Source organism: Dryas octopetala, chromosome 9 (genome assembly GCF_963921425.1).
Source record: "Dryas octopetala chromosome 9, drDryOcto1.1, whole genome shotgun sequence".
Classification (NCBI taxonomy): domain Eukaryota; kingdom Viridiplantae; phylum Streptophyta; class Magnoliopsida; order Rosales; family Rosaceae; genus Dryas; species Dryas octopetala.
This window is the reverse complement of record NC_141374.1, coordinates 8008243-8149831: the sequence shown is the minus strand read 5'-3', so window position 1 is coordinate 8149831 and position 141589 is coordinate 8008243. Positions and strand designations below refer to the sequence as shown.

The 141589-nt window shown below is 36.8% G+C and overlaps 15 protein-coding genes, 2 long non-coding RNA genes and 1 other non-coding gene across 35 annotated transcripts in view; 13 read left to right on the top strand and 5 right to left on the bottom strand.

Annotated features, from left to right (window-relative positions):
* CBL1 (calcineurin B-like protein 1) overlaps positions 1-836 on the top strand; it is a 5495-nt gene extending 4659 nt beyond the window's left edge. For all 4 annotated transcript variants that reach the window (XM_086255995.1, XM_086255996.1, XM_086255999.1 and 1 more), the window contains exons 8-9: positions 106-218; positions 319-836. In XM_086255995.1, the coding sequence (XP_086112121.1) occupies positions 106-218; positions 319-382 (177 nt within the window). In that variant the 3' untranslated portion in view covers positions 383-836. The remainder of the gene's footprint in view (positions 1-105; positions 219-318) is intronic.
* A 706-nt stretch (positions 837-1542) lies between these two features.
* Positions 1543-5398, bottom strand: LOC147273639 (U3 small nucleolar RNA-associated protein 18 homolog). The gene is made up of 2 exons (XM_086257423.1): positions 5220-5398; positions 1543-3544 (listed from the first exon to the last, which is right to left on the bottom strand). Exon 2 carries the CDS (start codon positions 3517-3519, stop codon positions 1840-1842), a length of 1680 nt encoding a protein of 559 aa, XP_086113549.1. The 5' UTR covers positions 3520-3544; positions 5220-5398; the 3' UTR covers positions 1543-1839.
* A 1786-nt stretch (positions 5399-7184) lies between these two features.
* LOC147273638 (Pentatricopeptide repeat (PPR) superfamily protein) lies at positions 7185-12820 on the top strand. Of its 2 annotated transcripts, XM_086257662.1 has the most exons (3): positions 7185-7399; positions 9853-11230; positions 11429-12820. In XM_086257662.1, exons 2-3 carry the CDS (start codon positions 10051-10053, stop codon positions 12211-12213), a joined length of 1965 nt encoding a protein of 654 aa, XP_086113788.1. In that variant the 5' UTR covers positions 7185-7399; positions 9853-10050; the 3' UTR covers positions 12214-12820. The 2 variants fall into 2 exon arrangements, with proteins under 2 accessions (XP_086113788.1, XP_086113787.1); XM_086257661.1 differs by having other exon boundaries at positions 9853-12820.
* An 11523-nt stretch (positions 12821-24343) lies between these two features.
* LOC147273637 (uncharacterized) lies at positions 24344-26430 on the top strand. The gene is made up of 3 exons (XM_086227866.1): positions 24344-25144; positions 25225-25676; positions 25754-26430. The coding sequence occupies exons 1-3, from the start codon at positions 24583-24585 to the stop codon at positions 26273-26275; spliced, it is 1536 nt and encodes a 511-aa protein (XP_086083992.1). The 5' UTR covers positions 24344-24582; the 3' UTR covers positions 26276-26430.
* An 886-nt stretch (positions 26431-27316) lies between these two features.
* Positions 27317-28298, top strand: LOC147273636 (uncharacterized). Its single transcript, XM_086228246.1, has 2 exons — positions 27317-27775; positions 27861-28298. The coding sequence occupies exons 1-2, from the start codon at positions 27425-27427 to the stop codon at positions 28296-28298; spliced, it is 789 nt and encodes a 262-aa protein (XP_086084372.1). The 5' UTR covers positions 27317-27424.
* A 7453-nt stretch (positions 28299-35751) lies between these two features.
* On the top strand, positions 35752-41245 carry LOC147273635 (uncharacterized). 12 transcript variants are annotated; one of them, XR_015119629.1, is made up of 9 exons: positions 35752-36169; positions 36664-36763; positions 37405-37452; positions 37869-37927; positions 38147-38250; positions 39047-39110; positions 39217-39296; positions 39471-39538; positions 40891-41245. It is a non-coding gene; the product is annotated as an uncharacterized LOC147273635 (long non-coding RNA). The 12 variants fall into 12 exon arrangements; XR_015119638.1 differs by lacking the exon at positions 39217-39296 and having other exon boundaries at positions 38154-38250; XR_015119633.1 differs by having other exon boundaries at positions 38154-39110.
* A 5853-nt stretch (positions 41246-47098) lies between these two features.
* On the top strand, positions 47099-56379 carry LOC147273634 (uncharacterized). The gene is made up of 11 exons (XM_086228245.1): positions 47099-47247; positions 47541-47594; positions 49716-49874; positions 49995-51625; positions 51705-51822; positions 51923-52135; positions 52237-52449; positions 52547-53503; positions 54285-54470; positions 54733-54918; positions 55213-56379. Exons 1-11 carry the CDS (start codon positions 47188-47190, stop codon positions 56377-56379), a joined length of 4944 nt encoding a protein of 1647 aa, XP_086084371.1. The 5' UTR covers positions 47099-47187.
* A 1958-nt stretch (positions 56380-58337) lies between these two features.
* LOC147273633 (uncharacterized) lies at positions 58338-59774 on the top strand. The gene is made up of 3 exons (XR_015119666.1): positions 58338-58486; positions 58697-58835; positions 59158-59774. It is a non-coding gene; the product is annotated as an uncharacterized LOC147273633 (long non-coding RNA).
* A 1659-nt stretch (positions 59775-61433) lies between these two features.
* Positions 61434-65305, top strand: ABA4 (abscisic acid (aba)-deficient 4). 2 transcript variants are annotated; one of them, XM_086257642.1, is made up of 7 exons: positions 61434-61514; positions 61652-61766; positions 62263-62491; positions 64132-64232; positions 64647-64775; positions 64872-64960; positions 65056-65305. In XM_086257642.1, exons 2-7 carry the CDS (start codon positions 61722-61724, stop codon positions 65207-65209), a joined length of 747 nt encoding a protein of 248 aa, XP_086113768.1. In that variant the 5' UTR covers positions 61434-61514; positions 61652-61721; the 3' UTR covers positions 65210-65305. The 2 variants fall into 2 exon arrangements, with proteins under 2 accessions (XP_086113768.1, XP_086113767.1); XM_086257641.1 differs by lacking the exon at positions 61434-61514 and having other exon boundaries at positions 61536-61766.
* Positions 65306-71317: 6012 nt separating this feature from the next.
* Positions 71318-77541, bottom strand: LOC147273631 (glycine-rich protein). The gene is made up of 13 exons (XM_086256599.1): positions 76997-77541; positions 76032-76279; positions 75578-75643; positions 75385-75463; positions 75127-75209; positions 75003-75026; positions 74394-74518; positions 73685-73901; positions 73530-73583; positions 73227-73273; positions 72818-72902; positions 72525-72588; positions 71318-71820 (listed from the first exon to the last, which is right to left on the bottom strand). Exons 1-13 carry the CDS (start codon positions 77352-77354, stop codon positions 71717-71719), a joined length of 1554 nt encoding a protein of 517 aa, XP_086112725.1. The 5' UTR covers positions 77355-77541; the 3' UTR covers positions 71318-71716.
* A 2408-nt stretch (positions 77542-79949) lies between these two features.
* Positions 79950-82303, top strand: LOC147273630 (coiled-coil protein). The gene is made up of 3 exons (XM_086227724.1): positions 79950-80196; positions 80601-81118; positions 81898-82303. Exons 1-3 carry the CDS (start codon positions 80028-80030, stop codon positions 82153-82155), a joined length of 945 nt encoding a protein of 314 aa, XP_086083850.1. The 5' UTR covers positions 79950-80027; the 3' UTR covers positions 82156-82303.
* A 2655-nt stretch (positions 82304-84958) lies between these two features.
* Positions 84959-89804, top strand: CKB2 (casein kinase II beta chain 2). Of its 2 annotated transcripts, none has more exons than XM_086257268.1 (5): positions 84959-85480; positions 87133-87351; positions 88081-88190; positions 88286-88451; positions 89183-89804. In XM_086257268.1, the coding sequence occupies exons 1-5, from the start codon at positions 85231-85233 to the stop codon at positions 89311-89313; spliced, it is 876 nt and encodes a 291-aa protein (XP_086113394.1). In that variant the 5' UTR covers positions 84959-85230; the 3' UTR covers positions 89314-89804. The 2 variants fall into 2 exon arrangements, with proteins under 2 accessions (XP_086113394.1, XP_086113395.1); XM_086257269.1 differs by having other exon boundaries at positions 84964-85480; positions 88286-88448.
* A 4738-nt stretch (positions 89805-94542) lies between these two features.
* LOC147273628 (uncharacterized) lies at positions 94543-98658 on the top strand. Its single transcript, XM_086256764.1, has 3 exons — positions 94543-95891; positions 96723-96981; positions 97941-98658. The coding sequence occupies exons 1-3, from the start codon at positions 95053-95055 to the stop codon at positions 98124-98126; spliced, it is 1284 nt and encodes a 427-aa protein (XP_086112890.1). The 5' UTR covers positions 94543-95052; the 3' UTR covers positions 98127-98658.
* A 1064-nt stretch (positions 98659-99722) lies between these two features.
* On the bottom strand, positions 99723-100154 carry LOC147273627 (S-protein homolog 5-like). Its single transcript, XM_086228244.1, has one exon. The coding sequence runs from the start codon at positions 100152-100154 to the stop codon at positions 99723-99725; it is 432 nt and encodes a 143-aa protein (XP_086084370.1).
* Positions 100155-122070: 21916 nt separating this feature from the next.
* LOC147273626 (disease resistance protein RPM1-like) lies at positions 122071-125331 on the top strand. Its single transcript, XM_086257417.1, has one exon. It carries the CDS (start codon positions 122160-122162, stop codon positions 125037-125039), a length of 2880 nt encoding a protein of 959 aa, XP_086113543.1. The 5' UTR covers positions 122071-122159; the 3' UTR covers positions 125040-125331.
* A 7395-nt stretch (positions 125332-132726) lies between these two features.
* LOC147273625 (large ribosomal subunit protein eL43) lies at positions 132727-134443 on the bottom strand. The gene is made up of 5 exons (XM_086257422.1): positions 134351-134443; positions 134049-134088; positions 133435-133523; positions 133255-133337; positions 132727-133160 (listed from the first exon to the last, which is right to left on the bottom strand). Exons 1-5 carry the CDS (start codon positions 134351-134353, stop codon positions 133097-133099), a joined length of 279 nt encoding a protein of 92 aa, XP_086113548.1. The 5' UTR covers positions 134354-134443; the 3' UTR covers positions 132727-133096.
* Positions 134444-136638: 2195 nt separating this feature from the next.
* On the top strand, positions 136639-136711 carry TRNAE-CUC (transfer RNA glutamic acid (anticodon CUC)). Its single transcript has one exon. It is a non-coding gene; the product is annotated as a tRNA-Glu (tRNA).
* A 2025-nt stretch (positions 136712-138736) lies between these two features.
* The window catches only part of LOC147273623 (SNF2 domain-containing protein CLASSY 3-like), a 4580-nt gene continuing 1727 nt past the window's right edge, over positions 138737-141589 (bottom strand). The window contains exons 2-3 of the mRNA XM_086228243.1: positions 141367-141525; positions 138737-140620 (exon numbers count right to left, since the gene is read on the bottom strand). Coding sequence (XP_086084369.1) covers positions 138737-140620; positions 141367-141525 — 2043 coding nt within the window. The remainder of the gene's footprint in view (positions 140621-141366; positions 141526-141589) is intronic.

Here is a 141589-nt window from a genome sequence, read left to right as displayed (position 1 = left end):
GTGTGTGTATTTTTCTTTCCTCATCATTTAGGGTCTTCATTTCTTTTCTCATCTATTCTTCTTTTCTAATTTTCCCTACTTTTAACATCACAAATTAATGGACAGACTTTCTTGGAAGCTGATGTAAACCAAGATGGGAAGATAGACAAATCTGAATGGAAAAATTTTGTTTCTAAGAATCCGTCATTATTAAAGATCATGACTCTCCCCTATCTCAGGTAAGGAACAGATTTTTATTTATTTTTTTCTTGCACAGATGACAATATGTCAGAATTTCTGAAATTCTTGTACGACTCATCTATCCTGAATTTAATGCAGGGATATTACTACCACATTTCCCAGTTTTGTATTTAATTCTGAGGTTGATGAGGTTGCTACATGAGGCAATAGTTTAGAAAGATAATGCAGTTAGTGTTTTATCTTTAGTTGCTTGTAATTTTTGGGAACCAACAAGTGGAAAAGAAAAGAAGAGAAAAGAAATTAGTATATGGACGCAAGGGGAAAGCTATCTGCATTGGGTTATAAAGAAAGTCGCACTTGATTTTGCATTGGCTAGGCTCTTTTTGTTCTACTATAAAGCACCTCCCACCCATATGATGAAATTTTCTTGCTATTTTTATGGTGGCAATTTTTTTCATGGTTGAAGTGTAATTCATTTTTTCATCTTTATTATTTAAGATTTAGAACCATCTTCCATTGTTCCACGACCATGAAACTTGGAATAGCCAACATAAGATGCTTTCCAAGTTTGTTGTATATATATAGGCTTTGTAGAAAGTGTTTGCTTTCCAAAGCATGTTAGTTCGCTATAAACAAAATCTCATTTTCATACCTCCTGTTTACCAAGTATGTTTGGGTATATATATTAGAAAGGATGATGATGGAAAAAAACGAGAAAAAGAAAGTAGAATCAATCAATCAAAGTACCGTGCATGTCCGAGCACAAAATTATTTTGAAAGGGATTGAATTTTTATTCCAAACTGAAAAGCTTAGACATGTAATTTTTAATTGATAAATAAATAATCTAATTGGTTAACTATGGAATGAATCCCTCTTTCAAGTAACCACTAGCAGGAGTTCCAAGAGAAAGAAATTCATATCTAAAAAAGTACCAATTACAAAATACTGTCACGAACTTTAGGGGTATTTCAGTGGGTTTACGAATAATAAAAATTTCAGACACGTCCATCATTTTAAGAGAACCGTGAAAAATATTACATGCACACAAAACAATAAAAATTTCACCAAAACATTTGAAAGTGCTAAAAACTTACCCAAAAAAAAGAAGAAGGAAATTCTGGATAATAAGACAAAAACTAAAACGAAATAGGTAATTGCCATACGAGAACTAGTTTCTCGAATCTTGGTGATATGATTCAAAACCAAAATGTTCCTGCTAACTACTACCACCTGACCCATGGCTGAAATCCAGATATGGGTATATGAGTGATCACCAACCTGCTATGAACACAATATGGGTGTGTCCGAGAAAGCATGAGTTATTGAGTTATATCAATTAAGTTGATCAGAAACATGAAATGTGTAGAACACCACTATCAAAATTATTAATTTAAAGTTTGGTACAATAAAGAAGAAACATTAAAGGTCAAAACTTTCTGCAACAAGAAGCCATCATAGCACTTGGAGCATGGCAACCAAGAATAGAATCACAATATAATCTAGACCAATTTGACCAGAATTGTCAGAAACCTACCCAAACAAGGCTTCAATATTACAAAGAGTAATACAGCTGAATCTTCTTTGGACCCCGGGCAAATGAATCTTCTGGTATGAAGTGAGGATACAAGGACATGGTGTTCAGATATTGCACGTTTGCCCTATGCATGATGGTAATGATGCAACTTGTACAATAACACTTTTCCACCAGCATTACCCACAGCCATGAAACCTCCACCAGGACTAAAATCTAAACAGCGGGGATAATGTAAGGTCTTTCTTTGAGGAGGCCAGTTGGAGAATACAGAAAATGATGGAACATGTATCAACTTTAAGCTCTCCTTCTTCATTCTCGAACATATAGCCAATATTTGAGCATCACTATTGAACTTCAGAAAATCCACTTTGGTTGTAAGATTCTCGATGGTCTTTATAGGTTTTCTCTTGCCCCCTAAAAATTCTTCTTTATTATAAACATTGACAATCCCACTATCTGAACCAGCAGCAAACAAGGTTCCATTTGGAGATGTACAAAGAGATGTACCATTTATACAACCTTCATCAACAGCCTTATGGAAGCAAGCCCCTGTTCTCAGATCCCAGTGGTACACCTGTCCATCTCCACCAGAGCTCAGTAATTGCTTTCCATCATTGGTAAAAGCTAAAGAACGAACTGTTCCATTCATCTTGAGTGTACCAATCAATTCCTTCGTTTTAGAGGAAACCAACAAGATATAACCTTCATTTCCCACAAAGGCAATCGTACTAGAATCAGGGGAAACCTCAAAAAATTCCAAGCTTTTTTCCTCTCTACCAACCAGAGGACCTATTTTATCAACTTTTGCCTTCACTAAATCAAAGCTGTAAAAGAACGACCTCCTTCCAGCTATAATAACCTGAGACCCATCTGGCAAAAAAGATGCCTTCTGAATGGGGCAATCATCAAGGAAGATGCTTTCTACTTTAGTATTCCGTTTTCCATCAATCTGAAAAAACCTAACCCTTCGATCCAATCCAGCAGCAAGAAGCAACTGAGCATTTCTATGAAACTGCACTGAATTTATCGAACCACTAGAAGGTTCCTCCACATTTGCATCCACAAGTATTGAGTATTCAAGAAGTCCAGGCAACAATTTTCCACTGCTCTTGACAACAAGATCCTCATTTGTTCGAAGGAGATCATCAACAGCTTCTACATCCTTGTAGCCACGGGCCTCTACTGCCCCATTTTCATCATCTGAAGATTCATCATCAGAATATCTATTGTTCCTCGACTGTGAATCAAGTTGAGACCACTCTGTGCCTGGGTTCAGCTTAACATGTTGAGCTCTCAATCTTGACACATACTCTGAACCAGAAATTAAACTCTCATCTTCTTCCTTCCTCAACTTCCTTAATCTGTTAACTTTAGCAATATTTATGTTGGTCTTTTCCTCTTCCTCATCCACCCAGACAGGTTTCCTTTGCTTAGTTTCCTCCTCTGAGAACTCTGCATCCTCTTCATAAACAGGAGGTGCATTATTTGCAGAACGGTCCACATAGAACAAAGCAGAGCCGTTATCCACCGTGCCTTCAGTTTCTTCCTCATCCTGCTTCCCAAAAACAAGTGGGGAATAGATGGATCCAAACAAAAAGTTTTCCAGCTTCTTCATTTCCCTTTCTTGCTCAATTGCCACTTTCTCATCCTCTTCCCTGTGGGCTTTCTTTCTCTTCTTCGTCCTCATAATATCTAAATTAGATTCTTTTCCATCTCCGTTGTCTTCATTCCCTTGCAGAAATGAAGGCTCATCAGCATCCTCCCTCTTAGCCTTGTGGGAAATATTTTGAGATATTAAACCCATCTTTCAAAAGACAATGCCACTGCTTCTGAAAAATTAAAAAAAGTGAAACTGAGGTGACACACAATATTAACAGCCAAAATGGCTTTCAAAATATGTAGAAACAAAAAAATTACGTTCAGGTAAAATAGCTTACTTCAAATGGTCAACTATGCAAAATCTTATCTTGGACAACTACAACTCCCAAACTACAAAATTTTGATAACCCTAATTCTTGGAACTTAGTTATAATCATAAAAGTCAATCCTGAAGTTCTAAGCACAAACAAAAAATCTAGATAAGTTATATGTATAACACACACACACACACACATATATATAAACAGACCAGGTGGACAAAATGCAGACAAAACAAAGTTTGAAAACCAATGAGCCGAAGAAAAAACGAACTCACAATTGAAACGTTTATATCTTCCAACAAAATATTTATTTAATCCAATAAAAGAACACCAACCAAATATTACCAATTTGCAAGTATGCAACTCTAATAGTCTTGAGCACAAATTAATAGTAGATTTAAGGGGAAATTATAATTTTGGACCCTGTAGTTTAAATGTTACAATCATGTCCATGCAGTTCGTTAACATTAGCAACTAAGGACAACTCAGATTTTCATAAATACAAACAAGAAGAAAAAAAATAAAGGCTTTCAACAATTATCTAATTAAGGGTTTTAAAAAAAAAATCTCCAAGTAAAAAAGTCTAACTAATTTTATGCTTATTGATTATAATGTCTAGCGCAACTGAAATGCTATTTAAGTGCTAGATTGTTAATGGTGATATTGAAAGTGTTTTGGAGACAATTCTGTTCATTTAATCTTTACTAGTTTATGGTGAGCAGGAGCGGAGTCATGATTCTAATTTAGGGTCGGATAAACCTCAAAACCTTTTTGTAAGAAGTTCTGCAAAGAAAAAGTTATTTCACTGTCACACCCTGAATTTTCAAATAACAGATAATTGTATGTAAAATTTAATCATACATCTGCAGAATCTCATCTGTTTTAATTTTTTAAAAGAAATTTACAGAACCTATTAAAGCACATTTATTACTCATTTCCAACAAAAAAAAAGTGACATTCTCATATACAAACTAAGTTACATTCAATTATTCACAAAGTGCTTTACCGCAAAGTTTGAGTTTTCAACATCAAAACCCTAATTGCCATTGTGACCCATTACGGAAATGGGAGCTCTAGGTGCTATTCTGCATCATTTGAGCTTTTAATGTTAATTGAATGAATAACAAAAATACTTCCTGACTAGATACTTCTTAAGCCAATAAACAATTGTCACTCTCTGCCCTAACGTGCTACCCTAAGAATACATAAACTTCTGGTAGTTTTAGCCTAAAGCCCACATCAAAATTGACATCCAACATTTAACTTTGTATGGGTCTTCTCTTTTTTCTTAGTTTTCCCATAAATCAAACTGATAGATAATCTCATTCATCTAAAGAAAAAGCATTTACAAACCCTAATTAATACAATACAGAACAAAGCAGTCCTAAATAATACAGCAAACCTGTTCATACAAAATAGCACACAGTAACCATAATTAACCCTAAACAAGAGTAGTAGGCTACAGTAAATCAAATATTTTAATTTCTAGCTGATAAAAACAAACAAAAAAATAAAACCCTAAAGAAATTTATAAGGAATGGGAAGTTAAACCCTGAACAGAAAAGAGGGGGAAACTAAGAACTACCTTGGCCAAATCGGGAAGCAAATCAGCGAAGAAGAAGGGAGGTCAGAGTTGGGTGGGGTAGGGGTAGGGGTTGGGAGTGTGTGGGTGGGTGGGTTCAGACTTGAGAGTGAGGCAGTGAGGGAGCTCTGGGGGCTGAGGAAGAAGGAGGTCTGTAACTTCTGTTGAGGGGTTTTAGGGGTCGGGATGAGATTTCCCAAGAGGGGAATGGGGGACCTGGTAATGGGTATAATGCTGGGCCTTGGAACGTGGGCCCAAATCTTCTTGACCTAAATTTCAACATATACCAAGGTATTTTAAAGAAGAATAATGCTATACTTACCACATTCTTATACCACATATTTATATCATTTTGGACAATATTTTTCTTTTTCTTTTTGGGTTTTTATTTTTATTTTTTAGTATCCAATGTATGAATGCCATGTAAGTTGCCACATAAGGTGGTATGAAATTATGGTATAAAAATGTGGTATATGTAGCACTACTGTTTAAGGAATTCACAAATGACAGAATTTAAAACGATGCAATTTAAAATTTTAAAATATATAAATTTTTTTATTTGGATAAATATAATTATAATAAAATTTAAATACGAAATTTATAATAGTTTTATAAAAGAGTGATGGTGATGGTGGCAATAATAAAAATGATACTTGTGGTGAGTTGACGATGGTAGTAGGGGTGATGACCCACGGACGGTGGGAGAAATGGTGGCGGCAAAAATTGGGTGTTAGAGGTGGTGGTGATGGCAACATTGGCGGTGGTGGTGGCGGTAATGGTGATAGTGGCGGTGGCGACATTGGTGGTGGCGGCACTGGTGGTGGCGGTGATGGTGATGGTGGTGGTGACGATGGCGGTGGCGGAGGTGATGTCGATGATGGTGATGGTGATGGTGGTGGCGGCGGCGGTGGCAGTAGCGGTAGCAGGGCAGTGGCGGCAACAGCGGTATTAGTAGTGGTGACGGTGGTGGTGGTGGTAGTTGTGACATGATAGTAGTGGTGGTGGTATTATGATTAACTAGCAAAGTAATGGGTGAACACAACATTTTTTTTTTTTTTTGTAAAATTTGAAATTTTGAAAATGACACCAATTTAGGTGGAATTTAAACTTGAAATTTACAGCTCTTAAATCTCAAGTTTTTTTCCACATTGAATTTACAAAATTCTGTATTTATGAACCTAAACAAGAAAATTAAAGCATGTAATTTCTTAAATGCTGAGTTTTGTTTAAATTCAAAGTTTTTTTTCTCAATCCAAACACACCAAGGTATCCCAAACTCCATATTTTTAAGCGACAAACTATTTACATGTTGGGAGACTTTCATTTAGGTCATTTAATTTTACAATTTATTGACTAAAGCCTTATGGCTTTTAAAATTTTAACTAAAATTTAATAATATTGTAACCATTTCATATTACAAAATATTGGTCCATTAGTTTTTTTTTTTTTTTTTTCACACATACCAGGCACCGAGAGGTTAGCGGCCATTTTCGAGTGTTTGGTAGTGCATTTTTACTTATTCCTCAAGTCCTGATTTGTCGGCTTTATATTAAGTTTTAACTCGCCCAAAATTTCAGAGTTAAAACCTAACATACAACTTCCACAAACCTCATTTTATACTCTAAGAAGGTATGAAGTGAACCCATACTCCTATACTCTAAAAAAATACAAAAAATAATGACAAATTTATTTGACAAGATAATGGTCAAAGGGCTCTTTATTTAAAAAAAAAAATAAAGGCTTTATTTGAAAAAAAAAAAAAAAACACATAAGATTTTTTTTTAAATAAGGAATGTTTGAAGGAAAACTCTAATTTTTTTAAGAAATTAGACTAAAATTCAAAATAGCATTTTCATAGAAATCTTCATTTTCTAAAAGAATTAGAAATAAAAATAAAAAATCAAATCACCATCGATCCTGGCACTGGCGGCCCCTCTCTCTCTCTCTCTCTCTCTCTCTCTCTCTCTCTCTCTCTCTTCATTTCTCCAACTATGGGCAATCTGGGTTTTTGCTGTTTTTGGAGTGACAATGTGGACCGTGCTTGTGGTGACGATCAAGGCCAAAGAAGCTGCTGATAATCCTCGCAAAAAGAAGAGAAACAGAGATTGGAGCTCAGAAGAAGGCTTTGCTTGGAGACCAGACAAGTCAAATTCTAGTACCAAAATCGATATACCCAGATGAAGGTAAATTCTCTAGAAACTCTTTTACTTTCGTTTACTTAATTTCTCTTTGAGTTAATTAATTTTGGAGTTTGGTTATTTTGGGACTTAATAGACCCAATTGGAACGCCATGAGAACTCTTAGCTAAGAGAACGATAAGCTTCGAAACATGTCGATTCGGGACGCGATGAGGAACCCAATTTGCTCCAACTGCGGTGGGTGGGTGATTTATGTATGTACACATTGCAAGTATTAAAACATTAAACAATAAATAATAAACAATGAAAAGAACTTAAAAATAGAAAAGAGAATTGCAGAGGAGTGGAGCCGAGAGGCAGTGCATATGGGTGCATATGGGAGAGGGGGTGGGGGGATAGGGGAATGGAGGTTGGCGGCTAATTTAATTTTCTGAGATTCGGTTCGCAACATAACACGTGATACGGCTAAAACCACGTTTATATATATACATCTGCATATTTACACATGTATGCACATTTGCCTAGAGAACACTCTTCAGCAAACACCTAAGAGAGTGAGAATGGTGGTGGTTACAATACACATTCTACTGGTCCTGGCATTACATTGCTTGTCTACAGGCCAAAAAGTCTCTGGCAGCTTTGATATATACAAGGCCAACAGGGATGAAGACCGGTGCACGTCGTGTGTGTGGTATGTTAGAGTAGCAGGTCACTATTTTTTGGCCTGTAGACAAGCAATGTAATGCCAGGACCAGTAGAATGTGTATTGTAACCACCACCCATTCTCACTCTCTTAGGTGTTTTCTGAAGACTGTTCTTTAGGAAAATGTGCATACATGTGTAAATATGCATATGTATATATATAAACGTGGTTTTAGCCGTATCAATAGAGGCCTAAGTAAACTACTGTAATATGCATGGATGGAAGACATCCTGACTGGTTAGGCCATTTGGTCTAACTTGGTTGCATTGTAACCTCTTTATAGTTAAATAAAGTGAGGTTTTCCAATAAAAAATATACTCCTAATTACTTCATTAATAGAGGTCATATATATTATGATGTCAGGATTCATGTAGTCAAGAGGCTTTCTTGCAGTTGTCTTGGACTATTTGTTTGTAATGCCTTGTGTTATTTGTTGTAGAGTGCCTGAGGTATTGAGGTGGGTTAACATATATCTTGGAGTATCATGTCTTTTTGATGGATCCTTCTAATTAAGATTTGGTAATTAATACAAAAAGCATATATTGGAAAACATAGAATAAGTAATTATATTTGAGGCAACGTAATTAGATTTGAGAGAGAAAGAGATAATTGAAGCATGACGACAGTAGCAGACATACTTGTTCACATGGGCTTAATCGTTTTAAGTCCTATTCATGTTCCTCCCTATTCACAATACACCCCATAGAACCTCTTTCCAAGTTCTGCCTCTGCTTCTGCAACCCAGTTGATGTCCAAGCCAAGTGCACTTCACCCTCAGTCAGGGCCAGCCTTGATTTTTTGAGATCCGGGGTGAAAACTTAAAGTGGGCCCTTCAATTTGTATACACAAATAATTTTACGAAAAAAAAAGTGGAAAATTAAAATTTAAAAATTTATATATAAAAGGTTTCCTCAAATTAATGGAAAATTAGATATATCAAACAGTGAAATTTTATCATTGTTTGACCCTCCTTTCTGTGTACACCGCAAACCACTGGAATTATATCCAAAAAATTGAACTTTATGCTCATTTCCTCCTATGCCATAATTTTATCTCGTCGTTCCCAATTTTGTTATCTTAAAGCAATATTCTTATTTATTTATATTGTGGCTGAAGTATACTTGTGTAATAAATACATTAAATTTCAATAATTTTGTCTGAACTTTAAATGTACGACTAAAAACCACTTTTGTGATTCCCAGTTCGATATTGATCCTAGTAATTGTGAGATGGTTTACCTGGTTGGCTTTGGTTTCACTTTCACATTATTTGCTTGTATTTGTGTGTGTGTACTCAGTGGCTAGGGCAACAGGGGTCAATTGACCCCATGAGCCTAGATATCTTCCCCTGTATTTGAGTATGCTGACCCCATGAAATTTAATATTGAGTATGAGCCTAGGGATAAGTTGCAGGCAAAGTGTTTGTGGATATGCCTCAAAGAGGCAACACCTTTCCATAGAAAGAGCAGCACCACGCCATCACGTATGCGTCCTCAGCTTTCACCAATGTTTTTTATTAACTGAGGTGGCAAGCAATGTGGTTTTGGCAGTGTAACTTAAAAATAAAAATTACAAGACACCTCTCCAAGTCATACTGCATCAACCACCAACTCCTCCAAATCTTCAAATCTAATTTTTAAAAAATAATATATGTTTTGTTTAAATATTTGAGAGCTTCTTCATGTTGACCCCATGGGCATATATTTCTGGATCCGCCACCAGTGTACTAGGTTAGATATTATTTGCTTGTATTGGCAATACCGTGTGCCTTTTTATTTAGTTAACTCTATTTACAGGTATGACAAGTTGGACATGTGGGCATAAGAAGATCACGAAGGAATCCTTTATGATCTGTCTCAGCAAATATATAGTTTTGAATTTTTGAGTATCATTTGTGGGCTACATAAATGAGTATGCTTTTTGGTGCATGGTTTTTCACCTAGGCCAAGGTTTAGCAGTGGTAGGTGTGTTGACATTTTTATAATGATACATCTATGGCGCTAATATTGACAAAAGAAATTCTAGGGCATAACCGCTTCACCAGGTGGTGTTCATTGGGATTTTGTGTGGCTTCAGGTATTCAGAGAACTGCCTCATTATCAAATTACGAAAGAGATTTAGTTCAGATTAGAAGATTTGGAAAGCCTGCAGTATTGAATCTAAGCTATGAACCATATCAAATTTCATTTACCCGAAATTTTTGTGCTATTTTTCAGCCTGATAGGCTATGTTGGGAAGGTTCCTCTCCTGCAGTTATGTTGAAAAGGCTTGAAATAGCCTTAAAAGAACATAAAGTGGATGAAGCATGGGAGTCATTTAACGATTTTAGAAGATTGCACGGTTTTCCTGAGGATTTCCTTATCCTTAAGCTAATTACTAAGCTCTGCTATTCGTCTGACACTCACTGGCTACTAAAAGCATGTGATCTAGTCATCGTAAATTTGAAAGAGAGACCAGGCTTACTTCAGTCTGATATCCTGACGAAGCTCTCCCTTTCCTTAGCACGTTGTCAAATGCCTAAGCCTGCTATGATGATTCTTAGATTAATGCTGGAGAAAGAGAATTTACCCCCAATGAATGTATTGTGCTTGGTTGTTCTGCATATGGTAAAGACTGAGGTTGGGACCCACCTTGCATCCAATTTCTTAGTTCAAATTTGTCATTGTTTCCAACGCTTGAGTGCAAACAAGAGTGACAATGCAAAGCTTATGCAGCCTGATACAATGATTTTTAACCTTATCCTTGATGCTTGTGTGAGGTTCAAATTACCTTTCAAAGGACAACAGATTATGGAATTGATGCCTCCAACAGGCGTTGTTGCTGATGCGCACTCTATTATCCTTATTGCCCAGACCCATGAGTTGAATGGTCAGAGGGACGAGATAAGGAAATATAAAGGTCACATTGATCGAGTTTCAGTTCTGTTTACGCTGCATTATCGGAAGTTCTATGATAGTTTGTTGAGGTTGCATTTCAAGTTTAATGACCTCGATGCTGCTGCTGAGCTTGTAGTACAAATATATGGTTACCAGTGGTCTCTTCCTGTACAGAGAGACAGGGAGAACTCACAAAAGTCTTATCTTGTTCCAATTGGATCTGATAATCTCAAGTCTGGGTTGAATATGCATATTTCACCTGAGCTGCTGCAGAAGGATTCTGTCCTCAAAGAAGAAGGTAAACAAGAGCTTGTTATTTATTCGAATGGGAAACTTGTCCTTAGTAACAGGGCTCTGGCCAAGCTCATAAGTGGATACAAAAAGTGTGGGGATGTTTGCGAACTTTCAAAACTTTTACTTAAAATTCAAAAGGAGTTATGTTCATTAAGAGGATCTAGTTTGTGTTCTGATGTGATTGACGCTTGCATTCATTTAGGTTGGCTGGAAACTGCCCATGACCTTATGGATGACATGGAAGCAGCTGGGTCTCCCATGGGCTGTACTACCTTTATGTCACTCTTAACAGCCTATTTCAAAGGAAAGATGTTTCGGGAAGGAAAGGCATTGCTTAAACAAATGAGGAAGGCTGGTTTGCTTATGGATGTATCTGATGAGATGGTTGTCTCCACATGTCTATCAGTAGTAGATACAAGTGCCCCATGTACAAATGCATCAATCTCCACCAATAAGTCTGATCTTGCTAACGCTTTGATTCAGGAAATGAAAGATGAGAAGAAGGAAATCCCTGCTACGGTTTATCAGTTCAATTCTTCCATCAACTTTTTCTGCAAGGCCAAAATGATTGGTGATGCTTTGAAGGCGTACAGAAGAATGCAAGAGATGAAAATTCAACCCACCGAGCAAACTTTTATCTATCTTGTATGTGGGTATTCTTCTCTGGCAATGTTTCGTGATATCACGATCTTGTGGGGCGACATTAAAAGGAATATGAAGAATGGAAATTTGGTTGTAAGCAGAGATCTGTATGAGTACCTGCTATTGAACTTTCTTCGTGGTGGTTACTTTGAGAGAGTGATGGAGGTCATACACTATATGAAGGAACGTGGTATGTACACTGACAGGTGGATGTACAGAAGTGAGTTTGTAAAACTTCATAAGAATCTTTATAGGAACTTAAAGGCATCAGAAGCCAGAACTGAGGCTCAAAGGAAAAGACTTAAATATGTCCAGGCATTTAGAAAATGGGTGGGCATTGAATGAAGTTTCAAGAGAAGTTTAAAAGTACCTGGGATGATTTAGTGCAAGATTTTGCTGTTCTGCCTTGACCCTTGGACGATTAAAGGGCAATATCTTTTGGTAGGAATTTAAGTTGGATGTTTCAAGTAAGTTGAGGAGAACTAAGAAGTCAATATGAGAGCAAATTGTTTCTTTAATGCATCTGTAAGTCGAATAGAAAAGCCGTTGCAATATGAGTCGAATCTCCCTAAACCAATTACCTTATACAGCTGACAGTTTCCTATCTGAAAGGTTTTGCAACATCAAAGAGATAGATGATGGAGTACGCCTCTCCGATGAAACCACTCTTTCTCCATCTGGAAAATCTGAATGACGTCTTTATGATAATGCAATGAGTTGTTCTGGAGGCTAATTGATCTATGAGAAGATGTGTAGAGACAATTCTCATGGTAATTTTTTTTTTTTGGCAATTCTAAGGTCATGAGAAGCTTTCTAATTGCTGCTTTGCAACTACTTCATAATGTTAATAATATGATTAGTGTATTTATTTTGAAGGCAGTCTTAAGCATTGTGGACTGTGTACAGTGTTAATCATATGATTAGTGGATTTTGTACCAAGTTGATCCTGCCATATGCTTTGTCCATTAGATGTACTGGTTATATTTCTATTGCTCCACCTTCCATACTCCATCTTTTAATCTCCAAACTAGAACATTTTAGAAAGATTTTATCTTCCAGTTACTTTTTCCTTTATGAAAACTAACACTAACACATCATCGCCCTCTTCACCATCATATTTACCACTCTCATTTTTGTTGAAACTTATTTACATTGATTTTCAACAATGAATTTGGAGTGGACGCATTTCATGTATCCCAAGTACACTAATAATGTGTTACATTTGGTTATGGTAATTTTAGTTATCGGCCAGTTTCAAGGTCGATCACCTTTTACATTCAATTATAGTGGTTTCAGTGATATTAGATAATTTTCAAGTGGATACAGAGGGAGTACTGGAGATGATGCATTTGAGTACTAATGATGTTTACCATTTTATCTAGTTCATAATTTTTTTTTTTTGGCCGCTTATCTAGTTCATTTTTGAATGTGTTTCTTTGGCTATATATGTTTGGTTTTATTCTAGTGTTATAATAACTTTTTTTCAGTCTAAATAAAATTTAGTTTTAGACTTTTCAATTTATCGTCTTTATTTTAATAAATAAAAGCATTACCTACCGACTAGCCTGTACAGGTGTGACGTGTGTAACGGGCATGTCACGATCAGCTGCTGCGAAGGTTGGTTTGAAGTTCAACATGGCAAAATCACGTTGATTTTGACAATTCCGTGGTACTCTCACTTACCTTCCACAACAACCAACCCAATATACAAATGTATAGACTCCTGCACCTTTACAACTTACAAGTTACAAGAATTGAACCAGACTAATGCTATAATTGTATGTTTGCGAAATAGGAATATAATGAATATTTAAGGTTGTACAGGGAAAAAAGTAGGAATTTTAATTAGTTAGATAATGACAACATGAGACATTACCAAGATTTATCTATCCCAATCAAACGTGTTAAGTTTTGCTGTTTGTATGTTCCCATATCATGTGCTAATATATTAAACAGTTTTATAAGCAATATATGCTAGCTGAGATTAGGTGATGGTGGTCCTATACAAGATCTTGAAACTGCACGGTTGGAGTAGTAGTAGTCTAAATCCGTACTTTACTTTACTTATGAGTTGTAACTTATAAGCACTACTCGATCATTGTCAATCTGGTGTAACATTATTTGTCTATTTTCTGCTTTTACGTATATATGTTGTTTTTACTATTTGTTTTAGGGCAAAACATTATCTTTAATTTGTTTTATGTTTCATGTTATGTGTACACATATAGCTAGTTTCCAAAACGGTTTTTAGATGAATGAGAAATTGCATTCAAAAGAGCATAATTGAAATATGTTTTATGCGTGTTAAATTGTTATACTTTTTCAAAGGAGTATGACTTTTTGACAAATGTTTAAACTAAAAGGACATGTTTGTTCTTTCCAACAGACACCACCTATCAGAAGATTGTGTCTATTTAAATAGACACTACATTTCAATAGAGTGTGTCTGTTGTGAACAGACACTAGCCTTGCTTATAAATTGAAATCAAATCTGGCCAATTTGATTAATTCCAATATTTCAAAAAAACATAAAACATACTTGCTCTCTCTCTCTTGAAGAAGTTCTTTTATTTTTAGTTCGTTAGAGCTTTGTTATTTTTTAGTACAAATTAACAAAGCGAAAGACGGTTGTATCTTGGGAGACTTTTACCCATTTACTGTGTGCACCAAAGCAGCGGTAAAAATATTGTCTTTAAGGAAATTTCCTTTTAAGTACTGTGAGTACATAATTAATTTCCATTGATTTATTTCAACAAATTTATTTTATATTTCTTTATTGCAATTCTGAAATTATTTGAGTTCACTGGTTTTAATTATTTTTTTTTTTGTCAAGAAAACAACTGATTCATTAAGAAGCCCAAAAGGACATAACCTTACAAAGAGGAAAGTCCAAAAGGCACAACCCAACGACTAACATAACAAACCCAAAACAGAAAAAAAAAAAAAAAAAAAGATCAAAACACACAGATCACAAGAACACAAGCAAGAGCTCTAGCCAAATCAAAACCCAGACAAAGTACCAAGATCCACCAAAAAAGCACAGCCCTGAGCCAAAAACATGTTTTAGCTTCGAAGCATGTTCTGGTTGCATTACGGTGCAAACCGATCTCTTATTGTTGGGATGGGTATTCAACTTTTCTTCTTTTTTTTTTTTTTTCTTTTTTTTAATTAAAAAGTTGTCACATATTGGCATATTGCTCACCAAAAAAGAAAGTTGTCAATTATTATTAATTAGAAAATATTTCACAAAAAGAAAACTCCGCTATACCCCACATTTGTATTAATTCTTGCGCTGCTCTGGTGGTGGAGACCACGCTGTTGACAAAGGGGGAGGCCAATTGGTACAACTGTTCTGAATTCGAGAAAAGTTTTTTTCAAGTTTAAGCAGTGATATGCACTCTATCTATTGATGACATAATGTTAACAGATTATCAAGTTTTGTTAATAAATTATGAATATATATAGTGGTGTGTCAGCTAATATTATAGGCCGTGTCCATGTCTACACCAAATAATTTTTTTGGCATATTTACTACTATTTCACCCGAAAGTAATTTTAATTCTGACTTTATTCTTGAAGATTTATTTTGTATTATATTATTTTTTTAAAATTAATTCTCGTATATCATTTTTTTTATTTTTTATTTTTATAAATTTTTAAAATTAATTAAAAATAGTTTCGGACTCAGAATACTAAAAATCCTACGTACTCATCTTGACTAATACTAATTTACTATTGAGTCAAATTACCAATTTTTCATCCGAGTATTTCTAGAAAATTAAAATACTCTAGACTCTTTGAAAATTCATAGGATAATCTCTCGAACTCCAAAAAATACGCAATTTGCACCGTTGGTCTTCTAAACAATAACACTACCTTTCTTGTGAACACTTGCTACCCTATAAATTTCCTCTATAAAATAAATTCTAGAAAAATTCTAGAATTTTCATAAAGTCTCGGAAAAATTCTCTAAATCAGGTTTTTGGTAATTTCCAAAATATCTTTGAGAATTCATCGAGACTTTACGAAAATTTTAGAATTTTTATAGAGGGAAATTTATTTTAATTTTTTAGAAATAAATTTGGACTACCCAAATTTTTTGGAAAATCTTAGAGGGCACATTGGTAATTTTACCCTATAGTAAATTAGAACTAGTCAAGACGAGTTTGTAGAAATTTTCCTTGTATTTTTCTGAGTCTGGAGCTATTTTTAATTAATTTTTAAAGTTTGTAAAAATAGGAAGTAGACAAAGTGATACACGAGAATTAGTTTTCAGGGGGTAATGTAATACAAAATAAACCTTAGTGGGTAAAGTGAAAATTGAAGTTCCTTTCATGGAGCAAACTAGTAAGGCCCTGTTTGAGATTACGGTGGATGACCCAAAAGCTGCTATGGATGACAATTGTCAATCACCTATAGCAGTTTTGGTGTTTGGTAAAAAAAAAATAAAAACTGATTTTCCCCACATTTCTCAACTTCCCATAAAAAAATAGAAATTAGGTTTCTAGGTGATTTTGAAAGCTGCAGTGAATCACAGCAACAATGAATATTTTATTTTACCCATAATACCTTCATTGATTTCTATAATTTTTATTTATTTATTTTAAATTAAAAAATATGTCTATTATTAGTTATAATATTATGATATTTAATTATGATAATTAATTATAATATTTTATTTATACGATTAAAATTATAATATACCTTAAAAAATAATAGGCATACTTATTTAATAATGTTGTTCTTAGACAAATTAATGCTAATAAAAATTTGTAGCCAAAAATTTTAAAAGCAAGTAAAAAAAACATTTTATTTTTACCAAACAAATAAGTGAAAGGCACTTTTAACATTATGTCCATTTTAGTAATTATACACAGTCACAACACTTTTACATTAACATTTACCAAACACTTTAATACTATTTTTTACACTCACAGCACTTTTGAAAACATAGTTTACCAAACACTCAACTACTTTGTTTTACAACTAACTTTACTTCACAGTTATTTTCTTCACAATAATACCAACTCTAAATAAGCCAATTTTAATTTTTTTGGAGAATTTTCCACACCAAACCGCACTGACGCCTCGCAACTTGCAAGTTCTTTGCTTTTTTTGACCAATTGCAAGTTCTTTGCTTAATTCACTTATTAAAGAATTAAAATTACCCCACCTCCCCCGCCCCGCCCCGCCCCCCCTCCCCCTCGCAGCGCTTTCCTTAATTCACTTATTAAATCCCCGGGGGCCCACCCGCAATTTCCTATATGAACCCCCTCGCCCCCCACCCACCAACAAAAACCCAAGCAAACATATATCGATCGCAATGCAGTACTATGCGGAATTTCGATATGCAATCCTGCTTGCAATAAACACTTTGAAATATAAAGTAGGTGGAGGTTGGGATCCATTCCACACATTGATTGGGCTTGGCCATCCCACTTGGATGAAGCTATGTCTGCTTCTCATTCTGTTTCTGGTGTTTCCCTTCATCTCCATCAAAATCCCACTCCCACTTGTCACCACTACTCATTCAATACCAACTACTAGTGCAGCCCACATATTCCTCCTACAATTTGGACAACTGTCTGCCCCCTTAGCTTTTGCACTCATGGCTGCTGCGCTTGTCTTCCCACAACCTCTCTTCTGGTATGCCTTCCCCATTTTCGTCATTATCTCCTCTTGCTTCAGTCTACTCATACGCTTTGTGAATTGGTTACATGCTGTGCTTACCACTATTCCAGTTCTTAACGTTATGATAAGGGCAACCATTGTGGGTTGGCAAGCCTTTCGAATTGGGCCACAGAGCCCACAGACCCCAGAAATTGAACCTATTGGTGATCAGTTCCGGAACCCACAAGCTCTACTAGTACAGGAATTAGGTACTGATTATTTAGATGATCAAGATCTTGAAGCTGCAGCTGGAGTAGTACTAGTCTAAAATCTAAATTAATACTATACTTTTTTGTCAATATGTTATTACGTGTACCACTATTTCTCTATTTTTTCATATGTTGATCTGTACCTTTTGTTTTTGGGTTAAACATTATATTTAATTTGTTTGATATATGTTTACATGTTATGTGCAAACCTTGATATGTTATGCTACAGGATTCATATATGATTAAAAGTGATGAATATATTATAAGCAACTTCTTATTTTTATCTCACAAGTTTACCCAGCTTTTCTTGCGTTATTTACACTTACACCCCCTGAGTTTCAAAAATTATACATACACCTCCTGAGGTTTAAAATTGTTGCATATAACTCCCTGGAAGAGAAAATAATAAATAAACAAAAAGAAAAATATTTGTATTGATGTCACACCCCGAATCTTGGGTATGCGACAGAGGCACCTTTCTTGAGAACCCCGAGAGATCAATGACAAACCACTTGCCTTAATCCCCCAAGACGCTCAGGAAGGGTTGAACTTTTTGTACTTAAATGGATCGGGTTGGATCAGAGTACTTATTATACAACATGATCTTTAAGGAAATAATAAGATCAAAATAAATAAGTAATCAAAATAAAAATTAACCAACCCGCTAAGGTGGAATAATTAAATCAACACCCCAAAAAGGGAATTACCAAAGTATAAGTAAAACCTACAAAAGTTACAAAATGAGTAAAACAAAATAACATTGTTCCAAAATGGGTTCCTATATAAAACGCACATGGGAAAGTAAGAACCACTGAGATAGCAAAAGACATAACAATAGAGACTTTGAGACACCCGACAAGAGAATCCAAGCTGCGCACCCTTTCAGTCAAGATCTCCTCCAAGAGGTAAATCTGCATAAGCAATAGGGTAGAAACAAATTAAACAAACAAAGAAAGTAGGGGGTAAGCATCTCATATGATCATTGCTTCGCTCAAGGGACCCTGCTAGGTTTCAAAAACCTTTAAAAACATTTCCCTGTGAAATATTGATTTTCAAATCCCAAAACATTTCCACAAAATCGATTTAATACATCAGTTGCAGTAATGTATGGTAAACATGCATAAAAACTCATAAATAACAATAACTCAAATGGTCGATATACATTAGGTACGACTATGACCAGCTATAATAAAAAAAATAGCATCCATAGCAAGAGTGCCCTAGTAAACAGAAATAAAAACTCGCAATTAAGAAACCGTATCACTGCCACTTGATCAATCATGGATCTCCGTTTTGCACAAACACATGTAGCCACGTATTAGCCTGATTAAACTCCTCATAATGTATAGATCAATTTTTTTAGAACGTTTAGATCAATTAAGAATGTCATGTCTAAATTCCTAACGGAGGGTTTGTGCCCTATTGCATGGAATTTTTAGAACGACAGTCCAACTTATAATTGATTCTATTCTAATTGGAATTTTAAACAGATACCAAATACACTCTTAAAATTAACATATACAATTCATAACTCATAAAAATAAGTTAAATCCTTCAACCATACAATATTGCCAGAATGCATCTAGTAAAATTGAGATGAGACTCTTTAACATGCATGTATTCTTCTCAAGGAGGCTACCACCACGCAATAGAAAAACATCGATCAATAAAGAAGGAGAGGCCCAGATAGGTAGAACCCAGCCAAACCAAAACCAATTACGGGGATACAGAAATGGGAAAGCAAACCCGGAGACTGCAACAATCAGCTCAGACTGTGCGATGTTGTCTATGTATATCAGATGTGCATGGTAAGTATTAGAATTGTGAGAAATCCTTGCTGTGACCTCGATCAAATTAATTATAAAGACTTTAATCCATTCTTGTAAGTTGTAGCATAACATAATTCACTGATCAATATATACAATATATTTTTCACATATATGTAATATAAAATTACAAAATACATGTACGTTGTATTGTTGTAACCCTAAATCCTAAACCAGAAGGTATATAGCAACGACATATATATATGATGAACACAAAATGAAGATGAGTAGTACTAGATCAAACGGTACGTAGTGCTTAATTTCAACCCATAATTAAGTAGTAAGTAGTACAGATTTAGACCAGTCCGGCTTCAACTTCAACATCTTGAATGGCATGATCACCAACTCTGATCAGCTCCAGCGCTGGTGGGTTCCGATGCTCAAATATGGCTTCAAATATTTCTGCGGGTTGTGGACCTTGTGGTGCTTGTAAAACTTGCCAACCAATATGAATGGTTGGCCGTATTGTAATGTTAAGAACTGGAACAGCAGTAAGAAGACTATAGAACCAGTTGACAAAGCGTTTGGGCAGAGTGAAGCAGGAGGAGATAATGATGATAATGGGAAATGCATACCAGACGAGAGCTCGAGGGAGGACAAGCGCAGCAGCCATTAGTGCAACAGCTAAAGGGGCAGAAAGTTGTCCAAATTGTATGGGTAGTAGTGAAGGAGTGATTAGAGGGACATGGATTTGGATGGGGATGAATGGAAAAACCAGAAAGAGCATGGCAAGAAGGCATATCTTCATCCAACCGGGTTCGCCGATTGTGTGGAAAGGATCCCAAACCCATGGTTCAAACTTGAGCAGGTTCATTGCGACGAGGATCACATACCTCAGATCAATACACGGCATTTTGTTGTCTACTCTTTGGGGGAGAGAAAGAGAGAGTTTAAGTGGTGGTTTGGAAATGAAGAAGAGAGTACTGGATATATATTTATAGTCAAATCCAAACGGCAACAGCATGCAGACACAGTTTCATCCCAATTGCTTCCTTTGAAAGTAAGGCCAGCTGATCTGCTGATCCGGTCCTCTGATCCCGTGCAGGCCGATCGAGGGAACCAAAACGAACAGCAGAACGCGAGCGTGTTGAGCATGAGCCGATGCCGATGCTGAGCGCAATCCCGAGCCTCTGAATGAGCAATGCATCTGGGATCAGACTTGATCTGCTGATCCTTTTGGTTCGGATGGCTCCAGTCTCGTGAGTATGATGTTCTTCACTGGGATCGGCCTAGCTTAGAAAGGTTTGGATACAAACTTTGACGAATATTTTGATATGACTGTTGTTACCAAGGGTACTGTTTTGTGCCTTTGGTTAAGTATGAACCATCCAAACATTCTAGTGGCTTGATTTTAAGCCACGTTAGCTAGCCTCATTTTAGGTTTTTTAATTTTTTAATTTTTTCAAAACCCACACACAACGTTTTTTACTTGTCGTCTTCTTCTCCCACTGGCTTGCTTGTTGTTCATTTGGTTTGCAAGAAAGTATGACCCATGTAGGAGTCCTAGCTATTATAATTTCTTAATGGAAATTGTAATTTATGTATTGTTTAATTTTCTCTTCAAGAGATTAAGGTCGAACAGATAAAATCCCATAAATCAAAACAATTTTATGCTTACATATTTTATAAATTTAATATTGATGCAAAGCACGATTAATAAACCATACCTCATTGTTAGAAGTGACAATCAGCTTCATTGGCTTGAAGGAAGCCAATTGATCTGTGGGACCCAACATAAATTAAGGCACGGATTTTTTTTTTGTGAGGTTAAAACAATAGGAACCCCAATGTGTGACACTGTCAATAAATCTGAGCCAAAATGATAATTAGAGATCGAAAATCCATGCGTAAAATATAATTGGAGACTGCCTAAAATCAGTCTTTATTGAGGGATAATGGAGTAGTGGTAGTGACCCACTAACAACTTTAATTTTTGTACAACATAATAAAAATTGGCGTTATTAATTTGTACAACATAATATTTACATTGAAGGGTTAATCATAGTGATGGTTCTAGAATTATATTGTCATTCTTACTTTGGTCCGCCAATTCATTTTTCATTCAATTAAATTATAATCATGTGGCAACCGTTCACCAACAGCAAACTTGCTGGTTAAGCATCATGCCTATAAAAGCGCATTTCAAGAGAAGAAAAAAGGATTTCAACTTTCCCATAAAATACCTATATTGCTCTGAGAAAACTCAATCTCGTTGTTATTTGCCGTTTTTAGGTCTTTGTTTGTTTATATATACTTTGTTTTGTCACAGCTCTGCCAAGGAAACATCGTTGTTTTACTTGGTCAATAATGCTAATTGTCTTACATTTTTTTTTTTTCACATTTGTATCTTATTTGATGTGTCATTACTTTACTCGAAGGGTATTTTTTTTTTTTTAGGTTTTATTTTTTAATTTATAATGTCCAATGTATAAATGTCATGTAAAATGGTATAAAATTGTGGTATAAAAATGTGGTAAGTGTAGCGCGCATTACTGTTTACCAACCAAGCCCACAACAGATTCAATTTACTTTTGTTTTTACGGTGTTTTGCTTCTATCTCAATCCATTACACTTGAATCCCACGATCTTAACTTTTGAGTTTGAACACACCATCCTCACGCAACTAGACCAGTGAAGTCCTGGAATTACTAGGCAAGAAAATAATCTTGGCTGAGTTTGGTTCCTACTCAGCCGAACAATCGTATTATGAAGAATAGATTGGGCCAGAAAACACATTGCAATAAATCAAGTTAAAATTCCAACATGGGCCCATTGAAGCCTAAGATTGGTGGTACGCCCATAGTAGCCCAAACAAAAAAGTCCAACTATAGCCCATTTATCAACAGGTGTACAGTTTTACCCTGAGCCTTAATTGGCTCCGCCATGGATGGCCATTCCAACTTTTTGCAGAGTAATTGAATGGAAGAGCCAGCATGGAGGACAAGGTAGTGGGACCCTAGTTGAATTGATAAATGATTATTGTATTTATTTGGTTCATTAATTCTATTAATTTAAATGATAGTTTCCACCGCTAAATTATCTTTTAATCAAACATGGTTTTAAATTATAAAAACGTTTACATATTTTAAGGAATTTAGGAATACAATATGGGACTATTGAGCGTTATACTCTTAAAATCCTTAAAGTACGTGACGTACGTGCTCGAGATTTAAGACGTGACACGAGAGAGTCTTCGGTGGGGCTGGAATGCCACTCACCTAATGAGACTCCCTTTCATTTTTTAACATCTGTCATGATTTTGTCCAGCTGGACAAGTCTCTCTCTCTCTCTCTCTCTCTCTCTCTCTCTCATTCTCTTCAACACCACCACCTAACAGGCCAGGCCAACACACCCTAACACAACCCAGACCTAGCACGGCAGCACACCCCCACCACCCTCCACAAAAATATTGAAAAACAGAGTTGGGTCAATGGCATCTTCCAAAGGGAGTTTAATAGATGATTGAAACTATTTAAACCCAGCCCCATCCCCTCCCCGCCCAGCCCCATTTCAGCCAACCCCCACCCAGATCGGAGAGAGTGAGTGAGCAAAGAGAGAAAGCAAGAGGAAAAAAAAAGGGGAGAGGAGAGAGAAGGGGAAGCAAGGCCGGCGGCGGGTGGTGGGGGTGTGCTGGGTTGTGTTGGGTGGTGGTGTTGATGAAGAGAACGAGAGAGGGGAGAGACGAAGGCAAGGTCTGTTGTCCAGCTGGATAAAAATATAACATGTGTCAAAAAATTAAAGGAAGTCTCATTAGGTGAGTGGCATTCCAGCCCCACCCAAGACTTTCTCGACGTGACACTCTAACTTTCTTTTTCCCTTTCTTTAACTATTTATGTTCTCGGTCTCCTCCTTCTTCTCTTTTAGATTTATCTAATTTTTCACAGGAATGATCCTTATATAGAGTCTTAGAACATAAATATGTTTTGATTATCAAACTATACTGCAAAATGGTCCAACAAGTAATACCTCATTATACATAAAATGAGGTATACATCACCCGAATACTCTCTCAGTTAAGATTTATATATCCAAATATAAATATATTTATATCCTTATATAGCCTCAAACATATTCAAGGCGGCTTGACATACATGCCTACATGTTGAAAGTTTTGTCGGCATGCCTGCATATATTGGCATGTATAAATAATGGGATGCTGGCTCCTCACAACCACATAGGCATTGGTTGGCTTCCGACCAACCAGGAGCTTATACCTAAACCTGACTCAATTGAAACTTCCGTGACATTTCACTTGGATAAACTCTTTTTTTTTTTTTTTTTTTAATTCTTACATTACATGGTGTTTATCAAAATCTTACATTACTATCCAATTCAGCAAACCTACATCAAACACCTTCTATGTAATGATAAGTAACACCCATTGAGTGTTAGTGCGTCTGAAAAGCCTAGCTCTCTAGAAAATATTAATTTTCATAAACCATGAAAATGCATTGCATTAATGTAGATGCATACATTACCAAAACATTCTACCCATAATATGATAACATGTATGGTGCTTGACTGCTTGTTTTAGCTTCGAAGCATGTTCTAGTTGCATTATAGTGAAAACCCATATCTTATATCTGATTGTTGGGATTACTCCTGTTATTTGAACTTTTCTTCTTCTTCTTTTTTTTTTTATTAAAAAGTTGTCACATATTGTTCACCAAAAACAAAAAAGTTGTCAAATATTACTAATTATAAAATATGTCTCAAAAAGAAAACTCCGCTATACCCACATTTCCCTTTTATTTTGAGTCTATTGACTTTGAAATTTCAGAAAAAGAAGTCTTAACACTCTCCCCTGGTCCTCTGGCTTTCTTCTGTTCATACCAGACCAGACCGGCAGTGTCGTTGTTTAGCCGCTCCCGCTGCTCCGACCGCCTCCATGTGGGTCTGTCAAGCAACAACGAGGTCGTAGTGCGGTTCTGGCCCTGCTCTGGTGGTGGAGACCACGCTGTTGACTTGGTAATTAAGTCTTCCATATACCTTGTTTTAGATTCAGTTTCATGGCTAAAGGTTCAAAAGCGAAAAACGATGAAGTTTCTAGGGGAAGGCCTATTCTTTGGAAACCTTCCAAAGAAGATATTGCTCATGCCCGGGAATTGGGCAAAGTTCCTAATGATGTTGTTATTAGCCCCTTGCCTAACGGGTCCGATATTTATTCGGGTAGGGGATTGCCGGAGAATTCCATAGTCCTATCCCCTAGTCATTTGCAGCGTATTAGGTTCCCACTTCACCCCCTATTTCATTTGGCCTTGAACTCATTGGGCTTAGCTTCTATGCAACTAAATCCCAATGCATATCACATGCTTTCGGCTCTTCTTGGTTTTGGTTTCAAGCGTGGTGTCTCTGTTGGTTTTAAGGATTTTTTCCACTTTCATAGTTGTGCGAAAGTGAGACATGAGCATAAATATTTTCATTTTGCTACTCCCCCCGGTTGTGTCTTTTTTCGAAATAAGCCTGCTTTCTGTAAGGATTGGAAGAAGCGCCCTCTTCTTATTACGGGAAATTGGGCAGCTCCTGAAGTCTCCCATATCAGGATTCCTTCAGCATTTTCCGTTACACCGGGTATACCCAAATTTCATTAATTGCACTCATCATATTATTATTGATGTGATTTTATCAATATTGACTCTTTGGTTTTGTAGCTCTCGACAATAATCGCGAACTAATTGAACTTGCTGAAGAGCGCATCAATTGGTTAAAGGAGAATTTAGCCGGGTTGCGTTTGAATATTGCCGACTTTTCTGACGACGAGACTCTCCTTCAGATTTCTTGCGATCGTCAGAGCCCTATTTATTGGTTATATACTCCGGACACTGTTAATCCGAACAAGTGTTGTTTGAGAGATAAGAGTCTTGTTGACCATATTGTTGCTTCGGATACCCAACTTCAATTTTCAACGGATTCTGAGGAGTCTTCCTCATCCTCTGAAATGTCTCCTTCTGAGGAGGAGGCTATGGTGGTTGAAGGTGAACCTACTCTCCGCCATGCCCCCAAGCAGAGGAGATTAGATACACATGCTTCGGATCCTCAAAAACGTCAGAAGGTGGATGGACCCACCGACTTGGGTTCAGTCGGATCCAATCAAATTTGCAAGGTTCAGCTTTATTAATTCTTGTTACTTGTTTAATGCTTGATTTGAATTATTGCTTTATTCCCTCTTTTTGTTTTCAGCTGAAGGAGATTTTTGATGCTATGGGTCGATGTTTGGATGAGGCTGTGTGTGAAGAACAAGTCAAATCTACCTCACTAAAGGAGTGTGAGAAAGATTTGGACAGATGGAGGGACAAGACTACTGAATTAGAGGCCAAGCTAATGGAGGCTGAAGAGACTGCAAGAAATCTCAAGGAAGAGCTAACTGCCGAACAGAAGGCCCGACAGTCTGAATATGAGAATAGCTGCCATGTAATCAACATGGAGCGGGTTCGGCACTTTCGTTATGGGTGGGACCAAGCGCTTCTTCCACCTGATGAGCGTGTGGTGCCCGATCCGGACGCGATGGATGAGCACTACGATTTTCAACCAGGTGGATACGAATTCATCAAAGCATCAGATCAAACCTTCGGATCGGCCAATGACAATGAATTCGATCTGAGCCATGATGTAGGCCCCACTCCCAATGATGCTGATCCCAGGTCCATATCCGCTTCTAACCGCAGTGCTGAAGCGATACGATACGAACCGATGAACCGATGATAGGGGATCATCCGATACGAGTCACCCCTTGGCGTGGCTGATCCGGTCCGGTTCATATGCCTGGGGAACTAAACAAGTTTCAGTTGTATTATTCTTTCTTCTTTGTATTGCCGGATTGGTTGGTTTGCTTTTAAATGACCCCACCATCAAATTCATCTATTTTTTCGTCAAAAAGGTCCACACGGCACCGGGTGGGCCCATTTTTTATTTTATGCCAAACGTGGATGCAAAAGTTAGTAACTGAAAATATTGATAACGTTAAAAAAAAAAAAAAACTAAAAATTAAATTTAAAAACAATTAAAGAATTAAAAATCAAAATACATACCCAAATTCCAAACCTCTCCCCCACCCGCGGAACCATCCATCTCCTTCACACCCAAATTCCAAAGCTCTAAAAGATCTACTTTAAAAAAAAAAAAAAAAAAAACTTGAATCAGAGACAGTGTACCAATCGCAATTAATGGTAATGTTCCGGGTTTATAAAGTAGACTTAAAAAGAGGAAAAAATAGTCTAAATCTTTCAGGTTCTATAGAATGAGATTTGTTGTTGTAAATTTTTTTTTTTACTGTGTTTGCATTCCATAAAAAAGAATTACACTAAATTTTCAAAATAAATCTTAGAAATTAATATTTTTTGTTTTGAATCATATATGATACTGGTTAAGTTGGAATTGTAAATTTTAGGGTTTATAAACTAAACTGAGAAGGGGGATAGAGAGTATAAATTTTATTTTGTTTTTGTTTTATATTTTGAATGAAGTAAAGAACTTATAAAAAAAAATCAAATAAAGAAAGTACATTGTAAATTCTTGCATCAAATAAGTAAATTACACTAAAATAGTTTTTTTTTCTTCTTAACTTTGAATTATGAATGGTTGAAGTGTGAACCGTAAAAGTATAATATATATGAAGTCAATGTATTAGGTTTAGGGCTGATAGAATAATAGATAAATTAAAGTGGTGGCTGATTGAAGCCCAGCTGTCCATGGCAGAGGGCAAGTCGGTGGATAAAGTATTAAAGTCTATATAGAGGCGTGTAACTGAGTGTATAAGCAACAAAAAAAACCCCCTAGACATCCGCAACAAATTCAATATCCCAGTATTCTTTTCCAACCTAACAGGGAGAAGAGGGTTCTTCATTCCAAGTGATGGTCACTGAACCTCGTGAATTGCCTTCTCATCGTCCCTACAAGCCCAAGAGACCCGCAAGGCACGACTCGGATGCCAGAAAGCGCCAAAAAGTGAATGACCCTTCTGGTTCAACTTTGTTGGGAGGGCTCGAACCGGTCGAGGAGTGGCTCGAAATCTCTGATCCCGGCCAAGATGCACTTGGTTCTGCCCGGATTCTTGATGACGTTGAGTTAGGTGGAGGTTCGATTGGTAGTTCCGAAGTTCGTTTGGCTACGATTCGAAGCTTGATTGCTCCTGCCGATATTCCTGCTTTACAGCCGAAGACGCACCATGATTTAGCTTTGATGGGATCTCAAGGAGCTTGCCAAGTTTGTCTATGTACCTTCTTTCAATTACTTTCTTTTCCTATTTGATTTAAGAGTACGTGGCTAATTTTCCCATTTTCCTTTTCAGATGATTGAAGCCTTTGCTACCATGAGCTGCCGTCTTGACAGGGCCTTGCGGGTTGAATGGGCCAAGTCTGCGTCCCTTGAGACTAGAGAAAAGCAGCTAAAAGAGTACCAAGAGGCTTTAAGCAAATCGGAGAAGAAAGCCTCTGATTTCGAGCACAAGTTCAATGAATCCGAAGCCGAGCGTGTTTCGCTCACTGATGAGCTGGCCAAGGAACGGGAGTTGCTAAAAGAGTGGGAAGAGGCTCAAAAAGTGTGGGAAGAGGCTCAAGAAGAGTGGGAAGAGGCTCAAGAAGAGTGGGATGAGGTTCAAGAGTGGAAGTGGGTAGAGGATCCAGAAACGTGGGAAGATGCTCGAGAAGAGTGGGAAGAGCTCAAAAGGCGTGGGAAGTGGCTAAAAAAGTGTGGGAAGAGGCTCAAAAAGTGTAGGAAGAGGCTCTAAAAGAGTGGGAAGAGGCTCAAGAAGAGTGGGAAGAGGCTCAAGAAATGTGGAAGTGGGAAGAGGCTCCAGAAATGTGGGGAGTGGTTCTAGAAGAGTGGGAAGAGCTCAAAAAGCGTTGGAATTAAGAGGCTAAAAAAGTGTGGGAAGAGGCTCAAAAAGTGTGGGAAGAGCTATCAATATATAAATATATATAAATAATTCGGTTCGGTTCGATTCTTTGGTCAACTCGATTTTGTCTATCTGTATATTTTTTGTTAGTTCGTTGACCAACTTAAAATGAACTCTATAGTGAATGAGAAAATTTGAAATGTTTTATAGTTTGTGGACCAACATGAAATGAACCCTATAATGAATGAGGATATTTGAAATGTTTTATAGTTCGTGGATCAACTTAAAATGAACGCTATAGTTAATGGAAAAATTTAAAATATTTTATAATTCGTGGACTAACTTGAAATAGACCCTATAGTTGGTGGATGTAAATATACTTGAGTCTAAAAACAATTGGGGACATGAAAAGTTAGGCTTGAAATTTTTGTTTTCGAAGCGGTGTATAATGTCTCATTTTGTGAAGAGATAGGTAAGGTTGTCCAAACGGAAGTTTGAGGACGTTAGTCTACAACCAAAAGGAAAAAGGGGGGGGGGGGGGGGTTAGGCATTGCATTCTCCAAACTATTATAAACTTCCCTATCCGCACTTGTTCAATTTGATGACTTCTTATAAATAAAATATTGTCTCAATCAGCTGATGGGTATTAAATTAATTAGCAACATATATGTGACAAATTACATTGAGCATTGTGTTGTATTTTTGGCTCACAATTGATGAACATGAATTAACAAATATTGTTTAACTTAATAAAATTGAGAGACGTGTAGAAGTCTGAGAATTGAAATTCGTGTTTCTATCTCTTCTCCTATAAACCAATCTCATAAAATGTATTTTGTGTGTCTGTAGGTTTAGATGGATTAACCCTACATATATTTATTGAGACAGAGAGGACCGAATTTTCCATTATATCCCTTTAATGTCTATGTATCGTCTATTATAGTGGATATAGACTAGGAAACTAACTCAAATCCTTTTATTATTTTGACTGTATCAATTATATCCTTATTAGACCGAGATTGTTATATGGACCACAATTCTTGCTTTTCTTGTGCAATCTCAACCATTTTAGTTTTGGGAATTCTTCTGTTTTGAGGTTTTGAGGCTTTATATTTTTAAATTATCTCAAAGTATTTCTGTGTGGTTGAAGGGATTGGAATTGTTTTGATGTCTTAGATCTGTGAAGCCATGCTCATTTCTGTGAGGTTGGGGTAAGGACAGAGAGGGACAGAAGAAAGAGAAAGGGAGAAAGGAGAGAGAAGGAAAGAGTCAGACGGAAGGAGAGAGAGAAAGGGAGGCTAGAGGGATGGACCCCGGCGACAGTGGCGGCTGGGGGTTGGGACTTGGGGTGGCTGGGTTTGTGTGGTTGTCCTTTGTGGCCATTTTAAGTTAGGTTAAAATTCAAACTATGAAGCCAACAGTAAAAGCTCTAAAAGATCTACTTAAAAAAAAAAAAAAAAAAAAAACTTGAATCAGAGACAGTGTACCAATCGCAATGGTAATGTTCCGTGTTCGTATGACTCATCTGGACATAACGACAAGTCACATAAGACTAACATCATGTCGTTTGGGCCTAGGCCCAAAGGATAAGCCCCTCCTAGGCACCGACTTCCTAGGCCCAAAGACTAAGCCCTTCCTGGACTCCTGGGCTCCTAGCCCCTGACCTCTTAAGCTCCAGCCCCCTAGGCTCCGGCCTCCTAGGCCCTAACCTCCTAAGTTTCGGCCTCCCAAGGCTCCGGCCTCCTAGGTTCTGTTCGTATGACTAATCATCTGGACATAACGACAAGTCACATAAGGCTTAACATCATGTCGTTTGGGCCTAGGCCCAAAGGATAAGCCCCTCCTAGGCTCCTGGGCTCCTAGGCACCGACTTCCTTGGCCCAAAGACTAAGCCCTTCTGGACTCCTGGGCTTCTAGCCCCTGACCTCCTAGGTTCCGGCCCAAAAACTAAGAATTAAATTTATAAACAATTAAATAAGTTTGACTTTTAAATAAGTTTTAGAATTAATTATTATAGGGTGCATGTTATGCATCCTATTTAATCTCTAGTGCACTAATGAATTTTATTTAACAACAAGGTAATTATTAATTGTATTGCAGGAGCAAATACTTGCTGGCTTATTTTGAAATATAATCAATTGCCATTTTATTTCTTATTTTTTGTTTTTCTCTTTGCTCTTCTCTCTCTCCCCGCTATGTCTCTTTTCATCATCTTCTTGTTCTTCTTTTTCGCAGATCTGAAACTCTTTTTTTTTTTTTGTCAAAAGATTTGGAACTCAAATCTAGAAAAATATTGAAATTATGAACTGAAATTGTGAACTGAAATAACAAAATGAAAATGCAAACTGAAACTGTGAACTGAAACTGCGACTTTTTGAGTTTGTTAACTGTGTCAGACAACTAAAACTACGACTTTATAAAAGTGTTCTCCATAACTGAAATTTCGAGTGAAAACTGAAACTGCAGTGAAAACTGAAACTGTAGTGAAAACTGAAACTGTAGGTGAAAATTGAAAGTTTTTATGATTAAATTTGTTTGCATAGCACTGAAGCTGTTTTGGGTTGTGGGTGAGTTTATGTTACCTGAAAATTAAATTTGTGGTTCTGGATGAGTTGATGTTACCTGAAAATTAATTTATGGTTGTTATTGGATTGATGTTACTTTAAAATTAAATTTGTCAGATTGAGTGCTTTTGGTAACTTTTTAGGCTGTGAGTAGTTTAAAGTTAATGAACTCTAAGTTTTACAAAAAAAAAAAAAATAAAACTATACAAAAACAATTGGGGACATGAAAAGTTAGGCTTGGAATTTTTGTTTCGAAGCGATGTATAGTGTCTCATTTTGTGAAGAGATAGGTAAGGTGGTCCAAACGGAAGTTTGAGGACATTAGTCTACGACCAAAAGGAAAAAGGGGGTTAGGCATTGCATTCTCCAAACTATTATAAACTTGCCTGTCTGCACTTGTTCAATTTGATGACTTCTCATAAATAAAATATAGTCTCAACGAGCTGATGGGTATCAAATTAACAACATGTGTGACAAATCACATTGAGAATTGTGTTGTGTTTTTAGCTCACAATTGATGATGTTTTAGGTCTATGGAACTTCCATGGGGGTTTAGAATGGAATTTGGAGGTCATTTGGGCATAGAAGAGGGTCAACAAGGCCGAAGGATCGATCTTGATCAAAGGTAGGATCTATCCTATGCGAGTCTAAAGAAAACCACGTTTATGTAGGATCGATCCTATACTTTAGATGATCAATCATACAACAATCCATACTCAAGTCTGGAGTTATAAGATTGATCCTACAGCAGGTAGGATCGATCATACTTTGCTAAATCTCACCCAAGATTAATTTTTGGTAGGAGAGATTAAGACCTAATGGGTAGGAGAAAGAGAGTTTGTGTGATCATTGTAATTTTCTCTTAAAATTAGTGAAATCTCATGTGTGATAAAGCAAGCTGGTATGAAATTTGATCAAGGCCTCTTTTAAAGTGTCCTCGTAATCACAATTTCATAATCTGTTTTTGACAGTTGCACGAGGTTTGCTTTCTAAGGTTGAATTGGTCATGAAGGGAGAATCAGCGGGTGATTTACACTTTGCACCTTAGTTCACAAAATCTCATACCCATCCTCAAAATATCGAAATCTAACATTTTTAACATCCGTCCACTTGATCTCGTCTGGAAGACAAATGTGCAGTGGCATGGCACCTGTGAGACCCACTTAAAGCTGGCCTGGACATATCTAAGCAAATAAGAAAGGGCAATTTCAAACTTTCATAAAGGATACCTTCTAGAGATATAATAAAGCAAACCTTCTAGAAGGTATCCTTTATGAAAGTTTGAAATTGCCCTTTCTTATTTGCTTAGATATGTCCAGGCCAGCTTTAAGTGGGTCTCACAGGTGCCATGCCACTGCACATTTGTCTTCCAGACGAGATCAAGTGGACGGATGTTAAAAATGTTAGATTTCAATATTTTGAGGATGGGTATGAGATTTTGTGAACTAAGGTGCAAAGTGTAAATCACCCACTGATTCTCCCTTCAGGACCAATTCAACCTTAGAAAGCAAACCTCGTGCAACTGTCAAAAACAGATTATGAAATTGTGATTACGAGGACACTTTAAAAGAGGCCTTGATCAAATTTCATACCAGCTTGCTTTATCACACATGACAATGACACACCTAAACAGACTCCCGTAATATTACCCGGGCCTCCTCCGTCGCATTCACTTGAAAGTTGAAACTTCCATGGAATTTCGGTTGCAGAAACTTACCCTCCTCCCTTGAAATTGTCAAAAGCATTTTTTCTTTTCGGTCGAGGTCAAAAGCAAGGTCAAATGCTTCTTCACGAATGTGAACTAAAAAGAGCTACTACGGTACGTTCAAGTTAAAAATTTACTATGTATAATTGTAATATCACGTGAAATATTGACATGATTTTATAAATTCACATAAATTATAATAGATGTGTGCCAATTGTTAAAAAATTTATATATAAACACAATAAAAGGTTGGTATTACATAAACTATATATAATCAAACCAAACAACAATAATAAAGCATAACTAAAGAAACTGTCTGCTATTTTTCGGCCAAAGGGAGACTGGGAGCAAATCTTTGGTTCTTCTTTGGCATTTGAGGGCAAGGGCATGCCATCGCCAAGTCGGTTTTAACTTGGACGAAATTAAATGCCAACATGCGGTCCAAGGGGACAAGGCTCTTAGACCGTCTATCAAGTGCTGGTGCGGCCGAGCTAAGAACCGTCTCTTGGCGTGCGTTATTTTCAAATCTCGGGACAAGGTCTTTAAAAACTTAATTAGAATATGAATCCAAATCACGTATAGCGAGTACATAACTAGAGAAACTGTGTGCTATTTTTCAGCCAAAGGGAGACTAGGAGCAAATCTTTAGTCATATATAATTAATTCTTTGGCGTTTAGGGCAAGGGCGTGCCATCGTCAAGTCAATTTCAGCTTGGACCAAATTGAATGCGAACATACAGTCTAAGTCACTCGAATGGGAACATAACTAAACAAATCCAACGCTTGAATGCGGTGTCCCTCACTTAAGAGTAAATCTCAAGATAACGTTACAATACGTTGCTATGTGGAGAGGTTATTGCAGGCCAAGCACATGCTCAATGATACCTTTGCCAAACATTTATTTAATTGTATTTTTTCGTTTTATTAATTTTTTAATTTACAAGTCCAAGCTAGGCATGATCAATAATATTGTTTTGTGATTAAATCACTATGTGTGATTCAATCCCCCTACGGATCTTGTTATTGATGGGTTTCAATGATTTCTTGCAAAGGAAAAAATAAATGGTGCAAATAATTAAACAAACAAAAGAAACAACGTACACACCAAATTAACGTGGTTGGGCAATTTTCCTACGTCCATGCCACGACGAGCACCAAAAGAGATTTCACTAATTTTAAGAGAAAATTACAATGATCACACAAACTCTCTTTCTCCTACCCATTAGGTCTTAATCTCTCCTACCAAAAATTAATCTTGGGTGAGATTTAGCAAAGTAGGATCGATCGATATCCTACCTGCTGTAGGATCAATCTTATAACTCCAGACTTGAGTATGGCTTGTTGTATGATTGATCATCTAAAGTATAGGATCGATCCTACATAAACGTGGTTTTCTTTAGACTCGCATAGGATAGATCCTACCTTTGATCAGGATCGATCCTTCGGCCTTGTTGACCCTCTTCTATGCCCAAATGACCTCCAAATTCCACTCTAAACCCTCATGGAAGTTCCATAGACCTAAAACATCATCAATTGTGAGCTAAAAACACAACACAATTCTCAATGTGATTTGTCACACATGTTGTTAATTTGATACCCATCAGCTCGTTGAGACTATATTTTATTTATGAGAAGTCATCAAATTGAACAAGTGCAGACAGGCAAGTTTATAATAGTTTGGAGAATGCAATGCCTAACCCCCTTTTTCCTTTTGGTCGTAGACTAATGTCCTCAAACTTCCGTTTGGACAACCTTACCTATCTCTTCACAAAATGAGACACTATACATCGCTTCGAAACAAAAATTTCAAGCCTAACTTTTCATGTCCCCAATTGTTTTTGTATAGTTTTTTTTTTTTTTTTGTAAAACTTAGAGTTCATTAACTTTAAACTACTCACAGCCTAAAAAGTTACCAAAAGCACTCAATCTCACAAATTTAATTTTAAAGTAACATCAATCCAATAACAACCATAAATTAATTTTCAGGTAACATCAACTCACCCAGAACCACAAATTTAATTTTCAGGTAATATAAACTCACCCACAACCCAAAACAGCTTCAGTGCTATGCAAACAAATTTAATCATAAAAACTTTCAATTTTCACCTACAGTTTCAGTTTTCACTACAGTTTCAGTTTTCAATGCAGTTTCAGTTTTCACTCGAAATTTCAGGTCACTCAACATCAAGGGTCCCTTCATCTTTGATTAGTTGCGCTTCATCCAAGTGGGATTTTGATGGAGATGAAGAGAAGTAGACTTGGATTTTTAAAATAATATTTTTTTATTGTATTCAAGGACAAAATGGAAGTTTGGGAAATTTTTTGATGATTTAACAGAAAAATGGATGTTAGGTGGCAAATTAGCACATATTGATAATTTCAGGTGGTAAATTAGCAAGAAAAAAAGTTTGGGTGGTATGAGAGCACACCCTCTATAGTTCAGGTGGTATTTGGGTAAAAAAGCCTTAATTGTTTGATGTTTACATGTTATGTGCTTAAAAGTGATGAATATATTATAAGCAACTTCTTATTTTTATCTCACAAGTTTACCAAGCTTTTCTATGAATGAGCTCACAATTCTGGTATGTACACAATCCTCATTAATAGCAAATTATTCTTAATTCAAGTTCAGGTCCATCATGGGCTCGGACCTCCCTGATTCATAGCGAATTTGAGTTGGAGTCAGGACTCCAAATCTTCGGCTCAGCCTAACTCAAATTCTATATATACTAAACGCGCAGATGAGCGTTACTGTAGTTAGCTTGTAGCTGGAAAATTCTATTTGGCCCTTGGGTTTTTTTTGCTGTGTTGGTGGGGGTTGTAATTTTCGGGGTAAGTTTGGCCTTTTTTTGTCTTTTCACCGCTTTTTAGTTCCTGCCCTTTGCTTTTCCGTTTTTTTACGCCCCGTGCCATTGCTTTCTTTTTATTCTGTTTCCCCTCTCAGTCTTTTTTTTTTTTTGATCTGCGTACCATTCTGTGAATACTTGAGTTGGGTCTGCCCTGTTTGGTCATTCACACCACTGGCCTTTTGCAAAAAAGGGTTCGCGTCTCCCTCTCTCACCTCTCTCACCTCACTCACTCTGACTTTCTCTTCCCTCTCCCGACACTCTGTCTCTCTCTCTCTTCCCTCTCAGTCTCTCTCCATCGCCGTCACTGTCTCCGGCGGCGGATGCGGGTGGTCTTTGGCCCATCTTCTTCGTCTCTTCATCCTCTTCCTCCTCATACCCTTCGTTTTCCCCAGAACCCAGCCAACCCGAGAACCCAGTTCATACCAATTTGGGTTCATCGGCATTGACTCGCCCTTCCCGGTGGTGTCATGAGGCCGGACCACCTGGGCTTCGTTCTCCTCGCCACGGGGAGTCTCTTTGGGCTACTCACTTGGGCCGACGATGCTTCACGACAGCCTCCAAAGGCCAGCGGCTTTCCCGTTATTCTCCTCTTGGCGTGGGTTTTCTGCTGATGTGTTCGATTCAGACTCCAGAGCAGAAATGAAGGTATACTATTTTGCAACTGGTTTGGTTAGCATCAATCTTCCCTCACATGGCTTGGTATGGTTTTCATGGGTTCAGAGTTCTATGCTTTTTTTATGAGGAATTATTGTTGGGATTTTGTTAGTTATTTTGTTCACTCATTGAGATGTGTAGGGTTGAGAAAAATGGGGTTTCGTTGAGGTGTTGTGACCTTCATGTTTTTTCTGGATTTGCGTTGTATTCTGCCATGTTTATTTGGCAAAACCAGTACATGTTGGATGATGCACAGGTTGTTGAAAAACGACTTTATAGAAATCTCATTGCTAGAAAAATTTTACAGGGATTTGCTGCTGAAGTACAAGTTTATGTATTTTTCTGATTCTGTAACCACTATGTTAAAAAGCAGACTTTTGAGTATATAATGTGTGTACAGGTAAATTAAAATGCAGACTTTAAGTATATAATAAACAGTGAGCATGAGCACATTAAAATTCACCAATGTTTCTATGATTTGTCAGATCGACTAGCAACACTTCTAGCCAAGGAACGAACACATTCACAAGCCTACATTGGATGCATGAAGAAAGGACCAGTGATCACTTACCCCAAAATGAAATGGTAAATGGGTTTTCATATTATCGTTGCAGAGCTTTAACCTGTGAGATTGATGGTTTATTTTTCCTGATTAATCTGTCCATGATTTATTATTTTTATGCCATTAACTGATGTTGTGGTTGATTTTATGTTGCTCTATCTTTTTTAATAAATGAGCTCAGTGCCTGATTGATTGAGCTCAATGTAACTATTTTGATCTGGGTTTTTAAATGCAGGCCAGTTCGAGTTTGGTTATTGAGAAAACGAATGATAATAAATAAATAAATGCATATAACATAAATTTTTGAGTTTTTGTTTTAGACTTGGAATCTGGGATAGCTCAAAATTATAATGGGTTGATTTTGCCTCTCAAATTTTTGGAGATATTGATTGTCGAAAAGCTTGGAATACTATTTCTTCGTTATTTACAAGCAGACTGAGAATCAATTCAATTTTCATTACTGAATTTATAGCTTAGTCTTTCACATACAGTGTGGATTTGACTCTATAACTACATTTACATTCTCAATATCTATTTGAGGGTTCAAGTTTCGTATTCATGAAAATCATGTAATCTTTTGTTGTTAGTCAATGACATGGTACTTTGCAGTTTAATTACTGGGAAGGGAAGCAATCATAGTTAATTATTTCCTGTGCTTTTTCAGGTCTTACTACATAGTCCAACTAAAGTTGAAGATCAGGTGAAAAACATTGTAAGTGGTACTTCTGAAATTATGAACTCTGATACCACAGAAGCACTGAAACACAAAAATGAAGTTGTTCCTGCAAAGGCTGTGCAAAATCCCCGTGAGCGAAGACCAGCCTTGGGTTATTCTTTTTTTTTTTTTTCCCTATAAGAAGCACTTTGTTACATCCATATATGGCATGTCTTAATAAGCACTTTGGGGGAAAAGAAATAGACTGGATTTATTATCTTGATTACATTGTATATTAAATATAAATCACAGCCCTATTTCTCACCTTTGCACATGTCTTCTCTCCTAACCATAAAACAATTAAAGCCTTCTAGGTGTGTGAGAAGTTGTTTTTTATGTTTGAGAATTTCACATTTATAGTTTCATGCTTGAAAATGACTTACTCATTTATTATACTGAGTGCATTGTATCAGAGATATGCAAGGCAGTCAAATCTTTTGGTTTTGTTGAAGTTGAAACTCCAGTTCTGCAGGTTTTTCAATATCTTCACAGTTTCATAGTTGCATGGAGTTCTAGCATAGTTGAGTTGATAGACTGTTTGGCCATTTTCTGATTAGAAGTAATTTGTTTATTTATTGCCTGAAATAGTTAATTTCTGCTTATTTTTATGATTTTATTCTGATGCCATATGTGAATTGCACAAGGATTATATATACCTGAAACTTGGTTTTTAATTAATTTGATCAACTAGGGAGCAGCTGGTGGAGTGGAAGCTAGGCCATTTGTTACGTACATTCACTTGGAAGGGAGCTGTATTTGTGAATAGCGACTGAGCTCCACTTAAAGAGAATGTTGGTGAGTGTTTTTTCTTTTTTATAAAATTCATACATTTCTCAAATTAAAATGAGAGAATGTTGGTGAGTGTTACATACATTTCTCATATTTTCCAGGAGAGCAACAGAGAAGTTTACATAAATAGAGGCAGTTTGTAAAATTTAAATAATATATAAAAATTAATACATCTTAAAAAATGTATGTAACATCTTCAATTAAAAAATGTTTGTACAAAATTTACATTTATGATGTACTGTACATTTAAACAGTTGTTCTCTGTATATATGTATTCATCCATCTTTTTCTTGGGCTGGCCCATTTATTCCGATTTTTTGTGTTATGTATAGCAGCCTCTAAATATCATTAATTGATTCGAACCATCCAATATGAAATCACTGCATCTTAGCTTGCCATGATATGTTAGATATTAATTGAATCATTGGATAATTTAGAAATGTTAATGGTCATGTTGTTGGTGATTTGTGATGGTTGTGATGATTTTGATTGTTGATGAGTTGGCTTGAGTTGCCAAAATAGTTTTCATTTTATCTGTCAAAGGCTCACCATTTCTTAAGCTACAGGGACAGAACCGGACAGAAACGGTGAGCTGTCAATTTCTGTTTTTTGTTTCTTTCCCTCTTTTACTTGGTCTTTTGTTGGCAGCCAAACAGAGGCCAAGCCAATTAAATTCCAATTGACTATTTGATCGCAACATTTTATTTTAACTGGGTGTTCATTTTGTGAGCTTTTGATTTTCTTGATGTTTAAGATCTGAATTTCATTTGCTATTGATGTCAATGTTTACATACATATTTAGATTTTCATATTGGTGTTGCCCACAAGCAGCTTTGTCTTCAATGTCTGTAATCCTCAGGCTCAAGGTAAAGTCTCCACTTTTTTCTCTCCTCTGATCTTTCTACAATTTGTGTAGATTAATTGGTACTATCTCTGTTCCTAATTTCTCTTACTCTTTTAAAACCATTTTAGGAAGCTGTTTTGATCAATTAGGGTGACTAAATCTTCTACTATTTGATAAAGATTTGGATTTAACAATCTAACAGAAAATTGTGAGATGCCAATTTATGTTTTTTTGTTTCTTTCTCTCTTTTACTTGGCCTTTTCTTGGCCGCCAAACATAGGCCAAGCCAATTAAATTCCAATTGACTATTTGATCCCATGTATTCTTGGGACTTTATAGCATTAAGGGGTCAGAAAACTAACTTCAGTAGTATGGAATGCAGGCATTTCATTAGAGAAGGATGGGAGGAAAAATTCCACACCCGCGGCACCGCACAGGCACATTTACTAGGTATAGATTGATAAGGAAGAAAATATTATAGCCTACTATGTGTTTAGAATTTTTCTTAAACTACTTTTATTGTGGCTGAGTATGCGATGCTTATTTCGCTTACGTCTTGATCTGAAATAATTTGAGTTATTTTTCCATCACAAAATAATATAATAAACTATATTTTCATCTCTATATATATATATATGTCACCAATTTTATATACTCAATCACAATTATCTTTTTACTTTTCTCACCTGCAACAACACACAGGCATAATAAATTGTTTCTCTTATAAATTGCAACACCTCAAAGACATGCTTTATACTTCTTAAAAAATTGCATATACGACTATAAAAATTATGAACCAAACTTTGAAAACTAATTTCCAACTTCCTCTGTTTATACTTCTCATCCTCTATCTCCAGCTTACTGTCCCTCATTTATTGTGAGATCTTACATTAATGTCATTTTTAGCAATAGGTTAACTTCTCCTGTTGTGCAAAGCTTCTTTTCATTGGTTAACTTCTCATTCTCTCTTTCTCTCTCTCCAAATCTTTATGCCTTGGTTGAAAATTCTCTTCTTCTTTTTTTCTTTTTTTTTTCTTTTTTTTTTTTTCTAAGGCTTCCTTACCTTGCATTATTGTGAGATTTTTAGTTGAACTTCATTTTTATGCATGAATTAACTTCTACTGTTATGTAAAACTACTTTCAATTCGTTAAAGGTGTTCATTCTGATTCAATGGCTTAAATTGCTAGAATCATTTTTGCCAGCCTCTTTCGATCTTGCATCTTATCAATCTCATTCAAATAAAGTTTTTACATTCATATGTGTTTTTATTACACGTTAAAGAATATGTCTGCACTTTTAAATTACATGGACTAAAATTTTACCATTATACACAGTCAAATTTTACATAGACTCAACTATCTGCTTTAGCTCAAACATTGCACAATTTATTTTGTTAATTAAGTGATTTAATGATACTACTTACATTCATTCATTTATGTTTTACTGTTACTTACTCTATCATCAGTTTCCAAGAATCAATTCTTAATGTATTATGCAAAAACAAACTATATACTTTGCTGGACAAATTATTTTTAGGCCAACATTGTTTTCAGAAAAAAGCATGTACTCCACATCATTTTCACAAAATGTGTACGTGGAAACTTTGCATATATTTTTTAATACCACTCAGCCCATTCAATTCCTATTCAAAAATATCATAATGTTAGTTAAAATTAAATTGAATTGATACTACTTTTAACTACCAACTGTTGTTCAGTTCAGAGACTAATCTCAACTGATTAAACAATCTATATGCATTTTACAATTTGACAATTCATATACGCATACTCTAATTTTCCAGTAATACAGAGAAGCATCCACCTGCAGGAGACAACAAAGAGGATGACCAGCCCAGCAACACTGAACAAAAATCTTCTCAAACCCATACATCCACCCCTGCAGATCCATAAAACAACTTTTCAACAGTGAATCTTGCTCTTTTGTTATGTATCCCATACAATTATATAACCAAGTGTTGTAATATTTTTTGTATGTTTGCTTTATTAAGATATCAACAATATCTTAATATGACAACCAGCATAAAAAACATACTATCAACCACCATTTTGTAACTTTAAATGCATCAGCAACATTGATGCTACTGTTTAGAAACATGTTTGTTAAATTTTGTTAATTTAATTGAAGTTAAAACTCCAGTTCTGCAGGTTTGTCAATATCTTCACAGTTCCATACTTGCACGGACTTCTAATTAGAAGTAATTTCTTTATTTATTGCTTGAAATAGTTATTCTGCTTATTTTTATGATTGTATTCTGATGCCATATGTGAATTGCACAAGCATAGCTGTAACTTGGATAGATAGAATATGAATTTTACAAACCTTAACAACATTTCCAAAACTTTCAACTTAAATTTCATAATGCTCAAACAGATTTTATAATTTTTTCAGACCCGCAGCATCGCGCGGGCAAGAACACTAGTTCAACCTATACAACCCATAGGCTCAATGTTTTAATCTGATTTAAAAGGTTACCTATTTCCAAAGTAGTTGACTTCTCCGGATTCGGTACTCAAAACAAAAATGCAATTAACCGGGTCCACAAACCTTATGATCACCTTAATTTGTTTTTAAAATAGCTGAATATGACACTATTAACACCCAATACTCGCACCTAAATATAAATAGTCTAACCGACAAACAAATATAATTGCCAGCTTAATTCCTTTGCTTTTTTGCATTAATACCATTCATATTTCATATTATAGGATATGTGCAATTTTACAACTTTTTTTTTTTTTGAGTTGGGCAATTTTACTACTTAATAAAAACTATTTATCACCCATAATTATTTATGTGTGACATTGTGGCATCTATAGTCACATTTCATCTATTTTCTTGTTAAACCATAATAATATTTTTGTCAATTTATAGTTAGGGCATTTTAAAAATTGAACAATACACATGCTTCTAAATAACAATTTTTCACAAAAAAAAAAAATATATATTTTATACTTAAAATAAAATTAAGAAAAAAAAAATCAAAAATTTTAGAATTAAATAACAAATAGTCAAAATGTTCGTCTATTTATTTGATCACAGTTAGATGGCTAAATGAATTTTTATTTGGTTGATTTTTTGCAATGATAATCTTTGAAGTGATGCCTAACAAATGAACAGTTCGAATTATGAAATTAGTCATATAGTGAGCTCAAAATGGTAGTTAGCTTCGTATTAACTTGCTAACTAGTTAGCTTTAGAACACTCCAATATATATACACAAAGTTGTTCGGGTTCAAACATGCGCATGTTTGCACTTGATACCGAGTGCTCGGTAACTACTACATTCAGCACTCATATAAAAAAATGGTCACCTTAACTTCTTCTAAAATATAAGGAAAGATGAAAAGAAAATGATTTTAAAATAGTTGAGTACTAAAACCTAATACTCACATGAGAATATGGCACGTACCCAATTTTGTTTTAAACAATGTCTTATACTCTTATACATGAAAGTCCACGACTTTGCTTTGCGATGACTTGGGAAAGATGATATATGATGAGAAGGTAAGAACCTTTGCAACCCTTAATCTTAATAAATTAAGATATATGTCTTGGCTCGGCTCATTTCCTTCTACCGGTTGAAGATGTCTCGAATGATCTCTTCTTTTTTACCTGCCGAAGATGTCTTAGCAAGGCGGCTTCAGAATGGAGTTTGGACCCATTGGGATTTGTCATTTGTTCTGGGCTAAGAGTATTTCTGACGGCCCAACTTGCCTTGGTCCAAATCCTCTTTTAAGAGTTTTGGGTCATCTTTAGGGCTTTTCCGGATAAATGCCACGTGGCGGGCTTACAAAGGCTCCAAACACACTCACTATTTACTAACAGTTACAAGCATGCATGTTACTAAGTAGAAGTAGTATTGTCGAAATTACAATATCATTAATTTGTCAATATAGTAATATAGTAAAATAGCAAGCATCTTATATGTTAATTTATTCAATATAGTAATAGAGTAAAATTTAACAATATCATTAATTTAACAATTATAGTAAATTGTTCTATATAGTAATTTAAAGAATTTTCTTCATTATCTTACTATAATGAACAATTTAACATATAAGATGCTTGCTAGCTTAAAAAATTACTAGATTTAATTATCCTAGACTACATAATAGTTATTTTTTTTAACCTATAATACCATAATCATTAAAATGTTACAAATAGGTCACTTTATTAAGAATCAGGTTACTGCATTTGATTCCAAGTTGACTCCAGGCCACTGCCTACTTGCCAGCTGGCAGGTACTAAAAGTTGCAGTTTTACAAATTCCAATACACCCAAGGGACCAAATCACCCAATCTCTAATTTTTAAAAGTGGTACTTTCAATAAATTTAACCCTAGTTTTCAATTTTTCTCAAAGAATAAAAAACCATACATTATTTAAATTGACCCAAGACGACAACAACACAACTTATCTCACGTTGGGTAAGTGTAAATTGATCCATGACCAAAATTTCTTGAGTGTGAGATAAAAAGGTTTGGTGTTGGTTTTCTTTTCGAAATTTGGGGATAATGAGATTTGGGTTCTGAGTTCTTTTTCACTTTGAGGGATTCTATAACTTTTTTTTTTCCTTTAATTTACTTAGTTAAATTAAATAAGTATTTGTTTAGTTGGTGAGTTTAACAAATTGATGGCCTTATTTTCAAATTGGGCTATTTTTACTTTTGAATTGGAACTTTTTTAATGATCTTTGAAGTAAGGCCTAAATAATTGATGGTTTGGATTATGAGATTAGTTATGTGGTGAGCCCAAAAGCATGGTTAGCTTCGTATTAACTTGCTAACTGGTTAGTTTTAGAGTACTCCTCATATATAAGAATGCTTTAAAACTAACTAGTTAGCAAGTTAATACAAAGATAATCACCATGTTAGGCTCACCGCACAATATAATCTCAAAATCTGAACCGTCCATTTTTTAGGCCCTACTTCAAAGATCATCTCTGTAAAAAATCTCCAAAATCAAAATTCATTTAGCCATTTGATTATGATAGCAATTATTTATATGCTTTTATCAAAAACAGTGATCGTCTATTTATTTTATCACAATTAGATGACTAAATGATTTATGATGTAGTTGGATTTTTGCAATGATGATTTTTGAAGTATGGCCTAAAAAATAAACTGTTCGGATTATGAGATTAGTTATGTGGTGGACTCAAAAGCATGATTACCTTTATATTAATATGTTAACCAGTTAGTTTTAAAACACTCATATATATATATATATATATTACTTGGAGGCACATATCAAAATCTTTTAGACTAACATATAAGATATATCATATAAAGGATTATAAAATTTCAGGGCCCTTGAGATTTGGGGGCCTTAGGCGTTGGGCTACCCTCAGGGCCGGCCCTGGGTGATGTATAGTGCAGCATTAACCATTATTTGAGAGTGGCTTGTAATTGTTGAACAATGGCAATACTCCAGACGCATAAAAAAAAAAAAGGGGGGGCGCGCACTAAGCTCCATGTTTAGCGCATTTTTTCTTGTGATTTCATTAAAGTGGACTTGATTGTGACCGATTCTATTTTCCATTTTGGCTTAAAAAAAAAGGCTTAATTGTGTTTTTACCAACCAAAGTTTGGGGTGATTCCCACTTTACCACCCAGAACTTTATTTGTCCCACTTTACCACCCAAAGTTTACATTGATTCTCACGTTACCACTCAGAACTTTATCTGTCCCACTTTACCACCCAAAGTTTACATTGATTCTCACTTTACCACCCAAAGTTTACATTGATTCCTACTTTACCCCCTGAATCTAGAGTGACAGAATAGACGGAAAAAGGTTAACTGGGACACGAAAAATAGTTTTGGGTGGTAAAGTGGGAATCAATGTAAATTTTGGGTGGTAAAGTGGGACAAATAAAGTTATGAGTGGTAAAGTGGGAATCAATGTAAACTTTGGGTGGTAAAGTGAGACAAATAAAGTTATGGGTGGTAAAGTGGAAATCAATGTAAACTTTGGGTGGTAAAGTGGGACAAATAAAGTTCTGGGTGGTAAAGTGGGAATCAATGTAAACTTTGGGTGGTAAAAACACAATTAAGCCTAAAAAAAACCCAATGTTACTCAAGACATCAAACTCCCCCACTTATACTCTACACTACCAATGACCATTTGGTCTAAGTAATGTGGGACCATTGTTGATAAGATAAAAAAGCATAAATTACAATTTTGGTCCACTTACTTCATAAGTAGTTCAATTTTGGTCCATGATCTTTTTTAAATTCGGTTTTAGTCCACTTATTATCTGACTTGTTCGGTTTTTGTACATTCTTTCTATTTTGGATGGATGCCGTTTATTTGAGGGACAAATATGTAATTTTCACATACAAAATTTATAAACTAAAATTAAAACAAAAACAAAAATAAATAAAAAATTAAAAGAAAACCCTTCCCCCAAGCCTCGCCGGACCACCTCCACCCCCACCCAACCTAGCCCTGCCCCGCCTCCTCCCCCAACCTCACCCAGCCAGGCTAGTAGCCGCTGCCACCTAAACCCATCCATGTACCCCTCCCCCCACTCAACCCCGATCGGAGAGAGGTGGTCGGAGAGAGGGAAGAGAAAGAAAGAGGAGGTCAGGGAGAGGGAAGAGAGAGATGAGTTCGGGGATTGGGAGGGGGAAAAGATAAAGGAGTTTGGGGAGGGGCTGGGGTGGGGTGGCCGAAGAGAGGGAAGAGAGAAAGAGATAGAAGAAAGGGAGGCTGAAGATGGGCTAGGTTGGAAGGGGTGTGGGTCGAGGCTTGGTGTGGGTGTATGTGGGTGGGAAGGACTGGGTAGGGGAAGAGGGTGGTGCTGGGGTAGGGTGGGGTGGCCGAAGAGAGGGAATATAGATAGAGAGAGAGAGATAGAGAGAGAGAGAGAGAGAGATAGAGAGAGAGAGAGAGAGAGAGAGAGAGAGAGAGAGAGAAAAAAAAAAAAAAAAAAAAAAAAAGGAGAGAGGCCGGAGAGGGGCTGGGTTGGGAGGGGTGTGGGTCGATGCTGGGTGTGGGTGGGGGGAAGAGGGTGGTGCAGATATACCTTTTTTATTTATTTTATAAAATTTTTAAGAGGAAATTACATATTTGCCCCTTAAATAAACTATATCCATCCAAAATAGATAGAATAGACCAAAACCGAACAAGTTAGATAATAAATAGACCAAACCCGAACTTAAAAAATATTATGGACCAAAATTAAACTAGCTATAAAATAAGTAGACTAAATCTGTAATTTAAAAAAAAAAAAAAAAACTACTAGTTTCTAACTTTCTATAAGAAAAAGGGTCACTAGCTACTAATTTATTTTATTTTTGGTCGTTTTTATTTTTTTAGGGAAAAAATTCATTTTTAGTCCCTATGTTTTACTTTGTAAACAATTTTAGTCCTTGTGTTTTCAAATTGTCAATTTGATCTCTGTGTTTATGTTTGCGAGCAATTTTAGCCCACCACCACTAAAATCATTCCTCTATTCCCTTCCACCACCAACAGCAACACACCACCACCATCTTCACCTTCCCTCCATCTCTCTCTCCCACATCAGCTTTCTTTCTTTCCCTCTCTCTCTTGGACATAATTGGTGAAATCCACTACAAATTCGCCGCTACAATTGGTGGTAGTTGACTAAAATTACTTGCAAATATAAACACAAAAACTAAATTGATAATTTAAAAAACACAAGGACTAAAATTAATTACAAGGTAAAACACATGGACTAAAAATGCATTTTTCACTTTTATTAGTTTTGAAACTAAGTGTCATGTTTTCTTATAAAAAGCCCAAATGGGCCAAAATCTTTAATCAGAATCGCGGAAGATTCCAAAATCGACCAAGAGCAGTACTTTTGGCCAAAAAAGGGAACACGAGCAGTACTTCTCAATGCCCAAGTGTAATTTGACTTTCCTTTCCATGTCAAAGCCTGTGATCGCCCTCCGGCTATAAACTGTGACATCCAAACTTATAATCTATCCAATAAATCAGAGGTTCAATCATTATGTTACTTTTTCTTTTCTCTATTTATAGGTTTCGTTTTTGATTGCTTTATAAAAATAGCAAAGAACTAAACAAAATCAGTGACGTAGTCGAAGGACTATGGCTGCGACGTCGTCTCAGAGCACTATGGCCACTGCTATAGGAAGTTCATCTTCTAGGGTAAACTATGAATTCCCACTCTAGCCACTTTATTTATTATTTTTCTAAACAGCACCAACCCAATTTTTGTTTTGTTTAATTTTGTTGTATTCTTTTCCATTAAACCATGAATGGGTAGAAAATACTTTTGTTTCTAAGTATGAATACTTTATTTTGTCTTTGAGAAGGAAATTCATGATTCAGAATAAACAACCAAAATTGAATTAAGATTTTGAGTATTGGGTTTTGTATATTTTTATTTTTATTTAAAATTTCCTTGTTGGGTAAGACTTTTCTTTTGACTTTTATTGCAGGAAGAAAGAGAGGGAGAAGGAAGAGGGGTGGAAGCAGAGGGAGACCCATATCATGTTTGATCCTTCTTCCTTTTGTTTGTATTATTTTCTTTGCATATGTGGTGAAATTTGTTTATATATGACTGATTAAATTTGCATGATTTTAGTGAAATTTCAATGAAACTAGGATTTGAATATGACCTGATAAAATTTACATGGACAAATTTCATGGGGGGTAAAAAGAATGTGATTTGTGTGACTTGTTGGCTCTTTCGATATGAACTTTGCCAAAAAGAAAAATTCTAAAAATGTAGTGTGATATGGAGGTTAGTTTAGCACAAAATTTGGATTAAGACAGAGCCTCGAAAAGATATTGGCGGCAAAACGTTAGCCCCATTTAGGATTATCGCTGTTGATATATGATATCAATTGTAATAAGCTTTAACTGTGAAAGTTGAACATTTGGAAACCCAATAATGGGTTTTAATTCTACTTTTAGGATATCACTAGAGTATAATAGTTCATACACTTTGAAGTAAATGCAAAAGCCTGTAAGATTTGATTTTTGGGATATAATAGATATGGTAATCTTGCCATTGTTTTTGTTCTGCATGAGTATCTCTATACACAGTTAATAATTTTGTCTGCTAAGCACAGAAACATTATTTCATACAAACCTGGATGCACTACTTTATCCTGTATCATTTTTTAAACCCCAGAAATGAAAATAAAAGTATAACTCTTTGCATGAAAAGTTTAAAATAGTTTAATAGTGTGCTCAGTATCCAGCAATTTGTTTTTTTCTTTTTGGGATAGATTACAAGACTTTATTAATCAAACAGAAATTGTACAATACTATCTTCAAGTTCCCTTTCCTGTTATATACTGTGTGAATTCTTTTGTGAAAAATATGGTTCATCATGTGAGCGCACTCTTTTCTCAAATTTTATTTAGCAACTTATGGCACACAAGCAATTTCATATCAAATATGATATTAATTTGGTATGTGGTCTCTGCACATGAAGCAGTTTCAAACTGGAAGTGCATGAAGGAACAGAGGAAAATTATTTGTAATTTGGTACAAGTTTAGTTATGCATTTTCCTACTTTGCTTTAAGTATCTTAGAACAATTTGAAGTGGATGTGGTTTTTTTTTTTTTTTAATTATTATTTATTATTATCCTTTTACTGTTTTTTTCTTTTTTATTTTTTCCTGGATTGAAGAATTTGAGTGATTTATCTTTGTCCCATGTCCCAATTTAGGATCTAAGACAGATTATATTTCAGTACACATACCTATCCTCAATGCTGGACGCAGAACTTATATTTCATATTACATAGATAGCAGCTTTCAAAATGTATGCATATCTATTTTCTTGTGGAAGAGAAGCACTTCGTTTTTGAAGTGATCTGCATATATCATATATTTGATGCTCTTCTTATTCTGGGGTTTCCCAGTAATTCATTGCATTCTTAGTAGATTTTATTATTTATTATGTATTTGTTTAGATCTTGTTGTGATTGGCTGATCTTGGAAAGGATTGTTCATTACTACCGCGTTAGTTTATAGTCTACAAACATTATATGCCCTAGCAGTACCCATAGTTCATTGTTGATATATTCATTAGTTGATGCAAAAGAAGAGGGAGTTATTGGACAAGGTAAGAGATGTTAAATCTAATAATTGACTTTACAATTTTGGAGGATTATCAGTAACCATTCATTAGTAAATGTTTTTTTGACCAAAAAGAAAAGGTCATTAATAAATGTTTAACCAACATAAAAAGGCTGGCTAGGAAGGGTTGGAACAAGAAGATATGTCATACATATCAAAATACTGATTATTCGTAGTGCATCTGTTGATGATCAACATCTTGCTTATATTTGATGGTTGAACGTATTACACATGCTGACAAATGCACACATAAAGATGTTGGTTGTGAATAATTTTTTCTTGGACCTTACTAATTACAATTCCATAACTATCATGCATTAACGTGCACATCATGTGTTCCCCAACCTGTGGTATAAACACATGTGAAGTAGATTTAAGTAATTTCATTGTTCAGTAATCAATCCTGTTGGCTGGACCAATCTCCTTTGAAGCATTCTATATATGTTATGGGTTCGCATATGGTATGGGCTTACAAATATTGCTCCAGCTCATATTATAAATACCTTTATTTACTACAAACAGAGACAAATAGCAAACAAGCTGGCTGATGCTGTGATGAAGAAGCTTGCAAACTCAGACCCCTCCAAGACCCTCACACCCGATCACAAGAATTACATCGAAGGACACCTTTGTAAATTGTTCCCTGTGTTTCGCATGCCTGACCACCCCACCTATGCTGTGGTACCACTCTTTTATATTAACCATACTTCTCCAGTAATTGTAACCAGAATTTTTTTCTTCTCCCATAATGAATTTTGTGATTGTTACAAATTTTAATTTTGCAATTTTATATATGTGTAGATGATACAGACAGCACTTACTGAGTTGAATGAGGAACATGGGTCAACTGAAGAAGCAATATCGAAATTTATTAGAGAGCATTTTGACTGTTTGCCATGGGCTCATGCAAGTCTCTTGAGTCACCACTTGAAGAAGCTTAGTGAGAGTGGAGAAATTGTTATTACCTCAAAAAATTGTTATATGCTTCCGGCCAAAGGGAATGATTCTCTTTCTAGAAGAAACCAAATCCCAAAACGAAAGAGGAGTGAAAGGGGTAGGGGAAGAAAAACAACAACCAAAGGAATTGAACATAAAAAACTAGCAGAAGAACAAGAAGTTGAAGTGACTGAACCACAGAGGGAACATGGGCAGCAAAGTAAAGAGCCAAACCAAGAAGAGTCGTATAGTAAGCTGATTGATGATCAAAATGGATCTTCAAAGCGACAGAATGAACGACAAGATGAAGCGAATGGACAAAAATGTCAAAAACAAATGCAAGAAATTGCAATGATTGTTGAAGAGCAGAATAATGCAAAACAGAATTATAAAGGGACTGAACAACCAGTTGAAGTGACTGAACAACAGAGAGAACATGGGCAACAAAGTCAAGAACCAAGTCTAGAAGAACAGCATAGTAAGAAGATTGACGATCAAAATGGATCTCCTGATGAACAACAAGATGAAGTGAATGGACAACAAAGTGAAAAGCAAATGCAAGAAATTGCAGTCATTGTTGAAAAGCAGAATATTGCAGAACAGAAATGTAAAGTAACTGAACAACAGAGAGAACATGAGCAGCTAAGTCAACAACCAATACAAGAAGAACAGCATAGTAAGGTGATTGACAATCAAAATGGATCTCCAGAGAAACAAATTGAACAGCAAGATGAAGTGAATGGACAGAAAAGTCAAAATAAGAGGCAAGCAGTTGCAGTAATTGTTGAAAAGCAGAATATTGCAGAACATAAATATAAAGTGACTGAAGAACAAGTTGAAGTAACTGAACAACAGAGAGAACATGGGCAGCAAAGCCAAGAACCAAGTCAAGAAGAACAGCATAGTATGGTGATTGACTGTGGATCTCCAGAGCAACAAAATGAACACCAAGATGAAGTTAATGGACAGAAAAGTCAAAAACAATTGCAAGAAATTGCTGTGACTGTTGAAAAGCAGAATATTGCTGAACATAAATATGAAGTGACTGAACAACAGAGAGAACATGGGAAGCAAAATCAAGAACCATGTCAAGAAGGAAATAATAGTAAGGGGATTGACTATCAAAATGGATCTCCGGAGCAACAAAATGAACAGCAAGATGAAGTGAATGGACAGCAAAGTAAAAATAAAATGCAAGACATGGCAGTGATTGTTGAAAATCAGATTAACGCAAAAATGAAATATAAAGCAACTCAAGGACAAATTAAAGAAAGAGAGGATGAACTAATTGAAGAACAGTGTCAAACTAAAGAACCACAATGTGAAATGATTGAAGAACAATTACAGATTGAAGGTTCTGAAAGACAAATTCAGCTACAAGAACAAGTTGAAGATATCGAAAAGCTGACAAAACCAGGACAGAAAAGTGAGATGATTTCAGAACAAAATCAGCTGCAAGAGCAAATTGAATTAATATGCAAGATCGTCACTTCTGGGTTTGCCATTTTCTCTATATTCAACATTGGTTGTGTTATTGTTTATTTTGTGCGTGCCTTTGCCTCATTTCATAAACAGCAATATGCAGGAGTTATTATCCAAGAAGCAAGAGAAAAATGCAGCTATTACGATCAATTCAAATCCTTTTCTTACAAGTGAGAAATTGCTGCACCATGGTCCATTACCTCTGTCTAAGGTAAATGTTGAAATTTGTTTATATATAATGCAATAACTTCCTCTGGATTAAACTTATTTAAGCCTGTTATGTTTTCTTTTGTATTTGTTTTGATTGACAGGAGGATTGTATAGAATTGTTGATGTTGACAAATAAGATGCAGGAAAAGTTGTTGGTAGCTATCAAGCTGTGGAACACAAGGGAGTCAAACCATAGCTCTCCAAAACCTATTATATACTTAGGACAAGAGAACGATGCAGCTAGTGCAATCAATTCAAATCCTTCTCTTACAAGTCAGAAATCGCCCCACCATGGTCTATTACCTTTGTCTAAGGTAAAGGTGGAAATGTGTATATATATAATGCAATAACTACCTCTTGGTTTAACTTACCTTAAGCCTGTTATGTTTGTTTTTGTATTTGTTGTGATTGACAGGAGGATTGTATAGAATTGATGATGACGACACATAAGATGCAGGAAAAGTTGTTGGAAGCTATTAAGTTGTGGAACACGAGGGAGTCAAACCGTAGCACTCCAAAACCTATTATAGACTTAGAGCAAGACAAAAATGCAGCATTTGCAATCAATTCAAATCCTTCTCGTACAAGCCAGAAATTGTCCTACAGTGGTCCATTACCTTTGTCTAAGGTAAATGTTGAAATTTTTATATATAATATGCAATAACTACCTCTTGGCTTAACTTACTTAGGCCTGTTATGTTTGTTTTTGTGGTTTTGATTGCCAGGAGGATTGTATAGAACTGTTGATGTCGATACATAAGATGCAGGAAAAGTTGTTGGAAGCTATAAAGCTGTTGAACAAAAGGGAGTCAAACCATAGCACTCTGAAACCTATTATGGCCTTAGAGGAAAGACCAATGGCAATTGCTAGTCCTTGTGGAGAGAGGGAATACAGAGTTTGTGGTTTGCCAGCACAACAAAAGCAGCAACCTGAGATCTCTGATCAAAGAAAATCATTTGAATCCCAGCCAAATGAAATGTCAGAATCTCTTGAATTACCCATCGAGTCATTGAATCTTGAAATGCCCATGGAGTTATTTCCAAAGCAGGGAAAGCTAGCCAACAGTGGTAGTCAGCAACAGGTGCCCAAGTGCCAGAACAAATCAATTAAGACTTTCCCTGATGTTGAACATCCGCAACAACAGGAGATTGGAAATTCAGAAAGTCTGTTAGAACTGTCAACAATGGAACCAGAGAATGGAGAAGTATCCGGGCCTGATTTAAAGAGAACTAGTCTAAACTTTGAAGCAAAGAATGAGAAAGAAGAGCAATTGGTAGTTCAAAATGCTGAGAGCCATCCTGACCTTTGTAATCAGCAGAAGCTGTCTGTATCTCTGCCAGCCACAAGTTATGAGGATGTGTCCTTACACTTGCCAAAGCATGAGCTGGATCCGAAACTGAAGAACCAGCAACCAAAGCTTCAAAAGCCAGAAAGACCTCAAGATGTCAAATTACTGTCAGTTGAGGGAGGCTATAAGGCTCATGAACCCATTCCAAACATTATGGTAACTTCTGTTGATTTTCCCCAGGCATCTGAGGAGCTTGATCGCGATCTTACTATTCAAGAAAATCCTCAAGAGCTCCAACAGAAAATGCAGTCATTGGGTCAAGAAAAGCAGAAACATGCTATTCATTCTGGTGTGGATCGTGTGGTGAAGGCACTTGATTGCCAAGTAGAAACTGTGAGAATTATCTTCATCTCTTCTAAATTTGAAATAATTAAAAAACTCCAAGTATAAAAGAAACATAAGTAGGATGAGTGAAATGTGCATCAAATCCCGACTAACATTATCGAGCAAAAACCCAAAATTCAATCAAGTCAAAGCTTTACCCGAACAAGAAGATCAACACTAAAAGGAATATCTCTAAAATGTTCAAAAGAAGCTAAGAACTTAATTCTATCCTAAATTAAGGCCATTTCCTCCTTGCTTTCAAAGCACCTCTTATTGTTTTCCAACCAAGCGGTCCATATAAGAGGCAAATTGCACATCTCCAAAGAGCCATGGCTTTCTTATTTCTCCTCTAGAAACATTACCTCCAACAAAAATTTAACAGTTTCATGGACAAACCCACTTCACAACAAACACACTCAACAACCAACTCCACATTCATGTTGTGAATGGGCAATGTAAAAGGGTGTGATGCACACTCTCCCCCTGTTTTTTACAAAAAAAACACACCAATGTGGCAATAAGCAAGCCAGGGGTCTTGTTCTGTGTAGCACGTCAGAAGTATTTATCTTCCAATGAATCATCTACCAACTGATTCATGGTTGAGGAGGAGCATAATGATCCCTTAAAAAATAATTTCAACTAAATTGATGCTTAACAGCTTGAGGAGGAGCTCCAACCAGAAAATCAGATTCAAGAAAGTTGGATACAATCCTCAAAAAATGACTTGATACTATGAACATAAGCATCATTAGTGCATGCAATTAATAATTCAATTCATGCATTCTTTCAGGATGACAAGCAGCTGGCAGAAAATTTGATGAAAGAAAAGGTTGCCGAGCATGAGCTGACACCAAGTGAGCAAACATGTCAAAAACAACAGGAGGAACAGGAGCAACAGCAGCAGAGGCAACTACATCCTCGGGTTAAGAAGCCATCTGAATCGGATTGTGGAGTGGCAAAGGCACCTAAATTCCAGGTAGCAGCAGTGCATCTTTCTCTTGAATTAGTAGCTACTTCTGATTAACATAAATGAAATGAAGGCCATAGATGAATTCTTTGATAAATGATAAATATTGTTATTCACTTAACTATGATGATAGCTTCTCTCAAGTTATTTGCTATTAGATTTCATAATTATTATAAATGTGGGAAAGATGGTTGAATAGAATTTTGAAACTATTAACATAATTATCATTGGACTCTACTACTATTAATTTCAGTATCATACATTCTTGCAGGATGGGGAGGAGCAGCAAGCAAAAAAAGCTATTGAAGAAGAGACTGGAGAGTTTGAATCAATAGCCACTAAGCAATCATGTCAAACACGACATCAGGCACGGGACCAACAGCAGCTGAAGGGACTAGGGCCTCAGGATCAAAGGCCATCAAGTCCTGATCATCAAGCAGTGGCACTTGCATGTCAGGTAGCAGCAACTAAGTTTCATAATTTTGTAGCTAGTTAAAGTTAGTATGAATCGGAAATAGACTGCAGAGATTTTGTATTCATAGAAAGTTCCAAATATGAATTCAATTCCTTTGATTATTCATGGAAAGGACTTTGTGATAGAATCTTCAATGGAATTGGACATAAAAACACACACACAAGTACAAACATATTTATATACGGGTGCATGTGAGTACATCCCTTTACTTGCATATGCATGCATGTAACAATTAATAAAATGTTTGATATGATTCCAATTTCTTGTATTACCCAGGAACTTGAGCATGAGCATCAGCCCAGAGATCCAGTACAGGAAAGGATTATGAAGCTTGGTCATATACATGAGCCAGCACAGCAGAGGAAATTGCGTCCACGGGGCCAGCGGCAGTCCAAATCTGAATTGTCAATCATGACAACTATGGTGGAATTATCACCTGCAAGGCATCAGGATACCCAGGTACCAAAGCTTCAAGAAATTGAAAAGCCTCAGGAGCTTAAGACATCAGCAGCAGGGGGAATGGGCCAAACACAGCAGCAGAGGCAACTTCGTCCTCGAGGCAAAAAGCTGTCTGAATCTGAACAAATTACGACTAGATCTATGGCAATTGTGTCACCTTTACAGCCTCTGCATGAGCACTATCCACTGCTTTCAAACACTGGAAGTTCTCAAATGCAAAATCTGGGATTGGAAAATTCATCTCAACTGAAGAAGCAACAAGTAAATGATTGTAATCAGCGAAAGCGGTGCACACCAGAGCCAACAACAATGTCAAGTGCCTCCGGTTTAATGATCGTGGATGATTTATCTCAACATATGGTGGAAAAAATGAACCATCAAGGTCAACAAAAGAAATTTAAATCCAAGCCAACAACAACAGAAGCGGGAGAATTGTCCAAAACACTAGAAGAGTTGAAGCAGCAACAGAAGCAGAAGCAGCTGCGCCATATGCAACTACGTTCACACAGCCAAGGTGCTTCACAATCTGAACCTTCTGTATCCATGACAGAATCATTGCTGTCACAGCACCACTGTGAGAAGCCACCAGAAAAGAAGCATCAACGCCTAGGGAGGCCTCCAAAATTGAATCCAGAGTTACCTTTAAATGATGAGCATCATGATGAACTGCAGAACCCAAAGCGTCAAGAGCGGAAGAATCCTCCTAGACGAAAGGGAAATGACCAGCAGCCACAAAAGCGAGGAAGAGGGAGGCCACCAAAACTGAATGCAGCTCAAACAGGGGATGTATCATTGCCTTCTAAGTTTCAGAAGCAGCAGGAACAACCACAAAAGCGGGGACGAGGGAGGCCCCCTAAGTTGGATTCAAATACTGCATCAGGGAACAAATTGACTTCAAAGAACCAACAGCAGCAACAAAAGCCTCGAGGGAGGGGAAGGCCTCCAAATGAACCTAAGAAAGAAAGCAACTATGGTTTAACTTGATTATATTTTTTAGAATAGTAAGAATCATCTTTCTTTTTTTTTTTTTTTTTTTTTAGTGATAAAGTAAATGTCAATTAATTCATGATCTTTCTGCAAGGACTTATTACTTAAATATTCCAGACTCGGTATTTTATCGTCTAAGACAATGCACGATAACTTTGATAGCTGAATCTAAGAAATGATTGAATTATTTCATAACGAGCAATGGCAATGTCGATAATGACTTTGGACCCGTTGACCAAACTGAAATTTGAGCATTGGATGTTGAATTATTGGAGCTGAAGTTTTAAGCATTGAGATTGATTGTCAAGAACTGAATATTGACATTTTAAGAACTGAAATTCTAGAGCTGAATTTTAAGTACCAATCTTGGTTAATAATTAAAAAAGGTTTTGGTCAGGTATTTTTCTAAAAATCAAATGTTCAATTTTCTGGGGGTGGTGGAGAGTGTTATAAAATTTCCTTTTCTTGAGAAGATGACTTGCAATACTTTTGGGATAATATGTCCTGATATGCCAAAAGGCCAGATTATTTCTTTAAGGTAGTGGACTGCTTCCTTTTTCTCCTACTAAGCTAGTCCAGAAACTTTGATTGTGTGGTTAGGTTGCTTTTCATGCCATTGCATTTCTGGAAGAGTCTTTGTTAGCTAGTTTAGCTAAGGGTGTAGATAAATTTAACAGACTGAACGGAGCTTAACTGGATAGGAACCTTGTTTGTTTGCTAGAGTTCATGTTGAGATTAATCTTGAGAGTTCTGCTTAAGAGGTGCTTGGTATTTTATTGGGTAGAGAAGTCCTTTAGGTTGTTTCTTGATTATGAAATCACAATTTCTGGAGTCACAATTAAAGTAATTCTTCTGCTTCCACAGAGGTTTGCACTCCACTCAGAAAAAGAGGCAGGGAAATCTTGGAACTCAAGTTAGTTCCACAAGCTTCCAATAAGTCCAGGCCCCACCAGATTAGGTAGACCATTGCTTTTTTAGCCATATGTATATGTAGTGATTATGAATTCACCATCCATTGAGCAGAACTGCAGAAGCCAGTAGGATTGGGAGAAATTGCCAACCAATTTTTGGATGTTGAATCAGGGGCAGGCATCATTTCAAACTCACCCTCAGATTGGAATGAGTTTTGCTTGATTGCTTTTCAAGGTTGCCCAAGTTGATCCTCTAAATCAGCAAAAATGGACCTGATCATTACATGACATTAATGGAGGGCTTGCATTTTTAAATATTAGGGTCGACATTAAAACTCTTTAAAATATAGGGGCACATTGAAAAATGATCAAAATCATAGGGTGCAAAATTTAACTGACGCTTTAAATATTCATATGTTGTCTCATGATCTTCTTGTCTTCTAGTTACAAGTTCTTGTGCTTGTGGCTTGGACTAATTTCTATTTTAGTCCTTGTGGATTTAAAAGTTTTCATTAAATCACTATAATTTGCTTCAGTTTATAATTAAAGTTAAATTCATAAACCAACAAAATTTTCTAATGGTTTATGATGTGCTGCGTAGAGTTTTCAATCGTCATCAAATCGTCACAAAAGTTAAGAGATTACAAATTTAGTGTTAATTACAAACTAAAATAAACCGCATAGATTTAATTTAAACTCTTGAAACTGCAAACACTGCCGTGAAAGATGGCCTAAACCAAATGAATCAAAGTGCAAATGCAATTTGGCCTATAAATAGAAACAAGCTCGTACAACTTTTTTATCTTTATGCCGGAAAATAAACTATACTTTTTGTAGACAGAACAAATTAACTTGATTGTTTTTTTTGGCCAAAAATTAACTTTATTGTTAATGAACAATGGCTCAAAGGGACTCACCTAAAAGCGCCACGTGGGGCTAGGGTTATCACCGTAAAGTCATTTTCTTTCGGCCTCCACCCATTAAGGTAGTTCTATAAATACTTAAGTTTGGAAGAAATACAACTCAAGTCGCACTCTTGGCCTCTTGCTGATATAGTCCGCCGCACTGTCATGGGCTCTCAAAGTCGAGCTTAACAAGCTTACTGATGGATCGATTGGTTGGGAAATCTCAAAGATGTTCTCTATGGTGTAGATTATGTGCTCGATTAATTTGCGTTCCTGCTCAAAAGAAAGGTATACAACTTCTTTTCACGTTGGAACTTACTCGCGTGTGTTTCACTTCAAAATGGGTCATCAAATCAAAGAGGTTTAAAACTGCATCTACGGGGATAACCTTTCTCTAATCTCTTTGATTGCACTTCCCATTTTGAAGTGAAACATACTAGTGAATTTCAACGTGAAAAGAAGTTGAGTACCTTTCCTTTGATACTGCCACTGCGACAGTTGAGCAGCTTTAGGGATGCAAATCCGTGGAGCACATCATCTACATCGTAGCCAATATCTGCAAATTCATTTTGGCTGCAAGGCATTTGAGAACCACAGAACTTAAGAACCAGATGCCTCACCTCTCTTTGAATTTCAGGTAGCTATCAGCTACTTCTTATATTGTTGTTTTCATACTAAATATTGCTATGTTATTCTTTTTGTGTATGTTATTAAATTCAAATCCAAATGGTTGTTAAATTTGATGAAAGCATAATTTTAGTTGCGTTATTTTCTTACAAAGGACCTTGTAAAACATATTAATGTTTTAAGGTGTTCTTTTTCCCTCTGATCTAAATCTTTTGACCCTAAATCTAATGCTTATTGTGTTAGATATTACTTTAATTTAAAGAAGAATATTAATATATTTATCAATGTCTTGCTTACTCTCTCATGGATTCTATTTGTTTAATCTTATGCAGATCAAATTCCATCTTTGCCATACTGTAAGACAAAGTTAACAGTAGATGTTTTGTACAATGAAGTATTGTCAATAAACAAACCATTTCTCATTGCAACCGCATCCAAATGAGGATTTGGTACCCAAAAAAAAGTGCCCTGACCAAAAGGATGAGAATGCAAATTTTTACCCAAATATTTGTATTCTTAATAAGTCATAACAAGTGCAGATTTGGAGGTTGCAGCAAAATCATGAGGGCGTGTTGTATTGGAGTTTGAATTGTAGTGATGATGTTGGAGCTTCAAAGTGATCTGTGTGGATGTTTTAGTGACTTTATGCTCTGTTATTGATGTTCTTGTATTAAAACATGTTTCAGTAACTTTTGCACTGTATTTGAATCCCTCTGGTTTGTCTATCTATGCCATTTGGTATCAAGTTAATCACATTGGATCTCATATTGTACTAAATTGGCAGGTTATACGTTATTTAACCATTCTTTAATTGTCAGAGCAATTTGTAAAAATACATTCATTGAATAAAGCTCTTAATAAGTTTTTTATGAACTAGTTTCCTAAAGTTCATCATCTTGTACTTGTAGCCCAAAATTGAATGGTGAATTTTAGCAGGCAGGCCTTGCTCTCTTTTGCATGCAACAATAACTAAAACTAAAAGTTATGTTCTATATTATCAGAAGTATAAAGAAGTTGATTTGTTGAGCCTTAAAAGCCTGAAAGGTAAGGCTTCAACCGATCAACAGGCACTTTTGAATGAGTTTGTAAGCCACGGTGTAGAGGAGGCTAATGGGGCGTAGTTGCGTCATTGATCTTGGTCTGGCTACTATACAATTAATACCAAGATTGGAGTGATTGAGCTTACGAAGAAAGGCCAAATTTCACTTAGTTTAGATTAGGGTTCACTTTTGTCTCTTTTAATTTTGATTATATATTTTACAAATAGTTGCAAATTAATGAACGAAAATACTAATATGTCCTTAAATTGTAACAATTCATTAAGTTCAAGATCAAAATTAGAACAATTGAAACTGTATGGATCAATATAAAACTTAACCCAAACTATAAAGATCAATATTAAACTCTTACATTTTTTTTCCCAATAGCTAAATACAATAAACCAATACATTTATCCTATTTTACTTGTTATTTTGTTTACAATTTTACTTGTTATTCTTTTTCAATATTATGAGCAAGATATATAGAGCAATTGTTATTCAATTTAAAATATTAAATGAACAATATAATATTAGTACCGAATACGCAATAAAAGAAATAACAAACTACCAAAAAAACCCTTGACATGCTAATGGAGTTTTTTTTTTGTTTTCCAACTTTTAGGAAAATATCTTTTTAAGATGACAGCGTATATTAACTTCGCAATGAGCTTTCAAATGCTCATCTTTTTTTTTTGTTTTTTTTCTTATGTAGTTGCACTGGAATTGCAGTTAATATAGCAATGCTAAAAGGTATAGTTACATATTTGGATGTGCAGGTGAGATTATATTTTAGGGATTTATGATTGTTTCATGTACATTTTTTAATATTTATTACGGTTAAAGGAATATTAGGATTACATATGTATAACAACATAGTAAAAATGAGTGCAACGAAACCTAAACTTTAAGTTGTTGGAGGTGTAGCTGTAAATCCAGGCATCCGAATTCGAGTTTCAAATTCAACTCTTTGAGCCAGGCAGAAAGGGAGGTAAAATTTTTTGTGAATTCCCTAGGCCGGCGTGGATTGTCTGCTTTTGACTGGTCCAAGAGATTAGTCTGGTGTGCAAAAACTAGATCAGGACACTCTCGATTACCTGAAAAAACAAAAAAAAAATTAGTGCAACGACAATACAAACATACAAATTTTTGTTTGAGCATTCACACACGCTCTTTAAGCATTCAAACGCTCTATTGATCATATCCTTGTATTTGAAAATATTCCGCACTTTTAACTCTTGGGTAGCTCCCTCAAAAGTCTATTACTCAAAAGTCAAAACCTCAAGAAGAAATAAATCGTAATTAAAAGGCTGTTTTTGGAAGTTTGATTATTTAATTAATTAATTAAATTTATTTGTTGTTAAACCAGTTTAGCATATCTTGATGGGGGCAAATGACTCCATCTAAGGCTATCATTGACTCATTGGCTCATTGCTGCATTTTTTTTTTGTAATTTAAAAGACTGAAATGATAAAATTGGAAAGTTAAGGACAATTTAGGTGGTGAGTAGAGTGACTAATTTCTGGGTGTTTAGCAGAAACAAACAAATGTTATGCAAGTGGGTTGTTCTTGTTCAACTTTGCTCTCGTCAGTCGATGTGGGAGGTGGGTGAGTAAATTAGTGTTGCTACGAGTCTATGACAGACAGACAAAGTTAGTGCTCTTGTACCCTCCTTTCCTTTTTTTAGCTTCTCTCTTTCTGTCTCCAACCTTCGTGTCAGCACAGTCTATCTCTGAGTGGAAACTCTACTTTATTGTATTATTGAATTTCTTTCTTTTCCTGATGTTAGTGCAGCATTTATAGGCGAATGAAGCAGCCATTATTGTTGTCTTCCTGGGTTTTCTGGTCTCGGAACAAACATGGCCTTCTCTTCTTGCCTTTGCCATTCTCCAATCTCACTCAAGGTATGGTTTTTTTTCTAAGTTTTTCAAGCTTCATGTTCTCTTCCCTCCAATTCTTCATTTGGGTTTTTTTTTTTTTTTTTAATTTTATTTGTGTGATCTTTTCATTTTGAATTATAGTTTTATACTGGGTTTGTGTGAATTTTAGATCCACTTGAAATGGGTATCTGGCATAGTTTGGAATTAGTTATGTTTTGTTCAATTTACAAGATCAGAGTTGACAATTCATAATTTTTAGCTGCTGAAATTTGTGTAGATATCAAATGGGTGTTTCCTCAGTATTTACAATTTGGGTATGCCAGCATTATTTCTCTTTGCCATTAAAATTACTTACTTGGTCTTCTTTCGTTGCTTGCTATGTAAATTTTCCAAATGGAACTTTGAGATCAAACAACTACTTTGAGTTGAAAACTTCGATAATAATTAAATTGGTTCATGTGCATTTACTTATAATTTAGCTGGGGAGCTTCTCTTAGAACTAAAGTTCTGTTTCTTATAGATTGACCACACTAAGAAGACTATAAGACCTTGGAGTAATGATGGAAGGGAACAAAGGTCCACTTCCTCACTCAGAAGTAATACCACTGGACTCTTTGGTCAACAGCTTGTGACAATGGGAGCTCACTTTCACAAGGACTGGAGTTTTGTAGGAGGTTCAAGAGTGACTATAAGACCAAAACTTGAGAGATCCATTCCACATCAAAAAGGCTCTGGAGTATATGCGTCATGTGATCCTTTCTGCCACTTTTAATTATTTTTAATCATTTATTATTCATTTGCAATGTTGGGTGGCTGCATTAAATCCTGCTATATATTGTAAAGTTTAAAAGTAGTTTTATGGTTGTTAGTACCTTGTATTCCATACTCATTTGTAGTACAGAGTCTTCACAGAGGTACGTGAGGAAATAAGTTAGGATATCTAACTGTATGAGGATCAAAACCCATGAATATCTTACGCATAAAACATTTAAGTGCAAGAAATTATGAAAAATGGAAAAATTGTGAGCATGTTTTGGTAGAAGTGACATTTAAATACCCACATATGTCCCAAACAATTTACAAGTATTTGTATGACCAGAGAATGCTGTAACTAGCTTTGACAACTTTGATAAGTTTTGTAAGAAAAATTATATTTTGAGTTCATATTTAGGGATTTCAAATTGATTGACAACTGCAACGACATTGCAAATCACTATGTCTATTGATAAATTGGGTCTTATAACATCTAGTTGCATAGTCCTTTGCATTAAATAAAAGGCTCAAAAGAACTACAATCACCTCCCCCCCCAGCGCCCATTGGCATCAATGGGAATATGTCTCTAATTATGACTATGAGTTATAGTATGATGTGATAGAATCGTTTAGGGCTTCATGGATTTTTGCATGAGTGACTGAATTTAAGTTTTGAAATAGCTTTCCTACCTGAACCTTGAGGTGTTAGCCTCTGAGAGTTGTAAGCATTAGTAAAGGTCATCTTAGCTTAACAAATTACCTTCATTGGTCATTAGTCATTGTAACAGTTGACTGAGTTCTCTAAATGTTTGAAGATCCTTCTCTAATTTCTGCTTTATTGTTCAGGAGAGCAGTCCTCTTTACTCCAGTTTCTTTCCTATATAACTGCCATAAACTATTTTGGGGATTCTACTTGTCACCTTTCAATCCTTAACTGAAAACAATGTGTAAATGCTTTCCCTGTCCATTATTGCAAGCTCTGTAGTTCTGAGGTCTCATTTTTTGGATACAGTTAGTGCAATTTTAGGCTGAAGGAACCCATTAGATTAGAGACCACCAGGTTTTAGTTGATGATGGAGCAACTGAATGGTTATTTAAGATGACTGAAGTTAATTACTGTCTCTTGCTTGCCAAACTGACAGTAGATCAATGTCAAACAAGTATTAGTAGCCCCAGATAGATAATTCTTTATGCCAATCTCCTTATGACTTAGTACTTGGTGTGCCATGTTGCATGAGGCTGCAACATCCAGTTCTTCAAGGTTCTTCATTTAATTTATAAGAAATACCTTTTTTCTAGTGTTATTGTGTTGGTATTTTGGTACTAGTGGCATCAAAATTTTTGAGAAAAAACAGAGAGCCCTATTCTGGTGGTTTGTTGTTTGCTCTTTTGGTAACTGATTAATTACTCTTGGACTTTTTTTTTGCCTGAATTTCCCTTGGGCTTGAATTCCTTTAAAAATATACTAATAGCCTTGTCATATGATGCATATAAGTTTGATAATTTTGAAGTTTAGACATTACTTGTTATTTGATCCATTTATTTGACGTTAAGCCCCTCATGTTAGTGGGAGGGCTGGTGGTAGGCTTAGTTGCAAATATTACAGATGAAAATAAGGTTGATATTTTTTTTTCAGGGTTGGCAAGTTCTCAAATTGCTAGCACTGCTTTTACTTTGGGAACAACTGCAGTTCTCCCATTCTATGCACTCATGGTTCTGGCACCTAAAGCTGAACTAGTATGTTTTTCTGTATTTTTGTTTTTTCAGTCCTATGATTCTCATTCAATGTTGCAGCATGCTGATTAATCATTATGGATTGTTGTAAGTAATTGAAAGCTGTTTTATGAATGCTTCAGTCATATATATGTGCATGCTTTCTTTTTCCAAATTTCTTCGCAAATAATTGTAATTCATTGTTTTGTGCTTCCTTGCTTTCCATATTAGTTCATAATTCTTCACAAATTGAATCCTTATGGTTTTACATTTATTTATGTCCGAATTACATTTTCCTCAATCTCCTCAATCCTCATATTGCTACCCATGCGTGTCTTCAGGCTGTAAATCCTTTGTTTTTCTTTTTTGTTTAATTCTTCAAGGTTTGCTCAATTCAAACTGATGAACCTAAATTGTTTCAAATCACGTAAAATGCAGACTAAAAGATCTACAGAAAGTAGTATACCGTATATTGTGCTTGGAGTTCTCTATGCTTATCTACTATATCTCTCTTGGACTCCTGAAACGCTACGGTTGATTTTTGCAAATAAATACTGGCTGCCAGAGGTGTGTATTAGCATATACAAGTTCAGCAATCTTTTCTGATGAGTTACAAAAATTTCTTATACAAAATTTTATTTTCTGCCTATGCACTATGTGCAGCTGCCTGGTATAGCTAAGATGTTCTCCAATGAGATGACATTAGCTTCTGCCTGGATTCACTTGTTGGTTGTTGATCTCTTTGCTGCAAGGTAGCTCTCTCTCTCTCTCTCTCTCTCTCTCTCTCTCTCTCTCACACACACACACACACATTCTCAATTCTAACACTCATTGTTCATTCATCCAGGCAGGTTTTTCGCGAAGGACAGGAAAACCAAATTGAGATGCGACACTCAGTTTCTCTTTGTCTGTTTTTTTGCCCCATTGGAATTCTTAGTCATGTCATTACCAAGGCACTGACTAAAAGCGCGGAAAGTTCCAGCAGACACAATATGCATTGACAAGTAAATTCTGCTGAACCAATCTAAGATTTATAGGTTGTTGGAAACAAAACCTTGATTTGAATGAGATTCCTAATTTTATCAGCAAATTACAAACATGTTGTGTCTTTGCAAGCATCTCATGTTTTCTTCATCAAATACATTGACCCGTCACTAATCATAAAATAGATTTGAAATTAGTATAGTTGTTTGGACCTATCAAAGTAAACGGGCCTAAGGAAATGAACCCAAACGCTAAGACTGACAATGGCCCAAAAAAGAAGGAAAAGCGTCCAACAAAGACCCAGGCAACCAAATTAACCCTCCGCCGTGGTGAGCAGAGAAAGGAGTAACCCTCGGCCGTGATAAGCTGAGATAGGCAAAATCATCGACCGTGACGAACCAAAAGAACAAAGGCCTTGGCCGAAAACTTCCAAGGGAAACATCACTTTCATACCAGACCGCCCATCACCTTTTTATGTTTGGCTTCTGATCATGTTAATTACGAATATGTGCTGGAATGGCTAGATTTGTGGTCAAAACCACTATCATATATCAGCCCAGTTTGCAGCAAGTTCAGTTTACATTTATTTTTCTATGTATTGTTTTTATCTTAGTCCACTACATTTGAATCCCACCGGTACTAATTTGAATTTGAGCACACCATCACCACGCAATTAGATCAGTGAAGTCCTAGAGTTACTAGGCAAGAAAAGAACTTAGGGTGAGTTTGTTTCTTACTCAGCCGAACGATCGCAGTGAGAGATTGGGCCAAAAACGTCTTACAGCGAGTCCAAATACAGGTAAATTTCAAATTTGGGCCCAATCAAGCCCAGGTTGGTGGCATGCTCGCAGAAGCCCAGACGAAAAGATCCAAATGAAGCCAGTTTTTTTGGCCCACCCACAGTCGAAATATTTTTAGCTACAACAATAGTACAATATAATATTTTGAATTTAAAGTGATTAGATCCAATCCGTTATTTGAAATCCATCCATTTCTTCTTTTTCTTTTGTATACAAAGTAAAATGGTCTAATCTTGGAACACATAGAAAATATGAAGGAAAGATGAAACAAATAGTGTGATCATCCAAATCATACTCTTATACTTGAAATAAGAAATGATTTACATATTAAGCAATAGTTTGGCATGATATGTCGCAATAAAATAATACTTTTAATGCTTGTTGCATTAGATAATAATAATAAGACACTTTTTTTAAATAATAATGTTTATTGATTTAAATGTTTTGGTTTATGTAAGAAATTGGAGTAAACTAAATATGTATTGATAAAAGTTAGGTTAAATTGTTGTTGTATTTGATAAGAGGTGAAGTTTTGGTCACTTTTCAACTAAAATCATTACCAATAGCTAAGATTTGCTTTTTATAATAGAACTCATTCAATTATTATATTTAACTCTATATAGTTATTTAAAGATGATGGTGGCTCATAAATACACAAACCATGTCTCACCCATTCTCTCACTAATCATGTTAGTACTAGGCTTTAAAAAGGCTGTCACGTGTCGCTCCTTGAAAAATCGAGCCAGAAAGAAGATCACAAAAGTCAAGATAGTCAAAATCTCGGTCGAGAAAACCACTTCTCAGCCTCAACTTATTTGCTACGTCCATAACTTGCCATCCAACATTCTTGGCCAAGCAAATCAAGGGACAAAAGGAATAAAGAGTGATATCACCCAAGAGACAAACTTTGAAAAGCAGCACAACAAATATCACTGTCTCAGGCATAGAAAGGACAAGCGTGGAAAAAGGAACAGCTGGCATAATACAGGGTTAGGTAAAGAGCTTAAAGGGAAAAGTGGGATTCCATGGACCCTACATGTGGAGCCTATCTGAAAAGGAACCTTGAAAAATCCTAGCCACAAGACTAAGAAAAGAGAACTTTTTAGAAGATTGAAGGATCATCAACAACCCCCAAAAAATAAAACTCAAATCCCAAGAACTTCTTCCGAATATTCAAAAGCATTGCCTATTCAAACCGATTCTCTCAAAGCTTTTAGGTAGTTGTCAGCCTATTATCACCATCTTTGTTGGTATTTACCTGTTCTTCAGACCATTGGTTTCTTTCTTTAGTATTTCCTTTTTTCTGCAAGAGCAAAATGCTTTTGTCACTTACCAGTTAATAGCTTTTATTATATTTCTCGTTTTCCATTTGTGTGAATGTTCAACTATGAACAATAAGAAAGAAGTTTGCTATTTTCTTGAACTGTTGGTATGAATGCACATTTATTTATTCATATGTTTGACTAGTCTCTTACTCTTTTGAGCTCTCAAGTTTTTAGTGGCATTTAAAAGGTTGCTATCTTTAGACTTTAGTTATTACCCAACGAGTAAAAGCCAGTTATTTCCCAGATTTGTTTTCTGCCAGTTCTTCTTTTGGTTATTATTTTTATTTTCAAAGCCTATTTTCACAGAAAATGACATGATTGGGTTAAGGATATGGTGTTTGTGGTAAGAACTACCATGAGTTACCAACCTCACCCACATCACATCTCCCTTATTTTTCACTTCAAGTTATTTGCTTTAATTTGAGTTTGAGTTAGGAAAAATTATCAACCACTTTTGAATTTACACACAGAGTCCAACTCCACACAAATTAAGCGAAGTCTTAGCACTAGACTAGGCAAGAAAAAAGCATCGGCCGAGAGTCATTGCTGAATCTCAGCCCACAATCGTCTGACCTAAACCTCGGCCCAGTTCCATTCTCGGCCGAGGTTTCCCTGTTTTGATTCCGTCCCTCGTGGATGGTGGCATGCCCGAAGCTCCTTGCCTACGTGGCATAGGGGATCACTTTTTAAGCCAAAACACATAGAATGTCATTTTATATATAGAAAGCATTGAATATGCAAGCAAGAAAAAGGCTTTTTTGGGCTCTTTCTAGTGAGCAACATTGTGTCTTCTTCTATATGGGATATGTTTGTGTCACAATTTTACACCGTTTATTTTATTAGGTGGTTGAATGAATATTTTTTGAAATTTTGCAAAATAATTATTTTGGTGACATTATCGAGATATCTAAAGATAAAATCGAATAATAATGATGCAATTATATCAAAATTAGGAAAGTTAAGATGATATCTTTAGAATTGTGTTCGATCATTAAGGTTTTCCAAAGAATCCTTGATCCGAAAGTAGAACTTTGCCTTGCCATCAAAATTATTTGATAGTGTGGTTATTCTATCTTAATTTATTTGCTTTTGGTTGATTAACATATTAAGGACATTAACCAGTTAGTATGTTTACATTGTATCATATTATTAAGACTGGTTTTACAAATTTTATTTATCAATTGAAGTAACATTATTTCATTTAGAGCACTCCTACATTTACAAAATTTGTTCATCAAAATTTTGTTCAAATCTGACATTTTTTTTTGAGCTTCATTTATTACATGTGATTTGGTAAACATATCTAGTGAATAATTTGGTGAGTCTAGAATTATTGGTTTTAATTTTATTTATTAGCTCATCGGTTTCGATCCGCTCCCCCCCCCCCCCCCCCCTTCCTTTCACCCCTATAGGCCTCTTTCCTTGGCCTCCTTTTGTAACAAAAAAAAAAAAAAAACAAACAAACAAACTAGATATATGCACTATGCAATCGCTCAGTGAGTAAATCTGGTGAGCTTAGGATGATTGACTTATTACTGACTTGGAATCTCATTTATTTCTAATAAGTAGAATACTGAGTTACCAACGTTGTAAAGAGAAAGACGGGCTTACATTATTGTATTATCTAATCTAGGAAGTGCTCTTTTTTTGTTTTTTGGTCATATTTAATGTGGGAAGTTGGAATCTTAAAAGCCTCAGTTTCCACTCAAACTCACTCACAGACCTATTGATTTTGCAAATTTCCTCTCTATGATCATATACTGATTTTGGTTGGAGGAGGCCTACATGGGTGGCGCCGACCTTCAACAACCTGGTAAAAATCATGGACACCAAAGAGGGTGGTGGAATAGAGGCATACATTAGCCTGGAGGAGGAAGTCATGGCTGAATTTGAAAGTGATGATACGTTTCTTGCCTATGTTCATCCAACTAGGTGTTGAATACTTAAGGGAGTGGGTTTATCATGTGTAAACTATGAATGTGTAACAAAATAATTTTATTCTTAATTTGAAGTTAAATCAATCTTTTAGTTTGAGCTAGTGCTGCTATATGCACAGCCTATTTTCTCTCACTATACATTCATCTCTATCAATTTAGAAAATTACAAGTTTGCCTCAATTCTAAATTGTCATAAAGGACAAGTATTATTTAAAATAAAAAACAAAAAAAAAGAAAAAACAACAAACCACCCATGTCTCCTGCCACCCTATACTCCGATATATCCCAGCCCCCACCTCTGCCTCCTGCCACCCCGCCGCCGCTCTCATCGCCGGCGGTCGGTGCACTCCTCCTCCCTATAGAGAAGGAAAAAGAGAAAGAGAAAAAGAAAGAGAAAGAGAAGGAAAAGGAGAAAGAGAAAGAGAAAGAGAAAGAGAGAGGAGGAGGAGCTTTGGTGGTTGTGTGCAGGGTGGAGTCGGGATTTGGGTTGGCTGTTGGTGTGTTTTTTTTTTTTTTTTTTTTTCTGTGTAGGTGTGGGTATTTTGGAATTTAGGGGTGTTTATTGAGAAATTGTAAAATTAAAAAAATTATATGGAGTGTGTAAGAGGAAATTGTGTGTGGTGTGTAGTGAGAAGGAAATGAGTGTACATGTAGCAGCACTTTTTACATTTTGGCCGAAAGGCGTTTTTGGTCCCTGTACTATGACTGAGTCGCACATTGGTTCCCGTCATTTCAATTTGCTTTTTTAAAAGATTGTGTTTCCATTAGTGTCGCAATCAGGTCCAATCCGTCAAAATCGAGATAGAAAATACTGACGTGACACCACCTGATTGGCTATGAAGTAGACAATTTTGACAATTTTGACCTGATTAAGACATTAATGGAACTACGATCCTTGAAAAATGCAAACTGAAATAACGGGGACCTGCATACTCTACACACTTTTTTCTTTTAGGAGTTTTTCATGAATAATTAATTATACAGATGTAAGAATTCACCCCTCACCCTCTTTCCCCTATTTTTTTTTTTCACTGAAGATCCTTGATCTCAGCCATCTCATAGCCTTACCGAAATCGCTGACTTCTCACAAGTCCTCAGTTTAAGGAGACTAATTCTTAAAAATTGTGCAAGCTTGGTTGATGTCCATGAATCCATTAGAAAACTAGAGAAACTTGTTTACTTGAATATGGAAGGTTGCAAAAACATTAGGAAGCTTCCAAAGAACATTTCTATGCTAAAATTTCTTGAAACACTTGCTATATATCTGGTTGCTTAAATGTAAATGAGTTTCTACCAATGACCATTTGGTTTAGTGGATGACACTTAATTTCTCTTTGTCAGAGTAGGTCCTGAGTTCAAATCTCATGAAGAAACCATTGTTTAATAAATAAATAAATAAATTCTCATTGAGTTTGCATGGGAGGTCATGAGGATAATGCAATCTCTCAAAGTACATCAAGCAGATGGAATTCCAATTCATCGATTACTAGCTCTCAACCACTTGGGAGGTCAAATCATGGTCAAGCAGAAGACCAAAAATTGTTTGGGATTCTTTACCACACCTTTAGTATAATCAAGTCTTTCGAGCTGCAATGTTTCTGATGACGATTTCAATCGAATTTGTAACCTACCAAATTGCATCAGATGTCTTACAAGGCTCGATCCACTATTTTTTTTTTTTCAAGTGTAAGAGGCACAAAACACTTGAAGGAATTCTCTCCAAGAGTAGAGATTTGTATGTAGCTGACTGTGAATCTTTGAGAAAAGTAACATTTCAATCAACTTAGAACGCATTGAGAATATCATCCTAGTTGAGATTGGAAACTGGTACAAGTTAGAACTTAGAACCCATTGGAGAGGTTGATGTAGAAACGCACAGCCATTCGGGTTCATGTAACTTGGAATCCATGGAGTTCATTTGGGCTCATCTTCAATATAGAGAAGATAAATTTCATTGCCTTGAGGAAAGGGGGAATGAGAAACCAACTTGTGCATTGACACGAAGTGCGAATTTGAGAAGTAAATAATTTGCATTCTTTTCAGCTATTAATAATAATAATAAAGTGGGAAATACTTTGAATCTCTTGATTGTAAAAATCTGCAAATTATAGTGACCTCGGCCATTGAGAATGTTTTACACTTGTAAATCAGAAAATAACAAACAAAAAACAGAAGTTAGACATAATTTTCAGAATTGGTGACCTCAGCCAAATTACAATGGTCTAACTACCTTTTTGTGGTCTGTAATGGTCTTACTCTACTATGAAAAGAAAAAGAAAACGGTTTGCAATTTTCAACGACCATTTTGAGGTAGCTAAGCATAAGATGACAGCACGTTTTGTGCTTCATAATTACAACTAATCCGAAGAAAAAAAACAAGGAAAAAACGCAGTTAGTGATTTAAGCCCCCACCCCACTTCTGTCTATTGCTTCAATTATATATAGCGGGCGTCAATAAATGTCTACAACTGCATAACATGGTTAGTGATTGCGTCTGGGCAAGATTGGGCCTGTAGAAGCTCCAAACGGTTGAAAGGAGGAGCAAACTGCAATATGTAATCTTCATCTGAAGCCACACATGCAAAAATAGCACACAGATTATTTAACAAATGCTACATCTGATTGCTGAGGAAAACATTGTTTACATTAAACAGAAACCCGAATCTCATAACTACTTCAGCTATGGAAAGCTATTGTAAGAGAACTTTTATATATACAGTGAGTTTAAGAGTATATCTCTCAGTTTTAAAATGCCCATGTGGTGTGCCTTGTCAACCTTTCTAAATACAATTAATGTGTAGTACCTCAATGTTTCATGCACCAAGTGCAGGAGAAGTTTTGCAATACACTTAGTCTGATAAGGAAGCTGCCATGTCAATGTTTTTGAGAAAGTTTTCATTATTTTTTTTCAAAAGATCACATCATCTTACCATTAAAGGCCCATTTTTAACAACATTTTGTTTTCTGTTTAAACTTTAGAGGGAGAAAGAGGAGAGAAATAAGAGATATAGACGAGAGATGAAAGAGAAGATGAAGAATAGATAGATCTAAAACTAAGAACCGATTAGTTTTAATGTTAAAAACCATTATATGCTTTCTTTTCCTCTCTCACGTCTCCTTCTCCCCTCTATTTCTTTAATTAAGAAAACAAGAAACAAAAACTTTACTAAAAGTGCATTTACCATTATAAGATTATCTAACTTCTTTATTTTCCTCATGAGAGCAACCAATTGAACTCAAGGGAAAAGAATAATAAAGATTAAAACTCACTCTCTTTGACTGTTCCATAGAGCCAGCATAATACCTCATCAGCAAATGCCAAGCAAACTCCTCCCTGCCAACAAGGTTCATTAGAAGTGACAAACAGACATTTATTCGCGAAAACCACAAGCAATAAACTTCAAAAATCATACTATCACCAGAATGGTGCTTGTCATGTGCACCTTGAGACAGCTTTTGCTCAGGTTCGCATAGTAAATAGTGTATTTCTTTTGACAATCTAATAGGACCAATGATACTGACAGATTTCTTGAATAAAATTTTTCTCAGAAAACAAAACTCACCTGCCAGTAGTTCTTCATTTTCACTCTCTGTGTTATATCTTTGGTTCTTAGTCTCTCCGTGCGTACAAGTCTACCTGCATCGTCCCTGCATGAAAAACAAGATACTTAAAACAGATCTAAATTTATAGAGCAGAAATTAAAAAGAATTTCCACTTCTCTACCAGGAGCAACAAACTGCACAATGAAATATACAATGCATGTCAGGTTGTGATGTTTCTCATTCTTCTATGAATTCGCTAGTATTTATGTCAATTTTAGGAATTACCATTCTTTTGCACCCTTTAACATATAAGCCATTCAGACCATTCTGTTTCTACTGAAACCATTTGAAACATAAGCAATTTTTTGATGTACAATTAATAGTCTATCCAGTAAGAAAGTAAATGGTTTAAGCAGAAATGGGGGTTACCTAAATCCAATGACGATATAGGGAACACCAGCTAAAAATGATTGGATCTGTGGCAAATATAGTAGACAAGTTAACTCTTTTACGAATAACAGATTTTTGAAATATAAAAAGGAAAATGATCAGAAACAATGACAAAAACCCAATTCCTCAATAAAACTAGACAACACTAAAATACAAACAAAGTCTGTAACTTTGCATGTCAATCTCTAGCACAAACTTATTTCTAGGTAAGAAAACAGTACAGTAAATAATGTACAAATGGAAGAGAAACATATATATGAATTTATCATAAGCCAAATGTACCCAAAACTTGAGGAGCTTCTCTCTCTCATATCTTTCCTCAGTATGATAATCCAACTGCAAAATTGAATGAGAAATTTACAAGTAGTACGGTAAGAAAGCTCAGAGAATAAAAAAAACTGCATGGTACATGAGGGTGCAGAAAAAAGAGTGTCAACCTCACGACTTGTCTTTAACTCCACATAAAACCTCCTTCCATCATCAGTTGAATCGCAGCAATCCATTTCAGCACCCATCAGAATACGATGAGCCCCTAGTTTGGTTTTGATCACAGAACAGTATTCAATATTGGCATCAACATGATGTATCGGTTCTCCATGACCTCTTCCTGGATCTTCAGTGGCAAGACTCTCAAAACAATATCCCCAGTAACACCTAAGTTGAAAAGACAAGATTAAATAAAGCACACCTGAAATGAGAATAGTAACAACGATGGAAAGATGCACACCTATACATGTTTAGGAGTCTTGAACCAATGTCGATTAAAAGTAGCTGCTAAGGTATTTTATCAAAAAATTTCATCTCCCTCAATAATTTTAAGATCACTTCTGCACCAATTCTTACCCTCATCCCAGTATTATATTATAGATTCCCAGAAAGATTAGCAACACCTTTAGCCTATGGCATTCCTTATCAGAATTCCCCTTTCATAATGAAAAGTTGAAAACAGTCGGCTTCTAATCCATCTTTCAGGTACAATTTGAGTAGAAAGGTTTGAAAGCATTGATATTCATTCATAAATCTATTAGGCTGAAGAACTCCATTGCCTAAACCAGGGAAGCCGTTTCAATTACTCTAAGAACATACTCATTATCATCCTAGAAAGACCATATGAAGTGTTGAAAAGAAAATATGAAACTCCAGTACCTTCGACGATCCAACTCACTTTGTGGCCTTTCAGGTAGTTTATGCACATCAAGATAGACAACCCCATTCCTTTTATGCACTCCCATTTCCCAAGGCTCGTGTCGAATATAAGCAGTGGCCAATATCTAAAGAAAAGAGAGAAGCATTTGAAATACAATAAAAAAAATCTGTTTATCAAACCTTAAAAGACAAGGGGTTGAAATATTAATAATAAACAGTTAGCTATGGTGTTCTACAGTTTTCAGTCTCTAGTATGTTTCTTCCGAAGGATACCCTATCCTTCAGTTATTTATACACAATCTGGTTCTTATATAACCGTAAGTGTGTGTGTGTGTGTGTGTGTGTGTGTATAATAAAGATAATTTGCCAGTAACTTATGCATCCCCTAAAAACAGCCATCAGAGATCTGTTCATAACTGGTTTGTGCATTCTACTGCTGAAATTTATACCTTCTGATCCAAGATTACAGCACATTACATGTCAATCATAATTGACCAGAAAAAACATGTCAAATCATGACATAACTCACTGTTTTATCCAAGATATCTGGTGAACCTGACAAAGAAAATTATCTTGAGAACAAAATAATGCAAAGGGTTTAGCAGATACCTTATTGAGATTGTTACGGAAAGTCTGTCAAAGAGAAAAAAAAAAAGGTGGAAAAAACTTATTAGTTAATAAACTAAATATGAGAGATAAAATCAGAATGCTTAAAGTGTAATTTGTTTCTCACCACAAAATGAATATTATTTTGAAGTGGAACATTCTTGTCTCTTATGCAGGCAAGAAGGTCGCCAAAACCTTGAGAGCCCAAATCTGTTTTAGAGGGGAAAAAGAGAAAGAAAAGAACACATATTTGCATGCAAAGATTAGGCCTCATATGCAAAACCCAGAAGAAATACAAAAACAAATTAACTCCAATATTCATATCTCACCCAATTACATATCTCAAAATCACACATAGTTGCAAAAATTCAGACACAAAGAATACCTTTCTTCGCAATAAAAGTATCAAAACCGTCATTAAGATCAGCTCCAATGTCTTCAGTAATAAGACGCTTGAAAAGCCGCTAATAATGTGGAATAAAGAACAATATGAATGAGTAACAATCAGCCTGGATTACCATATATAAGAAAAACCTCAAAAGGATGACCATTCAGAAAGCGAGCTACAGAAAGTTTACCAAGCTGGTATCATCAAAGACGACATCTCCACCTTCAACCCGACTATAGCAAGCAAGTTCACAGGGCTATTGGATAAAATTAGCAAATTAGCAAAGTAACAAAAACAACTAATTTATACAGCATGCAACAGCCAGTCCACGTGGACAACTTATCAACATGTGGGTTAAATGACTGATCAACAAGTCAATTTACCATACTGACACAGATATATCCAATGAATGCTACTTGCATCACTTGAACCAAAAACCAATGCACGACTTAATGAATTATTTTATAGAAAGGGAATATACTAATCAGTCTGAAATTAGACTCCCCAGATAAAAAATCTTTATTAGTCAAATATATATGATCCAGATTTTGTGACAGTTTCCGTGCACATTAATAAATCAACCTTAAAGTACTTGACTTACAGTAAGAAAAAATAGCATAGAAATTAATAATCACTTGACTTACTTCCTGAAATGCAATAATCTTTCTTGATAGTGTTTCTTCGCTCTTTGAAAGTCTTAGTTCCGAAACAAAACGTTCATCATGACGACCATTTGAGAACTTTGAACCATAACCGTAATTATGCCTCTGTGGATACGGTCCAGGTCGGGGAAGGAGGCCTGCACCTCTGTCATTTTGATGCCCAGATTGCCAACGACCACGCCCAAAATTCCCTCTACCCGGATTATTAGTATTGCGTACCACAGGCAATACTGCCAAGAATAGTTTGATGAGTATGAAGCTTAAAACTAACAACAATTCAGAGAGAGTAGCAAACTAAGCATTCAGACCGAAACATTAACAACTCGTATCTTTTAAGCTAAACAATATTGCATGGTAAAAAATCCAACCTACAAGTATCAAATATTAATCCCTCCCAACATCTGCTGCATTACAAAGCAAAAAGGCACACAAAGAAACGATCATTACAGTCACAAAACCAACAAATTAAAAAAAGAAATTATAGAAATAAAAATAAACCCAGTGGATAGGACACCAACATGCAAAATACCCATTAAAGAAGTCCACTTGGGTAGCTAGAAAACCCGTCAACACAAACTTATAAGCAACCAAATCACCAAAATGCAAAATACCCATCAAAGAAAATCACTTGGGCATGCTACAAAAACCATGGATATAACCAAAGACACAGTGGGTAGGACACCAACATGCATAATGCCAATTAAAGAAGGCCACTTGGATAAGCTAGAAAACCCATCAATACAACATAATAAGTAACCAAATCACCAAATGCAAACTACCCATCCAAGAAAATCACTTGGGCATGCTACAAAAACCATCAATATAATCCAATAAGCAACCAGAACACCAGAATGCTAAGCATCCTGTAAGACTCATCAATACAACCAAAGAAGCAACCAAAAACACCAAAAAATTTATTAAACTAGACCAAGAAAATAAGTAATTACCAGGAATAAGGAAAGGACTAGTAGCAGGGGTTTTACAGTAATCTTCATTATCAGAGCCAAACAGATCCTTGTCTTCGTCCCCAAAATAACCCCTATTGCTTTTTCTGTTGGCAACCTCCTCACCATTCTCTACATCTTCTTCACCACCACCACCACTGCTCGCGCTTGGGCTATTGCCACTGCTGGACTCGCCTCCATCGCTGCCGTTGGATGAAGAAGAGGCCGATGACGATGAAGATGATGACGACGACGATGAGGAGGAAGATGATGGTGAGGATGAGTGGGTCCCATCTTGGTTATTGCGGTCGTCTTCGTCATCTGGGCCGAAGATTTCTACGTGTTGTTCTGAATAATCCATTGGAAGAGGTTTTCGGGGAAAATCGCTGTGGGTTTTGCTTGGATTTTTGGTTTTAATAATTTCTCTGTCTTTGTCTGTGTGTGTGTGTTTCAGGAGCTGGAAATTGTATGTGGGAGACTGAGTTGGGGAAAGGTGACTCGGATGGCAGTTGGGACGAGGGTAATTACGAGTCCACGCAGGTGAGCGGACTGAGAGCTTTTGTTTTTTGTTTGGCCATAACTCGGAGCTAAAAAATGGGTAAACAACATTTTTTGTCTTTTGTTTAAGCCCGAAAACACATTTGGTAGGTTTCAATTTTTTCAGTTTGGTCTTTCTGTTATATATTTTTTGCAATCTTAACTGAAAATTTTTTCCCAAATGAATAACTTGTTTAAACTCATGAATTTTACTAAAAGAATAATTATCGAAAATCAAAGAAATCTCACCGTTAAAGTTCAAACCCTACATTGGCCAAAAAAACAAAAAATCAAACCCTACAAAATTTTGTGATTATTAGCGCATATGTTGTCATAATGATAATTATGTTGTGTTGGACAATTATCTCAAATGGCTAGGGATTCAAAGGAGACAATGGCTGGTGTAAGAAGAATTGAAGTAAGGGCATGTTTACTTCAAGGGAATGAGAATGATTCTCATTTCTGTGTTTACTAATATTTGGGAAGCATTCTCATTCACATTCATGTGTTTACTTAAAAATTGAGAATGAGAATGATTCACATTCTCTTATTTACTTAACAGTTGGGAATGAGAATGATTCACATTCCCTTGTTTACTAAATTTGGAGGGGAAATGCAATGCATGTGGAGCCCATCAAAATCAGGAATGAGATTCTTAATTTTGGGGGAATGAGATTCCTTAGGAGGGTCTGGAATGAGGGAGGGGGAATCATAATAAAATTTTCATATCCAAAATGCCCTTACATTCTTTATGAAAAATAAAAAATATTCTTTATTTTATCATTTAAAAAATTATGATTAATAAATAGTATAGAAATATAATGGATTAAAAAATTGTGAATATTAAATAGTTGATAGAAATAAATTGTAAAAAGTATTAAAATTGTAAATATAAATAGTTAGCAAATGGAGTAATAAATAAAAATATAAAAATTGTGAATATTAATAAATAAAAATATTAAAATTGTAAAAAATATAATGGATTAATAAATAGTTGATAGAAATATAAATCGTAGTAAAATGAATATTTATCATTTAAAAAATTGTGATTAATAAATAGCATCTAAAAAATATAATGGATGTTGTATAAGAGCATTTTAGTAATCAAACTCATTTTATTTTGATTCCTACTAGTTAGTGAACATGTTTATAGAAATTAACTTTATTTTCATTGTCACTCCTAACGGTTAATAAACACGTTAATGAGAATGACTGATTTTCTGATTCCTGTTCATTTTGATTCATTCTCATTCCGATTCTAGTTTAGTAAACATGCCCTAAAGGTAGACAACATTCAATTAATATTGAGCATCATTTTTGGTTTTTATTTTATCTCCAAAACTCATATTTTAAGTCCTTATATGATGCAGATAAGGCGCTGTTGCATTCATAGAACGTTGGGATAAGGTTCATACATAAGAAATTCATGCATGTATCTTAAAATTTTATTAATGTTTGCTGTTATAATTGGAATTTTATTAATGCTTTACTTCTTTCATATTCCCCCATATAGGTTCTTTCATGTTCACCAACAATGATGAGCGCTTGGTGAATAGTGTCGAGTACTCGACTCATTAAAATAGACTGATTCACCACTATATTTTTGCAAATGGACCGTTCAAGCATAAGTATTTATAAAAAAAAAAAAAAAAACCCAAAAAATAAATTATAGCTTATATGGTTTTTTTATAAGAGAAAAAATAAACAAAATCATCGATAACATGTTACTATCTTAAAAAAAAAAAAAAGTAGCCTGACCCTTTAAATATTGTGTTTATTATTGTATCAATCAATTATGGATTTAATTTGAACACCAAATTTTTCGTGCATATTTGTGTTATATTATGGTGTCTTTTATGATTTTGCCAGTTTTTCTTTTCCTTATGATTTTTCCAGATAAAAAGATCATTTTGTAAAAACAAACGAAAAATAATAAATAATCCTCAAGTCATGTTTTTGAAAATTTTTTAACTATAAAATCAACTAATTAAAAAAGTAAGTTTCAGCCCAATCTGTCCGTGTATACGAGCATAGAGACAAAAAAAATATACTACCAAACACTTGGCAAGTGAGCGCTCGAAGCCTGCCGAGTGTTCGGTTGATGCATTCGCACATTTTTAGGTTGTATATGCATATTTTCAGTTTGCAGATGTATTTTAAGTTGCATATACATTTTTTTATATTGTAATGATATATTTAGGTTGTAGATGCAGATTTTAAGCTCCATATGCCCTTAAAAATGCATCTGCCAAGCGGTTAGCTGAGAGCCTGAGATTGACTACAATTTGAGTTAAATTTCTTTCTCGTTTTAAATTTCTAATTAAAGCATCCATTAAAAAAAATGTCTAATCCCTAATCAGAGATTCAGAATGAAAGGGACGGCAGCTAATTTTGAGCCCACGTGACTCTCATGTGCTCGTCGAACCCAGAAATTTCACCTAGAGAGAGATCTGACCGAGACACAGAGAGAGAGGGAGAGAAAGAGAGGAGAGCAGAGATGGAGAGGAAGGCAGTGAGAAGCGAAGCGATAGAGAGCATATCGGAGAGATTATCGTCGTTGGAGGACCTCTACTTCCCGCGCGCCCTACACTCCACCACCATCGATCCCTCTCATCGCAAGGAAATCCTCCTCGACCTCCTCGAGAGAGACGCCGCCGTTTTCTTAGGTACCCTATTTTTATCTCTCCCACCTCTCTATTTTGGTATGCGTTATATTTCATTTAGGATTTTTCTTCAAAACCCTAAATTTCTGTTTGGTTGCTGAAACTGAAGGAATTAGTGGAAAGGAAAATTGTTATGCTTATTCAATGTTGTAATTTGTATTAATGTGGCAAAGCCAATAAATTATAAAGTAGTGAATTAGTGGAAAGGATATATATATATATATATATATTTTGTGTAGTCTTCACTTGAGCAAGCCAAAGACTTGTATGAGCCTCGAGTTGAGTGGATATTATCATCATTTTAGGATCCCAATCTCAGAAAATATAAGATGGAAATGCTTATGGTACTTTCAAATAATTTCATTTCCAATTTTGCTAATACCCTTTTTCTTGATTTATTTATTCAGAGCGTTATGGGTCAAAATTGACCTTTGATGAGCTCCGGGAGTTTGATGCGCTCAAAGATGACTATGAAATCAATTGGCATGTGAAGCATCTTAGGAGTTTAATGAGTCCAACATCAGATGAATTGAAGTCAAGGTCAGTTACAGTCAAGAACCGGAGGCGAGCCTACCTGAATAAGTTGATGTTTGACAGGCAGTATTTCTCGGAGGATGCAATGCGGGAGAGAGAGCCATACTTGCATCATGAGTATGTGGGGAAGTTTCAGGATCCGAGTGGCAGGAGTATGGCAAGACCTGGGGAGCGGTGGTCGGACACGTTGTTGAGGAGGTCAGAGGAAGCAATTTTGGTTGCAAAGATTAGAAGGGAGCAACAGAGGTTGGGTGTTGCTGAGATTGATTGGGTTGGGAGCGAGAGAAACCAGCAAGAAGAGGAAGAAGAGGAGGAGGAGGAGGAGGAAGAAGAAGAGGAAGAGGACCTAGAAGCTAAGAAGGCTAACGGGGGCAGCACACAATCTGCAGAGGTAACTTAGTGAAAAATATACTTGCAAAGTTGAAAAGTCTCATGTTCCTTATCTAAATTTTATTTTATAAATACTCCTGCTGAATTCCATGATAAAACATGAAAATAATATGGCTATTTTCTGCATTCTCTTTGTTGAATTTTGGAGTTTTGGCCAGTAAGATGACTGCATGGGATAGGGATATCATGTCAATGACCAAATTTAGTGCATGGTGATATTTGGTTAAAAGAAAAAGTGGATGATGATGAGAATCAACAGTTATGCACTTCAGGTTTCAGATCACTCTTACTCTGGTCTTCTTTGGTTAACTATTGTTGTAATTACAAAATATTTTACTACCTTATAGTGCTGATTGGCATTCTGTCTTTATCATCTATGTTGTTTATGACAAGGATGCTGGCAGCATTTATTATAAATTCACCATAACTGGTGCTCAGTTTTACTTCCTTCTCGTATCTCATTCAAGTTGGTTTCCAAGATAATTATTGATAAACTAGAAATAGGGTAAGGTAATAGTGTTACTTGGTTAGTTTTATGTCAATGTTATATCCACCTGGCATCACTATATTTGGTTCTATAACTATATTCTTTTACTGATGAAACATTAAAATTAGTCTCTCAATCAATTTGGTGGAAAATGCTTCTCTGATGTTTTTTTTTTTTTGCTTCTTTTATGGTTTAAATATTTCTAATTATCTATTTAGTTGGCTCTTGTTAGTTGTTACAGCATATCTTGCTGGCTGTTCCTGACATTTCTAGCTTTGCCTCGTCTCTTACAGGCACTTGTGGATCATCCCGATGCCCCCAATGATGCTCAAACCTCCACAGCAGGGCACGGTGAGCAAGCAACTTTATCTGCCGCAGAGTTGCAAGATCAGATGGATCAATTCACCTTCATCATGCAGCAGAAGTTTTTGTTAGGAGAAGATTATGAGTACTTAGATTACACAAAAATAGACAATGACGAGACATTGGATGATCACTGGCAGAGGGAAGCCAACCATGATGCTGAGGATAAGTACTTTGCCGATGATTAAGAAGAATTGAAGTGCATGTACTTTTTGCTGTCCGCTCAAACTGAAATACTCTTTCTTCTAGAGAGTTTTGTTACCTACTTTTCCAGTTGTAATTACACACCAACTTTCTCTGTAAAATATATACCACCAGCAGTTTGTTTTAGTTGTTTGCTGGGTTTTTCAACCTTAACATCTTCTGAGTACTTGAAAAAAAAAAAAAATTCTTCTAGAGTGATTTAGATCACACGCAGAGAGAATTTTTTTGGTTTTGTTTTTCCTTTTCAAGTCTATCACATGAAATGGGTTGTTACACTTACACGGATCTCATAATCATGGGTCCCATCTCAAATGAGAGAATTGGAAAAAATGAAGTTATAATAATAAAATAATTGGCATTTTCCTTGGTATTCTGGCATAACTTTTTTCTTTTTAGGGTTATTTTCTGGCAGAACATGTTGCAGATAAGCGAACGTTCAGAAGCTAATCCATATGAGAATCTAGGATGGTTTGCTGATTAATTATGCGATCTGCTTATGAGCAAGTAGTTCGAGTGGCAGTCCATTTACAGGGTGAATTAGAAGGCTTATTGAGACTTTCTGTCAAGTGATCATTATGTGATTCTCACCAAGTACACATACCATTGTTGGAATAGTTTCCATTTTAATATAAGCTTGTAGTTAAATATTTATAACCTAATGATGTCAAGCTTGACCAAATAGAAGAACAAAAACAAATTAAGTGATGCATGAAAACAACAGAAGCACAAAAACAAAGTGACTTGTTCATTTGTTATGTTCCAAAGAAAAAAAGAACAAAGTGACTACTTGTTATGGATACAGTCTAAAAATTCTAGTGGTAAATGCATCCTCCTTTCTATTTCTAAGAAGGAAAACACATTATAATGGATGATTTTGGTGAAAACAGTAGTGCTAAAATTTCACATAATCTACCACATTATGTGTACTTATTAAATCAATTATATGATACAAGGCTAGAACCAATATTGAGCCAAAATCAATAATATTGGAGATAACTGTCATTTTGTTTCTCAGACTATTGCATTTGTATAAATTTACTCAATAGACTTTCAATTTGGAAAATTAAGGTACTTGACTTTTCAATTTTGCCTAAATTCGTTAATTTGCTCGCTTTCCATCCAAAGTTCTTTTTACACAAAGTCAAATGGTCATCACGAAGGGTCTTTATTGAGGGAAAAATGATAGTCATGTGCCCATTACTCGTATCATTTTACAAGAAAATTGACGAAATTACCTCAATACGCAAAATTGAAAAGTTAAGTAACTTAATTTTTCAAATTAGAAGTCTGATGAGTAAATTGATATAAGTGCAATAGTCTGAGAGCACAATCATAAATTTTACTGAAATAATAAATCCATTCATAGTATACACACAAAATGTTATAGATACACAATTTTTTTTTCCCACTCATCTTAATATTATAAAAGGAAGGCTATTCCGACCACCCTTCATTGCTGAATTGACCACCCTAATATATTTTGAACAAATTTTTTCTATTTTACTATTTTTTTGCAAAAAATTATAGAATCACCCAGACTTATTCGGCAGCATGCTACCGAATATACTAAGGAGTTCGACAGATTACGTCCAAATATAATGACAATGTTTGGCTGAATATTGTCGAATGTTTTTTTTATTTCCATTCGATAATTACTTACCGAAAACTCTGCCAATGTTCGGCAGTTAAGTGCCGAATAACCACAAACATTTTGACACACAAGTATCGAATAACCCAACGAATAAAATTGAAATTTTTTATTTTTAGGGTAAAATTAAAGTTTTAAAAAAGTGAGGCTATGCAGACCATTCTAACATATTTTGTCTAAATTTTTTTCTATTTTACCCTTTATTGCAAAAATATGATGAAATCATCCATATCCATTCGGTGGTCATCTACTGAAATATCCACCAATGTTCGGCAGATAAGTGTCGAATAAATACAAATATTTCAGCAGATAATTGTTAAATACCTTTTTCATTTTCATTTAGTATTATCCACTAAAGGTGGTCGAAATAGAATGCCCACACCCTAGTGAAAAACATGTTCTCTACTTCAGTCTTCCACGGTGCCAAGTGGGTCCATTGGGCAAGTGGCCCATGCCTTGAACACTTTATTAGGTTGCCAAATTGAGTCAGTACTTCAGTCCCCCACTAGCTTATCTGTACAAAATATACTATTCAGTATTCACCAAATTGGTTCCCAAAGGGCCAAAACCCAAAGCATTCTTTAAACACACACTTCTCCAGCACGTGACAAATACACTCCTTCATGATGACGTGTCAATTACCATCATGGGCCCCACCTTCCTCCCAGCAGGGAAAGGGAGATTGAAAAGAATGTCAACCCAATTTCAACAACTATTTCCCATTCCCAGTGACTCCCTTCCATTCAATCAAAATATTATGTATTTTCTTTTTTCTCTTTCTATTTAAAATTTCAAACTTCACACAAATGACAAATCTCACTTGGTTTTAATTTTTATTCATTAATCATTTTTCCAAAACCATAAACAGCGAAAATATCTCTGGCCCCCGGGCCCCACCTGACGATCTCCCCAACATTCCCTTATCGTCCGCCACGTGTCCCTTCCGCTCGCTCCTCTGCAGAATCTATTAAAAAAAATCACACACTAGATCTCCCTCCCTCGTTCACAAAAGAAAAACCACACGATACGAGTTGTCGTTCGTTCGCCAATCTATCGCCAACGACGTCACCGAAATTACCAAAACACCCCTCGCATATAAATTATAAGACTCTGATTTCTCTCGCTCTCTCTGTCTCTGTCTCGCACTGTTATTCTCTCCAAGCTGAGAAGAGTAGCTAAAACCAAACCCGCACGAACAAATTTCAGAGCGACAAAGAGAGAGAAAAAATAATATGAGTTATCAAAATCAAAAATCAAAAAGCAAAAACTGAAAACCCTACTTCCTAATCCCTAGGTTTTTTCTAATTTTTTTGAAATTTAATTTGTATTTTGTTTTTAATTTTTTTTGGGTATAATTACCAAATTACTATGCTCGGGTGAGAATTTTGGGTTAATCGAAGAAGGAGAAGCGATGTACAGAGAGCGAGGGGCTGGTGGGTCAAAGACGGCGGAGGTGGGACCCGGCGTTGATCGGAAGCGGATCAACGAGGCCTTGGACAAGCAGCTGGAGCGATCCTCACCGTCCACTTCTAGGGCTGCTGCTGCTGCAATCAACGGCAAGGATAACAAGCCTCTCATAATGGGTGGGAAGGTTCCGTCTGATCACCACAGAGACTCTCGCTCTGCCTCTGCCTCTCTCGCCAAAACCAATTGCTCCGATGGTCTGACATTTCTCTTTCTTTCCCATTTTTTTTTCTTGTGTTTATTTGATTTTTTTGGCATTAGGGTTACTTTTCTTTGCTCAATTTGTGTTATTTTTATCATTTTTGTGTGTGGGTATTTCTGAAAAGAACAGAGAGAAGAGATCTATGTGCCGTTTGTGGTACCAATTGGTACTTTTTTTTGTGATGGATTCTTTGCTCTTTTGGGGATGGCCCCAAATGGTTGCATAGCATCCTTGTTACGCTACAATCTATTTTCTTTTGCTTTGTTGCATTAACTCAATTGTAGAAAAAAAAAAAAATTTATAATACAAAATGGCTTTACTTTTTGATAAAAGTTTTAAGATATGGGTTTCATCTGGGGAGGAGGATGTGATAGATAAAATTGCATTGTATAATATCAACTGGGTGTTTAATGATCCCACATTTAACATTTTTGTTCTATGGTCCTACATTTAGCATTTTTGTTATAATGCGCATGTTTCATTTGTATGTGATTGAAACATGTTAGTTGTATTCATAGGGATGAACTCAAAACTTTTCTATCATTTATCAATCTATTGCTTGTGAGAGCTAAGATTTTAGTATGTCGTTTGCTTTAGTCGTCTGCCTCTCATTTAATATCATTGTCATGTGTCTTCAGCAAGCTGATCTATAGAAGAAATTCTGCCCTTTTGTGACCCAATTAACTTCGTGTTCTATTTGTTGCCCCATCCCTTTACATGATTTTACTATCCATTATACTGCCAGGTCCAGAATCCAGAGGTTACTGAGCATTGTTTAGCTTTTGGGAAACTAAGTTAAACCTTTGCCTGAGTCTGCCATGGCAGTAGGATATGTCTTTTTCTGAGCAATACTATACAGTTTGATGTTATATCACATTTGTTGAAATTAAACTGTCATGCCCTTTTGATCTGGAGTTTAATGATCTATCTCAAAATTAAGAAAACTTTGTCCTTGTAGTCCGAATGTGTCCCTTTTGTATAAAGATCAATGCTATAAATAATAAGCCATGTGTCAATACAGAGAGTAACTTGTTCATTGGAAGTTCATTCTCTTATGAGTGGTTTTTTGCGAACTGTTTTTTAACTTGATATGTCTTGTACTTTATGTTACTAATTTGTTATTTAGTAGATCCACTATTCTTGATTTTGAACATCAAATTCTAATCACAAGTAATGCATGTTACAGAGGACACATTTTAACTTAATTAAAATATGTAATTTGTGCAATACTAGTGCAGTTTGGTTTTTGACTAGTAGGTATTTTTAAAATTGGGCTGCTTTTTGTCTCCTGGAAGAGCAGAATATGTAAACGGTATTTAGTTCATAATACAGGCTGCCCATTCATGTTTTTCTCCACTGTCTGTATTCTGTACAGCTTTGGTGGGAGCTGTTTAGGGAGGCAAAAGCTAGTCGGGGTGTTTTGAGTTATTAAGTACTCAGTTTTCCGTTTCGTTTGCTTTCGATGCTTTGTCTTGTCTTGATAGATGTGAGGTTTTTGTTATCTTGACTTATTGTAATCTGGTTGTGGATTCCTCGTCCACTTTTTTTTCTTTGTACTGTTGTACATATATTGAGTAAATAAAATTTTTTTTCTCTTTAAAAAAATCCATAAATTTACTAATGGAAACGTTTCTATATTGATTGTAGAGGAATCTGAAACAGACAGTGAAGAGTCGGATGTTAGTGGTTCAGATGGTGATGACACATCTTGGATCTCATGGTTTTGCAATTTGCGAGGAAATGAATTTTTTTGCGAAGTTGATGATGATTACATACAAGATGATTTTAACCTCTGTGGGCTAAGCAGCCAAGTACCTTACTATGATTACGCACTTGATTTAATTTTGGATGTTGAATCTTCTCATGGTAAGCTCATATTTTGGTTTATTCAGTTGTGTCATGTATAAATATAGTAATTATGAAATTATAATTTTGAAAGTTCTTTGCATTAGCTCTATGTGTGCTTTCATGCTGTATTTCTTTAAAAATCTTTTCTTTAAATATTTCCATGCTCATATTTTGGTTTATTCACTTGTGTCATGTATAGGATTAATCAGTATTTCCTTAAGAAATCTCTTCATGGACTTCAGTTTCTTAATATCTGTTTTCCTCAAAAAAAAAAAAAAATTCTTTCTTCAGCTTAATATTAAAGGACCATACTATTTAAACCCAAAAACTACTCTTTAACCCCCATTTTAAAAAACATGTTAAAACCAATTTTACTCTCCAAAAAAAAAAAATTACGAAGCAAATATTGAAAAAAACAAATCTTGTCCTCCCTCCTCCCCTGCCCTGCCACCCCCTTTCCCCTCCTCCCATTGTCATGCCCACCATGGTGGCATTTCCATGCCCACTGGACATGGTGCTGGTTGCTGGTGGCCACCGGTATTTTATTTTTAAAATTTTGGAAAATATAATAACAAGGATAAATGGTACTTTCCATTGATTCTTTTTTGGGAGTGGGTATCAAGAGCAACATTGTGAATTTAATAGACAACCCAATATTAAATTATTTGACAATATTTGTGTGTGTTAATCACTCATTTGGTTGTTTGCCTTTTGTGATGGGTACTTTGGATCGGTTGAGATGGGCAGGTGATATGTTTACGGAAGAACAAAATGAATTAATTGAATCAGCAGCAGAGATGCTTTATGGTCTAATTCATGTTCGATATATTTTGACAAGCAAAGGCATGGCTGCCATGGTGAGTTTCTTTTCTTGATTGTCTATTTGACAATTTCATGCTTTCATGACTGTAAAATTTGGTCACTGGCTAGTATTGTGCTATTGGATCTACAGCTAGACAAGTACAAGAACTATGATTTTGGGAGATGCCCGAGAGTTTTCTGCTGTGGACAACCCTGCCTCCCAGTTGGCCAATCAGACATCCCTAGGTCAAGCACTGTAAAAATATACTGCCCCAAGTGTGAAGATATCTACTACCCTCGATCGAAGTATCAAGGTAGTATCCTTTATATTATTGAACTTATATTTGCAACTGCTGGCTGCATATAAGCAGCTGGCTTGTCAGAATGCTGCTTACAAAATCTTCTTTTATGCTACCGTTTTAGTTTTAGTTTTTATTTATTCATTCACTGGTTGGCTTCTACATGTCTGTAAGCTAAGCATTGATCTCTTGTTTTAAATAGGCTAGGGGGGTATTTTTATTAAAATTTAGTTAGTAGGTTTCGTTCTCGGAAGTATCATAACTGAAAGTTAGAAACTGGCAAGTTGGTGGAAACCATGCTTTTGATCTTTTTCTTTTATTCAAGGAAATTGGTAAATAAACTATTCTGTATTGATTTTCATCTAATTCACTTGCATCTACACGATGTTGTGGGTGGCTGTTTACAGGGTATGACAGTGGGATCTTAGACTGTTTCCTTTATGCATGGCTAAGCATCAATGTTGGTTAATTTAAACAGCTTGGTTTTATCATTTGGGAAAACTTTGTTAGTTGTCTTATTGGTATATCTTGTCGAATGTTGTCATTTGCAATTTTTATATGCTATTTGATTCTTGATTCTGTTAGAAACATGAACCTTGCTGCATATTTGCTAGCATCTGGATACCATTCATGTGCTTTTGTGATTTATAACATCATTGTGGGTTTCACTCATTTTAATGGTGCAATACAATGCTCACTAGTTTTTCTTGCATTAATTCCTGAATCCTGAGTCACTTAACTCTATCTAGACATTGATGGAGCCTATTTCGGAAGTACATTTCCTCACCTGTTCTTGATGACATACGGGCACCTGAAGCCACAGAAGGCATCACAGAGCTATGTTCCTAGAGTGTTCGGATTCAAGATTCACAAGCCATGATGCTGGAATTTCAAGCTTCAGCTATGGTGGGACTTGGGAGTTCACATGAGACCCGCTTCCCTCTGTCAGTAATGCTCTTGAGAATGTGGTGGAGTTACTCCCCCAAATTATCAAAATATAAATTCCCTTTTTATGTGTTCTCGGATCCACTATCAATCAAATTTGCAGCCACTCCGAGCTTCATTTTCAGTTTTAGCTGCCTCTTGGTGAGCTTCTATAGAACTTCTCCGTTTGGTTTAAGTATTAATAATTACTTTGTAGTGGTTCCTGTCGGCTTGTTTTCTTCATTTTCATTTTAGCTCGAGTGGGATTATTGGCACTCCGACAATAGCCACATCATCTCTACAATTTTCAGAATGTATTGTTTAGTCACTTAATGTTCTTGTCAAATGATTTTAGTATCAAATCAGCAGTAGGATGTATGCACTTAAATTGTTGGAATATAGTTTCATATATACCATCTACATGCAGATATTTACATTTTTGAACTATTTTTTGTTTCACTTTTCATTGTTGAATGTGTTGCCCAAAAAAAATTCTGCTTTGAATTCTAGCATTGAAGGAAAATTCAAAATTATAAATCAGAGATATATACTGGATATTGCTTGGAATGTAATTTGATATGATGCAAATCCTCTTGGCTCTCATTCTAAACAGAAACAAAACAGGCTGTATATTAGAGCTGGCTGATTGCCTGGTTCTCTTTGTCATGCATAGATCTGCTATGTAAGCTTATTTCTGGAGGCACAGGTTAGTAGTGGAATTTTTAGAAATATATACTCCCACGTTGAATGTTACATAATCAGTCCAATGGGATGGGGTATATGCTACACGTATTCGGCTAGGTGGCTATCAATACTTCGGATAAGAAGTTTTGCCTCCACCTATAAGTGGGACACTAGGTTTTTGCAGTGCCGGTAGAGCTGTAGAGCCCTTTCGGCTCTTTCCATATTTTGGGTTTGGTAGGGGCCGTAGGGGCTATGCCTAAGAGCGAAGGGTATTTAGAAAATATATTTGAAAAAATATATCTTCATTACTTTTCTTTTTTGCTAAGATGGCCTAAACGGCCCAACAGAACTACAGTCTACACCACAAATATTCATTACTTTCATTTATTGAATTCATGATTAGAAATGAAAATTACAATAAGAAAAAATAAAAAACTGTAAAATTACTCAGCGCTTAGAAGGATGTAATAAAAAAGCTATAACAAACTAAAGTTGCAAAACAATCCAGGGTTTTGGATGGGCTTCGGGTTTAGATTTATAGCAAATTGCTATTTGTATTACCTCAGCTCAGCTGGTTATACCATTTCTCTAGTATAGATAGAACTCACATAGATGAGTTTCATCTCCATTAAAGAAGAGAGTTACTATTTGTACATTTTTATTTTTTTTTTGCACACACTTTTCTCCTACACATCTCTTATTATTTTTTAAAATGTAAAACTTCTCTTTAACACACCCCTCTCATTACTAAAATATCTCAAATCTCATTAATCTTACAAAATTTCTCTTACACAGCTCATCCAATCTATTCAAACAATACACACTCACTCAACCTTTTCAGACAATACACACCCCCACCCCCAACCTCACGCCCACCCAATCCTAGCCAAAAACACACCCTTGTATACCAACATCATCATCGGAGCCATCACCACCTCCGTCAACTAAGCCATCAAAGTCGCTGTCAACTCACTACTGTCAATCTGCCGTTGGTGGTCTCACCACTTTACTACAACACCATAGCCATTGTTGTCAACTCATAGTTATGCCTTAAGCTAAATTATTTTTAATTCATATGCAAATCTAGGTTTTTTTTATCAAATTTAAATTAGTTAATCCATCCTAAGACCTATTTTTTATGTTTGAGATAATTTGGAGTGCGGGTTTTCAGGGTTTCAAGATTGAAATTTCAGGTTTTAGTTATAGGGTTTCGCAAGTCATTCGGCACTGGTCTACCGAACATTTCGGTTTTGTTCGGTAGTAAGTTACCGAACATTTCGATTTCGTTCGGTACTAAGCTGTCGAACTTTTCAGTTCGTTCGGCAGTCGAAATGTTCGGTACTAAGCTGTCGAACTTTTCAGTTCGTTCGGCAGCTTACTACCGAACGAAACTGAAAGGTTCGACATCTTACCACCGAACGAAACTGAAATGTTCGGTAGGCCAGTGCCGAACGATCTGCAAATCTTAAAATGAATAACCAGAAAACACTCTTACATTCTAAAAAACCTCACTCCAAATCGTCGCAAACAGACGAAAAAAGTATTATGATTGATTAACCAATTGAAATTAGATAAGAAAACATTAGATTTACATTCAAATTCAAAAAATTTAGGTTAGGGCATGCCTCCAACTTCCAATGGCTATAGTGGAGATAGGATGCATGGGCGGCAATGAAGGCGGGTTGATGGCGGGAGGTGGGTGTCGGCAATTTTGGGATGGAGGTGGGGTCATGGGTGGGGTGTGTTTTGGTTGTGGTTGGAGGTGAGGTTGAGGGTGGGGTGTGTAAGGAGAGTTTTTTTTTTTTTTTTTTCAAATGATTTGGGTTGTCTTTTAATGTAATTTCTCTTTGTGTCAATTAAGTAATTTCACAAAATAAGTTGGTGGGGGTGTGCAAAAAGAAAAAAAAAAAAGGTGTGCAAATAGCAGCACTCTTAAAGAAAGAGTGTTACTATTTACACACCATTTTTTTTTTTCTTTTTGCAAACCCTTTTCTTCATTTTTTTGCCAACACACCCCTTACTCTTTTCTAAAATTTAGAATTTCTTTTTACACACCCATTTTATTACCAAAATATCCATCTTCTTAAACAGACCCACCACACCTAAACAATATACACCTCCCACCCAAAACCAGCACCACCGTGCGCAGCACCCCACACCACCGCGTGCAGCACCCTCAACCCCACCTTTCTCTCTTTCCTTCTCTCTCCTCCCTCCCTTTCTCTCTCTGGCTTTTCAACCCAACCACACCAACCCACCCACCCTGCAGCACCATGCGCAGCACCAGCCCTGCAACCATTTGGCCCATTTGATTGCAATCATCATCAATAGCTTACACATGTATTCAAATGTGCATAAAAGAAATACAAACACAATTTCACTTCTTTAAACCAATACAAACAATTCAAAACCACAATACCCAAATCTTTAAACTCATAAACACTAAAAAAGTTAATGAAGACCAGTTTTCCAAGAATGAGAAGACCAGGCTTCTAAACCTCCACGAGCGCTTTCAAAAGCTTGGCAATAAATAACGGATAGAGAGGGCCACCCTGCACCACTGCGTGCAGCACCCCTTCGACACTGGTCCGCCGAAAATGTCACACTTGTTCGACAGTCATCCGCCGAACGATGTGAGTGTTGTTCAGCAGGTACCCATCGAACATCCAGGACCCGTTCTGCAAGTACCTGCCGAACCAGCTGCTCAGAGAAAATGTCTACTTGGGCGAGAGGAGAGAAGGAAGGAGAGAGAAAGTGAGCTCGGTTGGTGCGAGCAGAAGGGCACGCGGGGTGGCTTCGACGGTGCTGCACACGGTGGTTGGAAGGTGCTGCGCGCGGTGGTGCTGCAAGCAGAAGGGGAGAGAAGCCAGAGAGAAAGAGAGAAAGCCAATTGCCATGCAGTGGTGCGGGGCTGGGGCGAGGCTTAGGTGGTCGGCGGGTGGTTCCTATCGAGCTTGGGTCTGAGGTAAGAGGGTGCTGTGACGGGGAGAGATGGGTAGAGAGAGGGAAGGAGAGATAAAATGAATGGGCTTTTGGGTATTTTTTATCATTTCACAAATTATATCTGTGGGGTGTGCAAAAAGAAAAAATAGGGTATACACATATTAGCTCTCTAAAGAAATGATATAAGACATGATCAATTGAGATTGTACTAATAGTTTTATTCTAGATTTATCTTAAAACTTTTATGCCCGGTATATATTCAAAATAATTAACTTTGAACAAGCTTGTATCTTACTAGATTGAGAATTCTATCTGAATGGTTCGCCAAGTTATTAATTGACAGATCGTTTTGCATCCCTAATCAAGACATAAGACTTATATGTTAGTTTGTGAAAATAAGTAGATTAATAGTTAGAAACTTAGAACAAATCTAAACCTCAGACATAGTTTGCGTGGATATAACGGATGTAAACCTGGATTACATATTGAAGCAAGGTTTTTAGGTCTACGAGGTTGTGGTGTTAAAGCAAAGTTTACTTTTAAGTTTTAACTCCATTTATGTAGGAGTAGGACTTGATAAAGTACATTTGCAACATCACCAAAAAAAGTAAATTTGCAATTTCACTTGCTTGAGGCTGTTACCTAGGCATCCCACGTGCGGGGTAGTTGCTAATTTGCTATATATCCATGGAAATTTTCATCAGCATTGTAAATTTGTAATAAAGCACATCCCATTTTCATAACGTATTATTTTTACATCAAAATGATCTAAATGTGAAGATTTGGTCTGAATATAACCCTTTTAAGATTTGTAGCATGATTAGCATCTCAATATGTCCATCATAAATGAGAATAGACATATACATATAAATTTACGTAATTCTGTAAACCTTATGAGAGAGTTAGGGAATTTGAAATCCAATATCAACCAAACAATTCATATTTCTCGACCTCACACGCTCACAATCCAAATTTCAATAAACTCAAACTTTCAACTCTCTTACACTCCATTTTTTACCTTTTACTTTCTTGCGGCAGCTTATTAGGCACAACATGAGCTTAATGGAACAGTTATATTTTCATTAGAGATTCAACTCAACATGATATACGATCAACATGAAAGACTACAAAATTATATATTTTCATAATACGTACATCATAATCATTCTCCTAAAAAAAAACAAACATCATATCATTGAATATTACTTCGAATTAAACAATCAATGAGGTTCAATCAACGTTACACTAGTCAACTTAACAGCCAGTAATATAGAAACAAGTAAACAACACATGCATCAGCATTATCCTTTTTTCTTGTTTTTGGGTATAGCATTATTCAGCATCATCTTCTTTTACAGTCAGCATTATCTTGCAGAAACAGAAATACAGTCCGCTCTATTCAATTGTACATTGCCACTTGATTTTCTAGTTCAGAAAATAGAGTGGCATTTCAGCAAATATTGTAAATTCCCTGGGTAAATCCTAGGAATAAAAAAAACCAACTCAGGTCGGTTTTGCGGCTTTTGCCTCTGCAAAAACCAGACATGAAAACTACGACAAAGTAGACAGAAACAGCAACACAACACACAGATATGCACCAATTGCTCTGAGCCTGAGCAAACCCACAAACCAATACCCAACACAATCCACAGTGCATTCGATATACACAGACATACAGAGAGACTGAGAGAGAGAGAGAGAGAGAGAGAGAGAGAGAGAGAGAGAGAGAGAGAGAGAGAGAGAAAAAAAGAGAGCAGCTTTTTTTTTTTATTGTTGTGTGTAATTGCTTGAGAAGCAATCATAAAACCAGATCGGAGAAGAAAAGCAGAGGAGGCTGAGAGGCATCTGTTCCGGTTTCGACTCCAACCCAACAACACTTTGGCTTCCTTCAAAACCTCCTCAAAAGCAATTCCAAATCCAAACCCAATTTACGCCAACCACCCACTTCATCATTTCGAAACAACCCCAACTCACAATCACTCACAACTCACCAAACCCACCAAAACCCACCCCCCAAATCTAGTTCCATGAGGAACCCATTTCCCAGAGTCCCCAAAAAAGGCCTATAATGACCCAAACACTGTCCTCTCTTCACCATCACCATCACCACCACAACAACAGTGCTTTCAATTCAGGCTCTTCTTCTGCTTCTTCTTTGCCTTCTTTTCTGTGCTCTGCTTCATTTGCAATCATTCCTTTTGCTACAAGATCAGTGGCTCTGAAACTTTTTCGCCATTTCCGCTGTGCCCATTTGCTCAGAGTTCACTATCGCTTGCTTATCCTCCTCTCAGTGCCTTCCCTTTATTTCATCACAAGTCCTCGCCGTTCTTTCATTCTTGATTTCCTCTCTCTAATCGCTTTCTCGGCTGCCCTTTTGATTTCTCTGAACACTGCGCTTCCTCGTCTTGTTTCAATTCGCTTATTTCTTGCCCGTTCTTTGCCAATTAAGCTTTGCCCATCTTCTTACACATCCAAACCCTCTCAGCCTGTTCTTTGGTCAATTGGGTCGAAGCCGAAATTGGAGAAGAAGCCAAATTCTGGCTCTTGGGTGCAAGTTTATAGTAATGGGGATGTTTATGAGGGTGAGTTTGATAAAGGAAAGTGTTCAGGAAGTGGGGTTTATTACTATCATATGAGTGGGAGGTATGAGGGTGATTGGGTAGATGAGAAGTATGATGGTTTTGGTGTGGAGACTTGGGCGAGAGGGAGCCGGTATCGGGGGCAGTATAGGCGGGGATTAAGGCATGGAATTGGGGTGTATAGGTTCTTCACTGGTGATGTTTATGCTGGAGAGTGGTCTAATGGGCAGTGTCATGGCTGTGGAATACATACTTGTGAGGATGGGAGCCGGTACGTTGGGGAGTTCAAGTGGGGTGTCAAACATGGACTTGGTCATTATCATTTCAGGTAAATTTACCATCTTTCTTTTAGATATATGGTTATTGGGAGTGTGTGGATATCTTTTTTGGATTTCCATGTTCTTGTATATGTAATGATATGGATGCCTGGAATTAAACACTGTTTAGTGGCCATGTTTTTCTATGTGGTCTGTTATTGATGCTTGGATACAGTTTATTCACACTAGAGTAATGACATGTGTGTAATCTCCAGTAGGTGATGGCCCATATTTTTCTTGCTTGTATTACGTTTCATGGTTGCTTTGCATAATTTACAAAAGGTTTAATGTTATTAGTTATCAGCCATCACTGTTTAGGCTACTACCAGCTTATATAATTAGGATACCTAGATTAAAAAGTTAGTGGTGTTAAGCTTCGTGGAGTTCAGAACCCATCTCATTTTTTATTTGTTATTGCATTCACCACACACATTCTCTACAGGGTGTCTTGAATCTTGTGCTCTTTTTTTTATTTTATTTTATTTTTTTTATTAATTTGAACGAGACACCTAAAATTTTGACCCGTGTTCTCATATCAGCTTAATTACGATGCTGAGGTATTTTCACATGTTGAATGGAAATTCGATTTGGTTTCCTCACTCCCTCCCTCTCTCGTGTACTTGTGTGTGTATGTGCACACAGCACTCACGTCTGCCTGTGCGTGTTCTCTTACACTTTTTAAGAAAACAGGTTATATGAAAAGTGCATTTAATCATTTTTGGCCATCGGCCATATGCCAAGAAATTTTAGTTGGAGAAAAAAGGTGTCAGGGTTGATCCTTGTGCTATATAAATCCATGTATACAATGACATCAGTGCTGATTGATATGTTTGATAATGCAGAAATGGGGACACATATGCTGGAGAGTATTTTGCTGACAAGATGCATGGTTTTGGAGTATATCAGTTTGGTAATGGACATCGGTATGAAGGAGCCTGGCATGAAGGGAGAAAGCAGGGGCTTGGTATGTACACTTTCAGAAATGGGGAAACACAATCGGGTCACTGGCAAAATGGAGTTCTTGATAATCCCAGCATGCAAAATGCCCATCCTGGATCTTCCTATGCTGTCAACCATTCTAAAGTTGTTAATGCAGTCCAGGTAATTCTGTTTATGCCCTTGTGGTAAAAGTATTTCTTTTTAATAAATTCTTCATGAAATGCGATCGTTAATAAGTATTTCGTATCAAGTTGTCTAGGAAGGCTCTGTTGGTGTTGGTGATGATTTTAATGAGTTGTTGACTTCATCAATCCAAAGTTTACTGACACCCCATCAATAAGTCATATCTACTTGTCTGCAGATAAGTATATATTGCTTTATTGCTTTAGGGTCCTAACATACAGTGGCTGTATGGTACAGGGGTGTATTTAGTGTTGTGGGTTCATAACACTTTTTGTATGTGGTGTGAGCAAAAGTGTAGTGGGTTAAACACTTTTGTTTGTGGCTGTGCCATACGGCCACTGTACTGTATGGTAGAAGAATCCATTACTGGCACACCATCAATAAGTCATATCTCCCTCATCAGAATATCAATCAGTTAAATGTTTTGTTTTCACTGCAATGTAAGCGTGAGTGAAGGATCGGCCACTGGTTTAGATTAGCTTGCTTGTTGAGGATAATCTGTCTTTTACTCAGTGAGGTGCATCTGCAGTCCAAATTTCGAGTTGCATTGCTGATTCCCCATGAAAATCTTGAAGTATATATATAAAAAAAAAACCCATAAAATATTTACAGACTGGGAAACCACACTGAGTTAGTTTGTTTTTTATGAGAGAATGTAGTAGTTGTTTCCTTGTGGTTTGTGGAGAACTTCATGATAGCATTTTTGTCAGAATCTGTTGGAAGTTTGTGGATGGATGAGTTACACCTACTTCCACAGTTCCACTACATGTCATCAGTCATTAGAGTTAGGCTGGCTTTTGGCTTTTGACCTTATGCTGCCTGAACTATTCCTTTGAAATCTCAGCTTTGCAATAGAAAACACAAAACCACAGTTATTTGGACAAAAGCACTTACCACTACTATATGAGTTTACTCACTGAATAGCATGTTATAAGCAGGAAGCACAGAGGGCTGCTGAAAGAGCATATGAAGTGGGTAAGGTGGATGAAAGGGTGAAGAGAGCTGTAGCAGTAGCTAATAAAGCAGCAAATGCTGCAAGAGTTGCGGCTGTAAAGGCTGTGCAAAAACAAGTACACCATTACAGCGATGGTGGTAGTACCCCCACACCATTCATCCAATCTTAGCACACCAATCAGCATCAACTTCATGCTTCTGCTGCAGAATGCTCACAGCATATTTTAACTTTCTGTTAGACAAAGCCACAGAAGCACAATGATTGAATGCCACGTAAATGACTTGTTTTTGTTTTCTGTTTCTTTTCTCTGCAATTGTTGTGATGGGGGGTACCTGCCTGGAACCACATTCAGTCATTGATATATGTATGGCTGATTGAGGAGCAGACAGGTTTTCCCATTCGCCTGGCCTCAACAATTTGAACATAGGACGAGTTACGATTAAGAGTGCCCTAGTTATAAACAAAGGTTGGCACTAAGGTGGCTGAGTGTATCCAGGGACCAGGGTTGGATTTTACATTTTTGCTTCCTCTTGTAAACGTAACTGGTTTTGTTTTTGTATGTAATTGCACTGGATGAAGACTATACGACGTGTGTGATTGTAATGAATCAAATCCTTAACCCTTCCTGCCCCAACGATTTTGTTTGTACAATGTTTCCTACAATGGATAAAAAAAGAACAGAACGTACAAATCAGAGAAATGATCTGTGTATATCTCTGAGAATGAACTTGCTGCCTAGGTTCTCTTCGATTCCTCTTACTTTTTGGACATGGGTGAATGCCGACTTGGTTTTACGTATAATATGTGAACAATAATTAATATATAGTATTTATATCCTAAATGATAAATCCTAAAATTAATTAACCGAAACTTGGCAAAAAAATTTCTCTACAATTGGACATCAAACCCGAAATCAAGAAAAACAAACCATTCACAGACACTACTGTACCCGAAACTTGAGGCTTGGCCGAAACGTTAAGCTCGAAATAAAAAAAGCATAAATACAATCATGTCCATATCTAGTTCAAATCCAGAAAGACCTCTACTCGATTGACACCCCAACCAAGAACAACAAGAGGTCTTTCCAAGAATTTATCATCCTAGCAAGTACATAGAATTGCCTCTAAAAGAATTGGAATAAACTGGAGCACAAACTGAGATAAAGAGTAAAGAAACTCATGTTGAAGACTGAAACTAAAAACCTTGGTTTAAACAGACTACCATGAGTCAACATCGCCATCCATCTAAAGGGTTCATGAAAATTATAAGCAGGTAAAAGAGAAACATTCTCAAAACTGTTTGAAAGCGTATATTGGATCAAATGCAAATTAATTGACCCATATTGGATCATTGATTGCCTATCATTAAGTATATTAGTAGGGATATCACCCTACACTTGAATGGGTCCGTTAGGTTTGCCTACACTTGGTGGTAGTTAAGTTGAGAACAGTATCGCTTACGGTTAGACACAATGAACAATTAAGATTGATATTTCAATTGGTATTGTTAGAACCTTGTTTTGGGATTTAGATGGTTAAGTTGAGAAAAATATGGGTTCAAATAGAGGGCCAAAAGACATGGCCTCCAACTCCACAAACACAGCTCATGCATGAGTAAAAAACAAATGCCTCTTGATCGACGACAAAGACAAGAAGATATAGAACTACAAGAAAGCCTCTTGACATTATATCATACAAGACGTACCTTTATTAATGAAGTAGTCGCACATGTATGAATTATGACAGAATTACAAAATTATTGTTTACTAAGGCCAATTGTAGAGATTTTCCCAAATATCAGTCAGTCTGTTATGGGAATAGAGGCCTGTTTCTTCAATCAACCACTCACATCTCTTAGTGCATCGTTCTTCATCCCTGGTGGCCTTGTATATATCAAAGCTGCCAGAGACCCTTTGGCCTGGAGACTTCTGCCACTCAAAGTAACAAAAAAATAGGGTTGTATCCCAAATGTTGTTCTTAAAGTTCCACTCATAAGTCTCTCCAAAAGCTAGTGGGTGAACACCTAGATCGTCATTCTTAGATTTACAGTGAACTGTGAGACTACTCTTTCCAGGCTCTAGTTGGTTGGTTATGTATACATGGACCCTCCCACTAAAAAATCCTGAAACTAGTGAAGATTGGTCCAATGAGAGGACCATCACCATGGCAACAAGCAATATATTGGAACCACAACCCATTCTGCTGGTGTAGATGTTTTTCTCTAGGCAAATGTACGTACATATGCAAATATGTATATGCATGTATTTATACACATTTTTTAGCCTAATATAGTCTGTGTAAGATCCAATCTCATGATACTGAAAATTTAAACAAATTGAATCTGGACTATTAATCAGTTACATTCTTGTCTAATTTGAAATTTTATAACCTACCATATCAGACCATTAATATTACCATAAATATATTTTGATTAGGAACATAAAGATGGGTTATATATATAGATCAAATATGCAAGAGAAAATATTTTTGATTGATTTTGTTCCTTTTTCACTCCATCATGGCATCTTTTTAATTCTTACATTTTTATATATGGTATAGTAAATTCGCCGTCATAATCAAGGATAAAAATATCGGTATTCAAATTTACGGATATATCGATTTTGGTAGATATCGGTGTAAAGAAAGTTCAGTTAGATTTTGTTCTTTTGTTAGTTTATTGTTGATTAATTAGGTTTAGTTGATGAGTTTTGATCTAATTAGGGTTGGATTTGGTTTGATTTCGTCTTATTCCTCTTTTCCTTCCCAAATTTTGAAATTTTTTATACAATTCTGTCGATATATACCGATATGCTATTGATATTTGATTGACATATACTTATATTTTGTCGATATATACCAATATTCTGCCGATATATATATCGATATTTTTTTGATATATACTGATATAAGAGAAATATCGGTTACAACTTATTTAAATATCGGCTGATGAAATTACAGATATCTCGGAGGATATATCGACAATATCGAGGATATTTTCATCCATGGTTAAGGTAATCAACTTTTTTTTTTTTTTTTCCTACCTGAAAGGAGTGTGTTTAATACCATTTTTGCTAGTAGATGTTTGCAAGTGTATCATATAAGAAAGAGGTTCAGATAGAAGCTGCCAAGACTGATAAGATGAAGGAAAATGAGTTTTAGCTTAAAATAACAGGTAATACTAATACTAAACCATTTGGGTTAGCCCAACTGCCTAAGTGGCGAAAGAGAGAGAAATGAGAAGATTATAAAATCTACTATTCCCACTCCTATGTCATATTTTTTCACCCCTATAATTACACTCCTTTTAAAACTTTAAAAAATAATAATCCTCCATTTTCACCCCTAAATGTCCCTAAAATACCCTTACTAATAAACACTCTTTCCACCAAATTTCTTTTTCTATATTTTCTTTCTTCCATAAACCCTAAACTCTATTCACCCACCAATTTTGAACCCATATACAACCTCATACATACTTCTAGATAAAATAGGAAGAGAGTGAGAGAGGAGGGGGCAAGGTTAAATCAACTCATAATTGTAACTTTGTAATGTGCTCAAGAACTTTTATGTTAGGGTCAGATCGATTGTGAATAAGAGAATAAATCAAACAAAACAATTAAAAAACAAGGGGGATTTGAGAATATGAATGACCGAGACAAAATCATACATTGGAAACAATATCTAAGAGTCAGATTGTAAATAAATTTCTGTAGAAGAAAAAAATTAATAAATATCTAAAGGGTATAAATATTTAAAATGTCTCGAGCTACAAACTGAAATTCTAAAAGAACAACTTCGGATGCTTTAAGGAACAACTTGAGAAACTCTAGGGTATGACTTTGGAAATGTCAAGACATGCATAACTTGAGATGTCACTTGGTACAATTTAAAATGCATGAAGGGTATAAACATTTAACATGCCTCAAGCTACGAACTAAAATTTTCAAGGAACGACTTAAGATGACTTAAGACACGACTTGGAAAACTTTAGGGTATTGACTTTGGAAGCGTCAATACATGACTTAGGATATCACTTGGTACAATTTGAAATGCATCAAGGGTATAAATAGCTAAAATGTCTCGAGTTATGAACTGAAATTCTCAAAAAATGACTTGAGATATCCTAAGGCACGACATGAGAAACTCTAAGGTATGACTTTATAAGCGTCAATACATGACCTGAGATGTCACTTGGTACAATTTGAAATGCATCAAGGGTATAAACAAATTTTATGCTTCAAGCTACGAACTGAAATTCTCAAGGAACGACTTGAGATGCCCTAAGACTTGAAAAACTCTTGGATATGACTTGGGAAGCGTCAAAACATGATTGAAGATGTCACTAGGTACAATATGAAATGCATGAAAGGTATAAACATTTAAAATGCCTTAAACTACGAATTGAAATTCTTAAAGAACGACTTGAGAGGTCCTAAAGAACGACTTGAGAGGTCCTAAAGAACGACTTAAGATTCCATAAGGCACGACTTGAGAAACTCTAGAGTATGACTTTGGAAACGTCAAAACATGACTTAGGATATCACTAAGTACAATATGAAATGCATCAAGGGTATAAATATTTAAAATACATCGAGTTACGAACTGAAATTATAAAGGAACGACTTGGAATACCCTAAGGAACGATTTGAGAAACTCTACGGTATGACTTTGGAAGCGTCAAAACATGACTTAAGATGTCACTAGGCACAATTTGAAATGCACATATGATATAAACATTTAAAATACCTCAAGAAAAGACTTGAGATGCCCTAAGGAATGACTTGGGATACTCTAAGGCACGACCTGAGAAACTTTAGAGTATGACTTTAGAAACGTCAAGACATGACTTGGAATAACACTTGATACAATTTGAAATGCATCAAAGGTATAAATAATTAAAATGTCTCAAGCTATGAACTGAATTTCTCAATGAATGACTTGAGTTGCCTTAAAGAACGACTTAAGATACCATAAGGCACGACAAGAGAAACTCTAGAGTATGACTTTGAAAGCGTCTAGACATGACTTAAGATGTCACTTAGTACAATTTGAAAAACATAAAGAGCATAAAAAATTAATATGCCTCAAGTTACGAACTAAAATTCTCAAGGAACGACTTGGGATGCCCTAAATAACGACTTGAGATTACATAAGACACGACATGAGAAGCTCTAGTATATGACTTGGGAAACCTCAAAACATGACATAGGATGTCACTAGGTACAATACGAAATGCATGAAGGGTATAGACATTTAAAATGTCTCGAGTTAAGAACTGAAATTCTTAATGAACGACATGAAATGCCCTAAGGAACGACTTGAGATTCCCTAAAGCACGACTCGAGAATGTCTAGGGTATGATTGTGGCAATGCCAAAACATGACTTGAGATGTCACTAAGTATAAAATGAAATATATCAAGGGTCTAATATTTAAAATGCCTCGAACTATGAATTGAGATGCCCTAAGAAACACCTTGAGTAGCCCTTAGGAAGGACTTGAGATGCCCTAGGGCACGACTTGAGAAACTCTATAGTATGAGTTTAAAAGTGTCAAAACATGACTTGCGATATCACTAGATACAATTTGAAATGTATCAATGGTATAAACTTTTAAAATTCTCAAGTAACGACTTGGGATGCCCTAAGGCACCCTTGAGAAACCCTAGGGTATGACTTTGGAAGCGTCAAAACATGCTTTGAGATGTCATTAGGTACAATTTGAAATGCATCAAGAGTATAAACATTTAAAATGCCTCGAGTTACAAACTGAAATTCTCTAAGAACGACTTGGGATGCCTAAAGGAACGACTTGAGATGCCTAAGGCACGACTTGAGAAACTCTAGAGTAAGACTTTAAAACTGTCAAAACATGACTTAGGATGTCAGTAGGTACAATTTGAAATATATTAAGAGTATAAACATTTAAAATGACTAGAGCTACAAATTGAAACTTTCTACGAACGACTTCGGATGCCCTAAGGAACGACTTGAGATGCCCTAAAACATGACTTGAGGAACTCTAGTGTATGACTTTAGAAGTGTCAAAATATGACTTGGGATGTGACTAAGTACAATTTGAAATGCATCAATGATACAAACATTTAAATTTCTCAATGAACAACTTAAGATGTCTAAAGGAATGACTTGAGATGGCCTAAGGCACTACTTAAGAAACTTTAGGGTATGACTTTAGAAGTGTCAAAACATGACCTAGGATGTCACTAGGTACAATTTGAAATGTATCAAGGATATAAACATTTAAAATGACTAGAGCTACAAATTGTCTACGAACGACTTCAGATGCCCTAAGGAACGACTTGAAATGCCCTAAAACACGACTTGAGGAACTCTAGTGTATGACTTTGGAAGTGTCAAAACATGGCTTGGGATGTGACAAGGTATAATTTGAAATGCAACAATGATACAAACATTTAAATTTCTCAATGAACGACTTGAGATGTCCTAACAAACGACTTGAGATGCCCTAAGGTACTACTTAATAAAATTTAGGGTATGACTTTAAAAGTGTCAAAACATGACTTAGGATGACACTTAGTACAATTTGAAATGTATCAAGGGTATAAGCAATTAAAATTCTCAAGGAATGAGTTAAAATGCCCTAAGGAACGACTTGGGATGCTCTTAAACACGACTTGAGAAACTTTAGGGTATAACTTTAGAAGTGTCAAAACATGACTTTGGATGTCACTAGGTATAATTTAAAATGCATCAAGGGTATAAACATTTAAAATGCCCGAGTTACGAACAAAAATTCTTTATGAACGACTTGAGATATCCAAAGAAACGACTTGAGATGCACTAAGGCACGACTTGAGAAACTCTTGGGTATGACTTTAGAAGTGTCAAAAATTGACTTGAGATGTCATTAGGTACAATTTAAAATGTATCAATGGTATAAACATTTAAAATGACTCAAGCTACGAATTGAAACTTTCAAGAAACAGCTTTGGATGTTTTAAGGAACGACTTGAGATACCCTAAGGCATGACTTGAGAAATTATATGGTATGACTTTGGAAGCATAACAAGATGACTTGTGATGTCACTAGGTACAATTTGTAATGCATCAAGGGTATAAGCATTTAAAATGCCTCGAGTTACTAACTAAAATTGTTAAGGAACAACTTTGGATGCCTTAAGAAATTGAATGACTTGAAATGCCCTAAGGCACGACTTGAGAAACTCTAGGGTATGATTTTAGAAGTGTCAAAACATGACTTGAGATGTCACTAGCTACAATTTGAATTGCATCAAAGGTATAAACATTGAAAATGCCTTGAGCTACGAATTGTAATTCTCTAAGAATGACTTGGGATACCTAAAGGAACGACTTGTGATGCCCTAAGGCACGACTTGAGAAACTCTAGGGCATAACTTTAGAAGTGTAAAAACATGACTTGTGATGTCACTAAATATAATTTGAAATGCATCAAGGGTATAAACATTGAAAACTCTTAATGAATGACTTAGGATGCCCTCAGTAACGACTTGGAATGCCCTAAGGAACGACTTAAGATGCCCTATGACATGACTTGAAAAACTCTAGGATATGACTTTAGACGTGTAAAAATATGACTTGAGATGTCACTAGGAACAATTTGAAATACATCAATGGTGTAAAACATTTAAAATGTCTTGAGTCACCAACTGAAATTCTCAAGGAACGACTTGGAATGCCTTAAGGAATGACTTGAGATACTCTAAACCATGACTTGAGAAACTCTAAGGTATGACTTTAGAAGTGTCAAAACATGACTTTGGATTTCACTAGGTACAATTTGATATACATCAAGGGTATAAACATTTAAAATGTCTCGAGGTATAAACTGAAATTTTTTAGGAATGACTTGTAATTCCCTAAGGAACGACTTGAGATGCTATAAGACACGACTTGAGAAACTCTAGGGTATGACTTTAGAAGTGTCAAAATATGACTTGAGATGTCACTAGGTACAATTTGAAATGCATTAAGGGTATAAACTTTTAAAATGTTTCGAACTAAGAACTAAAATTCTTTAGGAACGACTTAGGATATCCAAATGAACGACTTGAGATGCCCTAAGACACGACTTGAGAAACTCTAAGGTACGACTTTAGAAGTGTTAAAACATGACTCATAATGTCACTAGGTACAATTTGAAATGTATCAAAGATATAAACATTTAAAATGACTCGAGCTAAGAATTGAAACTCTCAAGTAACTACTTAGGATGTCTTAAGGAAGGACTTGAGATGCCTTAAGCCATGACTTGAGAAACTCTAAGGTATGACATTGGAAACGTCAAAACATAACTTGTGATGTCACTAGTTATAATTTGAAAAGAATTAAAGGAATAAACAATTAAAATGTCTTGAATTAGTAACTGAAATTCTTAAGGAACGACTTAGGATGCCTTAAGGAACGACTTGAAATGCCCTAAGACACGACTTGAAATGCCCTAAGACACGACTTGAGAAACTCTATTGTATGACTTTAGAAGTGTCAAAACATAACTTGGGATGTCACTAGGTAAAATTTGAAATGCATCAAGAGTATAAACATATAAAATGCCTCGAGTTACGAGCTAAAATTCTCTAGGAATGACTTTGAATGCCCAAATGAACGACTTGAGATGCCCTGAGGTACTACTTGAGAAACTCTAGGATATGACTTTAGAATTGTCAAAACATGACTTAGGATGTCACTAGATACAATTTGAAATGCATCAAGGATATCAACATTGAAAACTCTCAATGAACGACTTGAGATGCCTTACGAAACGACTTATGATACCCTAAGGCATGACTTGAAAAAATCTAGGATATGACTTTAGAAGTGTCAAAACATGACTTGAGATGTCACGAAGTAAAATTTGAGAAGCATCAAGGGTATAAACATTTAAAATGTCTCGAGCTACGAACTGAAATTCTCTAGGAACGACTTGGGATGCTTAAATGAACAACTTAAGATGCCATCAAGCACAACTTGAGAAACTCTAAGGTAAGACTTTAGAAATGTCAAAATATGACTTGGGATGTCACTAGGTATAATTTGTAATGTATCAATGGTTTAAACATTGAAACTGACTTGAGTGAAGAATTGAAACTCTTAAGGAACGAGTACGGATGCCCTAAGGAACGACTTGAGATGCCCTAAGGTACGACTTAAGAAACTCTAGGATATGACTTTAGAAATGTCAAAACATGGCTTGAGATGTGACAAGGTATAATTTGAAATGAATAAAGGTATAAACATTTAAATTTCTCAAGGAACGACTTGGGATGCCCTAATGAATTATTTGAGATGCCCTAAGGCACGACTTGAGAAACTTTATGGTATGACCTTGGAAGCGTCAAGACATGACTTGAGATGTCACTTGGTACAATTTGAAATTTATCAAGAGTATAAACAATTAATACACGACTTGAGAAACTCTAGGATATGACTTAGGAAGCGTCAAAACATGAATGAGATGTCACTAGGTACAATATGAAATGCGTGAAGGGTATAAAAATTTAAAATGTCTTGACTTACGAACTGAAATTCTCAAAGAACGACTTAGGATGCCCTAAGGAACGACTTAAGATTCCTTAAGACACGACTTGAGAAACTCTACGGTATGACTTTGGAAGCATCAAAACATGATTTGAGATGTCACTAAGTACAAAATGAAATGCATAAAAGGTATAAATATTTAAAATGTCTCAAGGTATGAACTGAAATTCTAAATGAACGACTTGTGATGCCTTTCTCAAGTCGTGCCTTAGGGAATCTCAATTCGTTTCTTAGAGCATCCCAAGTCGTTCTTTGAGAATTTCTGTTCGTAACTTAAAGCATTATAAATATTTATACTCTTTATTCATTTCATATTGTACTTAGTAACATCTTCAGTCATGTTTTGACGCTTCCCAAGTTATGTCTTAGGGCATCTCAAGTCGTTACTTGAGAATTTCAGTTCGTAGCTTGATGCATATTAATTGTTTATACCAATGATGCATTTCAAATTGTACGATACGACATCTTAAGTCATGTCTTGACACTTCCAAAGTTATACCATAGAGTTTCTCAAGTCGTGTCTTATGGTATCTCAAGTCGTTATTTAGGACATCTCAAGTCATTCTTGAGAATTTCAGTTCGTAGCTCGAGACATTTTAAATGTTTATACTCTTGATGCATTTTAAATTGTACATAGTGACATCCCAAATCTTGTTTTGACGCTTCAAAAGTCATACCCTAGAGTTTCTCAAATTGTGCCTTAGGGTATCTCAAGTCTTTCTTTAAAAATTTTAGTTTATAACTCGAGACATTTTAAATGTTTATACCCTTCATGCTTTTCAAATTGTATCTAGTGACATCTCAAGTCATGTTTTGATGTTTCCAAAATTATACCATAGAGTTTCTCAAGTCGTTCCTTTAACATTTGATTTCATAACTCGAAGCATTTTAAATATTTTTACTCTTCATGCATTTTATATTGTACCTAGTGAAATCACAAGTCATGTATTGACGCTTTCAAAGTTATACTCTAGAGTTTCTTAAGTCGTGCCTTAAGAAATCTTAAGTCATTCCTTAGGGCATTCCAAGTCGTTTTTTTGAGAATTTCAGTTCGTAGCTCGAGACATTTTAAATGTTTATACCCTTCATGCATTTCATATTGTAGCTAGTGACATCCTCAGTCATGTTTTGATGCTTCCCAAGTCATATCCTAGAGTTTCTCAAGTTGTGTCTTAAGGTATCTCAAGTCATTACTTAGGGCATCTCAAGTCGTTACTTGGGGCATCTCAAGTCGTTCTTTGAGAATTTCAGTTCGTAACTTGAGACATATTAATTGTTTATACCCTTGATGTATTTCTATTTATATCAAGTGACATATCAAGTCATATCTTGACGCTTCCAAAGTCATACCCTAGAGTGTCTCAAGTTGTGCCTTAGGGTATTTTAAGTCGTTTTTTAGTGCAACTCAAATCATTCCTTGAGAATTTCAGTTCGTAACTTGAGATATTTTAATTGTGTATACCCTTGATACATGCATTTTAAATTGTACCAAGTGACATCCCAAATAATGTTTTGACGCTTCCAAAGTCATATCCTAAAGTTTCTCAAGTCGTGCCTTAGTGCATCTTAAGTCGTTCCTTATGGCATGATATGGCAGAAGGAGGGCCTTAGTGCATCTTAAGTCGTTCCTTATGACATGATATGGCATAAGGAGATGCATTCAATTGTTCAAGTCTATCTAGCCAAAACTTAAAACATCTATATAAGTACAACATGCTTAAGATAGGTTAGAAGGTAACCCATTCAGTAATCAATATGTTTTGCATAAATATCATGTCATATACCTTTAAAGAACAAAGAACAATCAACTAGATTGACCAGAGGCCCGCATGATATATTGTTGTAGGAATAACCAGTGGAGGAAACGTACATGTTTGATATGTATCAATATGTGTAAGGAAGTTATTGAACAATAAGTACTAAAAAACAGTTAAAATAGCAAAATTATAAAGGTAACTAATAAATTACAAAAATATACTTGTGTAGTGATTCTCTCCTACTAAACAGTCAATCAAAATCATTGTAAACAACATAATTCAAAAGCCGTTCGACTAATTTGCGAGTTTCAACAAGATACAACTCTACAAAAAATATAGTCTGCAATTTAGAAAAAAGACATTAAATGATCAAATCAACCTTATCGATAAAAAATTCTTATTCATCTAAGGCAGAGGCAATGAAGCAATGGCCCTAAGATTCTTGTCTGAAAATTGTTGTGAAAGTGGCTCGTCGGGAGTTTTTGGAAGAGTTCAGAAACTAGAAGCTTTGGCCGACCTGTCGGAGCCTATGGGTGACCGGTTGCCCAGCTCCAGAGAGTATTTGGCTTTTCCAGGCAGGTTGGCTGACCGGTCAGAGGAATAAGTGACCGGTCGCTCGAGACCAATGAGGAAGAGAGTCGAGTTTTTGGGGCAGATTTTTGGGTTTCCTAGAAAGGTATGGTTTTGGAAGGCAAAAAAGAATTGCACAAGACTTTCCTGGTGTGGGAAGGAGTTTTAAAGGGTTTTTCCTTGTGTACAAAGAATAAAATTAGTTAATAGGTGAATTATCTAATTCTATTAGAATTAGGAATCTATATTAATTTGACCTAATGTAAGTGGCAGCCTATGCATTATAAATAGGCTGCTACAAGTCTTAAGTTGAAAGAGGTTTTTCAAGAAGGAGAAACACAAGAAGGCTAATTGTGCAAGAGAGAAGAGCGGCTGCGAGTTGGGTAGTCTAGGGTTTCAATAAGTTCTTGTAATCTTATTCTATACATAGCGCAGCTGTGATTCTCTAAGGATCACACGGGAACGTAGGCAAAGTTCGTCGAACCTCGATGACAAATTTTAGTGTTCTTTATTGCTTTATTGCTGATGTTATTGTGTGTATTTGCTAATTGTCTAATCCTAGAATACATCAAAGAAAAAGTCACGGGGAAGGTGTTAATTCGCTACAAAAATTTGAATAATGACCTTAAATATTGCCTTTTAACCCTGATTGCATTTAGTGTCTTAAGACAAACTGACCATCTCTAGAAGACGTACACTATGTACCAAATTTGTTTCTTAGCACTTACCTTCATCAAAGTGGCACAATCACAAAAGAGAAATAGTAAAATGCAATTACATGGGCAAACACCAGGGCCTATAGAAATAACAGTGGCCCACATACAAAGAGCTTAACAATAGACCAACAAAACTAAAAAATCTCTGCACTTATTGTGATATAAACCCACTACACTAATTGTGATATAAACCCACTGCACTAATACTCACATTGCCAATTTAAGCATTCAACTTGCATAAAGTTCATGCATCTATCGAATTTACAACTGTGTAACAAAAAAAACATTTAGAATGGGGTAGAAAATTACCTTGAGAGATATAATGAGTAAAATAAATGCATTAAGTACAAAATTTGCCAGCAGTCTAACAATGGCATAAGAACCCAAAAGAAGATCAACAACGTGGCCAAAATTGGCCGCATGAATCAAATGGTCCCCAATTAGTCCATCTGAGTTTATTAGAGCATCCAATTATATCTCCGAGATGGAATACTCTCAATATAATCTCCTCACACACGTATGACGTCATTTGAGCCAAATACGTGGATCTGTAAATTGTTTGTGCTTTGATACCATGTAGAAAATGAAACATCCAACTCAAAACTAATTTATTAATCTTAATTTTTTTAGTTAATATTAAAAAGCTCACTACAAACTCTATAATGGTTAAAAAAAAAAAATTATGTTTTAAAATTAATTCCATTTGGTCCACTATTTAATCAAGTGTAACGTTACATTTATAGGTAATAGTACAAGATCATCAACGCTAGCCTGCCGCACCACTTGACCACCACACCATCGACAAGGAGCTCAGGGGTAGCAGAGCTTAAGCTTGGAAAGAGCTTTTATGGGAGCAACATGAATATTGAATAGGACTAAATGTTGAGAGTAATGTGGACCAATGTTCCACATCAAAAAATTAGAGCTTAGCATATGTGCTTATAAGGTCTTAGGCCTCTCCACCCATTGCCAATTAGTTTTGGGTTGCATGCTCTAATTATATCATGGTATCAGAGCCAGGTTTTCTTTAGGCTCAAAATTTCGCCCATGTGCGGGGGTGTGTTGAGAATAATGTGGAGCAATGCCCCATATCGGAAAATTAGAGTTTTGTTGTAAATATATTGTTATATGTGGCTATTCCTGTAATTAGTTGTAGGGGCATACTAGTAAATATTCTAAACCTAGTAAACCCTACCTCTATATAAGGATATTTATAAGATGAATAAGAGGAAGACTGATCATATTCTCTCTGCCTCCTCTTTTCCACAAACCCTAATCTCTACATATTTTACAACACGTTATCAGCACGAAAAGCTCTTTGGATTGTGGATCGCCAAACAAAAGAGGATCATCATTCAATCCGTTCTTCAATCAATCAAGCACGAGAAGCTCTTTGGATTGCGGATTGTGGATTGATAAACGAAAGAGGATCATCCTTCAATTTGTTCTTCAACCAAGTAGGTTTTATAAAACAATTTCATGTTTATGTTTTAAAACCTTTGATTGATTGAAAAATCCCCATGAAGCATGAACCCTAAATTTATGTGATTGATTTATTTGGGTTTATATATTTTATACATGCTTCCTTGAATTGAATGATTAAATAATAATAAAAAAAAGGGAAGAATTTTTGGGTGATCGGAAAACCACCCCGAGCAGCAGCGCCCAGCCATGCATGCTGCCAGCAGCCTTGCTGCCCAGCAGGCAGCCCACCAAGCCAACAGCCTGGACCAAGGCGCCAGCATAGCAGGCCCATGCAGCCCAGGCCCAAGGCGCCAGCCCAGCAGGCCCGTGCAGCCAACCTTGCAGCGGCCCAGCAGCACCTCGCAGGCCCACTCCCACGCTGGCAGCCCAGTAGGCCCGCCACGCAAGCGCCACGTCACCGCCACGCTGGCAGCCCAGTAGGCCCGCCACACAGGTGCCACGTCAGCGCCACGCTGGCCCACCACGCCACTGCCACGTGGACGCCACGCAAGCGCCACGCCACTGCCACGTGGACGCCACGCAAGCGCCACGTCAGCTGCCACGCAGACGCCACGCAGGCAGCCAAGCCGCTGCCACGTCAGCGCCATGCAGGCGCCACGTCATTGACACGTCAATGCCACGTCGCTGCCACTCCCACGCTAACACATGGCGAGCCTCCTGAAACTTTGTAAAAAGAAGATGTTAATTCTTGTCATGCCTGGAGTTTGAACCCAGGACCTCTTGGGTACCAAGAGTGCACCTTAACCACTGTGCTGCTGATGGTTTATTGTTAGTATACAAACCATTTAATATATATACCCTAAATGCTAGAAACTTTTATTCAAATAATTTTGTGATATTTTTCTGTTCTACTTGGGTATATGAATATTTTACTTGTTTAAATTTTTGCACTAGAATATATGTGTAGAAATTGCAGGTAATTAATGAACCAGTAGTTCATACATAAATATTGAACCTGTAGCTTCAATAATGCCATATAAGGAACTTGAAGTTTCCTTTATAATTTCACCATACATGATAAAACGAGTAGATTTTACATGTCTATACCATGTTATAGAACTTGAAGTTCTTATTTATTGTTTATGGATATTATTGCCCGAAGCACTAATCATGATTATTTGTTCCTTTCAACCAAAGAATGTCAAATCTCAACAAGCTTGATTTCGTCGCTTTGGAAGTTTCCGGAAGAAACTATCTAAAGTGGACTCAAGATGTTAAGCTTCATTTGACTGCCAAGAAGATGAGATCGACAATCAATGCAGACAATGTTGTCGCAGAATCTCTTAAGGCAAGTGCCATGATCTTCATTAGGAAGCATATGGAGGAAGCACTCCAAGTTGAGTACCTCGCTGAAGAGGATCCACGAGCTCTTTGGGTTGCTCTGGAAGAGCGGTTTAACCATCAAAAACCATTTTCTTGCCTGAAACAAGACATGATTGGCAGAACATTCGTTTCCAGGATTTCAAATCCGTGAATGAGTATAATTCGGAGATCTGCCGGATCCGGTCGCTCCTCAAATTTTGTGGGGAGGAGCTCACCGAAGCTGACCTATTGGAGAAGACTTTCTCCACCTTCCATGCCTCCTGTTTGGTCCTGCAGCAACAATACAGGGAGAGGAATTTTACCAAGTTCTCGGCATTGATCACCACTCTGTTGCTCGCTGAAAAGAACAACAACTTATTAATGAGAAATGATCAAGCCCGACCTGTCGGTACTAAAGCAGCACCATTGCCTGAAGCAAACGCTGTTACTTATCGCGATTCAAACCGCAAAAGAGGATACCGAGGTCATGGAAAGGGCACAAAGTCTGACTGCCCGAGATATGGAAGGAAAGGTTCTCAGAGGAATGACCTGTATGACCGAGGCCAACGTGGCCATGGCCCACGTGGTAGGAACCACGGTCCCTCGACCCCAAGAACTCGAAATGAGAGGAACACTGGTCCGGCCCGTCGCCACCAGAATCAGAATCAGAATCAGAATGATATCTGTTACCGATGTGGAGGAACTGATCACTGGTCCCGCACCTGCCGTGCATCAGCGCAAGCTGTAAATGAGTATCACGCCAGTCGCGGAACTCGAGAGACCAACCTCATTGAGGGATCATTTCCTACGGATACCACCCTAGAGGTCACTGATTTCCAGACTGAATCTGGACACTTCGAGGACTAGAAACTCGATGACATGGATATGATCGGCGCTTGTGCCGTATTTATTTTCTGAATAATGTTTTTCTTATTCAGATTATTTTGGTGATTTATGATTTAGATTATTTGTTTTGGAAATTTGGTTATGCTCGAATATTATTTAATTCAATTAAGTTATTTTCATACATGTGATCTATTGAATTAAATTTATGAATAAGCATGTTTAGTGGGGAAGTTTGTTGTCTGGCAGACAGTGCTACTACGCACACCATACTTCAAGATCGGAAGTATTTTTCAAACTTATTGCTTACTCATACCTCTGTGACAACCATATCAGGCCAATCCAACCTGATAGAGGGCCATGGCAAAGCCCATTTTTATGTTGTCCAATGGTACTGAATTACCATTAATGAGGCCTTATATTCTCCAAGTTCCAGAAGAACGTTGTTGAATTATAAGGATATTCGAGCCAACGGTTATCACGTTGAAACCACTGAGGAAAATGGAGTGGAATATTTTTGCATAACCTCCAATTTGTATGGCCAGAAGCGTACATTGGAGAAATTGAAATGCCTATCGAGCGGTCTTTATATGACCACCATTAGATCGATTGAGGCCAATCACATAGTTAACCAGAAGTTAACCAATTCGAGCAGTTTCTTTCTATGGCATGACCGGTTGGGATACCCAGGTCAAAGTATGATGCGCCGTATCCTCAATTCATCACACGGGCACCCCCTTACTAATAAGGATCTTGTGTTTAGTGACACACTATGCCAAACTTGCTCACTCAGAAAGTTGAATACTAGACCATCATATGTAAAGACTAGTAAAGACTCCATCCTTTTCTTGCAAATGATACAAGGGAATATTTGTGGACTTATCCAACCACCATGCGGACCATTTAAATATTTTATGGTTTTGGTTGATGCATCGACAAAGTGATCACATGTTACACTATTGTCCACAAGAAACGCTGCTTTTGCTAAACTTCTCGCCCAGAAGGCTCACCACACGGATTATCCTATAAAGTCCAGAAGATTTGATAATGCCAGAGAGTTTACATCGAAAACTTTCGATGATTATTGCATGTCCCTTGGGATTGCTGTTGAACATCGAGTTCCCCATGTTCACACCCAGAATGGTCTCGCAGAAGCGTTCATTAAAAGATTACAAATGATCGCACAAACCTTGGTTATGCGCACCAAGCTTCCAATTTCTGCGTGGGGCTATGCAATCTTGCATGCAGCCATGTTGGTCCGGTTGAGGTCCACTGCTACCTAACCTTACTCCGCGTTACAGCTGGTGACTGGGTACGAACCTGACGTTTCGTACTTACGCGTATTTGGGTATGCAGTTTACTTGCCAGTTGCGCCGCTACAACGTACCAAAATGGGTCCTCAACGAACGATGGGCATATATGTCAATTATGAATCCCCATCCACTATACGCTTTTTAGAGCCCTTGACAGGCGATCTCTTTACCGCTAGATTTGCGGATTGTCACTTTGATGAGACAGTCTTCCCGCCGTTAGGGGGAGATAAGAACGTCACCGTTCCTGAAGAACGACGTGAATTGACGTGGAATGTCCCCACTATGTCTCATCTCGATCCCCGAACCGCACAATGTGATAGTGAAGTGCGAAGAATTCTAGATGTACAGAGTATAACTCATAATATGCCAGACGCATTCTCTGATCTAGCTAAAGTGACGAGATCACATATACCTGCTGCAAATGTGCTTGCAAGGATATCCGTCCCCGAAGGACGTGTCGTCCCAGGAGGACGTGTCGTCCCAGATGGACGAGGTACAACAATAGTGGCTAACCAGTCATATGTCCCTGCCCAGAAGTGAGGTTGACCACTAGGTTCGATGGACTCTTATCCCTGGAAGAGGATAAATTTGGCACAAACGAGTCCCCTTGACATCGCGATCTCAATCGATCCATCTCACGAAATAGTTCCGGATTATGGGTCCGTCCCAGAAGAGACGGCGTTGGGGGACGCTCCAACGTTTGAACCCACTCCCGAGAACATAGAGATCTCTATAAATTATGCATGCTTAAGTGAGCTCTAGAATCGAAACAAGATTATCATCGATGATATATTTGTATTCGCGGTAGCTACCGAAATCATAACTAGCGATGACATCGAACCTCACTCTGTTGATGAATGTCAACGTCGAGACGACTGGCCAAAATGGAAAGAAGCAATCCAGGTCGAATTAGATTCTTTGACAAAGAGAAAGGTATTTGGGCCTGTCGTTCCTACACCTTCCCCATGTTAAACCTGTAGAATTTAAATGGGTATTTGTAAGGAAGCGTAATGAGAAAAACGAGATTGTGAGATACAAGGCTCGTCTAGTGGCGCAAGGATTTTCTCAACGCCCTGGGATTGATTATGAGGAAGAGTATTCCCCCGTAATGGACGTTATAACGTTCCACTACCTTATCAGTTTGGTAGTTTCCGAAAAACTGAGTATGCAGCTTATGGATGTGGTCACTGCTTATCTCTATGCGGATCTTGATACAGAGATATATATGAAAGTTCCCGAAGGACTTCAGACACCCGATGCAAATAGTTCCAGACCACGGAACACGCTCTCCATTAGTTTGAGGCGTTCACTTTATGGATTGAAACAATCCGGACGGAGGTGGTATAACCGTCTAAGTGAGTATTTGATCGGGATGGGATATGTGAATAATGATCTATGCCCTTGCGTGTTTATTAAGAAAACAAGTTCTGGTTTTGCTATTGTAGCTGTTTATGTCGATGACATGAATCTAATTGGTACTCCTGAAGAGATCAAGGAAACTGCTAAACACCTGAAGTTGGAATTCGAGATGAAAGATCTTGGGAGAACGAATTTCTGTCTCGGCCTGGAGCTCGAGCACCGTGCAGATGGAATTCTAGTCCATCAATCGAATTACATCCAGAAGATGTTAAGGCGCTTTAATGAGGATAAAGCGAAGCCTTCTAGCACACCCATGATCGTCCGTAGTCTAGATCCTAAGAAGGATCCGTTTCGTCCCGCAGACGATAACGAAGAGATATTGGCACCAGAAGTCCCATATCTAAGTGCAATAGGCGCATTATTGTACTTGGCTCAATGTACTAGACCGGACATCTCATTCGCTGTGAACTTGTTAGCTAGATATAGCTCTGCGCCAACACGCCGCCACTGGAATGGCATAAAAGACATTTTCCGCTACCTTAGAGGTACGACGGATATGGGCTTATTCTATCCCTATGCATCAAGGAATGGATCGAACCCCCTCGATCCTCGGAACGATGCCCGCCTTGTTGGATATGCTGACGCAGGGTATCTATCAGACCCGCACAAGGCGCGTTCTCAAACTGGTTACGTCTTTACCATTGGGAATACAGCAATATCTTGGAGGTCAACGAAACAGACCCTTGTTGCTACCTCTTCGAATCATGCTGAGATTATAGCCCTTCACGAAGCAGTTCGTGAATGTATATGGCTGAGAGCAGTTTCCAAACATGTTCGAAGTACGTGTGAGCTGAATTCCACCACTGATGAACCAACGATTATCTATGAGGATAATGCCGCTTGCATCGAGCAGATGAAGACGGGTTTCATCAAAGGAGACAACACCAAGCATATTTCACCGAAGTTCTTCTTCAATCAACAGCAACAAGAGCATCAGATGATTGAAGTCAAGCAGATCCGATCTCAAGACAACCATGCAGACCTTTTTACCAAGTCACTACCAAAGTCCATGTTCTTGATGCATGTTCGAGGTATTGGTTTGCGTAGATTGGCTGATTTACCTAGTATGTAATCTTCAGGGGGAGTCGACATCAGGGGGAGTATCCCGAAGCATACTCACTTGACCATCGTGTACTCTTTTGTCCTTCGTCCAGGGTTATTTTGTCCCATTGGGTTTTGTTACCTGGCAAGGTTTTAATGAGGCACATCTTGGCATGGTCACCCTACTCATACTACATCCTGAAGATGTGTTGATCTGATATATATGCATTTGCTCATCTTTTCCCTTCGACCACGGGTTTTTCCCATTAGGTTTACCGGGCAAGGTTTTGGTGTAGCAACTCTAATGCACCCCGCTCCCATAGACATACTATTTGCCTATGATGCAGAAGATATGACTTCACCTACTTTCGAGGTTCTGATGCGACTACTCCACACTCACGCGCATTGCACTCTTTTTCCTTCGACCAAGGTTGTTTTTGTTTCCACAGGGTTTTTATTACTTGGCAAGGTTTTAACGAGGCAACTTAGAAGCGCATAGCAGAGACAACACTAATGACATGGAATATCCAAGGGGGAGTGTTGTAAATATATTGTTATATGTGGCTATTCCTGTAATTAGTTATAGGGGCATACTAGTAAATATTCTAAACCTAGTAAACCCTACCTCTATATAAGGATATTTATAAGATGAATAAGAGGAAGACTGATCATATTCTCTCTGCCTCCTCTTTTCCACAAACCCTAATCTCTACATATTTTACAACAAGTTTAACATATGTACTTATAAGGTATTGAGCCTTTCCACCCATTGCCAATTGATTTTTGGTTGAATGCTCTAATTCTATCACTAAATTAAAAGATTAAGCTCATTTGAACAAATACGTCTGCTACTATCGTTATTCTTCAGATTATCTCTCTCTCTCAATCTAATTATGTTGCCTAAAATATAATTACTTATTCTATGTTTTTCAATATATGCTTTTTGTAATTAAAAAAAAAATAGAAGGATTCTTCTTTGTTGCAAGAAATCAGTGTGTATAATCATAAATTACTTCCAAATAATGTGTATCATAATCTTCCAAGCTGCATATAACACTTTTTCTTGTTTAGTTCCATAGTACAATATAAGGATATTATAAATATAAATGGCTAAGATTTATCTGCTTAATTAAGCTGACTTTTTTATCTGCTAGATTTTTAAATTCATTTCGGTCACTATAGGCTTACGGGTGCATACATTTTCGTGGGACTTTCAAGGAAATTAAAACAAGTCAGATGCTTTGACCTTTGTAAAGGTTCCCTGGTGCAAGCAGTGGTTTCCATCTGCTTTAAGTGAAACTATCCAGTAGTTTACTTTAGCAGCAACACCAACTTGTCACACTCGTATGACTGTTACTTTCTTAATTTTGTCGTAAGAATTAAATTTGAGGTAGAGTTAGAACCCCATGTTGGACCTATGTGGTTAAGAGTATTTAAGTTGTGGACAATATTATTAAAACGTAGTTGGCCCAAAGACGTGGGCACTTCGAACAATTTCCACTAACAAACGTCATGCACTTTATAACAAATAAAATAGGTCTCTTTTAAGAGATAATATAATTATCAGAAGATGATGACCAAGACATCAAGATAAACAACTACAAGAAACCCTCTTGACCACATGAATCCTAACTTATCAAAGCATAGAAGACCTTTATTTTATGAAGTATTCACACATGGATATTGCTGATCTTCCTTGAATGAAATGACAGAACCAAATTATTAATTCTTTCCTAAGGCCAATTGTAGAGATTAATTTTCCCAGATATCAGTCTGTCTGTTATGGGAATAGAGGCTTGTTTCTTCAATCAACCACTCACATCTCTCAGTGCACCATTCTTCATCCCTGGTGGCCTTGTATATGACAAAGCTGCTAGACACCCTTTGGCCTGTAGACTTCACCCATTCAAAGTGGCAGAAAAAATATGTGACAGGAAATATATATATTTGACTTGATTTTGTTCCTTTTTCTTAGCACTCCATAATGAAATTATTATTTTTTTTGTTTTTGGCCAACATAATGACATGTTTTTAATTCTTAAGGTTTTATGCTAAAATGGTTAAAATTAACAGTTACAATCCCAATTATTATTTTGGAAAAGGTAATCAATTATTTTGGTTGAAAACGGAGTGCATTAATTAATTGGATGCAAACGTATATAACAATCAATTAATATTGAGTCACATAATTAATGCTTAATTAGGCAGAGACTTGGTAAAAATGTCTGCAATCTGATCTCATTGATTCTGTTGGACATCTTAAGATGTCAATAACTTAACAAAATTTAGTTATAACGTTGGGGATGATGTGGAGATTTACTTATTCTATGCTTTCGAATATATACTTTTTGTATTAATTGCCTAATCTTAATTGTGACCAGTAATTAGAGAATTAGGATCCATCTTTGTTGCAAGAAATCAGTATAATCATAAATTACTTCCAATATATTTGTTTATCAAAATCTATCAAAGCTACATAACACTTGTCTTTTTTGTTCCATCGTACAATATAAGGATATATAAATATATAGACCTCTTCCATTGAGTTATATCTCAACTTAAACATAATGAGGTATAACTTGTGAGACTTACTCCGTATTGTAATATGATCGAAGTTGTTTATTTTTTAAGTCTATATACAAAGATCACCCTTGCAAAAAATTAGATAAATTAAAAATCATTTAATTATTTGATTAAAGGGTCAACATTTCAAGTGTTAATGGAATCCATATATTCGTCTATTTATTAAATTACAATTAGATGTCTTAATGGTTTCTGATTTACCTAATTTTTTGCAAAGATGATCCTTATAGAGACTTAAAATAGACGGCTTCGATTATCGAATTACAATGCAGAGTGGGTCCCACAAGTCATATCTCATTATATTTAAGTTGAGGTATATCTCAACGGAACGAGCCTGTATAAATATGAATAGCTAAGATTTGTCTGCTTAAGCTGACTTTTTCAAAAGATGATCGACTTAAGGTTCTGTTTGACTATAGCAAAGAATACACAACTAGATTTTTAAATTCATTTCAGTCACTATAGGCTTACCGGTGCATTCATTTTCAAGAGACTTTCAAGGAAATTAAGACAATACCATAACAACAATCCAATATAATTTTGTGACAAGTTAGATTCTTTGATCTTTCTATAGGTTCCCTGGTGTAAGCTGTTGTTTCCATATGCTTTTCCAACAGCACCAACTTGGCACACTCATATGAAGGTTACTTGCTTTGGTGGTAAGAAATGCAAGCCAGTTTAGAAAAAATAAATAATAAAAAGGGAAAGAGAAAAGTGACAAATTTCAATATCATTGGTGTAGCTAGAATTGAGAAAGCTACACTGCATACATAGACAGATTGGGTTCCGGGAATCAAAGACTTGGAAAGCTAAACTCTGAAAAAACAACCTAAAAACATCCTTCTGAAAAAATTTTAAGCAAATGTGGCAGGGGATGTATTTTGCTACTCTTATAAAATCATAAAGAGTTCAGTACAGAGATGGATACATCAGTATAACTTTCTAGTGGATTATATGCTAAGAATTGCAGTCCATTAATTTGGAAGAGAGAGATAATTTGGATTTTTTTTTTTTTAGAAAAAAGTAAATTGTGGGGGCTTGTAGCTCTAGTGGTTGAGAGCATTTACCCTTACACCTAAGGCTGGGTTCAAATCCCCCCTCCCTCTTTGACCTCCCTTGTAACCAAAAAAGAAGAAGGAAAAAAGTAAATTTGTTATGAATATATAGGAAGTTGCTGGGTAGGTCTTAGAAAGTTATTGAGATTGCCCCCTTTTACAGACTTTCAGATGACATTTAGAATATATATATTTATACAAGCTTATTTGTTGCTCAGTCAATCTTCCCAATTACTTGTGAAGAATGGTTGTGATGTAAGACATTAATTATACATATATATAGAATGAAAGTCATGCATTCAGATTTCCTAGCTAGTTTGCCAGCTCACAGATATGCTGTCTGTCTTATCTTTACTCATACTAATCATGATCAATGGAGCACAAAATTAAGAGTTCAACTGGGTTTCCTGGAAAGTGTGTTATGTATATTTTATTTGCAGAAGCAGTAGTATAAAACCGCAGTAATATTGAATGGTTCATCAGAAGCAGAGTCATGACTTGGATTGGATACAACCAATGTCCCTCTCCAATTTCAAGAAAGTAAAATCGATTGATCGATACTAATGGCAGAGAGTGCAGTTATTTTTCTGCTTGAGAAGCTTGTAAACATTTTCGAAAATGATGGGTACCTGTTGGGAGGGGTTCGAGAGGAAGCAATGTATCTTAGAGCAGAATTGGAAAGGATGAGGGCCTTCTTGAGGACTGCAGATGCATTCCAAGACACCGACGAGGAACTCAAAGTGTGGGTCAAGCAACTAAGAGATATTGCTCATGAGACTGAAGATATTCTAGATGAATTCACTCTTCTCCACGAACATGATCATCATGGCCATGGCCATGGACAAGGAATCTATGCTTCTCTATGCAGGTTGAGTTGCTGTATTAAGAACGCCAAAGCTTGTTACCGGATTGCTTCCGAGTTACAAGCCATCAACGCAAGAATCAAGAAGATATGTGAAGTTCATAAGAGACTTGGTCACAAATTCAGAAAAGCAGCTGAACAAGGTCCACCTGGCGGCCTAGACAGTTCTGCAGGAAACAATACATGGCAAGACCGTCGAGGAGATGCCCTTCTCTTAGACAAATATGATCTTGTGGGGCTTGATGAGCCTAAAAGTCAGCTGGTGGGGTGGCTATTTAATGGCAGTTCTGGGCACGAAGTAGTTTCGTTGGCTGGAATGGGAGGAATGGGGAAGACCACCTTGGCGAAGCAAGTGTATGATGATCCAGAAGTGAAGAAACATTTCGAGGTGCGAGCATGGATCACTGTGAATCAGTCATTCAAATTTGAGGACCTCCTCAAAGACATGGTTCAACAACTCTTCAAAGCAATAAGAAGAAGAGTTCCACAAGTAGTTTCCAACATGAACAACAATCAGCTGAAAACAACAATTAAGGAATTGCTGCAGAAACGCAGGTATCTGATTGTTTTGGATGATGTATGGCACTTGTATGAATGGGATGCTATTAAATATGCACTGCCTAACAATAGTTGTGGCAGCCGAATTATGCTCACCACAAGAAATGCAGATGTAGCGTCTACCACTGGTGTACTATCCGCATGTAAGGCCTATATCTTGAAGCCCTTATCTCCTGCAGAGTCTTGGGATCTCTTCTGCAGAAAGGCGTTTCAGCGGAACAAATGTCCTCCTCATTTGGAGGAAATTTGTAAATACATATTAAGAAAATGTGAGGGACTTCCCCTTGCAATTGTTGCCATAAGTGGTGTTTTGGCAACGAAAGATCAACGTAGGATTGATGAGTGGGATATGGTTCGTCGCAGCCTTGGAGCTGAGATTGAAGGCAATGACAAGCTCAAGGATTTGAAAAAAGTTCTTTCACTCAGCTTCAATGACTTGCCATACTACCTCAAATCCTGCTTCTTGTACCTCAGCATCTTTCCGGAGGGTCATCTGATCGAGCGTATGAGGCTAATCCGGTTATGGGTAGCGGAGGGATTCATTGAAACAAAAGAGGGAAAAACACTGGAAGAAGTAGCAGATGACTATCTCCTTGAACTCTTGAACAGAAGCCTAATGCAAGTGGCAACAACTACACCTTATGGAAGGGTCAAAACATGTCGCATCCATGACCTTTTGCGGGAGATCATCATCTCCAAGTCAAGAGATCAGAACTTCACCACAATTGTCAAAGAACAAAGTGTGCAATGGTCTGATAGAGTTCGACGCCTATCGATACATAACACTCTACAAAATGTTCAGCCAAACAGGTCAGTTTCCCAATTACGTTCCCTCTTCATGTTTGGGATTGCTGAAAAGCCATCCATCCCTACATTATTCCCTAGTGGTTTTAGGCTGCTAAATGTGTTAGACTTGCAAAACTTGCCTTTAAAAAAATTCCCAGCTGAAGTTGTGGACTTGTATTATTTGAAATACCTAAGCTTGAGGGAAACCAAGGTGAAAACTGTTCCAAGGTCTATTGGGAAGCTTCAGAATCTAGAAACTCTAGATCTTAAGCATTCCTATGTTAATGAACTTCCAGTGGAGATCCTGAAGCTCCAACGTCTACGCCACCTTCTGGTATATCGACATGAATTTGTATCTTACGAACATTTTCATTCGAAGAATGGTTTTAAGGTGATGCCAAATATAGGAGTTTTGCGGGCATTACAAAAGCTCTGTTTCGTAGAGGTAAACCGAGATGGTGGCACCATAATAAGAGAGCTTGGGAAGCTAAATCAACTGAGAAGGTTAGGCCTTTTAAAATTGAGAAAAGAAGATGGGAAGGTTCTATGCTCATCCATCGAAAAGCTGACAAATCTTCATGCGCTTTCTATAGCTTCGATGGAAGAAGGTGAGATCATTGATCTTCAACACCTATCTACTCCTCCTTTGTTGCTTCAGAGGCTGTACATGAGAGGACGTTTGGAGGCATTACCGCACTGGATTCCTTCTCTTCCAAGCTTAGTCAGATTGTCTCTAAAATGGAGTAGGCTCAAAGATGATCCACTCGTGCATCTACGACACATTCCGAATCTTGTTGAACTTGTGCTATGCCAAGTATTCATTGGAGAGGAATTGTGTTTCAAGGCTGATGGGTTTAGGAAGCTGAAGATTTTAAGCCTTGACAAATTCGATGAACTTAGGTGCATACAAGTGGAGATGGGGGCAATGGCTTGTCTTGAAAAGCTTAGCATCCAAAGGTGTAAGCTTCTAGAGAATGTGCCATCCGGGATTGAGCATCTGAGTAAGTTGAAAGTTGTCGAGTTTTCTGATATGCCGGTGGATTTGATGAAGACGATTCTTCCTGATGGAAAAGACAATTGGAAAGTCTCGCACATCCCGGAAGTTTATTCAACATACTGGAGAGAAGGGGGGTGGGAGGTGTATTCTATAGACAGCATGCGTGATGGGGAGTACTGTCCCCTGCTCACCAATGTCTTTAGCCATGAACTTCAAACTCGTTGGAAGTCTTGGAAATAAAAGACTTACAACTACTTGATCTGCACTTCTTGTAGATATATACATACCTGTATTTGTAAACTATACTTGTAAATTAATTAATATGTAGTTTGTGCAGTGTATTTGGTAGCCAGTTAAACCAGTTTTATATATACTGGTGTGGTGGTCTGTATAGTAATTGGCATAACTTGTACAAATTAAGATGGTTTGCGAAGCTGCAGTAATTAATTTGTCAATGTGGCTCCTTACCAATACTTGGTTGTATGCTCTTCAGCCCTTGTCTAGTGTATATGATTGTTTTTCCAGTTATTTATATCCAATGTGAATGTATCTAATTATCACAATCAACATGGTGATTCTGAAATTTGTTAGTTGAAAAGTAATCAATATTTTTCACAGAAGAAAAAAGGGTTTTTAACCCAAAATCATGCGAACCCTGATAGTTCACCCACAACAGACAGTCTTTTTGCTTATATTATATTCTTTATAAAATGATATCAACAAGAGAAAATACCAACTAGCTATTGGAATAACAGTGCTTCTAATCTCCCTGCCTCAATATCAAAAAGAAAAAAACAAAGAAAGAAAATAATTTAAGCTTGCAATTGCATCTACTGAGATGAATAGAGACGCATCGCATATATATATATATATATATATATTTTTTTTTTCCTAATTATAAAGAATTGTCTATATTTCTTTCCTTCATTGTCTGCGCCAGATTTTCTGACCCAAAGACCCAAATTGATAAATTCCAATTTAGTTAAACAACATGAGACCCTCAAGCCTACAATTTGCTCACTATACTCACCCAACTAACAATTTTCCCAAAAGTTTTCATTTTTACCTTTTGGCCTGTAGACTTGTGCCACTAAAAGTTGCAGAAGTACAGGGTATAGAGATAAACCAAAAGACTGATTGAAATCCTCAACTTTATTCACGGCAGTAGTTATTACTTATACAAGTACAAGCAGCTAGATAAATACAAGTACAAGACAGAATTATCTATTGAACTGGAAGCCCTATTCTTAAGGAAGACCAATCAGCTGAAACAAGAGTTCAAGTTTGAAAACATTTGAATACAGCAGTTGCACAAGATACATCTCTTACATGCCCCCTCAAGATGAGCCGCGATCAAAGAGGCCAATCTTGGAGCAGAGCAATTGAAAACGAGCTGTAGACAAAGGTTTGGTCAGAAGATCAGCAAGTTGATCCATAGAGGAGACATGGGCGACCCGGAGCATACCAGATTGTACCTGATCCCGGATGAAGTGATAATCAACAGCCACATGCTTTATGCGAGAGTGAAAAACAGGGTTGGAGCTGAGTTGTGTGGCACCCACGTTATCACAATATATTACAGGCATAGCAGAAATTGGAAAACCAAGTTCAGACAGAAGAGAGCACACCCAACTAAGTTCAGCAGAAGTAGCCGCCACAGAGCGATACTCGGCTTCGGTAGATGATCGAGCAACAGTGGATTGCTTTTTAGAACTCCAAGAAATCAGATTCTTACCCAAATACACAAGATAAGCACCAGTGGAAGAGTAATCGTCGCGGTTACCAGCCCAGTCGGCGTCTGAAAATGCATGAAGGGTGTCCAAAAAACTATGAAGAGACATGGGTGAACTGCGGTGAAGAAGAAGGCCTTTGGACATGGTACCACTGAGATAACGCAAGATGCGTTTCACAAGAGCCCAATGTTCCGTAGTAGGGCGGTGCATGAATTGGGACATCTTGTTGACTGCGTAGGAGATATCAGGCCGAGTGAGAGAGAGATACTGTAGACTCCCAACAGTGGCACGATACTGAGTGGGGTCAGGAAGAAGAGTGCCATGAGCAAGAGAAATTGTAGAAGAACTAGTAGGCAATGGCGTGAGGACCGGTTTAGCACCTTGCATGTTCGTGCGTTGCAGCAAGTCATCAATATAACCTTTCTGTGAAAGTAAAAGACCATGAGAATGAGGAAGAACCTCAACACCCAAAAAATAAGATAAAGACCCAAGGTCTTTGAGAGAGAAGCGGCCAGCTAAGGAAGCAACAAACTCTGTGACAGCTGCAACATTGTTACCCGTTAGGATAATGTCATCCATATACACCAATAAATAAAGAATGGAGCCAGAGCAATTATATATGAAAAGAGATGTGTCTGAATGAGAGTTGCGAAACCCAGATTGTAAGAGAAATTGGCGCAACTCATGGTACCAGGCACGTGGGGCTTGCTTGAGACCATAAATGGCTTTGTGGAGCTTGCAAACATGGGTTGGACGATCCGGGTCCACGAAACCTGGTGGTTGTGCCATGAAAACAGTTTCGTGGAGGTGACCCTGCAAGAAAGCGTTGTTGATATCCAGTTGCCGAAGTGACCACCCATTACTTACAGCAATACTAAGAACCAATCGAACAGTAGTGGGCTTAATAACTGGACTGAAGGTCTCATGAAAATCCACACCGGGCCGTTGATGAAAGCCTTTAGCTACAAGACGAGCCTTGTACCTGTCAATAGAACCGTCAGAAAGCCTTTTAATGCGGAAAACCCATTTGCAACCTACCAAATTGGAAATACCGGCAGAAGGAACAAGCTCCCATGTTCCATTACAAACAAGTGCATTGTACTCTTCAGACATGGCTTGACGCCAGTTAGGATCTTTGATGGCTTGAGTGATAGAGGTGGGTTCAAGGATAGGTGATGGTGACTTAATGGCATGAAGATTGAGTTTTTGAACTGGTTTAACAATGTTGTTTTTGGCTCGGGTAAGCATAGGGTGGCGGGTGGGAGGTGGTGGCGGTGGGACATGGGTTTGCAGGGCAGGTGGGGTGGGCTCGGTTTGTGGCAGAGGGGGGGTGGTCGCGGTTTGTGGCAGAGGGGGGGTGGTCACGGTCTGTGGTATGGGTGTGGTGATCTGGGTGTGTGGCATGGGTGGGATGGGCTCGGTTTGTAGTATGAGTGATGTGGGCTCGGTGTGGGTTTGTGGTATTGGAGAGATGGAGATAGGATTGTGCAGTAATGGTGCAGTGGATAGAGAGTGTGACTGACCTGTAGGAGAGAGCAGCTCCTGAGGGCGGTCCACTGAAGACGTGGTGGTGACCAGCGACGGGGTAGTAGGGACGGGAATGGAAATGACAGGTGGAAACCATTGGGCTGGATTGGTGGTGGCTAAATGGGAGGGGTTAGTAGGGAGTGATGTATATGGAAAATTAGTTTCAACAAATTGGACATGGCGAGACACATATGTTTTGGAGGTGGAGAGATTGAAACAGATGTAAGCACTTTGGGATAGAGAGTATCCCAAAAATACACAAGGTTGGGATTTAGGTTCCAATTTATGAGATGTATATGGTCGAAGCCATGGGTAACATAGGCAGCCGAAAACCTTCAACTTGGAATAGTTAGGACTCTTTTGAAAAATTGCTTCATATGGAGATTTAAAGTTAAGTCCAGGAGTGGGCATTCTATTAATTAAATAAACAGCAGTGGCAAGGGCATGGGGCCAAAAAGTGGTGGGAATAGATGCATGAGAAAGGAGAGACAGACCAGTTTCCACAATATGTCTGTGTCTTCTTTCTGAGTATCCATTGTGTTCTGGAGTATGAGGTGGTGTGGTTAAGTGAGTGATGCCATGGTGGGATAAAAAATTTTTAAGACCGATATACTCTCCCCCATTGTCTGAATAAAGAGTGATTATTTTTTGTTTGAAGAAATTTTCGACAAGAGGTTTATATTTTTGAAAAATGTCATGCACATCTGATTTTCGTTTGAGAGGATAGAACCATATATATTTGGTAAAATGATCAACAAATATCACATAATACTTAAAACCATCTTGTGACAAAATTGGGGAGGTCCATACATCAGAAAAGATTATTTCCAATGGTTTAGTAGAGACAAGTGAAGAATTTGAAAAAGATAACTTATGACTTTTATTAATATGACAAGCATTACATGAGAATTCTTTTGGCATGGGAGAAGAAGATTGTAAATGATAATTGGAAATAATAAATTTTAAAATAGGAGAGGCTGGATGACCAAGGCGATGATGCCAATTTGAAGAAGTAGTTTTGATGTGGGAGAGTGCAAAGATTGGGGAAGTGACAGGAGGGGAGGATGCTGGCCATTCATACACGCCTGCGTTGGTACCGCCGGTCAGGAGAATGCTTCCTGTGCTAAGGTCCTTCACATGAAAACAAGAGGGTAAGAATTCAACAGAAGTATTATTTGAGGAGCAAAATTGAGAAATAGAGATTAAATTCTTTTGCATGTTAGGGACACAAAGAACATCATTCAAAGTGAAGGAATGGTTTGTTGAGGAGAGGGAGAGGGAGCCAGTGTGAGAGATAGAGAGATTGGTACCATCACCGATCATAACATCATCAGAACCATGATATGGAGTGTGAAGAGACAGGTTACTTAGGTCTGTAGTAACATGGTGGGATGCTCCACTGTCGAGTAGCCAATTTGGTTTGGTGTTAGAGCTGGCTGCAAATTGAGCCTGAGGTTGCCATGGTCTGGTATTGGCCGGAGATCCAGCAGCAGAGGAGGATTGAACAGCCACAAATTGAAAGGATGGACAACGCTTGGCAGTATGACCTTGAACACCACAGACTTGACAGTAGCCTTGATATGGGCGTGGTGGAGGCCGATTGTTGTTGCGGTTTGAGGGGCTAGAGGTAGAAGATGGCCGCCAATTTTGAGAGGGTGGACGCCAAGTGGTTGGACCTGGATGAGAGGAGGCATGGGAGTTGGGACGCCAAGTGTTTCCGGAATGGTTGGGCCGCCAATTGTTGGTGGGGAAGGATGTCCGATTGGCAGGATTGGCTGTAATGGGGTGGGGAAGCTCGGGCTTGGAGTGAACAGGAAGTGAAGCTTCAAAGGAGAGCAGCTTTTCATGAAGCTCCTCAAACGAGATTGGGTTGTCACGAGCCTGAACAGCCCGGACAAGTTCTTTGTATTCGTCTCCAAGGCCATCTAGAATTTTTTCAGTGAGGTCTTCTGCATCCATTGGGGCACCGAGTATAGCAAGCTCATCTGAACGGGCTTTGATGGAATGAAGAAAGTCAGTGATAGTCATAGTGCCTTTGTTGGGATTTTTCAGAAGATTTTTGACTTGCTTGATGCGGCCACGAGTTGGTTTGGCATAGGTGTTGGAGAGGGTGTTCCAAGCTTCCCTGGAGGTGGTGGCACGAGCAACAAATGAAATAAGAGTTGGAGAAAGAGAGCCAATGATGGCATTCAGAATTAATTTGTCTTGGCGTACCCAAGTGCGATAGGCTGGATTGGGGGTGGTGACAGTGTCGGTGGTGAGAGTTTGGGGAGGACAGGGTGTCGTACCATCAATATACCCCATAAGATCATAGCCAACAAACAAGGATTCAAATTGAATTTTCCAAGAAAGATAATTTGTGGAGGTGAGTTTGATGGGAGTTTGAGCAGCTGTGTTTATGGTGAGGAGTTGATGATTGTTGGAGGTGAGAATGGCGTGAGGTGTTGCCATTTGAGTTTGAAAAAAAAAAGATATTAGCAGGGGAGAGATTTATGGCTCTGATACCATATAGAGATAAACCAAAAGACTGATTGAAATCCTCAACTTTATTCACGGCAGTAGTTATTACTTATACAAGTACAAGCAGCTAGATAAATACAAGTACAAGACAGAATTATCTATTGAACTGGAAGCCCTATTCTTAAGGAAGACCAATCAGCTGAAACAAGAGTTCAAGTTTGAAAACATTTGAATACAGCAGTTGCACAAGATACATCTCTTACACAGGGTTGTGCCCCACAAAGTGGAACGAATTAAACCTCCATTAATATTTATCTTGAAAAGCAAGTTGTTTGCAGAAGCATTATGTTATTGTTTCTGGAAAGAGGAGTCTCATACGTATTTAATTTACACATGTATGTACATTTGCCTAGAGAATCACTGTACAGAAACACCTAAGCAAGTGAGAATGTGTGGTGGTTCCAAAACACATGTTACTAGCTGTGGCATAATATTGATTGTAATTGCCATGGTGGTCGTCTCATTGGACCAATCTTCATTTGTGTCAGGATTTTGGGAGAAGGTTGAAGTGTCCATATTCAACCAACTGGAACCTGGATTTGCAGTGAACTGTGAGATTGCACTTTCCTGCAGGCTCTAGATGGTTGAATATGAACACTTCAACATTCTCCCAGAATCCTTAACCAGTGAAGACTGTCCAATGAGAGGACCACCATGGCAATTACAAGCAATGTTATGCCACAGCTAGTAACATGTGTATTGGAACCACCACGGCACCACCCATTCTCACTTGCTTAGATGTTTCTGTAGAGTGATTCTCTAGGCAAATGTGTAAATGTATATCTGAGAATTTATACAAATGTTGTTATGGCCATCTCACGTGTTATGTTGGAATAGAGAGATCACTTCAGAATGGCATGTCCATCACACATCATGGATCAAGTAGACTTTGGGATTCCGACAATCCACTCTTATATCCATAACATTAGGGGTGGCTGATCTATAGAGAGAGAGTAAGAGAGTGAGAGAGAGAGAGAGAGAGAGATCCAAAGAGGTTAGGGACCAGTTATAGGCACTCAAACCATGTGAACCGAGAGTGGTAGCCATTCTCATATCCAAGTAGAGGTTATGGAACCCATTTGCCTAGATGTATACCCATTAGGTGATATACAACCATACATCTAGGCAAATGGGTTCCCATAAGCTTTGCTAACCCCTACTTGCATATGAGAATGGCTACCACTCTCGGCTCACATGGTTTGAGTGCCTATGACTGGTGATCTCTCTCTCTCTCTCTCTCTCTCTCTCTCTCTCTCTCTCTCTCTCTCTCTCTCACACTCAACTACTCAAGTTTATTTTAACTTTTCAATTTTATATTAACCCACCTAATACTTTTTCTGGTTATGTTGATTCACTTCTAATTATTTTTATGATAAACAAGAGCACCATATAAACTTACAATGTCACTATTCAGTGAGCATTCGAACACTCCTTTGTGAGCGTTCTACAGTTCTACCACTCATTGCCACCATCTGTAAGTGACAGTCATATGTGTTTGTACCGACCATTTTTTTAATTTTTCGGATTTGTGTGTAGTACTTTTTTTGTTATGTTTGTGTATTAACATTTCACAAACAATATGTAAAGAAAAACCATGTTAATGACTTTATTTTTGACATAGATGAGGGTTTTTACTGATGAACAATAAAAACCTTGGTTGTCATAGATATGGACAATAATGACAATCAGGTTATAAGCTATTGCCGAAACCATGTTAATGCTTGTAGCCGTGGTTGTCATACATGCGACTTATAACAGGGGCAAGGGCAAGAAGAAAAGGAGTTGGAGAAGAGGAAGAAGGTGGGGGGGAAAAGGGTCTTTTTATTTTCAACTATTGGTTTCAAGGTTAAAGTGCGAGAGCCCTTTTCTACTGATCATGCACTGCGTTAGGCGGCTCTTAGCCTTCTTAGATTGAATTCTTAAGTTGGACCCCTTCAAACTACCAATTATATGTTTTAACTTTCAGAACGGATTTGAAGTTAAAATATCTTAAAACTAGGCTTAAATCTTGGAAAGACCGTATAATCCTAGCACAGGATTGCCTATTAAGGAATACTAATTATATTGGAGCAAGTGTGAACGAAATACACTACTGAATGGCATCACACTTCATAATTAGATGAAAGATGCATCTTAAACAAGCTCTCACAATAATAAACAATACTAATATATGTATGATAACGAGTAGAAAGGCAATGCATTTACAGCACGTCAGTACATCATTAATTGACCATAAATAGAGAATTAAAACCCGTACTGAACAAAACATTGGCATCTTGAAGTATTGAACAGAAGTTCTGAAAGTAACAATTAGATTGCACTAAGAACCACACACAAATTGCAGGACTGAAACTAAAAACCTTGGATTAAGCATACTAACATGAGTCAACATTGCCATCCATCTAACGAGTTCTTGAAAATAATATGAGGTAAAAAAAAGAAACATTCTCAAAACTGTTTGAAAGTCTAACAATAGGTGCACATGCCGAAAACGTAGTAGAGTACACCAACAGCAGCTTAACTCTCAGTTTGCTCCCTCAGCCTCCTAATGGTGCTCCTAACAGTCACAGCACTAGCAGTGCTGTTAAAAACAAAAACAAAACATAATACCCTTTAGTTGGATATTGAACAGAAAATTAAACCGAAATTGGATGACGGTAAACAAGGATTCTTACTTCAAAGTATAGGCACCACCCGCCTTCACTTTGCCACAGTCCTTGCATCCCCAAATTCCCACAGCTTTCCTCTTCACTGCATACTACAAAAAGGAAATAAAAGATTTGATCAGCATTCCTTATCAAGAGTAAAAGACTAACTTGCCACAAATTGTAGAGTAAATACAACCACATATATACCTTGCCGCAAAATTCACAGAAAAATTTGCTGTGTTGACTAACTTCCATCTTCTTGATCTGCTTACGCAGAGAGGCACCATAACGGGTACCTGCAATAACAGGCAGACAAGAAAAATCATAAACATTTCCAGCCAAAAAGCAGATCAGAGCTTGTAATTAGAGTGCAAAACATCTTTACTCCACAATATTCCAGACAAATCTAAATGCTCAGCCTAATTTTCATCATAAAAACATGTACTACGCAGGGTGGGGGAAAAGGAAACACATATCTCTCTTACCCACAGGAAGATTAACATCAGCATAGAATAACCACGAAAATAAAACAAAAAGTAACAAAAAATCGAGGTGCAATTTCCGATCACCAATCCCTTTTCACTTTACGTCTATAGGCTGCAAGCCAATTGAACTCTTCTATTAACAAACTGAATACTCAGTGTTTTAACATACAAAGACCACATAAACACATATCCACATCAACCAAGTAGAAACTACTAAAGCCAATAAAAGTCACACAAATAATCATATAAGAATTCACCACGGCCTCATGTATTATAGAGAGCATAGTACATTAGAATTAAAAGAATTAGGAGCTCACTAAATTTGACGGCACTTACCATATTTCCCAACAATACCCGCCTTCTTTGTCCTCTTGGTCTGCACAAAAAAAATTTATCATTTCTTATAAGCACGAAATGCTTGCAATACCAAAAGCAATATGCAATAAACTCATGACGGAGACTTTTCTTTACTACCCCGTTTTTCAGATTTAGCTCAAGATACCCAGTTGATCTTTACAGTTCAGTTCACCAAACAAAAGCTCATGATACGAAACATTTTGGGAGAAAACTTAGAGATCAACTTTCTGTAGAAATGTACAGAGGCAGAGAGAGGGAGAGAGAGAGAGAGAGAGGTGTACCATTGTTGTGGATGCGAGGGTCGCTGGCTGTGAAGGTGCAGGAGCGGCTGGTTCTGACTTCTGCGAGCAATAGAAGAAACCCTAGTTTGCTTTGTTCGCTTTTATAGAACCTCAAAGAGCCTAGATGGGCAGGGTTTAAAACGGGTCGAAGCAGCTGGGTCCAAATTAGGATCCGTTAAATTTACCTGTCCATTTAGGCCGGGTCGGGGTGAACTGGGCTAATATTCTGCCCAAGCTAGGCCAACTGGCCCAACACCTTTGCCAAAATTTCAAACCCCTACGTCTTGGAGGCTTCAGATTTACTTCCAATTTAGGCCCGTTTGACACTATTTTTAAAATTGGCAAAAGCGCTTTCAGATTATTAAAAGCGCTTTTGATTACGTTTGGTAGAAATAAATAAAAGTACTTATAGGTTATAAAAACGCTTTTAAGTGGTTTTTTGAGAAGCACCTGACATGTGCTTGTGAGCAGAAGCACTTCCAACAAAAGCGCTACTAATTATAAGCGCGGGTCCTTAATCAGTACAACGAAGTCCCCAAGTTTTTTTTCAAATTTTCCCTCGAGTTTGCTAACCAGATAAGTAAAAAAATATAATGGTCCGACTCACCTAAAAAACTTAACACGAGGGATGAGTGAATACAATATTTTTAATATTTGACCATGGGGTTCAAGTTGTTTATGTGACTTGAGAGGCACAAGGCTTATGCTTTAGGGTTTTCGACCAACATACCCCTAATTCATACTTAACCCACTTATAAACTAAGATACAAAGGTTTTTCACGTTTAAGGACCAAAAATGTTTTCATCTCTTTGAGCTTTACGCCGAGTAGTCGATATTGCGGTGCATTTACATTTTTTGCACATTTTTTTGGTGCAGCTACATATATATATACACAGTCTCTTTCTATTAAGTTATACATCAACTTATTTATGTTGAGGTATACCCTATTAAGGCCCACACAAGTCGTTTTGTGTCTATCCAAATCGTTTATTTTTTACATTTCTATTGATAGATCATCCTTGCAAAAAATTAGCCAAATCGGAAATCATTTGCCTATCTAACTTTGATCAAATAAATGGATGAACCAAATATTTTCGATGAAACCGTCCATTTGTTTTATCAAAGCTAGATAGGCAAATGATTTCTGCTTTGACTAATTTTTTGCAAGGATGATCTATCAATGAAGATGATCATTGCGAACGGTTCGGATTGACACAAAACGACTAGTGTAGGCCCCAACAAGGTCATACCTCAACATAAATAAGTTGAGGTATATCTCAATAGAAAGAATATGTATATATATATATATCATAACAAAAAATTCAAAATTCAAAATCTTAAACTCAAGAATCCCCTAAAACTTACTAAACAACCCAACAACAACAAAAATTATCAACAAACATGTAGAAAATAGGACACTTTTTTTTTTTTTTGGTGCATTGTAGTAACACTTGAAACTATTACTACACTATAGTAGTCGAGCAATCGGCGCCCAAGTTAATCGCTCTGCTACGATCAAAACGTAGACGTGCATCCGTCAACGTGTTTTTCTCCTTATATGTTAAAAAATAAAGAGTTCTTTTTTTTAAAGTCCACTTCACGACCTAAGAGAACAAAGCGACCCATGCGGATGTTTCCATTACAAGTCCGTCCCCATTTTAATAAACAAAGCATTCAAGTGTCTTTTTTTTCTTTTTCTACTGAAAATATCAGTTCACTACAACCTAGTAAAATTGTTGAACTATTTCAATCGGTGTAGAGCAAAAAAAAAAAAAAAACACACACACACACACGCCTGACACTTGCCAAGGGGGTTGAGCGTTCGTTCTTGTTACAGGTTTGTTGTCACATGGGTATCTGCAGAACACCCTCACCAAGATATATATGGGAAAAAGAAAAAATGGGGCTTGCCCAAACTTTGTTCAAGCAAATGCCTTAAAGAGATGTTGTTTCTTAGAATCATTATTAATTGCTGACTGTGCCAAAAGGGGTGATTACATGATGGCAATAAGGTATTCAAAAACATGATTAGTGAGAATATATGTGAGGCCTGACAATATCACTATGGTTAATTTGGTCTCTGCTGCAGCAGAAATTGGAGCACAGAGGACCAAGGGAAATTGATGCATTGGCAACCTTTAATTCCTACATTAATATCAGATTCTTATATGCTTCCGCTTGGTGAATCTTACATCACTAAGACCATACTAATCCGAAAAGTAATGATGTCCCAGTTGCGACTCAGATAATTGTATTAAATATTAAAATTGGAAGAACAAGACCAAATTCCGTTGTAGTCTAGTTGGTTAGGATACTCGGCTCTCACCCGAGAGACCCGGGTTCAAGTCCCGGCAACGGAATATGTGTTTTTTTTTTTTTTTTAATTTATTTAAGTAAGTAGTCCCGAGTCCAATGAAATTTGAAGCTGAAAAGCATAAACTATGACAGACAGATTCATTGACCAAAAACATTTTGATGATTCATTACCAAGTCAATGAATAATGATGGAAAGGAAAGGAAAGGAAAAGAAAATAGAGAAGTCTGCAATCCAACAGATAATCCACTCATCCATCTGTCTCCCAGATTGGTATAAGGCTTAAGATTTGGTTATGAAAAAAGAGTTCTATGTTCATTTTGGGTGTAAATCAGATTTTTTTACATATAGTTGTCCTAATTAAAGTTGTTCACAAACATGCACATGACATTGTTTGATGCATAGGATTTAAGAAGTACTTATACGACCACGGATACGAGAACACAACACGATACTCACATACGAAAAAGTTTCTAAAAACTAAGACACGGACATGACAAAGACATCAATTAAAATAATATTCATATTTATTCTTGAAAGAATTCACCTATCCTAAAACAAAACTCATTATCTAGAAGAGGGCAACTCAGGCAGGAGCCTCTAGTTGTAGTCGGCAGCCCCAATTCCCAAAATTTGACCCCAACTTTTTTTAATGCAAATTGCAAATATGCCCTTGCCGTGTCCTGAACGCGTTCACACCATGTCCCGCCCATGTTCTTGTTGTGTTGGTTGCATGTTCAAAAGTCAACCGACACTCCAAATCACGTGTCCGACACTTGTCGGGGTGTGTAGGTCACATGTGTGTCCGTTTTAGTGTCTGACATGAAGAAGATGAAGGGTGTCTTCTAACTTTGAACAAAAAAAATGAGAAGAAGATTGAATAGCCATAAGGGGAAACTTATCCCCACTAATCCCGCCATTTTTGTGGAGACTCGAAGGAATAAGTTTCCTATTAGGATTAATCTATCTTATTCGCCCAGAAAAAAAAAAAAAAAAATCTTCCTTTAAGTTATAAGCTTCTTCCTTAAACACACTTGAATTTTGCTATTTAACTCATCTACTCCAATCATATATAATACTCCTAATCTTATATAATACTATGACAAAAAAATATTATTTAATAATAAAAAATAAATAACATGGCTAGATAAATGGTCATTAGTTCAATTCAAAATGAGGCCAAAGACTAAAGCTGCAGCAGGGGATAGCTATAATAGAATCAAAAGTCAGGGATAATTTTGAAATGAAACTGGTATTAATCTAGCTGAAACTAATTTGCAAAACTGGATATCATTGAAAAGCCCTTGGGTCATGAATCTAACGCTTTTTACAGAGCTCAATTTCGAGTTTTAGTGAGAGAGTTATGGTCATTTTACTCTACGCAGGCTGGAGGAATATGTGCAGGAATGAAGAAGTTTTCTGTTTCATCTGACTTATTAATGTTACACTTACCAGGTCTTTTCTCATGCCTAACGAGTCTTCATGGTTATAATTAAGTTCTTAGTTTCAGATTCATCGTTTATCATTTAATTTTTATCTCGAAATAAGAATTATCACTTATTTTTGGAAGGTTCTTTCAAGAGTTTAGTACTATATAAGTTCACATTCTTATAAATGGTGCACTGAGTTTTGAAATGTATTTTCAATTCTTTTAGAACTTTTCCATTTCAACTCTCTCCATATTGGATTACATTCAGTGAGTTATTATCCTCGTTATTATGCATAACATAAAGTAATGAAAGAATGAATATCCATGTCTTCATGGCACATGGTAAATAAATTTATATGGTGACTCTGAAATTTGCTCTTCTGGTATCACATTCACATTTTACCAAAACAGTCAAAAATTTTGCTAATTCCCAAAAGAAATTTTTCATGTCCATCATCTATGCCTTGCTTCATTACATCTGTAAAAAATGGGGAGGGGGGTGGAACCCCTACCAAGCATACAAGCATACAATAGCTTCCCAAATCTCTGTGTATAACTCAAAAGTTGGAAAAAAAAAAAAACAAAAAAAACAAAGGACTCGAGAAGACTTCAATTTATTTTTAAACAAGAGTTGGCAGAGGTTCAAGCTTTGAGCTTGTCTTCATGCAGAAATGTTATCCTTTGAAATATATGCTTAAGCTCCTCATGCTGAACCATCTCTTCCATGACCACATCATCTGAGACTGTCTCTGATATTTTCTTTCCATCACCATCTCTGTCAGAACAAGAAAAGACCAACTCAGACAACCTATGCTTCTCAGCTTGACGACGGTGTTTTTCCTCTTCTTTTGTTCCAGCCATGAATAGGTGGTAAATGAACACCATGTTCTTCTGCCCCAGCCTGTATGCCCGAGAGATTGCTTGCCTCTCCACAGATGGATTCCATGTGACATCAAGAAACACAACCCTTGAAGCTCCAACCAGATTGATCCCTTCATTGCAGGCTTTGGTTGAAGCTAGCAACACCTTAGCTTTACTAGAAGGATCATTGAAAACCTTCATTGAGGATTGGCGTTGCTTTGTATCACATTTTCCATCCATAAACAGCACTTCTTGCCCTTCAGTCCACTTAAACTGAGATTTCAGCAGATCCATTGTAAAGGTTAAGGGATCAACATACTGACTGAACACCAGAACTCTTTCATTCAGAGCATTACTATACCGAACAAGTTTCATCACAAATTTTGCCTTCACTCCATCTCCAGGATTTAATTGAACTTTTTTCAAGTTATCCCAGTCACCAGAAAATGCGTCTTCGTTAAGCAAGAGCGAAGGATGAACAGATATTACAGCCTCCAAGTGTTCATATCGAAATGGTTCCTTTATGCCTTGAATTCTCTTAATAAAGGTCTCCTGTAACGGGGTTGGCTGTAAAGTAACAAGGCATTTCCTTAACCCGGGAAGACTATCTTGAAGTATGCTACCTCTGTGAGTATGCACAAATGGGGCAATCTTAGCTCTGAACTCTGTGGCTAGTTTTGTATTATCATCAACAACTTTCCCATTACAGTTGATCAGAAAGGCCCTTTGCCTTTTCTCTGCATAGCTTTTAGGGCCTCGTCGCTTTTTGAAAAACTCTCTACCATAGATCGAGTCTTCAAACTCTGGCCTCACCAAGCGGACTGTGTTAAAGAGCTCGTGAAAATTGTTCTGAAAAGGAGTTCCTGAAAGAAGAATCCGCCTTTTGGTTTTTATTTGTGATATGGCCTTCCACATATGGCTCTGATGATTGCGAGGAGTGTGCCCTTCATCAAATACAACTACACCAGGAATCTCGAGAAGGACATTCCTGATTTGCTCATCTTCTTTTGCTGCTCCAGAAGTTTTATTCTTTTCCTTGTTACGATGTACTCCACAAAGTTTCTCAAACAGTCTGTAACTAATTCCCAGGATGCTACTTTTCTTTTTCCACGAAAGCAACTTCAGCACACGCTTATCACATACACGTAAATGTCTTTTAGATTGATTCACAAGATTGATAGCTGCTTCATCTATTTCAGATAACTCCGAGTCGTTCAGATTGTGAAAGGGGATGCCAAAGTTCCATTTTTTTAGCTCCTCTCCCCAGGTAAGGAGCATGCTACGAGGAGCAATTATAAGTGGCCTGGACTGTTCGTTTAATTCCATATATGTCTGGAGAAAGACAATGGTTAAACGAGTCTTTCCTGTTCCGGGAGCATGTGATATGATGCATCCGTTCCCACCATAAGCGCTACTTGTTTTTTGCAACATTTCAAGGTGAATTCCACCAGCTATATGATTCCAAATAAATTCAAAACCTTCGCGTTGATGAGGATACATACTGCCTCTAACACCAGGAATGAAGTCCCACACTGTGCCTTCAGCATGAACATCACTATCACTGCCAGAATGGGAATCAGAGTCATGACGTCGAAGCTCATCAAAGATAGACCGGTCCTCTGTTTGAAAGCCTCTTGTACCGGATTTTCCGAAAGGGTATTTACACTGAAATGATCATAACCAAAGGATAAATCACATCTCTGATAAGCTAAATTATAAGCAAAGCCCTAACCAAGATTATCAGAAAAAACAAGCAAAAGAAGAACATAAATTTTAGCCAATATACTAAATCATTCAAAGCAACATACTGACTAGACTCTGCAAAGCCTTAACCAAAATTTGAGATAAGCCAGAAATTTTAAGGACATTCAGAACAACTAACTTGATGATTCTAATTTGAATCACTAATATCAACAAGTTGCAGCTTTTGGAAGTATTAATGGCCCATCAATGAGATCAATAAATGATCCCATACCACAATCCTCCCATATCAAAGAAAGAAAGCATTGTCAAGTTAAAGACCAGATAACTAAAATAAAAGTGAGGGGTCAAGTCCAAGCTCTATTCACAAATAGCTAAAATACGCCAGTTGAGTCACTAACTGGCAGTTTGCTACCAGAACCAATCAGACTTAGCCAAATAATGGATCCCAGCTGTGGAAAGTAAGCCCTTGCTCTAACCCTCCAAAACTTATCTGGATAAATTCCCAACAAAGGATGCATAATAATGCATTTACCAAACAACACATAATGAGAGGTATTCACTATTATCCTGGAATTTATCCAGGGTATTCAACAAAGGTATTCACATAATAATTAAACCCTGGAATTTAGTCCAAATGAATAAATTCCGAGTACTAACATGATCAATCTTAATTGAAATAACATGAATATAGCAATTGAAAGACTTACAAAAGATGGCATCATATACTTGATCTCCTGCTTTACAATAAAGCAAAATCTGCACATGATTCCAATCTCTTCATCAAGTATATATTCATGATTCCCTTGACTACAACCGGTAGCTGTGGCAGCTTCATTAACAGGAGGGAGTGGATCTTTACTTTCAACCTGCCAATCAAACTTTCACTTATGATAAACAATCTCATGCAAGAAACAAAACGAACTCATGTGG

What these genes read in the sequence shown, in the direction of transcription:
- LOC147273627 (XM_086228244.1), bottom strand. Translation starts at nt 100,154, where the DNA reads ATGGGTTGTGGTTCCAATATATTGCTTGTTGCCATGGTGATGGTCCTC.
- LOC147273637 (XM_086227866.1), top strand. Translation starts at nt 24,583, where the DNA reads ATGGCTAAAGGTTCAAAAGCGAAAAACGATGAAGTTTCTAGGGGAAGG. An exon ending in AGCATTTTCCGTTACACCGG is followed by an intron (nt 25,145 to 25,224) that starts GTATACCCAAAT and finishes TTGGTTTTGTAG; the next exon opens with CTCTCGACAATAATCGCGAA. An exon ending in GATCCAATCAAATTTGCAAG is followed by an intron (nt 25,677 to 25,753) that starts GTTCAGCTTTAT and finishes TTTTGTTTTCAG; the next exon opens with CTGAAGGAGATTTTTGATGC.
- LOC147273625 (XM_086257422.1), bottom strand. An exon ending in GGGTATTGTTGGGAAATATG is followed by an intron (nt 133,524 to 134,048) that starts GTAAGTGCCGTC and finishes CTGTTATTGCAG; the next exon opens with GTACCCGTTATGGTGCCTCT. An exon ending in TCTGTGAATTTTGCGGCAAG is followed by an intron (nt 133,338 to 133,434) that starts GTATATATGTGG and finishes TCCTTTTTGTAG; the next exon opens with TATGCAGTGAAGAGGAAAGC.
- LOC147273634 (XM_086228245.1), top strand. Translation starts at nt 47,188, where the DNA reads ATGGCTGCGACGTCGTCTCAGAGCACTATGGCCACTGCTATAGGAAGT. An exon ending in TGCAAGATCGTCACTTCTGG is followed by an intron (nt 51,626 to 51,704) that starts GTTTGCCATTTT and finishes TTTCATAAACAG; the next exon opens with CAATATGCAGGAGTTATTAT. An exon ending in GTCTATTACCTTTGTCTAAG is followed by an intron (nt 52,136 to 52,236) that starts GTAAAGGTGGAA and finishes TGTGATTGACAG; the next exon opens with GAGGATTGTATAGAATTGAT.
- LOC147273638 (XM_086257661.1), top strand. Translation starts at nt 10,051, where the DNA reads ATGGCGCTAATATTGACAAAAGAAATTCTAGGGCATAACCGCTTCACC.
- LOC147273630 (XM_086227724.1), top strand. Translation starts at nt 80,028, where the DNA reads ATGGAGAGGAAGGCAGTGAGAAGCGAAGCGATAGAGAGCATATCGGAG. An exon ending in AGACGCCGCCGTTTTCTTAG is followed by an intron (nt 80,197 to 80,600) that starts GTACCCTATTTT and finishes TTATTTATTCAG; the next exon opens with AGCGTTATGGGTCAAAATTG. An exon ending in GCAGCACACAATCTGCAGAG is followed by an intron (nt 81,119 to 81,897) that starts GTAACTTAGTGA and finishes CGTCTCTTACAG; the next exon opens with GCACTTGTGGATCATCCCGA.
- CKB2 (XM_086257268.1), top strand. Translation starts at nt 85,231, where the DNA reads ATGTACAGAGAGCGAGGGGCTGGTGGGTCAAAGACGGCGGAGGTGGGA. An exon ending in GCAAAGGCATGGCTGCCATG is followed by an intron (nt 88,191 to 88,285) that starts GTGAGTTTCTTT and finishes TTGGATCTACAG; the next exon opens with CTAGACAAGTACAAGAACTA. An exon ending in TCGATCGAAGTATCAAGGTA is followed by an intron (nt 88,452 to 89,182) that starts GTATCCTTTATA and finishes AACTCTATCTAG; the next exon opens with ACATTGATGGAGCCTATTTC.
- LOC147273636 (XM_086228246.1), top strand. Translation starts at nt 27,425, where the DNA reads ATGGTCACTGAACCTCGTGAATTGCCTTCTCATCGTCCCTACAAGCCC. An exon ending in GATCTCAAGGAGCTTGCCAA is followed by an intron (nt 27,776 to 27,860) that starts GTTTGTCTATGT and finishes TTTCCTTTTCAG; the next exon opens with ATGATTGAAGCCTTTGCTAC.
- LOC147273626 (XM_086257417.1), top strand. Translation starts at nt 122,160, where the DNA reads ATGGCAGAGAGTGCAGTTATTTTTCTGCTTGAGAAGCTTGTAAACATT.
- LOC147273639 (XM_086257423.1), bottom strand. Translation starts at nt 3,519, where the DNA reads ATGGGTTTAATATCTCAAAATATTTCCCACAAGGCTAAGAGGGAGGAT.
- LOC147273628 (XM_086256764.1), top strand. Translation starts at nt 95,053, where the DNA reads ATGACCCAAACACTGTCCTCTCTTCACCATCACCATCACCACCACAAC. An exon ending in CTTGGTCATTATCATTTCAG is followed by an intron (nt 95,892 to 96,722) that starts GTAAATTTACCA and finishes TTGATAATGCAG; the next exon opens with AAATGGGGACACATATGCTG. An exon ending in AAGTTGTTAATGCAGTCCAG is followed by an intron (nt 96,982 to 97,940) that starts GTAATTCTGTTT and finishes TGTTATAAGCAG; the next exon opens with GAAGCACAGAGGGCTGCTGA.
- ABA4 (XM_086257642.1), top strand. Translation starts at nt 61,722, where the DNA reads ATGGCCTTCTCTTCTTGCCTTTGCCATTCTCCAATCTCACTCAAG. An exon ending in TGGCACCTAAAGCTGAACTA is followed by an intron (nt 64,233 to 64,646) that starts GTATGTTTTTCT and finishes CGTAAAATGCAG; the next exon opens with ACTAAAAGATCTACAGAAAG. An exon ending in GTTGATCTCTTTGCTGCAAG is followed by an intron (nt 64,961 to 65,055) that starts GTAGCTCTCTCT and finishes TCATTCATCCAG; the next exon opens with GCAGGTTTTTCGCGAAGGAC.
- LOC147273631 (XM_086256599.1), bottom strand. Translation starts at nt 77,354, where the DNA reads ATGGATTATTCAGAACAACACGTAGAAATCTTCGGCCCAGATGACGAA. An exon ending in AGATTATTGCATTTCAGGAA is followed by an intron (nt 75,644 to 76,031) that starts GTAAGTCAAGTG and finishes TTTATCCAATAG; the next exon opens with CCCTGTGAACTTGCTTGCTA. An exon ending in TCCGTAACAATCTCAATAAG is followed by an intron (nt 74,519 to 75,002) that starts GTATCTGCTAAA and finishes TCTTTTCTTTAG; the next exon opens with ATATTGGCCACTGCTTATAT.